At 40.1% G+C, this 141,252-nt stretch overlaps 2 protein-coding genes across 3 annotated transcripts; both read left to right on the forward strand.

Moving 5' to 3' along the window:
• The first annotated feature begins 15,359 nt into the window (after positions 1–15,359).
• On the forward strand, positions 15,360–104,641 carry ATP13A3 (ATPase 13A3). The gene is made up of 34 exons (XM_019448797.2): positions 15,360–15,864; positions 16,629–16,672; positions 41,458–41,556; positions 42,975–43,148; positions 44,459–44,641; positions 44,932–45,002; positions 46,617–46,697; positions 47,873–47,942; positions 50,280–50,414; positions 50,872–50,944; positions 53,676–53,807; positions 55,089–55,268; positions 55,407–55,564; positions 56,511–56,699; positions 58,415–58,476; positions 61,983–62,133; positions 64,814–64,930; positions 65,561–65,578; positions 65,671–65,824; positions 65,919–66,039; positions 75,127–75,251; positions 76,805–76,980; positions 77,979–78,101; positions 78,185–78,264; positions 79,081–79,123; positions 79,211–79,320; positions 79,618–79,714; positions 80,635–80,707; positions 82,527–82,704; positions 84,322–84,509; positions 89,424–89,512; positions 92,892–92,972; positions 94,473–94,562; positions 101,162–104,641. The coding sequence occupies exons 3-34, from the start codon at positions 41,506–41,508 to the stop codon at positions 101,357–101,359; spliced, it is 3,771 nt and encodes a 1,256-aa protein (XP_019304342.1). The 5' UTR covers positions 15,360–15,864; positions 16,629–16,672; positions 41,458–41,505; the 3' UTR covers positions 101,360–104,641.
• A 4,175-nt stretch (positions 104,642–108,816) lies between these two features.
• On the forward strand, positions 108,817–113,145 carry GP5 (glycoprotein V platelet). 2 transcript variants are annotated; one of them, XM_019448806.2, is made up of 2 exons: positions 108,817–108,921; positions 109,260–113,145. In XM_019448806.2, exon 2 carries the CDS (start codon positions 109,285–109,287, stop codon positions 110,971–110,973), a length of 1,689 nt encoding a protein of 562 aa, XP_019304351.2. In that variant the 5' UTR covers positions 108,817–108,921; positions 109,260–109,284; the 3' UTR covers positions 110,974–113,145. The 2 variants fall into 2 exon arrangements, with proteins under 2 accessions (XP_019304351.2, XP_019304350.2); XM_019448805.2 differs by having other exon boundaries at positions 108,823–108,938.
• Positions 113,146–141,252: the final 28,107 nt, after the last annotated feature.

Genomic DNA, 141,252 nt, shown 5'->3' on the forward strand with positions numbered 1-141,252 from the left:
TGCATGTGCTGTTTTCTGATTTGCTTGGCTCTGAAGGCTAAGCTTTCGGGCTTTAAATTTAATCCCAACAGACCTGAATTGAAGCCTCTTAATTATGCCTATGATGTAGTAAATCAACACCCTATTAGGAAGTCATTCAAGTATTAAATATTTAGGAACTTATTACAAGAGAATTGCAACATGTAAGCCCTCCGGCGGAAGAGACGCTGCTAATCTCTTTTGCGTACAGAGCTGTGCTGGCTGACATTGTGCAAGACAGTGCTGGGCTACTGTTCATATGCCCCAAAGCCTACATCCCATCTTTTAAATAATGAAAACATTCAGTATAATGCCTCTCCTCCATCTTTCCTACCTTTTTTCTTCTTGCCTTTTTGTGGCCCCTTTTAAGTTGAAATTAAATCCTGAGTTGCAGCGAAAGAACATTCATTCATTCAACCAACATTTCCAGTATTGAATAGCTTCTGTGTACCAGGCACTGCTGTAAGCACTTGGGATTTATCAGTAGAAAAAACAAAGATCTCTGCTCTTGTGGAGCTTATTTTCTAACGGGGAAAACTGACCATAAACAAAAAAGCATAATAAATAAGAAAATTGAATAGGTGTTAGGACACAGGTGCTATGGAAAAAAGATAAGCAGTAGGGCCAAGTGATGTTGGGGGTGGTGGGGTGGGGGCTGGACTATTAAACAGGTGATTTGCCACATGGAGAGACCTGAGCATACGTGGAGAATGTGAGGCAGTTAGGCAATTAAACATTTGGAGGAAGAGCTGCAAGAAAGAGCAACCAGAGTAAAGGTCCTGAGGCCACAAGTGCTGCCTGTGTCAGCAGAACCCCAAGGAGACCATGTGGCAGGTAAGGAGTGAGCCAGGGTAGGATAGTAGGAGGGGATATCAGATAAGGAGGTGGGGGGAAGCGGTCAGGAAGGCCTACGTAAGTATGTTTGATGGCTTTTCTAGTCTACGCAGAAACTGGAAGAGGTCAGGTGATTGAACAAAGTCTGGTTCTTTGAATAAGCAGAGTGGAAACCTGGGAATCAGACCTGGACTTTGCTTTTCTTTCTACCACGAAGTTAATTCCTGACCTTGGGCAAGGCCTATTTCAGAGCTTCGATCATTTCTAAGGCTCTTTTCGGTTCTAAGGTCCTGTGACTTTAGGCAGCCATTTACAACACGTGATTTAAGTAGCCAGAAAATGTCTCAAAGTCCAAGAATCTCACGTATCTTCAGCCACCGGACCCCAAATCCCCAGACAAGCCTCAAGGCCTCAGCCTTTCTGGAGTGGTGGGGCCCATTTGAAAAAAATCAGATGGGAGCTACAGAACTTCTCCCCAGAGAAAGGTAGAGCCACATCTGTACAAAGAATGTTGTTGACAGCTATAGGGGGAGTCACGGGGTCCTCGAAGCATAACCATGTACACCCCCCACAAAGTGATGTGTGGGCTACTCTAAAATCAGTGCGTTAAAAAAATTAAAAATTAAAAATTAATAAAATCAGTGCGTTAATGAGACTTGTTAATTTCCCTTCAACTTCCTTTTTAAAAAAAATTTTTTTTAAATGGTTTTGTTTATTTTTGAGTGAGAGAGAGAGAACATATGCAAGCGGGGGGGGGGGGGGGGCGGGTGCAGAGAGAGAGGCAGATACAGAATCTGAAGCAGGCTCCAGGCTCTGAGCTGTCAGCACAGAGCCCGACATGGGACTCGAACCCACGAGTGGTGAGATCATGACCTGAGCTGAAGTCGGATGCTCAACCGACTGAGCCACCCAGGCGCCCCACAACTTCCTTTTTTTAAACTTTCTACTATGAAAATATTTCATATGTTCAGAGAAATGGAAAGAATAGTACAACAAATTCCTTCCCCTCTTCCATGTAAATGTTTTAAATGTTAATATTTTACCATATCTACTTTATCTATCATCTATCTTGTTTTGCTATTGTCAACCCATTCGAAAATTGCAGATATCATGGTACTTTATCCCAAAATACTTTCCACAAGTATCTCTTAAGAATAAGAACAGGGGCACCTGGGTGGCTCAGTCGGTTAAGCATCAGACTTTGGCTCAGGTCATGATCTCTCAGTTTGTGGGTTTGAGCCCCGTGTCAGGCTCTGTGCTGACAGCTCAGAGCCTGGACCTGTTTCGGATTCTGTGTCTCCCTCTCTCTCTGCCCCTTCCTCGCTCACACTCTGTCTCTCCCTCACTCAAAAACTAAATAAACATTTAAAAAATTAAAAAAAAAAGAATAAGAACAAAATCAGGCCACTCTTTCTGCCTACCAGTCCTGTCCCATGTTTTAATAAAACCACCCTTAAAAAAAAAAAAAAACAGATTAAGAACAATACCGTTATCACATCTAAGAACACTAAGATTGATTCCACAATCTTATATCCAGTCCAAACTCAAAATTCCCTTCATTCTAAGAATTCCTTTTATATATTACCAGGATTCCAATCAAGGTTCACACATTGCATTTGATTGTTATGTTTTGTTAGTCTGTTTTATTCTAAAACATTCCCTGCATGGTTTTGTTTTTTGATTGTTTATTTTCAAGAACTGACTTTGAAAGAGTTCAGACAAGTTGTCCTATAGAATGTTCCCACTTCTGGATTTGGTTATTTTCTACCAGTGTCTAACTCATGTCTTCCCATGAGGGTGGGATAGTGGAGATACATGGACAGAGGGGAGTAGGACTGAATTTAGAGTTTAGCTCTGAAGTTGATCATTTTCACTCTTCAATTTCCTCATCTAAAAATTGGAGTAATAATAATTTCCTTTTTAATGGATTGTTGGGCTCACATGAAATAATAGATAAGGAAATTCTTTCCTTGGGGGCGCCTGAGTGGCTCAGTGGGTTAAGCAGTGTCTGATTCTTGGTTTCAGGCCAGGTCATGATCTCACGATTTGTGAGTTTGAGCCCTGCATCAAGGTCCATGCTGACAGTGCAGATCCTGCTTGGGATTTTGTCTTTCTCTCTCTCTGACCCTCCTGCACACTCTCTCACTCTCTCTCAAAATAAATGAATAAACTTAAAATAATTCTTTCCTTGTAAAATGAGAAGATCTATATGGAAACAGATCTGCTTTAGGGAGTGACACCAAGTGGAGAGGTGTCCTGGATTCATCTCAACTAAGTGAGCAAAGTATGAATCTATGTATCTATCTGTCTGTCTGTCTGTCCATCTATCATCTACCATCTACAGTGATGAATTTCTGGTACTTCTTAGAGTTATTGGGAAGAGTTGGGTGGGGGGGTGGGGCATGGTCAGTTTTTTCCCATGATGATTTAATGGCAGTGGTTTTCAGTTGAGAGCAATTTTGCCCTCCAAGAGGACATTTGGCAATGTCTCAATACATTTTGATTGTCCAACTGGAGAGCTGCTGCTATTTAGTGGGTGAGGGCCAAAGATGCTGCTAAATATCCTACAATGCACAGAGCAACCCCCCACCAGACCCCCACTTCCAAATGATCTAGCTCAAAGTGCCAATATAGAAAAACCTGATTTAATGTGAGGCACAATTAAGTACTGAACCTTAGTCCACAATCCTGGACCAATTCTTCAAATAAATACTGGGATTTGAGGTGACTTGCACCAAAATTCCATGCACTAAGGTGGCAGGTTATGAATAGGAGAAGAAAAACAGAAAGAAAAAAAAAACGGAGACAAAAATTTTAATTACTTCGATCAACATAATTGCTGTGGTTCAACTGAGCTTCCTCCCAGGCTATAAAAGAAATTAAAATCAGTTGTATAGTTTTGATTATCAGAAAGGATAATTCCTAAGGGACATTGCATTTCCTAAAATAAAGCTTAACATGAAATTTTCATGAAGTATTCTGTAATACAAAGAACGATAGTGATATAGTAATGGGATGGGCAATGTTCTTATTATTTGTGCAAAAAAGTGCAGAAGTAAGCTCCACGCAGCTATTTATTATGACAATTTGGATTTTAAAAAACTATAGGGAGGGGTGCCTGGGTGGCTCAGTTGGTTGAGCGTCTGACTTCAGCTCAGATCATGATCTCACAGTTCGTGAGTTCAAGCCCCACATTGGGGTCTGTGCTGACAGCTCAGAGCCTGGAGTCTGCTTCAGATTCTGTGTCTCCCTCTCTCTCTGCCCCTCCCCTGCTCATGCTCTGTCTCTTTCTCTCTCTCTCTCAAAAATAAATAAACATTAAAAAAAAGTTAAAAAAACTATAGGGAAAATGTTCAGGTGATGCTGTTAGGGTGATTGTGAGGCACTAAATACGATTCCATTTGGAGCCTTCTGATGGTCTAATTCAATGACAGAATTGAATTATGGTACTTGGAGGAATATAAGGTTTAAATAAAGCACTACTGAGCCATGGCCCTCATTATGTTATTTAAAACCCTTTGTAAATATACTTTTTTTTTAGACATAACATCTTTATTGGGATATTACTCGCATACCATAAAAATTACCCTTTAAAGTGCACAAGTCAGTGTTTTATAGCATATTCACAGAGTTATAAAACCATCACCAGTATCTGACTTCAGAATATTTTCATAACCTCAAAAGGAAACCCCATACAGGTTAGCACTCATTCTTTATTCCCTCCTTACCCCAGTCCTAGCAAACATTAGTCTACTTTTTATCTCTATGGACTGGCCTGTTCTGGAAAATTCATAGAAAAGGAATCATGTAATATGTTGCCTTTCGTGACGGACTTCTTTTGTTTTGCATGTTTTCAAGGTTCGCCCATGTTGCAATGTGTATCCACATTTCATTTTTTATTGCCAAATAATATGCCATTGTGTGGATATACTGTGTTTTGTTGTTTCATGTATCAGTTGATGAACATTTGGATTATTTTCATTTTCTAGTTAATATAAATAATGCTGCTATGAACTTTGGCATGAATGTTTTTATCATGATAGGATATTGCATTTTGTCAAATATTTTCTCTGCATCTATTGTGATGATCATATGATTTTTGTCCTTTATCCTCTTAACATGGTATATTACATTTACTGATTTTTCTGTGTCTTTTTTGTGTGTCAAGTTGTCTAAGCAATTTCTCCAGTTATTCAATTAAAGACTAATCTAGAGGTTGCTATGGAGGTATTTTGTAGATGTTATTGACCATATCCTAAAGAATATGGGTGAGGGGCGTCTGAGTGTTTCAGTCAGTTAAGCTTCTGCTTCAGCTCAGGTCATGATCTCAGCTTCGTGGGTTCCAGCCCTGCGTTGGGCTCTGTGCAGACAGTTCAGATCCTGCTTCTGATTCTGTATCTCCCTCTCTCTCTCTCTCTCTCAAAAATAAATAAACATTAAAAAAAAAAAAGAATATGGTTGAGCCGAATTCAGTCATTTGAAAGGCTTTACAAGTAGAGCTGAAGCTTGCCTAAGGAAGAAATTCCATCTAAGAGTGCCGGTCAGCCCTTCCTGAGGACCAGCCCTGCAAATTTCAGCCTTGCCTAGCCAGCCCCCATAATCATATCAACCAAATACTTGCAATAAATCTTTTAGTATATATCAATGTATATCTTCTACTGATTCCACTTCTCTGATTGATTCCTGACTTTTACAAGAAGCACCAAAGTTATTGAAAAATGTGTAAGAATTCTAAACCTCCTTCCCCTGCATTTAAGGATATAGGCTAATTTATTCAATACTTTTTGAGTAGTACCACCTGTTGGTTGTTGTTCTAGTCGCTGGGCCTATAGGAATGAGCAAAACAGAGAAAGTTCCTATCTTCATGGAGGTTATATGTCAACAATAACAATTACTGACCATCTACTACTGTGGCCACATGTTGTGGGCAATAAAAAGGTGTATACATGACCCTACCTTGTCTCTTGGAGCTTGCAAATTAGTCTGTGAATATCTGGATTGCTATGGAGGAGGATGGACTGGGCATGATTTTTATTTTTAGGAGCACATCATTTCTTTTCTTTTCTTTCTTCTTTTAATTTTTATTTTAAGTAGGCTCCACGCCCAACTTGAGGCCTGAATTCATGACCCTGAGATCAAGAGTCACATGCTCTACTGACCGAGCCAGCCAGGCACCCCTCAGGAACACATAATTTCTTATGGAGAGATAAAATCAAGTATTTTAGGAACCTAAAGGAGCTTTAGGTACTTCTTAAATAGTTGAGATCATTAGGTCCCTGTGACTTCTTTAAAAGTATGTGTATTTTAAAAATGAAATTAAGTTCATGGGGCGCCTGGGTGGCTTGGTCGGTTAAGCATCCGACTTCGGCTCAGGTCATGATCTCACAGTCCGTGAGTTCGAACCCCCCGTCAGGCTCTGTGCTGACAGCTCAGAGCCGGGAGCCTGTTTCAGATTCTGTGACTCCCTCTCTCTCTCTGCCCCTCCCCTGTTCATGCTCTGTCTCTCTCTGTCTCAAAAATAAATAAACGTTTAAAAAAAATAAAAAATAAAAATGAAATTAAGTTCATAAATTTACTTGAAGATACCTTAGAGTAATCACGTAAACTTAAAAAAATTGTAAAGGGGCTTTTTAGGAAAGCCCCAAGAGGTTTCACTTGGGTTGTCTTTGCTGGTAATAAGGGCTACTTAAATGCATTCAAGGAGTGTAGTGACAAAGAACAGTGTGGAAATGTGGACACATTTCTGGTGTTCTTCACCTTAAAGTCTTGCGCTCTTGCATTTTGCGCAGCTGTGTGGAATTTGCAGCACCTCGAGCTGTTTGGACTGTGATTCCTAGGCTGGATTAGATTACAGGTAACCTCACAGGGGAGGTGTGTTTTGGATCAACTCACTTTTGAAATGTTTATGAAAGACATTCTTTGGCAGTGGGACTTGCACACAGGAGCTCAGCCGGTGTCGCCTTACCTTACCGATTCTGGGGAGGCATCTCCACCTTGAGGAAAAACACTCAACAAGGAGAGCACACGGGTTCTTTTTCTCCATGACTCTAAGGAAGCAACTGTCTTCAGCAAATGGAAGATAACAAACCGCCTTCTAGTGATCCTGAGGTATTGACCCATGGTTTAGAGTGCAATGAAAATCTGCTGACCTGAGCGGGGCAACCAGGTGCCCATCTGACCTACAATCCTTTCACTGGGCCAGTCTTTTTTGGTGTCAGGAGTGCAAAAGAAACAGTTGACCATGTGTAGCTCAGTCTTGGTCTTCATTTCCTCTGGTAGCCAGAAGTTTCAGCTCAAAATAGGTCACAAGTGACTAGTCCCTGAGAGACTCACAGGAAGTAGCTGCAAAGGTCGGGGGAAGTTTTTAATGACTACACAGAAGACCAGTGTGATAGGCTTTGAGGAGCTGCTCTGCTTGGCATTTGAAACAGCCGTGTGGTGGAACTCCTCGGAGACAGAATGACAGGTGTGGAGATGTGAGCCTGGGGCCCGAGTCCCATAAAAGAGACTCTGCTGTGCAAAAAACCCATGTCTGTGTAGAGGAATCAGCTTGCGGGACTCCAGGGATGATCATGAGGGATTTCCAGCATTAAGTTCAGAAACCTGAAACTGCATTCCCCAAGTGAAGAGTTGGGGTTGGGATGAATCTGTAAAATAATTCCAACCTGGAGATGTTGGGATCCCATGAAGGGAGATACATGTTTCTATTAACATACATTTTCATGGACCATTTGTTTCTGAAGCCTACATTTTAATGCTACTTCACTGATACAATTGTTATAGTACAAATGATGGGGTACAGTTACAATCTTTTTAAAAAAATTTTTTTTAACATTTATTTACTATTGAGAAACAGAGAGAGACAGAGCATGAGCATGGGAAGGGCAGAGAGAAGGGGAGACACAGAATCCAAAACAGGATCCAGGCTCTGAGCTGTCAGCATAGAGCCCGATGTGGGGCTTGAACCCACGAACTGTGAGATCATGACCTGAGCTGAAGTCGGATGCTTAACTGACTGAGCCCCCCAGGCACCCCCATACAGTTACAATCTTGACATTATTTCTGTATGATCTTATTGGCTCAGAATACAATTTCAGAACCAGCTCAAGATTGGGGACTATAGTCTCACCTCATACAAAGAGGCAGGATATCATACAGCAGGGACAGACAACTTTTTTTTTTTTTTTATAAAGGGCCAGAAAGTAAATACTTTGGGCTTTGTAGGTCATATAGGGTCTGTCACGACTATTCAACTCTCCTGTTGAATCACAAAAGCAGCCACAGATAATATGTAAGCGACTGAGCATGGCTGTGTTCCAATAAAACTCTGTTTATAAAAACAACTTGGGGTTCTAGAGGCTAAAAGCATGGACTCTGGAGCCAGATTCAAATCCTGCCTCTACTATTTGCTAGCTGTGTGACCTTAGAGAACTTAGTTAACTTCTCTGTGCTTTGGTCCTTTTATCTCTAATTTGATCATAGCCTACATTGTTATTTTAAAGATTAAATTAGTGTATTTGTAAAGTACTAAACAGTGTCCGGCCGATAGTAAATGCCATATAAGTGTTTGTTAGATAATTAACTATCCTGTGGAGTGGGTAATATTATTTACATTAAAATTGAAATTCAAAGAAATAAATATGTTACTTCTAAGAAGGCTAAGTCTTGAACCCAGTTTTCCTCTCTTCAATACAATTGCTCTTTACTCAGCAGAGGTGAAATCATTATATCTAAATACAGGGAAATTCTCTGTAACAGCCTATGAGGTAGGTCTTGTCCCTAAAACCATCGTTTAAAGGGCTGTTTGCATTTTTCCTCTCTCCTCATCCACATGAGGAGTTACTGTAAGCAGCGGTGTGTTGGAGCTGGTTTGTGTTGGCTCATTAGAGCAGATTGCTAAATTTTCAGGAATTTTGTGAGCAGCTGAAACTGTTGGTAGCCTGAAATTGGCCATAGTGGGAGTATTTACACCAGGAAATTGGCAGGTGCTAGAAATCTGGACTGTTTTCCTCTTGGAGGACTGGTTTATTAACACGTGACTGGCTCTATGCCGTCAGTGAGCACTCCTCCAGCAGGGGCCCTATGTCTTAAACAGTGAGTTGGTGAATAATATTCAGTGTCATGTGACCCACTAGATTCCAGGGCACCATGGCCTGAGAAGAATTTGGGGCCCCTGGCTTTTCTTTCATGTCAGAGGCAAAAAAGATTACATACTTTGCTCAGCAACAGAAACAGGTCAGTGGTAGTTCCTGGACTCTGATTTCTAGACATCTGACTCACAGCTCTGCTCCCTGTTCCTGTTCTAACACACACACACACACACACACACACACACACACACACACACATACCCCTGCATGGTTCAAGCTAAATGGGGACAGAATAGCTTAGAAGGAGCTAAAGGAAGGAAAGCTTGTTAGGCAAACGTCATAATCAAAGAACTTTTAATGGCTGCTCTTTCTGTGGAAGGCAGTGAGTGCTGTGGTGTTTTCCCCCCAGTCTTTCTTAAGGTAAAGTCTTTCTAATCTAAACACATGTCCTCCAACCTTTTAAGGAAGCAGCAGAGGAAATACAAAAGGGAGTGAGAGTCAGTCAAAAGGACAATTAAACAAGTCGCTTCCTCTTGTGAAGTTGTGAAACTCATTTTTCATTTCTACAAAATGGGAATCATGGGACTCTTGGGTGGCTCAGTCTGTTAAGCATCTGACTTCAGCTCAGGTCAGGATCTCATGGAGAGTCTGAGCTCTCCATTTAACTCAGTGCTGTTAAATGCTTCAGATACTCCACCTCCCTCTCTCTGCCCCTCCCCCTCTCTCTGCCCCTCCCCTGTTCCCTGTTCTCTGTCTCAAAAATAAAAAAAATAAAATAAAAAGGAAATCATAGCCATTCCATTGCTAGTCCGACACAGTGGTTGTGAAAATCAATGATAATGATTTATCCTCAGAGCTAAGCGCTGAGGCCCCAGAGATGGGTTAGTTAGGTCCTTGCTCATGAGGAAGTCAGAATCTGGTGCTTAAATAGATATTCCAAAGAATTTGGATCCTAGAGGACAAATGACTATTGCTTCATTTGGTCATCTTGGGGAACAGTTGGCTCTGGAGCCAAGTTCCTGGGTTGAATCCTGGCTGTGCTGTTGTTTACTAGCTCTGGGAACCTGAATGAGTTATTTCACATCTTTTCCTATTCTGTAAGATGAGATTTTAAGCTTTCCTCAATATCATTTGTAACCATAGAGATGATAATAATACCTAATTCCTAGGATTATTCTCAAGATTAAATGAGATAATACATGTAAATTTTCCCCAGGTCCTTCGCCTATAAAAAATAGAGAAAACAGTAACTGGTACTTTCAGTATTGGCAATGTTGTGATGATCAAATAACACATGAAAATATTTAGAAGTATAGAAACAAAAATATGAGTACAACATAAACAAATAGAAGATAGAGACACTAAACAGATACTTCGTTAACGTTGTAAGTGTAATGAATGAGATGCACAGAAGAGAGATTCTTAGCCCGGGATTCAGGAAAGGCGTTTGAAAGAGATGATTTTTGAGATTGTAAATTCATCCACTCATTCATTCGTTCATTCATTCATCCAACTACAAAATTTGAGTGTCTACCATATGCCAGGCTTCATCTAGTGCTGGGTATGTAGTAATAAACCAAATTGACTCAGTCTGTGCCAGTAGCAGCACTAAGAGATGGCGTGAGGGGATATTTTATGTGTCTCTTCCCATAACTCCAAAAGTCCTTCCCCCATTTACAAAAATTGACAACTGACTTTTTCACTCTTAATAAAGTGCCATGCAAACACAGCCTCAGGACAAACCTTCATTTCCTCTTCCAAAAAGATTGCCACTTTTTTTTTTAATGCAGTTTGTTTGTTTGTTTGTTTGTTTGTTTATAGACAGAGAGAGGTAGAGAGAGAGGGGGAGAGAGAGAATCCCAAGCAGGCTCTGTGCTGTCAGTGCAAAGACCGACACGGGGTCCAATTCCACAAACTGTGAGATCATGCTATGAGGTGATATATCAAGGGTCAGATGCTTAACTGACTGAGCCACCCAGGCACCCCAAAGATTGCCACTTTTAATCTCCTTCTAGAAAAATTCTGGAGCTGCAGCTGGTCCTCATCTGGTCTGGTGGGAGAGACAGGTGTTACATACATACATAAACTTGCAGGTAATTGTGATAATGGTTATAAAGAAAACAAATGGAGGTCATCAGAAAATAAAGGAAAGAATGAGTGGCCAGGAAAGGCCTTTCTCAGGAGCTGATGCATACGCATTTAAACCAAGAGCTGAATTTGTAAGAGTTAGCCAGGCAAGGAAAAAAGGGAAGAGGCAGAAAGAACAGGTTTTGCAAAGGCTCAGAGGCAGGAAAGAGTTTGGTGTGTTTGCAGAACTGAAAGAAGCTGCAACTATGGTTGGAATGAGGTGAGGTAGGGAAGGAGAGCTGGGGTAAAAGGAGAGTGATGGTGGAGGAGTGACAGCGAGGCAGGCCACTTCCAACACTGGACCTTGTAGGTCAAAGATACTCACATTTTATTCTCCGTGAACTGGAAGCCTCCATCAAGAGCTGTGCTCTGAGTCCCACACAGTAATACACCCTGGCTGCTATGGGAGAATGGATTGGAAAGGAGTTAAGGGTGAAAGTAGGGGAATTAGTTGGGGGCTAAGGCAGCATCCCAGGTGAGCGATGGAGGTGGCTTGGGTTTTTCTAATAGCAGTTGAAATGGAGAGATGTGGAAGGATGTGAAATGGGTTTGTTATTGGATTGGAAAAAAACGACTGTCAGGTTTCTGGAGTGAGCAGTGGGTGCCTTTTGCTAAAGTCAAGAAACCTGGGAAAAGAGCTGGTTTGGGGAAGAAGGGCAAGCGTTGAGTTTTGGATAAGTGAGTTTACGAGGTAGGAGTGAGACATCATGCAAAGATGATCGGGACATATGGCCCAGGGACTCTGAAGAGAGACAGGGGTTACAGGTATGCAGATGTTAGCTACAGCCATGGTGGAGAGGTCACCCCGGGGGACTGCATGTGGGTCAGTGCTCTTATCCTTTCTGGGTGTCCCAAACACCTTTGAGAAGCTGATGAAAACTACACTTCTTCCTTTTATAATAAAAGTTTTTGCTTTGAAGTTTAAGGAATTTGTAGACCCGTGAAGCCCACCCACAATTCTTGTGAAGTTGACAGATGACAAATTAAACAAACAAAAATTTGTGTAGAGAGACACGTGCACTCTTGAGCCTGAACGTGAGCCTGGGCCCCAGCACCACTGAAAGGTAGGATAGAGGAGACACCACCATAAGTTGAGAGGGAGTAAACAAAAGGTAGTTCCAGAAGCAAGCTATGGAAACTGGGAGAAACTTGTCTCCAGAGCAGGAGAAAAATGCTGAAGAACCAGCTTGAAAGATAAGGTCTGAGAAGTATCAGCTGGAGTAGGCAACAGTGTGACCTTTGGGAGGCTCAGGACGGGACCTTCAAAGGGTGGGCTCTCTCAGGAGCAGGCCCTGCCCCTCTCCAAAAGCTGGAATGAGGGAGAGACACCGGGTGCAGTGAATGTGTGGATGTTCCCTCTTGGTGATCTTGGTGGGGAGGTGATGGTGAATGCCAGAGGCAAGCAGGAAAGGGGTTTTGAGGGTGGAGGAGAAGCCAGACAGTCCTTATGGAAGGTAAAGTTAGAGCTTACTGGGAGGACTGTTGTCTATTTGGTGCTGTGATCATGGGTTGGGGCTTAAAGAAGGAGCAGGATCGAGGAGGGAGGGGCTGGGCCCTTCATGAGCAGTTGCTGGGCCCAGAATCATCATGGGTGGAAAATCAGCAAGCCTCCCGGAACTTCTCAGGACTTGCTCCACTCTTTTTCGACTCTTCTTGGGCTTCTCTTCCTTTTCTGGCTCCGTCTTTCCCCTCAGTGTATAAACACACTCAAGCTTTTCCTAGTGACTCAGCATCTCCTCCAGTCAGTATCCAAATTCTCTCCTTGTATACCCAGAAGGTCTGTAGCAGGGAATTTCTTGATATATTCAATTACTTTTTTTTCTTCCTACAGTTTTCCCTTGCCCTGCCGTGTGTGGCCTTGCTCTGGGGATTTTGGCTGCTTCTTGAAGTCTGGGGGGGCTCTTTGGGGGTCTTTCAAAAGCCTTAATGCGTTGACAGGTTCGTGCTGGATGCCTTGGAGGTACACTCGCAGCCAGAAGCCTGGGGAACCTCTGCAGCATTTTCAGTGAAAGCGCATTTCAGATAGTTCACTCTGGAGGCTGAGTGGAGGACAAGTTTGTCTGAAGGAGGCTGCTACAAAGGATGGCTGGAGCCTGTAGGAGGTAGGGGTTCAGGCTTATTAAGGAGGTGAAATAGATAAGGTTACTGGATAACTGGGTTACTGGATAAGGCAAAGGGCTGAATCAAGAATGACTCATGCCCAACTTTCTAATTCTAATGGCAGTAGGTGGTGGTGTGGACAGCTGAGGGAGGGGCTGAGATGGAGCTAGTGGGATGGGCTCACTCCCTGCTGTGCTGACTTTGGGGTGCCTGTGTGATGGGCTGCCAGGCAGGCAGCTGGATATTTGGGTCTAGTTTTTGTGAAAGAGGTCTGGGCTGGAGATGGCTGATTGGGTAGTTGAAATGGTGAGGATGGAGGTAGTCCCCAGAAGAGTGGAGTGACAGGAGCTTATGGGGAGGCTCTCATTTAAGGTGCAGAGTCACAATTGGTGTCACTGAAGGATGTCATCAGAGGAGGCAGGGGCCTCATTTACTGAGGATGTGAGAATTAGGGGAGGGCACGCCCTTGGAACCCGAAGGAGCATTGAGATTCCAGAAGGTGAGAGTCATCTTGAGGTGTCAAACGTAGCAGAAAGATCCAGAGAGTTAGGCCTGAGGAGTTTCCGCTTTGGGAAAAGGAAGATCAGAGGTTACTCTTGCCTGGGCAGGGTTAGGGAAGGGAGTGTGTGTGGGGAGAAAAAGTAGACTGCCACGCGTTGAGAAATGAGGAAGTGGAGAGGGGCAGGGGGAGGGACCGCGACGACACTGATTAAGAGGCCAGCAGGAGAGGCAGAGAAGCACTTAGAAGCTACCTGCTGGAGAGGGCACTTTGGAGCGGAGTGCTGGCACCACGGTTTTGTTTTTAGACTTGAGAGACCTGAACTTTTTAAAGGCGGAGGGGAAACAGCCTGGAGCCAAGGAGCCGTGAGAGGTGAGGGAGGAGGCTTTAAGGGCTCAATCCCACCTAGCGAGCTTCTTACAGTTTGCCAACTTCCACACCTCTTATCTCCTGTAATCATTTGAATAGTGTGAGGTTTGAAACACACACACACACACACACCGGCGAGACTGCGCCCAGGGGTTGTGAAGAGAGATGTGGACTCACTAGGTCCAGGGCGCTCTACACCACGTGAGGAAATTCGTGGAACCTGTCCAGCACCACACAATTTAGGGGGCCAGGAGTAGCGTGTTCCTGGCTCCCAGGGAGGTGACATCTGCGCCGTAAACTCGGGGGCAGTGTGCTGTCTCAGATGATGTGTCACCATATGTCGCGGAGGGAGCCGGGTAGTAAGTATCCCCTGAGAAGTGTCACCATGTGCTTCGAACCAGAGGCTGAATGCTTCCTGCGACGTATCCCGAAAGTGCGGTGGACCAGGGGTAGGGCGCGTGCCATCCCTTCCCTTTCTCGCGTTTAGGCACCTAAGAGTTCTGTTAGCCGCAGGGCGTAGTAACAATAGTGATGGCCCAGCTTCCCCGGCGCGGGCGCGATAGGCTAGGGGCCGAGAGACTGCTGGAGCCCCAGGCAGCAGGTGGCGGGGCGCGCTCCCGGCGCGCGTCGCCGAAGGGACGCCGCGAAAACCAAACGCGCGATTTGTATATCCGGCCGGGGCCCGGCGCCGAGATAAAGCTTCTGCGGAGGGAAGTATTTAATTCGCTTCCAGCACCATCGGAAGAAACTCCTTCACGCCGGAGGCTGTGGGGTGGGCGCGTGGGAGCTTTCTCTTGGGTACGCTCCCCAGTCCTCCGCCCGAAGCCGGGTGCGCCGAGCCGGTTGTCAAAGGCGAATTACAGTATTTTGTTTGTTTTTCGATGGGGAGGTGTTGCTGTTAAGGAATGAAAGAGGCCTGGATTAGAGCTAGGATCTGGCTTCCTCTGCATTCTAGCACAAGTTTCCTGCTCGACCTTGACTCTGGCCAAGTCTATTCCAGGCCCCTCACTGGTCCTCAGTTTCCCTGTTCATTAAATGGGAATTTGGACTATGATCTTGTTTTTGCACAGCCAGGGTGGCAAATTCCATCTCCTCCAGGCCAAAAAAACGCCGTCCTCTATGTGTAGCCTCCTCTCCCCTACACCCAGCTGTTTGGAAGGGTCCTCTTCTCCCCTTCTTTTCTTCGCCCGCCAAGGGGGCTGAAGGGGAGGTGGGCGGGGACTGCCCCATCGGCCCGCCCGCCTCCGCTGGCCCCGCCCCCTTACGTCCCCTCTGCGCCCCTCCGCCCTCGGCGCGGGGATGAGGCAATCACGTGACCTCACATCCGGCGCGGGAGTCCCGAGCTCGCAGCGCGCGCTCCCCCGCCCGCCTGCCCGCCTGCCCGCCGGCTCTCCCCGCAGCGTGATCCGGGCGCCACGGCGGAGGGGAGGGGGGGTTCGCGACGTCGCTGGCGGCGGGAGGCCGTTTCGGAGTGCAGACCGCCCCCCTCCCCTGCCAGCCTCCCCCGCCGCCCTCCCTTGTTCTCGCTCTGCCCCGGCAGCACGCCGCCGCCGCGGGCGCCGAGGAGGAGAGCGCGGACGCCCCTGTGCCCGGCGCGGCCCGGGCCTGCCCGCGGCGCCTCCCTCTCCTCACCCCGAGCCGCAGCGCGCGGCGGCGGCGGCGCCTCGAGCCCGAGCGACCCGCGGCCGCCGGCGCCGGCTGAGGGCGATGGGGCTGGGCTGAGGCGAGGCGGCGGCGGCGACAGCGGCGGGCCCGGGCCCCGGCTCCCCGCGGTCCCTCGGCTGCTTCGGCCGGGAGGCCGGCGAGGAGACGGCGCAGCGGCGGCGGGTGAGTGGTCGGGCTTTCCCGGGACGCAGGCTAGGGGTGTGGGTGGTGGTGATGGCGAGGGGTTGAGGGAGGTGAAGGGTGTTGTCGGGGGTGGCGGGTACAAGGAGGGCTTCTGGTCGGCTCCTCGGGCCGGAATCCGGCATCCCTTCCCCGGGGAGGTGAGTGGGGTGGGGAGCGGAGCGCTAAGACCGCGGAATGTGTGTCTGGGACAGGTGAGGCGAGGAGGAGACACCCACGTTGTGGGTGTGAAGGCCTGGGTTGGACACGCTGCCTGCGGGCCGGGCGAGTGTGTGCTGGGACTTGGGAGAGGGATGGTGGTCCAGCCCTTTTCGAAAGTCCCGGAGATGGTGTGGTCGAAGGGCCGGGCGCTTCATGTGTTTCTGCGGGTGCTGCCCGAAGGGCTCTTGAGTTCGTCCTTAGCCTCCGAGTAGTGGGAGCTGCTTGCCAGTCACCGCATTTTACGGGTAACTCAGTGAGGCCCAGAGAGGAAAAGTGACTTCTGAATTGCTCAAGGCTTCTCACTTTGACTCCGTAAGCGAGCCGCAGAAAAAGCCAGAGTCCTCTCGTCCAGTATTTGCGCGGCCGCGCTCTCTACGGCCTTAACATCTCCCCCATTACCTTCGCATAGTTAGGCTTGGTAGATGTTATGACTCTTTTGAGGGGGTTGTGGCGGAGGGAATGGATTGAAGATTGACAGCTCCGTGCGGGGCTTCCCAGTTGGGAAAGCTTTTGTGACAGGTGTTTATCATTTCCTCTTCCCATAGATCTGACAGGAACATCCTTGGATCTTGGTGTCTGGACATAGGAGGTATGAATCACTCACGTAATTAACTCCTTTTAATCGTCAGTGTCTTAGAGCTATATTTAGTGGTTATATTAGTGCAAAATGAATGGGTATGGAGTTGTAAACCTAGAAACAGAATCCTGTGTTGCCTACGTATGATTCTGAACTGAATAAGTAGAACATTTGTGTACATGATGACTATTTTAGATCTATGAGTCAGGAAGTTAGACTTTTGTAAAAATCCAAGAAATGCAGGAAAGTTAAAGATTATTGCAAAATGAATACTGTCTTTTAAAGGCTTTGTTGCTAAAGTGAACGTGTTCTGATTCATTGTCTTTTAAAGAGTGATTTCATAGTTAAAAGTGTTTTACCATTGGTTACAACTCAGCCTCAGCCAAGGCACATATGTTAATTTTGTTTCACTGGAATATATGGGGCAGTCTTAGGAGGATTGTTACTTTGCGGAATAGGCTACAGTTGCCAAAATAAATGCATGTGGGCATCCCATTCTGGTTTAGCAATCCTTTTTTTTTTTTTTTTTTTTTTAAGCAGATCAGTTACTGGAAGTTTCAGGTAGTAAGCCTATTATTAATAATTGTTGTTATGGAAGTTTACTTTTGCTACTCTCCTTTGCATCATCCACTGTTAGATCAGGTGAGAGTGAGACAGTTGAGATTTTTGAATGTCGTTAGAACAGCAAAGCTTGTGTTTGCACAAGGCATTGGGTAGGAAAAGTGATGGCACTGGTTGTTTCAATTTATAAGCAGTAGAGTTATAAATGAAAATATTGAGTAGCAGTTTATTTTGAAAATACAGTTGACAGGCTTTGATTTGATGCAGTGTTCAAATTATGTAGTAGGAGGGCTGATTTCTTTGTCTAGGTCAACCAGGATGCTTTATTTGGGGTATGCCAGTTAATTAAAATTTTAATTTGTAGCTGATTTGAGATAAATAGGATAAACTACATAGATAGGAAAAATAGTTTTATAGTAATTAGAACAAAGCTCTGTAAGCCTGAATGTCTAAACATTATCTTCTGATGAGTTTCTACCTGGTTTTGCTTATTACATGTTAGAGCTAAAATACTTGTGTTGGTTTAGTTAACCTTTAATAGTTCTCTCATTTAGGTAGTATCAGTTTCCTGCCTATGTTATAGTTCGAATATGGATTCTTAGGTGGATAATAACTGTGTTGGCAGCTACAACATATTGTAGAGAAAGCATGGACATGGGAAATCATACTGGAGTTTGATTTTTGACTTTTCATAACTAGTTGTTTGACCAGTGCTGATAGTTACTGAGTAAGCTTATTGTATGGTAAACTTTGAATTTAACACTTGACATGAATTAATGCATTTAAACCCTGTTTTACAGATGAGGAAACTTGAGATTCAGAGATGTTAAGTTGCTTAGAGTCACGTACAGCTAGTATGGTGAACCTGGAAATAGAAACTGCTTGTTACATATAGTAACAGAGTTAGGGTTCTGGCTGTCTTCAAAGTCCTTTGTATTCTAAGTTGCTTAACTTCCTGATCTTCTTCTTCTTCTTCTTCTTCTTCTTCTTCTTCTTCTTCTTCTTCTTCTTCTTCTTCTTCTTCATCATCATCATCATCATCATCATCATCATCTTCTACTTCTTTTTTTTTTTTTTTTAATTAAAAATGAATACTCATACTTACCTTAACAGGTTTTGAGGATTAACTGAGCACTTGTATTCTCCATTTCCCTCTTGGCATTTCATATACTAAATCAGGTTATGCTTCTGTAACATGGTTTTGTAACCACTTGTGAATATAACGTTTTAAAATGTGAGCATACCTTATTCCCAAGATTAATAGTTGTCCTAGGAGATGGGCTATGATCAGTGATCTGGGGGCATCCTGTGAAACTGTCTTTGTTCTGTATTTTTTCCCAATGGTCTGGGTGATGGTGGAAGTAACTTTATACTTGTGAATGACAGCAAAATGGTTGTAGTTGCTAAAAAACAGAATTTTAAAAGGCTCTTGATTACGTGCTTTATCTCATGCTGGATTCTGTTCACTGGTAAACTTGATAACCTAAACTATAAATAGTAAGTGGAAGACTTTGTGAATGGAACCTAAATTGAATAGCAGTTAGCAGCTTATCACTTGTTAAAGACCCGTACTCTTAAACCAATTCACGGTGTTATGTTAGAAGAAGATAATCCAGTGCCTGACATGTACCTGATACATCACCAGAAAGTTTGTTCCAGTGATGGGATGCATTCTGAATGTACTGTAGAGCTCATCTAATTAAATCTGCATCCAAGAGATAGCTGATGGGATTTGATCTTTGGTTTTGGAACATAGTTTGTGTGAAATGAAGCTAACTGGCTTATGGAGAGAATAAATCTGTAGTCACCAAAACCATGTTCTAATTAACCCATCTCACTAGTCCAGGAAACATTCAAGAAACAAGGAAATAATTGTTAGAGTCTTACTTAAATTTTGTTGACTTCATATTTTAAGAGTAGAGAAATAAGAGAAGATCAGAATTAGAACACATCTTTTAAGATTTATTTAAAAAAGTAACAGGTTCTGGGCTTATTGAATGTGGAGAAAAGTAGGTGGTATCTGTAGGGTAGAATGTCCTGAACTTAATGGTAGCTAATGATTATATAAGTTATGAGTTAAAAACATTTGTGTTAGTAAGATTAAAAATAGAGAGGTGATGTGAAATGTCATGAATAAATGGTAATAAAAAACGAGCAGTTTGTAATCACGAGTTAAAAGATGTTATGGAATTAGTAAGGAGGGAGAAGAATGCAATGAAGGAAAGGGAGAGCTGTTCAAGGAAACTTGAGGGTGCGGATTGCTGAGTTTCCATAGAACAGGTCTCCAGAGAGAAATGTCCCAATACCGGATCTGGTAACATCTTAGACCCAAAAGGCTCATAATGGGGCCTTTGTTAGGTCTGAGTGGTAAAATATTAACTCAGGTAGCAAACTTTAAGACTGCCAAATTAAAGGAGTTATGTACCACGAGGCATCTCTCCCAGGAAAGAGGCCATATAGACTTGAAAACAGAGCTCCACAGAAGCAGGTTTCTTTGAAGGTACATCTTTTACCTCTTCCTGTCACCAAAGGCCACTAATGCTGGTATGAACTGAGAATGCAGGAAGAAGTACCCTGTGTTTAAAGTTGATTTGTGTGTGTGGGATGCGATGAATTAAGTGAGTTGTAATCAATCTCTTTTTTAAAACATTGTTTTAATGTTTATTTATTTTGAGAGAGAGACAGTGTGAGCAGGGGAGGGGCAGAGAGAGAGGGAGACACAGAATCCAAAGCAGCCTCCAGGCTGAGCTGTGAGCACAGATCCTGATGCGGGGCTCAAACTCATGAGCTGTGAGATCATGACCTGAGCTGAAGTCGGACACTTAACTGACTGAGCCACCCAGGCGCCCCTGAGTTGTAATCAGTCTCTGAATGGAAATTTCTCTCTCTTTTGTTGACTCTTTCACTTACTCCCTATGATCTGTTGACACCCAGATTCTAGTTAGGTAAGAAATTGAATTTCTGGGAAGAGTGAGTTTACGCAAAGTAGAATTTCCTGGTTATATGATGTGGAATTTGCTGATGTATGTAGTCTTTTTCTCAGCTTTATTTATTTATTTTTTATTAAAAAAAATTTTTTTAAGTCTATTATTGAGAGACAGAGCATGAGCATGGGAGGGACAGAGAGAGGGGGAGACACAGAATCTGAAGCAGGCTCCATGTTCTAAGCTGTCAACACAGAGCCCGACGCGGGGCTGAAACTCTCAAACCATGAGATCATGACCTGAGCCAAAGTGGGATGCCTAACTGACTGAGCTATCCAGGCGCCCCATTCTCGGGAATTTTAAATAAAAATATTTGGGTGCACCAGTTGGTGGAGCATGTGACTCTTGATCTTGGGGTTGTAAGTTCAAGCCTTGCCTTGGGTATACAGATTACTTAACAAAATCTTAAAAAAAAAAAAAAAAAAAAAAAAGAATTGTACCTCTTGTTGGGTGGTGGTATAAAAGACAGTTCTATCTCTGATAGCAAGCTAGATTAATTGACTATTTTATTTAGTTTTTTCTGTTTTCTTCATAAGGCATTTGTGAGTTGGACAATGAAATAATGAAGTGTGAGATTGGAAAACATTAATGCTGAATGGTCACAGATAGGTCAAAGACTAGTCCCTTCTTTTTATAGAAAAGGAAACGTGTCTGGAGAGTAAGTGATAGCATCATAGTAAAGGATCTGGGCTTAGACGGTTTCTTTAGGTAGGGTATTCTTTCCACTCTTTCCTTTGTTCTAGTTACCGGCCCATCTCAAAACTCGATGTGCATTTTTTCTTTTTTCTATTGAGAACCAACGTTAAGGATTGCTTTTGATTACTTGACAGGCTTTTATTTTATTTTTATTTTATTTTAAAATAAGTCATGGAGTAGTTACTACATGTCTAGTGTGCCTTCTTTTTTTTTTTTTTTTTTTTTTAATTTTTTTTCAACGTTTTTTTTTATTTATTTTTGGGACAGAGAGAGACAGAGCATGAACGGGGGAGGGGCAGAGAGAGAGGGAGACACAGAATCGGAAACAGGCTCCAGGCTCCGAGCCATCAGCCCAGAGCCTGACGCGGGGCTCGAACTCACGGGCCGCGAGATCGTGACCTGGCTGAAGTCGGACGCTTAACCGACTGCGCCACCCAGGCGCCCCAAGTGTGCCTTCTTCTAACAGCATCCTTGTTGCTCTGCTTTTTCCCATTTGTGAAAAAGGATGAATAATGCATTAGTTATTAACTTACTTTGATACACAAGACCAATGTTTTGGTTCCCAATTCTTTCTGATCTAAAGAGCTGAGTAAAATGAAATCACCTTTTATGTGGGGGCTTTGGGCCTAAATTCTCATTTAAAAGGTAAAAATCCAATATAGTCAAAATTACCCTTGAAAAAGTCCTTTAGGAAGGCATCAGTTTGAAAACTGATTGTTGACTGACATACCGTTTTTCACTTCCAACAGCCAGTTATTTCTCCAGCTTTTAGGTTATTTTTTTTGTGTGAGCTGGGTCATAATTGGTTATGTGAGATACCTTTGACAGGTGAATGGGACTTTAGATTGGCTGAGAAACAGCAAATTTATAGTCTCCATTGCATGCTCACTCTGGGACAAGGATGTAAAGGCAGGCATCCTGCCACCATTATTTAAAGTTATTTTTTCTCTTGTTTTTCTTTTTTTCCTATAGCACAGATAGTTGAATGAGTGTAATTAAAGGCATATATGATGTGAGTCCACAAGGTAAATAATGGAGAAAGAAATTAGATATTTATGAAAATCTGTTCTCTCTCCACGGTTATATTGGGTGTTTTATAGCACACAAAGAACCTAGCATAATTAAAAGGCTCAATAATAATGTTGGAAATATTAGGGGACCATTTGTACTTTGTATAACTCTGGGTTGATATTCAGCTATATTCAGTGTTAGATAATGTCTTCCTTAACTACTAGTAAAATCTGCATTATTTTAAAAGAACTGTAGATGCACCTGGCTGGCTCAGTTGGTAGAGCGTGGAACTCTTGATCTTGGGATTATGAGTTTGAGCCCCATGTTGGATGCAGAGTTAACTTAAAAATAAACAAACAAACAATGTAAGTTGTTAATGTTTTCCTTGAAATTTAAAGTATCTGAACCTAAACATTACTCTTGGGATAGCACAGTAAGAAAATACAGGTCTGATGGCTAAAGATGCCTTGGGAGAGGGTGTTATACATATAGGGGTTAAAATGTGGGCACCAGAGCCACGTACAAGTGACTTTAAATTCCAGCCTCATCACTGATTAGCTCTGTGGTTGGGTTCAAGTCACTTAACCTTTTTTAGTTTCTTCATTTGACAAGTGGAGGTAATAAAAGCTACTGGAGAGAATTGTGAGGATAAGAGCCTCAGTAAATGGTAACACACTATTATTTGTTTAATGTAGTTATGGTTTAATAACATTTAGCATATTCGAAACAAATGTGTGTGTGTGAGAGAGAGAGAGAGAGAGAGGGAGGGAGGGAGAAAAGTGAAGAGAAGGGAACGTAGAGGGGGGATTGAGGATTGCTGCCTTTAGTATTTTAACTGGAGCAGCAGGCAATAATGACATAGTTTTGTATTCAGGCTTTTCATAGTAAAATACCATGATTTTGCATCTTTGGGAACAACATCCTAAAAAGCTCAAGCTGTTAATCTCATGTATCGCTAATGTACATTTTATGTATATTTTTATCTTTCCCTTTCTCTCTTTGGGTGTGTTTGTAGTCATTTCCCCCTATCCTCTGTGTTACTGTTACCCATTGTCTGTCCCTGGCCATGTTATAAAATTTAAAAATATGTTTAATTAGGCTTATTTAGTGGAATTTTATGTGATTTATTTTCATTTAGAAATACTGATTAGTGAAATGTGTCTACATCTTTAAAAGGAAGGTTTGAAATTTTATTTTCTTTCTGTGGCCTTTGGATTGATTTCTTTAAATGTGGGTCACTGGTTCTTCAAAGACCAAAGATTTTTCATTCATCTCTAGATTATGCCTTAACTTTTTTTTTTCTTTTTAATGTTTACGTATTTTGAGAGAGGGCAGAAGCAGGGGAGGGGCAGAGAAAGAGGGAGACTGGATCTGAAGCAGGCTCTGTGCTGACTGCAGAGAGCCTGATGAGGGTCTCGAACTCATGAACCAAACTGCGAGATCATATGTAACCTGAGCCAAAGAGGTGCCATCAAGTTGAGGTGAGCCATCAAGGTGCCCTAATTATGCTGTAACTTCTTAAGCCATCAGTTTTCTAAGCTCATTTATAATTTATTTTGTCCATGATTTCCTAAAGTTTCTCTTAAAAAAAATTTTTTTTTGCCTTACTGTTTTTCCATGCATAAAAGATAGAATCCTTATTTACATGCCAATTATAATAATGTGTTTCAGTTTACTAAATAAAATGTAAAGTCCTACAGGCAAGTAGCCTAATTTTGTCTGGAGCACTTAATTATTTGAACGACTAGACTAACCTAACACGTTCTCAGTTAAAGTCGATTTTTACTTCAGGGATCCTTTTGATAGGAAAATATGCTTTTTATAGTGATTACTACTGCCTTAGAGTTCATTGATGGATAATTTTGAGCTAACCCATGCTTGTTTTCTGTTCAGTTTTTGGTGAGAAGAACAGGATAAACTGCTTAGTTAGGTTCAAAAGCATCTTAATGTGTTTTTCTCTTGAATCCTTTCTTATCTCTGATGCAGCCCATAGTGAATGACCCTTCCTCATGTTGCCTTAAAAGTATTGTGGCAATTACCAATTATTGTAGCACCTACGTGTTGTGATTTTTATAGGCAGGAAGGAAGGAAGGAAGCTTGGTTAGGGCCTTTTGGTTATGCTCTTAGGATTGTGTTGGCACATCTGATTATTCAGTGTGTTTTAGTCCTGTGTGTGCCAAGCACAGGGCTAGGTGCTGGATATATGTTGATGAATGAGTTCTGCCATCTTAGAGGTGAACAGTCTAGCAAGTGAACACAGTGCTGCTGTGCGGTACAAGCCCAGAAGACACCATTCACATTGTATTGGGAATGGGGCCCTGTGTCATGGCCTTTGGTCTCTTTCAGTAGAAAAAAGTTCAGAATCTCCATCACCTGCAAGTTAATCCATATCTGTATCATATCAGACAAGGCCCTTCATCATAGAGACCACCCTGTGCCCCAGTCAGTTTAGGTAACTTGTATTCCTGACATTTTCTAGGATTTCTCACCTTAGTACTTCTTTTTTTTTTTTTAAGTTTTTATTTTAATTCCAGTTACGTAACATACAGTGTTATGTCAGTTTTGGGTGTACAGTGTAGTGACTCAGCACTTCCATACGCCTCCTAGTGCTCCTCATGGCAAGCGATCACCTGTTGAACCCATCCCCAGCTGCCTCCTCTCACCTCAGTACTTCTGCATGTGGTGATTTCTCTGCTTGGATTCCATCCCTCTGTTATTTTCCCTCTTTTTACTGCCTGTTTGCTTGAGGAACTTCACACCGTTTAGGTCTTATATCAAGGGATAGTTCTTCTCTGAAGTCTTTTCTGTCCTTTGCCCTCCTCTCCCTGTTCCTCGTGCTCCCACGATACCTACTTTATAGCAGCACATAACCATTTTGTTTGATACATGTTTGCTTATCGTCTAGTTTACTAGACTTGGCTCCTTGAGGTTAGGAGTTTAATCTTTGTAATCTCCAGCATTTAGCACAGTACTTGGCACATGTGGGCAGTGACATCCTAAAACATGACTTTTTATGAAATCAGAAGTGGTGATAAGCCATAATGATTTGTGCTGGAATGTTACTTTAATATTTAGAGATTTATCCTGAAATGTTAGGATACTTGGGCAACATTGATTTTTTTCAATTAATGTGCCTTTTCCTAAATCAAGCAATGGTCTAGGGTAGATTTCAAGATACTACTGGCTAGGATAAAGACACTGTTTTAAGTTCATTGGAGAACATGTTGGTGAGCCTTTCTGTCTAGAATAATGAAAAATTGACCATAAGTGGTCTCTAAGACAAGCAAAGCTTTTCTTTTTTTAAAATTTATTACTATTTTTAAGTTAAATCCAAGTTAGTTAACATAGAGTGTAATAATGATTTTAGAAGTAGAATTTAATGATTCATCACTTACGTATAGCACCCATTGCTCATCCCAACAAGTGCCCTCCTTAAGGTCCCTTGCCCATTTAGCCCATCCCGCCCCCCAGCACCCCTACAGCAGCCCTCAGTTTGTTCTCTGTATTTAAGAGTCTCATGGTTTCTGTCTCTCTGTTTTTATATTATTTTTGTTTCTCTTCCCTTACGTTCATCTGTTTTATATCTTAAATTCCACATGTGAGTGAAATTATATTTCTCTTTCTCTGGCTGACTTATTTCGCTAAGCATAATATACTCTAGTTCCATCCATGCTGTTGCAGCTGGCAAGATTTCATTCTTTTTGATTGCTGAGTAATATTCCACAAACAAAGCTTTTCGATCGAAGAATGGGTGACCCATAGGATTGCAGTGGCACTCTGTTTCTGCCGGTAGCACCCATGGCTGCTACCGTGGGAGTGGATGTGGTGACGAAATGAGAACACTTGTGGGAAGCCCAGTCAGGAATACTCTTAGACTTTTGCGTGGGCCAGCTTCTGAATGCTAGAACTACAATGCCCATTCCCTCTCTCTTCTACTTTTTTTTTTTTTAAGTTTTGTTAGAGATTTATCTTAGATTTTCAGCTTTGAGAAGCTATAACTAATTTACATATTAACTTCTGAACAGAATGACTGTTGATGAAGAGGAAGTTGTTGATACTGAAGAACACGGTGCTGTGGGTGGAAGGTGTATAGGGTTACATGAAGTCGGTAAGGGGCCTGGGAGAGGTTATTGGGAGAGTTGGAAAAGGACATTGGGATGAGTATAGGAGCATGCCAAAGACAAAATTTACTTGGTTGTGAAATTTTACCCTTTCTTCACACCCCTTGTCTTGCCCTGTCCCATTCATTCACCTATATTGCTTAGTGCTGGCCTCATTCTCAACCTTTAAGTTTTTAGTCTGTATGTCCAATGTTGTGGGACAAATGTTCTGACACATACAGAGGGACAAAGATGGGAGATGTCCTCTGCTGGAAGGTAAAGGGACACTCAAAGTATGGTGGAGAACATACTTGACCAGGGTCTGGAAAAACTTGTAGGAGTTCTTTAGCCAAACTGTTAGGAAAGGGCATGCTTGGCAGAAGGAACAATGTATGTAAAGGAATGGAGGCAGGAAACGGGCCCTTTGAGGGATTAAAATGTGTTCTATATAGATGGAAAGTAAGGTTTGTAAGAGGTGAATGATAACCTTTGGTGAAAGAAAGGCAGGTGGTGTTGATGGCTAGGCAGGGCCAGATTCTGAAGGATATTAACATGTTTTCCATTTAGTTGTGACTTTGTCCTTGGAGCCCAATTGGCTCTCTCCTCTACTTTACTTCCCCATGGTAGGGAAACACATAGTATTGTGCATTGTAAGACTTTTCAATTTTTTGCTAGTGAGAGGACTACTCAACTTTCTTAATCCAGTATATTTCTTCAAATGATACAAGCAGAGGAAGCTTTTTTTTTTTTTTTTTTTAAAGTAGGCTCCATGCTCAGGGCAGAGCCCAGTGTGGGGCTTGAACTCATGACCCTGAGATGATATCAAGAGTCAAACGCAAAACCAGCTAAACCACCCAGATACCACAGGGATACCTCTTTTTTTTTTTTTTTTTATTTCTTCTATAATTTATTTTTTATAATTTACATTCAAGTTAGCACATGGTGCAATAGTGATTTCAGGAGTAGATTCCTTAAGCCCCTTACCCATTTATCCCATCCCCCCTCCCACAACCCCTCCAGCAACCCTTTATTCATTCTTTATATTTAAGAGTCTCTTATGTTTTGTCCCCCTCCCTGTTTTTATATTATATTTGCTTCCCTTTTCTTCTGTTCATCTGTTCTGTATCTTAAAGTCCTCATATGAGTAAAGTCATATGATATTTGTCTTTCTCTAATTTCATTTAGCATAATACCTTCTAGTTCCATCCACATAGTTGCAAATGGCAACATTTCATCCTTTTTGATTGCCGAGTAATACTCCAGTGTGTGTGTGTGTGTGTGTGTGTGTGTGTGTGTGTTGTGTACACACACACACGCCACATCTTGTTTATCCATTCATCCATCAATGGACATTTGGGCTCTTTCCATACTTTGGCTATTGTTGATAGTGCTGCTATAAACCTTGGGGTGCATGTGTCCCTTCAAAACAGCATACTTGTATCCCTTGGATAAATAAATACCTAGTAGTGCAATTGCTGGGTCGTAGGGTAGTTCTATTTTTATTGTTTTGAGGAACCTTCATACTGTTTTCCAGAGTGGCTGCACCAGTTTGCATTCCCAGGGGATGCCTCTTCAAATATTTTATTTTGGAGGGACTCTAACCAGTTTGGGAAATGCTTCTGCAGACCATGGGAAGCTATTGAAATTTTAAGCAGAAAGAAATAATCATGTCTGGTTTGTATATTGTTAAGAATGAGGAAGACCAGAGAGGGCATCAGGACCTGAGTTGAGGCAATGTTGATGGAGATAGGGCATGGTGAGGTGGATGTGAGAAAGGTAGAAATGGTAAGACTTAGTGCCTAGTTGGATACAGGTATGGAATAGGAAGGAGTCTAGGATGACTTCCGAAATCCTGGCATGGAGCTTTATGCAAATCATATTCATTTTTTTCTTTTTATTAAAAATTTTTTTTTAACGTTTATTTATTTTTGAGACAGAGAGAGACAGAGCATGAACGGGGGGAGGGGCAGAGAGAGAGGGAGACACAGAATCGGAAGCAGGCTCCAGGCTCTGAGCCATCAGCCCAGAGCCTGACGCGGGGCTCAAACTCACGGACCGCGAGATCATGACCTGAGCCGAAGTCGGACGCTTAACCGACTGAGCCACCCAGGCGCCCTGCAAATCATATTCATTTAAGGAGTAGAAAGATACAATAAAGTTATTGAATTTTAGCTGTATGTAAACATGTATGGTTGATGTTTAAATCTGTGGATCTGGAGCTTGAGAGAGATTAGTGCTGAAAATACTGATTGGCAGCTCTTGGTAGTTTTCACCATAGATGGATCAGTGTTGCCACCCTTGGTCCTTGGGTTATTATAAAGAGAGAAGGCCGGAGAATATTAATTAAGAAGTGGGTAGAGGAAGTGGGGCCTCGGGGAATATTAATAATTAAGAAGTGAGCAGAGGAAGTAGAAACTTGGTAACCCGGCTACCTGCCCCATGACCCAGGCTAGTGTAATATGAAGTATAATTTAGAATTGTGGGAAGTAAAAGGTGTGGGCCATCTTGGGAACCTGGTCAGTATTTTCCTTATGAAAGAGTGTATTTCAGGTACATTTGGCTTTGAAATGAATTTTTGGAAACCAGACCCTTGAAAGATGATACTGTCTGCATGTTAATTCCTTAATTTGTTGGTAAGGTTCTTTGACAGAAGTCACCCCATGCTTGACTTTGTGGGAAAATAAAAAATGCTGATTTTGGTTAAGTGAAGTTTATTTTTTTCCTGTTTTTAAAAGACGATATTGACTGAAAACTGGTCAGTAAAGTAGATAAGGCCTGTAAAAGTGTTTTGTAAACTAAAAATCCCTGTACAGATGTCAGTTACTACTGTTATGGTTGGCATAGTGCCCAAATGCATTGGTCTTTTTTTTTTTTTTTTTTTAATCCTGAATAGTGGATTACAAAATGACCATAGGAAATGAGAAATTTCAGATTTCTATGATGGTTGTACCATGAGTAAGACCATTATTCTCTTCAACAGCAATTTAAAGTGTTTTTGGAATACTTGTTGAGTGCAGATGTTAAGGGCTTTGCACTTCCTTTCAATGCTGAGTCAACATGGGCAGGTTTCAAGTTGGGGAAAAGGAGTGAAGTGGAAGAAGACAAATTCACATTATTTTAAAAAGATGATCCAAGTACTTACCAATTATAATTGCAAATTAGCAGGATTGTACTTTTTGTACAGAATAGTTTCCTAGTGACTTTATGCTTCTTTTGTGGTCAGGTCTTCATAACGTCTGGAAAAATGAAATGTGAACTGTAGTGTTGCACAGATGATGAGTGAAACTAATTTTGCTTTCTTGCCAACATAATACAATAATCTTGAAGTGAACAACGCTGAGTTAATAAAGAAAAATTATTTTGGAGTTTGCTGTTAATAAGAAAAATGAACATCTCTGGGGTCTGTGTAACTCCTTAACATACTCCTTACAGACTTAGAATGTAATTTCCTGGAACTTTTTCTTCCCTCTGTTTTTCACTTTTTGACTATTCCCTACCCACCCTTGCCTCTTTTCCTCCCAGTTCTTCCTCTCCACTCTGCTCTGTTTAGGTACCTGTCTGTGCACACTATTACTTTTTGTTTCATTGTGCAGGTACAATGTAATCGTTTTGAATAGGTTCAGTCAACAGTTTAAACTCAGTGCTGTACTACCATCAATGTACTTTTGCTCAGCTGAAAGGACATAGTACTATGGAAAGTTGAGACCCACTTCAAGTAGTACATGCAGTGACCACTGCGTAATGATGGTTACCTGCCAATAGCAACTATAAGGTTTTATCTAAGCTACATGTTGGCTTTTGTGCAAAAATGTAGATAATATGAGTCTTAGAGTTAAGGAATGTTTAAATTTTATTTTATTATTACTATTTTTTAAGGTAAGCTCTACACCCAGTGTGGGACTTGAACTTATGACCCCAAGATCGAGAACCACATGCTCTACTGACTGAGTCAGCCAGGTGCCCCTCAGTGTTTAGATTTTAAAGAATGAATGTTTAAATTTTAAGTTCACATTGCTGATTGAAATGTCATGCAAGTTTTTAGGGATTTGGATCAATAGCATTACATTTTAGAAGAAATAATCACTAATTTACATTAAAATGGAAGAAACATTCATATATTACTTAACTAAAGACCTTATCTTACCTCTGAATTTAAAAATGTAACTTTTAGTTTGGGCAGTTAGGCTCACTTAGTGTGTACAAACTGTAATTGGAACTCTAGATTTGTCAATTTGTATTGTATTAAATACCAAACAAGTTCTTTAGTGCTTGTTTTAGAATACTTGTTTCAGTTAGGTTTTTCTGCTTGTAAGTACCCCTAAAGCACAAAACTCATATACTCTATTTCCTGAGTTTGAAGAAACTGTTAATGGTAACATGTAGGTATATGTACTTGTACATGTGACATGGATTTCTAATTGAGATTGGTGGATCCAAGTGTGGGAATATTAAATTCTGATGTACTCTTGGTTTTCCAAAACAGTAGTACAGATTCACTCTTAACAGCAGTCCATAGGGTGCTCCTTGTTTTTATTTATTTAGCCAGTTTAACGGGCAAGTAGTGTTTTACCGCATAATTATATGCTTTACCTCACCTTGTTCTCTAATAGGTTTGTGTACTTTTTAAAAAAAATTTTTTTTAACAGTTATTTATTTTTGAGACAGAGAGAGACAGAGCATGAACGGGGGAGGGTCAGAGAGAGAGGGAGACAGAATCTGAAACAGACTCCAGGCTCTGAGCAGTCAGCACAGAGCCCGACGCGGGGCTCGAACTCACATACCGCCAGATGGTGACCCTGAGCCGAAGTCGGACGCTTAACCGACTGAGCCACCCAGGCGCCCCCGTGTACTTTTTAATTGTTACTGTAGTCCCTTCCCTTACTCCATAACATTGTAAGATCCCTAAATTCTGGTTTCAGACAATTGTGAATTCGGGAGTCATCTTTGTAAAGGCAGTAATAATACACCTGCCTTCTTTTCCCTTCACCACCATTATCATTTGTTTTATGTCTTATTTTTTCATGGAGACACATGAGACAGAAGTTATATATCTATAGAAAACTCTGCTTTCCCAGGTCAGTATTTCCAGTGGCACTAAAAAAAAAAATCTTACAACTTTTCATAATCACTTTTGATCAGCAGCTTCTCTATTAAGGCTAGTGAAAACTGTCAGCCTCTTTCCTTATCAATGTCGGAACATCACCTAGTGGTGAAAGAGTGCAACAGCAAGATGCGTATGGAGGCAATACTCGTGTAGGTCAAAGCTTTCATGGTTGGAATGTATTGTTCGGATTATTACAACTGCTTCATTTCAGTGGGGAAGTTGAAACCAAGACAGGTGAAGGAACTTGCAAAATAGTTCACGTTGAATTAATTGTCTTTTTTGGGGGGAGGGGGTAAAGTTGTATATCTCCTACAATTCCTAGTATAATAATGAACATGGCATATATGGTTACTTAATGCTTGTAGATGGACTAATTTGATTAAATAATTTAGGATTTGCTGCTGTTTATGTTGTGTCACTGGCTACTACTTTGCCTCAGTGGAGCCAAATTGTGGAGGGGACATCAAAATAAATACAAGCAACCCTAGCTTCCTAGAAATGTACTTGTTAAGGGGGCCTTCAAAATGACTACTTTTCTTTCCTGGGGTAAAAAACCTGATGAAGAGAGATCCAGAAAATCTGGAGAATGGTTTGGTAGAGCACCGTGAAGTGCTTTGCAGGTTTCTACAAGTTTCACACCCAAGGGTGGCCATGCATTGGAGAATTAGAACTTTGTACATATGCTCAGCCTTCCTTCTTTCCTTTCTTTAACTATTTAGATGGTAAAAGCATTAAAAAAGCACCGAAGTCTCTCCCACTCGCTCACCCTGCAATACAGTATCACCACTGGTGGCCACTGTGTCCAATTTATCGATCTATTTGGTTAGGGGTAGATGCCAGTTTTCTTTCTAGGCCTACTGATTCTGCCTATTTTAAATATTCACTCTGTAGGACTGGTCTTATTGCAGTGATCTTGTCTATTATTTACTATTGCCTGCTGCAGCATTTTTCCTAATAGATGGTAAGATTTTGAAATCAGTCTAGCAATTATAACACTTTTGTAAATCTCAGTCCTCAAATGTGAAGCTTTGAAAAGTCACATACGTGAAGATTTAAAGGGAGGTTTGAAAGTTTTAAGATCAAAGCAGCTTGAATAAATTAAAAAAAAAACCTCTCATATAAGTAGACATTTAAAAAATGTAAGCTCTTTATTATGTTGTATGTAAAAGAATTTTTACACATTTCCATTTTTTACAAAGCAAAAGTTAAAGCATAAATATCAATTGTCAGTCCAAAGCTACTTTTCCCCATTTTTACTAAATAAGTGTTTTGCAGTTGACCAATACTCAAAGCCACTATTTTATCTAATGATGACTCTTACCACATGGAATTTCTACGAATAAAAGGGTTGATTTAATGTATTTAATGAAAGTGATAAAAACATACATAGGTATGCTGTAGTGTGGGCTAAGCTGTAACTCTTCATGTTCCTAATATTAACCCGAAGGCAGATAATTCCCTTATTTTTCGTAATTATAACTTATTTTGTTTTAGCTATCACATTGTTTTGTAGCGTACAAAAAATATAATTATACAAAGACTGCACTTGACAAATGTAAATACAGTCTTGGTTTGGTGTGTTCTGGACACAATGGTCTTTCTTGAGCCTAAACACAGAAACAAAAGCATGTATTATAAGAGAAAGTTCAAGATGGGAAGTGATAAAACGGGTGTTCAGCAGAGCTTTGTTAAAATGTAGCTGGTATCCTTGTAAAATTTCCACGTATTCATTAAATTATATTATGTCATTCTTATTGTTGAGAGCTGACTTGAAGTGTTAGGTTTTGCCCTCATAGAGAGTTGTGGCAATTTGGTTCCTGTAGTTCGGAGATTGAGTTTAAAAAAATCTTTTTACACAAACATTTGTGTAGCTATTAAAATGGAGTAAAGTAAGGGCTTATATGTATTAAGGCTCTTTTTATTTCAAATGTAAAGGGAGAGCTGCTTTTGAGTTTCAGAAGGTTATCTTAGTTGCCGTGGATGCTATGGATTTGACAGTGAAATAATATTCAGAGTGCTGACTGAACTGTTTTTACTTCAGGATCTTTAAAACACCTTTTGCTGAGTGGGCCTTCAAGATGGGTTTATCAAATTTTTATTTAACATGGGTAGGTATGTTTAAGTCTCAGAAAAAAAAAAAATACCTATAAGTACAAAGCCAATAGGATGATTCATTCTTTCAACAATGCAAGGTGACCCTTTTGAGTCTTAGTCTTAGTGCAGTTTTTAATTTTTAAAACTGCAGAGTGTATGTTACAAACTTATAAAAAATGTTATGTAAGCATTTCTTTTAGAGTAATTCAGTTTTGTGAATTTTGAGTAATAATACATTTTTAACTTTAGTTTTTTTACTTCCATCTCTCTGAACTTGGCAAATACTGAAGTAGAAATTTAAAAATGTGTTCTTCAAAATTGCTTCACTTGAAGTTTTACTCGTTACAGGTCACTTTCTAAGTCACTTTGTGAAATTATATACTTAATAATTCTGGGGACATCTATGGAATATCCTTCAAACCCTCCACACATACTATTATAAAACTTTTGTTCCAACTAATAAATTCAGGTTTGAAGCAAAGATGGCTTAGAGGTTCGGGGATTTCTATGCCAGTTAAGGCCAACCCCTCTTGTTTTAGGAAATGAGATATGACTCTTATCCTAGAGTATTATACTTCAGATGGTTCTTAGTAATTATATAATGTGAAAAAAATCAGTAAACTTACAAGAACTAGCATTTGATTTAGTGAGATTTATTCCTGATAGCTTCACTTTTTCCTGTGCTGCTCTTTTTACTCACAAAAAATCAAGTTCATTGTAAATGCAAGGAAGGGTTTGGTTAAGCACAATAGCCTATAAGCTCCTTGCTATTTAGATAACATCAAGGCTGAGGCATGCACTGTGGAATTGGGAATTCAATGTGCTAGCTAGATATGACTTAATTCAAGAGGAGCTTTACCAGTGGCAGTTAGATGGCAGAAGGGTGTATCTTCCGAAAGTCCATTTAAAGTCCCTGAATATAAAAACCCTAAATTTTAATATCTTAGTCATCTTGAAAACAGTACAGAAAGAATCAAAACAATATTTGGCAGAAAATTCTCACCTGAATGGATTTTTATGCTTAATTTTATTTTCATTATTAATAGCCAGATTTTGAAAGTGCTGCTGATACAGCAATTGGGAAGAATAATGATATAGTGCTTTTGGTAAGAAAAATTTCTTTAATTTGTTTTCTGTAATCTAAAAATTGACCTGATTAAAAACCATGTATGCACTCTTGCAAACTACCAAAGTTATATTCTGTAAGTTAAATGGATTTTAGAAGTTTGGTATTAATGCTTCAAATGTTCTAATTAGATATATGGTAGAATAGTATTTAATATATATTGTCATCCTTGTAAGCAATATAATTTAAAGTATATTTATAGATTTTTATTTTCATGGAGTCAAAGAAATGTTAGAGGCTTTGTATTATGTACCTGTTTTTAAAATGGAAATATACATTTATAATATGTATATGTTTTAAATGTAAGCTGCTGCAATTTTCTCACTGGATTTTATTAAAAGTTTATATGAAAGTCTTGGTGAAGTCTTGATAATTTCCTATGTGGGTATAGTATGTTTAAAGAGAATAATAATTGATGGTTAACTTTTTATTTAAATTAAATTATTTTTAATATCAACTTCAGTAAAATTGGTAAGACTTAAGAATTTTGCCTTAAGAAGTAAGCTAAATTTTAGAACAATAACAGTTATAAAAAAGAATAATGAGATACAATGGTTAAGAATTGTATTTTTAGATGATTATGAAAACTAGATTGTTATAGGCAACGTATGAAGATGAGATGATGTAGCTGAGTTAGACTGAGGTGAAGTCTGTCAAGATCCATTTGGGGAAAAGATTTTGAGTAGTTGTTAGTACGTGAAGTTAATGAAAACATTGAATATTAATGATAATTTTTCTAAAATTATAAAAGCATGCTTATGCATCTGCTAATACATTCTACATTGAAAAATTAGGATTTCAAAAAGTGGGGAAGTACATCTGTATTTCTAGGCAATGGATAAAAGACAAAAATGAAGAAGAGTGAGAGTCAAAACTTAGCAGTAAGAGACTATGGATAATGCCTGGTACTTGATTGGTCGGGTCAGTGGATTTGAGATTTATAGAAATAGAGTTCTCAAGGTTTATGGCCTTTGGTTCCAGGAATGAATATCTTCTGAAATTTTTTTTCTTTCTAAAAGCTTCAGATGAGTGCCTTTTATATTATTTATTTAAAAACACTTTCTATTACATTTTCTACACACTAAAAAAGTAGGAAGATTAGGATAATGAACTCTCATGTACCTGTTATGCAGCTTTTAACTCAGCTGTAGCAATTACTAACTCATGCGATCCCCTGATGAATAAGTATATGTTTTTTAATTTTTACTTTTTTTAAATTTGGAAGTGAGTTCAAACCTGCAGAAAAGTTGATATATTGGTGTAAAGTTGTTCATTAAGTTCCTTGATTATCTTTCTGATATTTGCAGAATCTATAGTGATGGCTCCTTATTCCTAAAATTGGTAATTTGTGTCTTCCTCCTTACCCCTTTGAGTCCAACTAGAAAAATGATCAATTTCATTGATTTCTACTATCAGTTTTATTAATTTCCCTTCAGTGCTTACTGTGGGTGTAATTTGCTGTTCTTTTTCTACTTTCTTCTTCTTCTTCTTCTTTTTTAATGTTTATTTATATTCGAGAGACAGAGAGAGGGAGAGAGAGAGAAAGAGAGCTCTCAGCACAGAGCTTGACACGGGGCTCAAACTCATAAACTGTGAGATCATGACCTGAGTCAGATGCTTAACCAACCAATTGAGCCACCCAGGCACCCTGTTCTTTGTCTGCTTTCTAAAGGTAGACATGAGGTCATGATTTTAGGGCTTTCTTTTCAGAATTTGAAATTTAGTGCTATAAATAATTTCTAAATACTCTTTTAGCTGCATCCCACAAATTTTGATATATCTTCATTTTTGTTCAGGATATTTCATATTTTCCCTATTGATTTCTGCCTCATGGATTTTTTTCTCTACTTATCTTTCTCTTTTGGTTTCTAATTTAATATAATTTTTTTAAAGAATTTATTTTGTATGACTTGAATTTATGTCTTGGAATATGGTCTTTCTTGGTAAATGTTCTGTGCACATGTTCAAAGAATGTATACTTTGCAGCGGAGTAGAGTGTTCTGTAAATATCAGTTGGGACCAATTTGATTGATAGTGTTATTCGGATCTTCTAAGTCCGTTGTGTATTTTGAGGATCTGTTAAATGTATACATGTTTAGGATTACTGTTTTATGTTAATCAGTTGACCCCTTTGTCATTACAAAATGACTTTATCCTTGGTAATATTCCTTGCTTTGAGATCTACTTTGATATTAATACACTTATTCCAGCTTTAATTTGAATAGTGCTTGCAGGGTATAGTTTAACTTTTAGTCTACTATGCCTTTATATTTAGGTTGCATTTCTTTTAGGCAACATATACTTGCTTATGGCCTTGCTTTTAAAACATAAAACCGTAATCTCCATCTTTTAATTGTTGTTTAGACCATTTATATTTAATGTGACTATTGATATTGTTAGGTTTATCATTTTTTTAATGTTTATTTTGAGTGAGAGAGAGAGGGAGAGAATGAATGGGGGAGAGGCAGAAAGAGAGGAACAGAGAATCTTAAGCAGGCTCCGTGCTGTTAGTGCAGAGCCCGACTTGGGGCTCAGTCTCATCAACTGTGAGATCATAACCTGAGCCGAAATCAAGAGTTGGACACTTAACCAACTAAGTCATCCAGGTACCCTGCCATTGTTCAAATTTTTTAATTTTTTTATTTTAGAGAGAGAACATGTGTGAGTTGGGAGAGGGACAGAGGGAGGGAGAGAGAATCTTAGGCAGGCTCCATGCTCATCGTGGAGCCTGATGGGAGGCTCAATCCCGTAACCCTGGGATCATGACCTGAGCCAAAATCAGGAGTCAGGTGCTCAACCAACTGAGCCACCCAGGCACCCCAATTTTTAAAATTTATTTATTAAAATTTTTTTTAACCTTTATTTTTGAGAGAGAGAGAGAGAGAGAGAGAGAGAAAGATGAACAGAGAGAGAAGGAGAAACAGAATCCCAAGCAGGCTCCAGGCTCTGAGCTGTCAGCACAGAGCTCAGTGTGGGGTTCAAACGCGTGACCTAAGCTGAAGTCGGATGCTTACCTGACTCAGCCACCCAGGCACGCCCCCCCCTCCTTTTTTTTAACTTTTAGAGAGAGAGTACGTACACACAAGCAGGGGAGGGGCAGAGGGAGAGAGAGAATCTCAAGTAGGCTCTACACCCAGCATAGAGCCCCATGTAGGGCTCCATCTCACAACTGTGTGAGATCATGACTTAAGCCAAAATCAAGAGTTGGATACTTAACTGACTGAGCCACCCAGCCGCCCCAATATAGTTAGGTTTAAATCAACCATCTTGCTGTTTGTTTTTTATTTGTCTCTCCTCTTGTTTCCATTTTCCTCCTTTTCTTTTTCTGTTACATCAGTTGAGTATTTTTTATGGTTCCACTTAATAACCTCTTGATTTTTTTTACTTGTGACTCATTTATTAAAATTTTTTTTTTTTTTACGTTTATTCTTGAGGGAGAGAGAGACAGAGTGTGAGTGGGGGAGGGGCAGAGAGCGAGGGAGGCACAGAATCCGAAGCAGGCTCCAAGCTCTGAGTTGTCAGTGCAGAGCCTGATATGAGGCTTGAACTCATGAGCCATGAAATCATGACCTGAGCCCAAGTCGGATGCTTAACTGACTGAGCCACCCAGGCGCCCCATATTTATTAAAAACATTTTTTTAACGTTTATTTATTTTTGAGAGACAGACACAGATCATGAGCAGGGGAAGGGCAGAGAGAGAGGGGACACAGATTCCAAAGCAGGCTCCAGGCTCTGAGCTGTCAGCACAGAGCCCATTTCAGGGCTGAAACCCATGAACTGTGAGATCATGATCTGAGCCGAAGTTAGTCACTCAACTGACTGAGCCACCTAGGCACCCTAAGACTCTTTTATTTTAATGGTTACTTTAGAGTTTAGAGTATACATCTCTAACTTATTACAGTTTACTTTCAAGTGATTAAACTCATGTCTGATGCTTTTCATTCCTTCGTGGAGATCCACGTTTCCATTTCCACTTTTCTACCTGAGGACTTCCTTTAACTTTTTTTTTTCAGGTTTTGTGTCTAAAAGTCTTATTTCACCTTTGATTTTGGAAGATATTTTTGCTGGGTATAGAATTCTCTAAATGGTTTCTTTTTCTCAGTACTTCAAGATGTTACTTAGTTGTTCTCACCTGTATTATTTTTAGTAAGAAATCTGTGTCATTCTTATCTATTTTTCTTTGTATGTAACAGATCTTCTTCCTCTGGCTCCTTTTAATATATTTTTTTAAATCACTGCTTTTGAGCAGTTTGATAGTGACATGCCTTGTTGTAATTATTCAGTGTTTATTTGCTTAGTATTAGTTGGACTTTTGGATCTGTAGGCTTATAATTTTTCATCTAATTTGGAAAAATTTTTGCCCTTATATCATTACATATTTTTGGTCTCTCCTACCTTACATGTGTATTAGGGCTTGAAGTTGTCTCATAACTTACTGATGTTGTTTTGTGCTTTTTTCTCTCTATTTTGTGTTCATTTTTCATTTTGGATATTTCTATTACTTTGTCTTCAGGTTCATTGATTTTTCTTTTGCAGCATTTAATCTGTTAATCCCATCTAGTAAATTTTTCATCTCCGATACTTTACTTTCTATCTTCTAGTCAGCTTGGTTCTTTTTTATATCTTTCATGTCTCTACTTAATGTGTTCAATCTTTCCTTTTGCTTTTTGAACATAATGGACTAGAGTTACAGTAGCCATCTTATTGTTCTTGTCTTCCAGTTCTATTATTTGTGTCAGTTCTTGGTCTTTTTCTACTGATTGATTTTTCTTATTATGGGTTATATTTTTTTCTTTGCATACCTGTTAAGTTTTAACTGGATGTCGAATATTGTAACTTATTGGGACTAGATATTTTGTATTCTTATAAATCCCTTGAACTTTGTGAAGCTGTTAAATTATTTGGAAACACTTTATTCCTTTAGGTCTTAAGAGTTTTGTTAGGTAAGATCAGAATAGCTTTTAGTTTAGGGCTAATTTGATCCCACTGCTGAAGCAACACCCCTCTGAATACTCTTCCTGATTCCTTGTGAGTAATGAGGTTTTCCACTGTGGTTGGGAGGAACAGGCACTCTTCTCAGCCCTGTGTGAACCCTGATGATTTTTTACTCTTAATTGTTTTGGATGGTGCTTTCCCTGGCCTCCAGTAGTTTCCTCACACCTGATCGGTACTCAGCTTAAGACTTGAGGAGGACTGTCTTACAGATTTACATTGTTCTTTCTCTGTACAGATCTCTTCACTGATAATCTGCCCTGCAAACCTGCCTCATCCTCAGGGGATGCCTTTGATGCCTCCCCAACTCAGGGAGACTGTGGGCTCCCCCTGGGTTCCCTGCAGTATTGGACTATGCCTTATGCATTCAGTAACAATAGTTGATCTTTTCTGCAGGGAAAGAGGTTGGGCTTGCTCATTCTCCCAGTAGTCTATTAGCAGTAGGTTATGGCCCTTAAGAATAACTGCCACCTCAAGTCATATTGATGAATCAGTCTTACCATCGTGGAATGACTCCAGTAGTATGCTTCAAAGCTGTAACACTACCCTAGACTGAGAAGAAATTGTTACTAAATTGCCCACAGGGCTTTGTATGATAATGTGGCTTGTTTTGGAGATGTTGGGCCAGATACCTCTAAGACTTCATTTCCAAGATGGCAGAGTCTTTTTTGTGTATATTACATATTATCACCTATATATGTTACATATAGCATTAATATATGTAACATAATTTATACATAATATATAGTATATTATGTATATATTATATATATTATATATAGTGTATATAATGGTATATTATAACCAAAAGTTCTGTGTTATATTTCTGTAGAAATCCCACTCTAGTTAGCCCTGACCCCATCTCCAGGGCTAGCAGAAAGTACAGAAACTCTGAGTGCTCGTGCAGGAGGCATCAGTATTTTTTATTGGTCATTTTGTTGATGACATAAATCAAGAGATTTCATTACTCTTATTTTTACATATGGGATTTGTTTTAAATTTTCCTGTTTAATCCATATCATGTAAACATCAAATAGCTGTTGCTATCTTAGCACAAAATCTTCCTTACATCATATTCAGGTATTTTTTGAGTGCTTGTCATGTGTGAGGCCTGTGTTTACACATTGAATAGATGAGTAGAGAAATGACATCTGGAATAGAGGTAATATTCCCACCGTGCTGTCCAGGGTTCAGCCTAGTCTAAAGCAGTGGCTATTTGGTCTCAAATATTTTTACAGTTTTGAAAATTAATAACTCTGAAGAGCTTCTGTTTATGTGAGTTATGTCTGCTGATACCATGTTAATTAAAACTGATATCTTTAATAATAACTTAATGAAACATGACAGTAATAAGCTTATTTCATATTAAGTAACATTTTTCTGAAAAATATTTATTTTCCAGAAACAAAGATCACAAGAAAACTGGCATTGTTTTACATTTTGCACATCTCTTTAATGTGTGGCTGACTGATATTTGAAATTAATATCCTTTCTCCATGCAGGGAAAAAATTTGTCAGTGAGCTCAATGAATTTTCTCCTAGACAGGCATCATAAGTAGTCATATCATCAGAATGTTGCCTAGTGGACTTGGACTCAGAATGAGGGAGTGATCTCCAATAGGGGTAGAGCTGCCTGAGGAATTGACTCTTGGCCAGGGATTACCATTCATTTAATAGGTGCTTAATAAATATTTGTTGGATTAATAATCTTGGGGAGGTGTTGGGGTTGGTTTCACTGCTGATGCTTTATGTCTTCACTATACTTGAAGCAATAAATTGAGTTGGTGTGAAGTACTTTTAGCTGAAGATGGTTAAACTAGATTAGTGCTGTGAGTCTGGGGAATGGAAAGTTTCTGTAGTGATTTCTTCTAGAACTTAATTGTTTTGTGCCATGGCTGTTGCTAGTATAAGTTAATTGATGAAATATGCCATGTTTAGTGATAATATGTATCACGAGGACCAGCACCCTTTTGAAAATGTCATTAAAACCAGCTAGTACTTTAGTGAGTACTTAAATATCAGCTAAACTTTGATACACGTGTCATGACAAAAAATCTTACAGTATGAAGTTATATAGTCTGCTTAAGATACAGCAGAATCCCCAACATTTGGTTTTCCTTTCCTTCAGTTATCTTCAATTGTTCTGAAGCACAAGACCTCTCAAACCACCGTAGATATGGACAAAGAAGAAAGGAAGACTATCAACCAAGGTCAAGAAGATGAAATGGTAACCAATTTTTATAATTTACTTGTAAAGTGTGAAGAGTTTATCTGTAATTTATTATTCCAGGGAAGTAGAAAAGTACGTTAGAAGAAAAAAAAAAACAATGCTAAATCAACCTGCTTTCCTCATCCTGAATGTGCTTTTGACTTGGGATTATGTAACATCTCTATTTGTTGGTTTTAGTATAATGTCTGTTTCACTTGTGGATTGTTAATACTAGAGAAGTATGCTTTTTTTATTTAGTAATTTAAGAAGCTACATTAGCTAATACTTGTATATAATCCCAAATATAAGATTTCTAATTTTGATTTATAAAAAAGGCACTCTTAGGGTGCCTGGCTGGCTTAGTTAGTATAGCATATGACTCTTGATCTTAGGGTCCTGAGTTCAAGCCCCACATTGGGCATGGAGCCTACTTAAAAAAAAAAAAAAAAAAAAAAAAAAAAAAGGTTTAAAATCAGCTTAATAATAAAAAGCACTTTTCAACTCTTTGTGTGTGTGGGGGGGGGGGATGGGATTAGGTTATCAGGTAAAATAAGACACTGTTAAATGTGAATTTCAGATAAATTAAGGAATAAATTTTTCATATGAGCGTGTCCCAAATATTGCATAGGGCAAACAAAAAAATTCATCAATTTTTTATTGAAATTTAAATTTAACTAGGCCCTCTGCATTTTCTTTTGCTAAATTTGGCAGCCCTTGTTAATTATGGTGGTGAGGGGAGTAAACTAGAACAATTTAAATAATTTGGGTCAGGAGGTCAGATTGATCAGTCACAGCAGTATTGAGACAATTAGCTAATTATTTGGGAGAAACATAAAGTTAAAACCTACTGTATCTAAATGCAGTGTGGTATTATGGCTTATATCCTGGAACAGAAATAAGACAGTGGAAAAACTAGTGAAATTCTAATTAGAGACTAGTTTTAGTTAATTGTAACGGGTCAGTGTCAATCTCTTGATTTTGACAAATGTATCAAGTTAATGGGAAACTAGATGGAGGGTATACAGGAACTTTTAATGTTTTTGTAACTCTTCTGCAAATCTAAAATTATTACAAAATTAGAAGTTTATTTAAACAAACCCTACCTTTTAGGGTGCCTGGATGGCTCAGTCAGTTGAGTGTCCAACTTTGGCTCAGGTCATGATCTCATGGTTCATGAGTTCGAGCCCCGCTTCAGGCTTGCTGCTGTCAGCGCAGAGCCTGCTTTGGATTCTCTGCGCCACCCCCCACTCCCCCCCCCCCCGCCTGTCCCTCCATCAAGCTTTCTCTCTCAAAAATAGATAAGGCATTAAAAAAAAAAAAAAAACCCTACCTTTTATGTGACAAAATAGCGAACATACATTTGGAAGACAAAGAACTTTGGCATTTTTCTCATACACCATGTGATATTTAATTGTGTGATCACTGTATCCTTGCAGGAGATATATGGCTATAATTTGTGTCGCTGGAAGCTTGCCATAGTTTCCCTAGGAGTGGTTTGCACTGGTGGCTTTCTCCTCCTCCTCCTCTACTGGATGCCCGAATGGCGGGTGAAGGCGACCTGTATTAGAGCTGCCATTAAAGACTGTGAAGTGGTGCTGCTGAGGACTACTGTAAGTCAACGTATTCACTTGTAGCTGATCATTTCAGGAGTGAAATAAACGCTTTTGTGTGTACTTCCTTCAAAACAATGTATGAGGAGAACATCACTGCTAGGATATAATCAGGAATACTAATCCTAAAAGCATTTGTGTTAGAAATGAGTTTTACCACAGTGATTAGAATGTGAAGGAATCTTAAAGATGATTATGCCAACCCCTTCCTTTTGTACTCCTTTCTTTTGTAGTTCTTGATGCACTGAGAGATTAAGATTAGATGCTTATCTGTCAGGGTCATCGGCCAGTTTAAGGGCTATGTCAGATCTGTTATTCACTAGGCCAGCTGCCTTTCTACTATGTGATGTTGCTGCATCTAGGGTTTTGTTTGTTTGTTTTTGTTTTTGTTTTGTTTGATTGGAAACATTTCATCAGAGGCTTTAATTTCTAGTCTCAGTATGTTGATGAGTACATTAAAAAATCACTCAAGATCTTTCAGGGGATATTGTATTAGTGAAGTATGTGGTAAAATGGTGAGCAATGGAAAGCACTTCACGTTGGAGTTTATACATCTTCATGAGCTGGTTTAACATTTAGTAGGAAGTGATGCTTTCTTTTTTTTTTATTTTTTTTTATTTTTTTTTATTTTTTAATATATGAAATTTACTGTCAAATTGGTTTCCATACAACACCCAGTGCTCATCCCAAAAGGTGCCCTCCTCAATACCCATCACCCACCCTGCCCTCCCTCCCACCCCCCATCAACCCTCAGTTTGTTCTCAGTTTTTAACAGTCTCTAATGCTTTGGCTCTCTCCCACTCTAACCTCTTTTTTTTTTTTTTTTTTCCTTCCCCTCCCCCATGGGTTTCTGTTATGTTTCTCAGGATCCACATAAGAGTGAAACCATATGGTATCTGTCTTTCTCTGTATGGCTTATTTCACTTAGCATAGGAAGTGATGCTTTCTTAATTAGAGATGAGTAAATAATATGTAAAGAATGGGAATTTAAAAATATATTAAAAACTATGGGGCGCCTGGGTGGCTTGGTCGGTTAAGCATCCGACTTCGGCTCAGGTCATGATCTCACGGTCTGTGAGTTTGAGCCCCGCGTCGGGCTTTGTGCTGACAGCTCAGAGCCTGGAGCCTGTTTCCAATTCTGTGTCTCTCTCTCTGCCCCTCTGCTGTTCATGCTCTGTCTCTCTCTGTCTCAAAAATAAATAAATGTTAAAAAAAAAATTAAAAAAAAAAACTATATAGGCATTATAGGTATAGGTGTTATGTAATACATGGAATCGACTTTTTATCTTTATCCCTTTCTGTCTTATAAGGATGAATTCAGAATGTGGTTTTGTGCAAAAATCCGCTTTCTTTCTCTGGAAACTCACCCATTTTTGAGTCCAAAATCTATGACTAATAAAGTTGCAAATGGCCATGCTGTTCATTTTACTGAAAATTTGGCTACAGAGAATAGGCATGAGATGAGCAAATATTCACAAACTCAACCACAGCAGGTATGGTGATCTTAGTGTTATAGTTTCTTTAAAAACCAGAATTACTACATTTTATTCTATCGCAGCCTGTAATTTTGTGCTTGCAGTTATTTTTGTTTGGGATGAATATATATGCATGTAAAATACTTATTTTACTATATATAACACAGTTTAGGTAATACTAGAAGAAGCAGATTGCATTTGCATGTGATCACTTTAATTTTAATACATAATAGATTTGTGTTAGTAAACTTAATGGTTAACAAGTGATGATAGTGCTTTTTGGTGTAACATTTATGTGTGTTCTACAGATTCGTTATTTTACCCACCACAGTGTAAAATACTTCTGGAATGATACCCTTCACAATTTTGATTTTTTAAAGTAAGTATTTTTCTTTTGTTTGGATTCTTTTACGAGTATCTTGAAAATGTTCTAGATGGAAAAGAATTCATTGTAGGGTTACAAAAAACTGAAGAGGTATTTATTGCGTAACTTTTATTCACTTATTAACTCCCTGGTGTTATTTGAATACTTGTTAACCATTTTAGGATAAATCCTACTTGCAACTTGTACCTTGGCAAAATTTACATAAAAGTTTGAAACAATGTGATTCTCCAAATCCACTCTGAGTCTGAGTTCTTTTCTTTTCGTGGGTTCATCTCAAAGTGAATTTTAGAGTACACTTTATAGTCCGTCAGAATATCTGAATTGTCATCTCCCAAACAGAAATTTAACTTTACTGTGTGGGTAAAGATTGAGACATTGTCCAATGTGTTAAGCCTTGAATAGGACAAATTGGAGGAATCCCTTAAAATTTATTTTTTGTGGAGGCTTGAAGTTATGTTAAGTACTGAATTAATTAGGATTCTATTTTTATTGCTATTGTTAAAGTGATTATTATAAACACTCATTAAGTATCATTACTTGAGAGTGCTAAAGGAATTCTTAATATTAGCAATACAAAGAGAATCGCCTTATGAACATTTAAAATATTCATGCCTGGATTTTTTTCCTCAGACACTAAAGAATTGGAATAATCTGGAATAGACTTGGGCATTTCCGCATGCCTAGTTCAGAAGACCATTTCTAGTTAAGAACTATTGCCTTACAGAACACTGCCAGTGAGCTGCCATTTTGTTTTGTTTTGTTTTTAAAAAGACTTGGAGCTGATCCCTGCTGCTTTTGGAGAAGTCATCAACTTCAGTGGAAAAAAGTGTCAAACCTATTTGCCTGGTGGCATTTGCCAGCTGTAGAAGCTTCTAGAATTTAAGCATCCCAATGATAGCAGTTAATTAGGGAGCTTGATTTTTTTCTATCTGAAAAAAATGGAAAAGGATTGGAGATAAATGATGTGTAGGGTTCTCTTTGGAGTTCTTTGACTAGTATCTCAGTCAACATAAGCATAATTAAGACATTTGGGGGGAAAATTAGGTCTGTTGGTTGAATCCAGTTAGAATTGTTACAGATTTTGGACATTGACTGTGACTCATAAATTCTGTACTTCTCTCCCAGGTTTGTATTAGAACAGGGACAGATTTGGATTGATGCTTTTGTAGAAAAAAAATCAGTGAATAGAAAAAATCAGTGAAAATTAATTATAATTTAATTATTAAAAAGTAAAAAAAAATTAGTTTGGGATTCTCAAGTTAGTCATACTTTACCTATAATTTTATTAGTTTAATTAATAGCTCTTACAGCTTTGGTACAGCCTTAAAAGATAATAATATTGTCATACAAACTTGAGTATTTAGAGCCATCTTATCATGTGATAGATACATTGGCTAATTTAGAATTTGGCACTTTTGAGACTTAGAACTTTCATTATTGGTTATCTTATGAATTTGAGATTTAAAAATTCTCATTCATTATTTCAGTTTTTGTTAGGTTTCTGTTTGTAAGGAAGTCACTTTAAAATCAGGAATATAGAAGAATAGGGCATTAAGACATTTGGATATTTTAAACTTTGTTTAAAGTAAAAACTTTGGATTTATTTAGGGGACTGGATGAAGGTGTTTCTTGTACGTCAATTTATGAAAAGCATAGTGCAGGACTGACAAAGGGGATGCATGCCTACAGGTAATTTTTATCCAACTAAAGTTAGATCTGTTATCAAAATTCCTAAATAAAGTAGTATGTATAGTCCACCCTCTTACCATATAGTTGTACATATTAATAGGTATTTAAACATTATAGACCTAGTAGTTGACAACTTACTGGTATTTAATTGAGTAAGACTGTCTCTCAGTTTAAGAATTATGAAAATGTTGAAACTGGAATTTTGAAGTTGGTATCCCTGAAAATATACCATATTTTACCCATTCTAAGATACATATTTTCGACATTTTAACATTTCTAAAGTGGGGGATGTGTCATGCAGTGGGTGGAGTGTCATCCTTTACTTGACAAAAGTTGTCAACATTTTTATCTTGATAGCACATAAAATGATGGGTATGTCTTATAATTGATAGCAGCTTAGATTTTCTGAAATGTATTGGGAATTGTAAGCATGAGCTCAAAATTTACCACAATGAATATTTGTAAATTGGGATGCATAACCTTTTTTATCATGTTATTCTTTGTTGAAGTATAAGATTATACCAGTGTATTGCAAATTTAAAGATAAATGCTATTTTCAAATTAAATTAGCAGTTTTCTTATACTTCTGTAGCATGTTTTTTTCAGTAGAATATTGAAAACTTGATTCATTTAGACCCATACTTCATTAAAGGCAAGAATTACTCTATCACATAGAAAGGACTAATAGGAGTTTAAGTGGAAGGATTTAAGCAAGTTTTTAAAAGCATTTTTTAAAAAGTCAGATGTACAGTGTTTTGAAATAAACACTGTTAGTACAGTATTCTCATTAGAAAAATAGTATAGGACCCCTCAAATTTGTTTATTTAGTTTCTTGCAAAAATGAATTGCAATTCAAAATTGTTGAGGTGTATTGTGTTCAAGGATGAAAAAACATTTGCCGACATGGTTATTATAAACTAGTGGGAAAGATACTTGTCACACAAGAAGATCTGAGACAGAATGAAACAACAGTGTAGTTATCCAGTAGTGACTACTTCGATTTAAATACTGTAGGTAGAGAATTGAATTGTGGAAGACAAGTATGTGGAAACATGAATGTTGAAGTTCCAGATTTAAGAGCAATCTGTGGTTTGAGCTTTATCTAATGAAATGCTATCCCTAAATTATACTATTATTGTATAATGTGACACGATTATTATGTTTTCCTGTTGTAGAAAATTGCTTTATGGAGTAAATGAAATTACTGTGAAAGTGCCTTCTGTTTTTAAGCTTCTAATTAAGGAGGTAAGATAACATTTGTGATCAGTAGAGTTGTCAATTTGAAAAGAGCCATGATTTAAGTAATAAGATATTCTTGGTTTTCTGTTTCTTAATTTCTCTCTCACTAGCTCTCTTTCTTTTAACTTGGGAGGTAAAGGTAGTAACTTTGCTAGAGAAATAATTTGGGGGCATGAATTACCGTTTTATTACTTGTTTTGCTTTTTTTGTCTGTACATTTTTTTCAGTCTCAGTGAGTTGCACATCTAAATCTTGACCTGTTTTATAGTTATATACACCTGTCTTTTCTCTTTTCTCCAATTTTTAGATGATTTATCATGTTTATTCTTCACATGATTATTTTGTGGTGCATTTTTGGGAACTAGACATTGTACACTAACTTTGGAATACAAAACGTGACCTGTTGATTGACCATGAGGAGCTTGTACTTTATCCCAGGAGGGAAGTGTGTCAGTAGTTGTTGTAGTGACTGCCCAGTTGTAAGTGCCATTGAAGAGAGGTGAATAAAGGTTATACATGTAAAGGAAGGGAGCATGGGATTTTGCCTGGCAGAGTTAGGCTCTTTAGTCTTCCTTTTGATTTTTGGCTAAAGATCAGGGTTGGGTGAATACTTTTAATAGATATACAGATTGTTTTCCCTCAGTTCCTGAGAGCAGTTGTATTTTGCTTTAGAACATAGCAGAGTGGGGCCCCTGGGTGGCTCAGTTGGTTGAGCGTCCGACTTCGGCTCGGATCATGATCTCGCAGTCTGTGGGTTTAAGCCCCACATCAGGCTCTGTGCTGATAGCCCGGAGCCCGGAGCCTGCTTTGGATTCTGTGTCTCCCTCTCTCTCTCTGCCCCTCCCCGACTCATGCTATGTCTCTCTGTCTCAAAAATAAATAAACGTTAAAAAATTAAAAAAACAAAAACATAGCAGAGTGTAGTGATTGGAGGAGTTAGAAAGCCTGGTTTATAATATGGTTTTGTCAGTAATTAGCTTTGCTCATTAGAAAATCTTTCTTCTCCTTTATCTATAAAATTGGAGTAAGTCCTTTCAAATTATCTTATGTAATTTTGAAGTAAAATGGGATTATATATGTGAAAGTGCTTTGAAAAGTTCACAAGCATCAATTTTAAGACATTTGGGGGAAGTTATTAATGAAATTGATAAAATACTATGATATTTGACTAAATGAAGGCTATTGCCAGGACTGCTTTATCTCTTTTTTTCATTCAGGTTTTATTTATTTATTTACTTATTTAAGGTTTATTTATCTACTTTGAGAGAGACAGAGACAGTGTGAGCAGGAAAAGGGCAGAGAGAGGGAGGGAGGGAGGGAGGGGGGGGGGGGGGGGGGAGAGAGAGAGAGAGAGAGAGAGAGAGAGAGAGAGAGAGAGAGAGAGAGAAAGAAAGAAAGAAAGAAAGAAAGAAAGAAAGAAAGAAAGAAAGAAAGAAAGATAGATAGATAGATAGATAGATAGATAGATCCCAAGCAGGCTCTGCACCGTCAGCGCAGAGCCCGATGCAGGTCTTGAATTCATGAAAACAGTGAGATTATGACCTGAGCTGAATCCGAGTCAGACGCTCAACTGACTGAGCCACCCAGGCACCCCTTTTCATTCAGGTTTTAATCCTTAATTATTTCCTTAGAGAATACAAAATAGTATAAGTTACTGTTTCCTATTTGTCTTCCCTTTAGTCTCCAGTGAACCTTTGACTTACAAGAAAATTGGTATTTGGAGTTCATAATAAGAAACACTTGTTCCTTTTAATTAAAAATTTTATATCCTTTAGTTGCCTAGTAATTATTGGAAGTAAATGTACTTTATTGTTGAAGCAGAATGAAGAATAGCTAAAGACACATTTTTGTCTGTTTCTGGCTGAATCTATATTTGGGTTTGGTATGGGTCCAGATGGATGCAAATAACTTAAATTAAGCTTCTTGAGGCAAACTCCAGTAGTTTAATGGTAAAAAAGTACTATGCTAACTCTCTGGGTTGTATATGTTGCCCTGGGGTATTACAGAGTTTATCCTCTAAGTATCTTGTTGGTTCTTTCTTTTTTTAAAAATGTTTCTTTATTTTTGAGACAGAGTGCTAGTGGGGGAGGGGCAGAGAGAGAGAAAGGGAGACTAAGGATCCAAAGTGGGCTTTGTGCTGAGAGCAGTGAGCCTGATGTGGGGCTCAAACTCCTGAGCTGTGAGGCCATGGAACTGTGAGGTCATGACCTGAGCTGAAGTCGGACACTTAATCAACTGAGCCATCCAGGCATCCCTTGTTGGTTATTTCTTAAATGCAAAGGTGGAACATCTGTATGGTTATAAATACCTCATCCAATTTGACTTAAAAATCTTATTTTTTAGGTTCTCAACCCATTTTACATTTTCCAGCTGTTCAGTGTTATACTGTGGAGCACTGATGAATACTATTATTATGCTCTAGCCATTGTGATTATGTCTATAGTGTCAATTGTAAGCTCTCTATATTCCATTAGAAAGGTAAGTCCAGTTTATTATGGCTTTTACAACTGTGTATTTTGTAGTAACATGTAACGTGTAGAGTAGTACTTGGTACAAAGTAATACTCAATATAGTTATTCTTTTAGTTATATGAATATGTACTCCTTTCCCTCTCTTTTTGTGGTAGAGGAAGGCAGATGCTTTTTAGAGTTAGACTACCACCTGACTGTTTAGAGGCCATAGGGATCTATATGTGCTTATCACAGACTGAAATACTAGAGGGTTGATTCTACCATTCTCAGGACTGTCTCATTAAAATACTTCTTATTTTGTCTACAGCTAATTGAATAATCTTTGAACCTTTTAGTCTTGACATTTTTAATGGCAGAGTAACATACATTTACCATATTAACTTATTTTATAACACCTTTGCTTTTAAATACCTTGAAGAGTGGGTTTATATTAGCTAATTTTCACGTCTTACCCTCTATTTTAGCAATATGTTATGTTGCATGACATGGTGGCAGCTCACAGTACTGTGAGAGTTTCAGTTTGCAGAGCGAATGGAGGTAAGTACTTTAGGTAACACTTAGACACATAAATCAATAAAAGATACCCATTAAGCACTAATGACTGAGCAAGACAATGTATTATAAATAAAAAGAAGGGTTTGGATTTGTACTCATCTCTGAGTTTGTATCAAATTCATTCACGTAAAATTGTATTTTTCTTTTTCTATTAATGTAACAGGTACTGTGATAGGCCCCAGAGATGCAGGGGTTACCAAGATGGATATAGTCCTTGCCATCATTTAACTTCAGTCTAGTTGGAAAGGCAGATGATAAATAGTAACAATAAAGTGTGATAAATGCTATGATAAGGAGAGGTCAGGGAATTTAGATATTAGAGCTCATTTACTGTAGGTGTCAGGGACGGCTTCTTGGGAAAAGTGTTTTTAAGTGGTTGAATTAGATAAGAGGTAGGTGAGAAGGTGGTATGATGGGAGTGAGAGAGGGAGAGAAGAGGGTTCTAAGTGCCCAACGTTCTAGAAATGAGAGGGAGCTTGGTCATTGTAATAACTGAAGGAAATTCAGTGTGACCAGTGCAGCAACTACATGATGGCAACTAGATGATGGATCTAAGGCATGTTAAGGAATTTGGCCTCATTCCAAAAGGCAATGGAAAGCCATCGAAGGGCTTAAAAGCAGGGGGGTGATCTGATGTTTGCATTTTTGAAAAAATCATTTTGGTTGCTGTGTTCAGACGGGTTCAGAAGGGAGTGATATCGAAGACACGAAATGGATCAAGGTGAGGGTTGTGGAGATGGATAGAAATGAGATAGGACTGAAAGATACTTAAATGTGGGCATTGAAAGAGATCTGATGATTCATTGGATACAAGGCGATAGAGTGGTGTCAAGCTTGAGGGGGTGGACATCGGTGCCACTTAAATAAGGAACACTGGAGGAGAAGCAGCATTGTAAGGAAGGATAATGGTTTGGACATGTTAGTTTGTCTGATGTGAAGAGGTGTAAAGGAGATAAAGGAGAGGTGGCAGTCTAGCAGCACAGGCCTTGGAGGCAATAGCCATTCTGATTGATTGAGAGTATCAAATCAGTTTCCATTCTCTTGGCTCAGTATACTAACTACATCCAAGCATAAACACAGTTTGGCCTGGCAGGTGCTTTCTTCCCTGTGCTTCCTGGTCACTTGTTGCTTTAGTCGGGAGTATCTGTCTTCTCTATTGGTGTTCATCCTCTTCCTGCTCTGCTGCTGCTGAAGACACTGGGATGTTAGGACATTGCATTCAACTTGGATCTTCCTTATCCCCTTTGTAAACTCTAAGAGATCATTGCTAGTTTGTTTTCTGGTATACCTGAGAGTAGAATTTCAAGTGGCATTAAAGCTTTGGAAGAGTCAGGTTTATTATGCCTAGTATGTGCTTAGTATTATTACAAAGTTGTTTCCTCATGGCTTAGTAAAGTACTCTCCATTTTTCTTTAGAAAGGAAAAGAGTTTTCTTCCTACAGACCAACATCACAAACAGTAGTTTCTCTTCACCCGTCTTTGTTTACAAACTAGCATAACTCTCTCCTGAGCCTAGTGTTAAACCAGAGGGAGGGAAAGAATGAAAGGGAGTCTAAATGTAAGGCAGTCTTCTAGAAAAACCTCCTTTTACTTGGGAAGATCTTGTAAAAAAGCGTTTAGCTAACTTGAATAGTGTACAGATTTCTAAGGAAATAATGAACTCGATAATGTATTACAATGTTTATTTTGTAAATTTGTTTAAAATCTATCTAAAATGTTAGGACTACTTCAGGGATATTGAGAAGGCATTGAAATGTTGAGTAATAAGTAGTGGCAGTGAGAAGAAGAATAGTGTAAAAAATGCTGTTAAAATGGAAAATATACTTGGGTTGTCTGGGTGGCTCAGTCGGTTAAACATTGACTTCAGCTCGGGTCATGATCTTGAGGTTTGTGAGTTCGAGCCCCACATTGGGCTCTGTGCTGACAGCTCAGAGCCTGGAGCCTGCTTCAGATTCTGTCTCCCTCTCCCTCTCTGCCCCTCCTTTGCTTATGCTTTGTCTGTCTCTCAAAAATAAATATTAAAAAAATAATAAAAATAAAAGAAAATACATTTAAAAATTTCAATGCTTTCTACTATTTCCAAAGCATAATTAATAGAAATTTGAGCTTATTTACCTGTCGCGGGGGATATCATGTGTTGACTCACTATCTGTTCTTTAAGAGGGCTGTTGTTATGAGTGTTGAAGTCTAGCCACCTGTTTAGTAAGAGGGGACTTGGCATCACATGTGTGCAGCTGGCATCCTATCAGGGGTCAAACTACCTGACACACTTAAACACCATGCTTTGTTAGCCTAAGGAATAATAATCTTATTTGTCTTATTTTCTTTTATTGAGATTGGCCTATTTAACTCCATTATATTTTTAACTTATTGAGGTCAGGTTACCTTCAGACAGATCTTTTATTTACTGTATTTGAATTTCAAGTTCAATGATATTCCTTTTTGTTTTTTGCATTTTTTTAAATGTTTATTTTTGAGGAGAGAGAGCTCACGCGCACATGAGCAGTGGAAGGGCAGAGAGAGAGGGGCACAGAGGATCCAAGCAGGCTCCACACTGTCAGTACAGAGCTCCTTGTGTGAGGCTTGATCTCACAAACTGAGATCATGACCTGAGCTGAAGTCAGATGCTTTACTGACTGAGCCACCCAGGTACCCCTCAAGTTAAACAATATTCTATTCAGACTTTTCTTTCTTCTTCTTTCTTTAAATCCAGAGATAGAAGAGATCTTTTCTACAGACCTTGTGCCAGGAGATGTTATGGTCATTCCATTGAATGGGACAGTGATGCCTTGTGATGCAGTTCTAATTAATGGTACTTGCATTGTAAATGAAAGCATGTTAACAGGTAAAAGAAATGAGTAAAAATCAGATCAGTTTATAATGATTTTAGGATTAAGTAGTTACCGATTAAGCTATTTAACTGTTTTATTGTATCTGTAACTGTAAAATATTGTTTGTTTTCTTTACTCATGTCATGAATGTGATGGATAATGAAGATTTTTTTTTTTTTTTATTTGGAGGAGACTGAATTCTTCATTATACTCAGTTGTGAGACTAAATTATTATGCTGGTATTCGCTACATCTTTTGGCATACTTTTGACATGGGGAAATATTTTACAGTAAGGGAAGAGGAAATAAGTCCTTTGCCTACAGAGAATGGCAGCATATTTACTTCCCTATTTGATGTATAATAAGTGGGAATGAAGATTTTATATTTTCCTTAAGCTGATTGGGGCGGGGTCAGGGAGGGGAAGTAGACCTTGAAATGACTTCACTTTGGAAATTCATAATCTGAAGGTAGAACTATATCTTTTTATCACTTTACCTTTTTTTTTTCCTGGAAAGAAGTGATTCCTATATGTTTTCAAACTGTTAAGAGTTTTATCTTAAAACATAGTTGCATAAATATCCCTACATACTTGACACCTTTGAAACAAGAAATGTGAGTGGCACAGAGAATTAAGTTTTAATGTGAAAAAGAATTGGCAGTTTGTTGTTGTTTGAGAGAACTACCATACTACTTACTTCTTTTCTCCCTTCCCCAGAGGTCTTTTTTCTTCCCCGCGCGCGCGTGCGTGCGTGCGTGCGTGTGTGTGTGGTGGAGGTTAGGAGTAGGTCTTCACATCTTTGTGCTTTAGGTTGCAGAGTGCTTTCCAATTCATTTTTTAAGGATAAGAGAGCAGATGCTGGGCTATGGCAGCTACCTGGTCTTCTTATCTGAAACATTACAAAATCGTTTCCAAATTATTATGACTCATAACTGACTTTGAGGAATTATTGTGGGAGACAGGACTTGATATTTTTCAAAAAGGAAATTGGTAGATAGAAAGCTAATTGAATAAGCTTTGTTATCCACATAAGGTAACTCTTTTTTAATTTTGTTTTTTTAAGTAGTTCTTATACCCCTACATGGGGCTTGAACTCACAACCATGAGATCAAGAGTTACATGTTCTACTGCCTGAGCCAGCCCGGCATGCCACGCATATGAGAACTCTTAATAACTATTGAAACAGTAGTATGATAACATTTAACTTATTTAACAATTCAAGATTTGTGTGTTTGATGGTAATTTCTATGCTTTATTTATTTATTTATTTATTTATTTATTTATTTATTTTTTAAAGGAGAGAGTGTTCCAGTAACAAAGACTAATTTGCCAAATCCTTCAGTGGACATAAAAGGAATGGGAGATGAATTCTATAGTCCAGAAATACATAAACGACATACTTTGTTTTGTGGGACTACTGTAATTCAAACTCGTTTCTACACTGGAGAACTTGTCAAAGCTGTAGTAGTTAGAACAGGTAGAAAACATTTCATCTCTTCTTGCATGGTTTAGCATGTTTGATGCCTACTGAATGTTTAAAAAGAGATTTTGGGAAATAATTCTCATTTTCTTATAAAAAATACAGTCATTTTCTTCTTTAAATTTTTTTTTAAAGGATTTAGTACTTCCAAAGGACAGCTTGTTCGTTCTATATTATATCCCAAACCAACTGATTTTAAACTCTACAGAGATGCCTACTTGTTTCTACTGTGTCTTGTGGCAGTGGCTGGCATTGGGTTTATCTACACTATTATCAATAGCATTTTAAACAAGGTATGTAAATGGGACTCTTAATAGGGTTTGATTCTTAATGATCACAATTCTTAATGGCTGCTAAGGATTTGAAATGAGATGAAGAACTTAACTTTTAATTTAATTTAATTATATGACCCTAGTAGCTGTTACTTTAGAGAGTACAGATATAGAACATTTTCATCATAGAAAGTTCTTTGGGATAGCTCTGGTTTAGGCGATCTTTTTCTTGCTCTCTTGTGACTTAAAAAAGGGAGGGTGACCACAAACTTACCAAAACCTTTATTTTCTTTTTTTGTAACTTTTGGGATATATAGCATTCAAGTTATTTGTGAGCCCTTGTCAGACTTCTCTTTTCCATCCCTTTTGGAGATGGGCACAGTACAGTGCTTGTAGCAAGTCAGTATTTGATAGATATTGGTTGAATTTTGAAGTGTTGAAGTGTGTGGTGTGTGAAACGTGTAGAGCTCTTAAAATGAAGATTTCCTTTAAAAGTAGCTTACGTTCGGGGCGCCTGGGTGGCTCAGTCGGTTAGGCATCTGACTTCAGCTCAGGTCATGATCTCGTGGTTTGTGCGTTCGAGCCCCACGTCGGGCTCTGTGCTGACACCTCAGAGCCCGGATCCTGCTTTGGATTTTCTGTCTCCTTCTCTCTGCCCCTCCCCCATTTGTGCTCTGTCTCTCAAAAATAAATAAATGTAAAAAATTAAAAATAAATTAAAATTTAAATTAAAAATTAAAAAAAGTAGCTTACATTCCATAGTCCATTGACAATTCATTGAGCTTTCTATTTTGCAGACTCAAAAGGGAAAAAAATTGTAAATACTTTTTGGATGTAAATACATACATACACACTTATATATAAAATTGAAAATGGTTTATAGATTCTTCACTAAAGAAATACACACATTAGATTAGTAAATATTTGATATTGGGGAGTCTGACATTTATTTTTGTGTTTATTGTAGGTAGAAATTGGGGTCATAATTATCGAGTCTCTGGATATCATTACCATTACTGTGCCACCTGCACTTCCGGCTGCAATGACAGCTGGTATTGTGTATGCCCAAAGAAGACTGAAAAAAATTGGTATTTTCTGTATCAGTCCTCAAAGGATAAATATCTGTGGACAGCTGAATCTTGTTTGCTTTGACAAGGTTGGTTCAGTTTTATAATCATTCTCAAAGGTTACTTTGGTAGCTTTTAAATATTTAGATTAAGGTTTTCTATATTCTCTATTAACAAATTTGTACACATTGTATAATGTTCTTCGAATATTCCTCTTTTTCAGCTTATTTGACACATGAATCATTTTTGTACATTCTCATTGCTTTTTCAATTTTTAATACTTTGGGATTGCCCAAATCTGCAATTGTCTTATCATTCATATCCAGAATTATACCTTATAATAGTAATAAAGATGATCTGATCTTTCTTGTTTTTAACAGAGTAAGCCCATACAGATGTATTTACTGGAATTTTATTGCTATTAAGTATATATGTTTAGTTGAGGTTTGCTCTATGATTTTATTGAATATTTTTCAAAATTATTAAGGTCACTGATTTCACAATTTTATGTGAAAATGACCAGTTTTGTACACATATGAAATATTCCTTGCTTTGTCCTATAGAGAGTTTTCCTTTCCTCTGCTGAAATTAGTTTTCCTAAGAGTTTTAGGAATTAAATCTTGACCAAAAAACCTTCCATCAAGCTCTTGTTGGTAACTGATAGGATAGGAATAAGATTTTTGTGCATGATCACTATTAAAGGAAAAAATGTGAGACGTACTTTTGTTTTTAAAAAAAAGTCATATCCTGGGGCAACTGGCTGGCTCATTGGGCAGAGTGTGCGACTCTTGATCTTGGGGTCGTGAATTGAGCCCCACATTAGGCATGGAGTTACTTAAAAAAAAAAAAAAAAAAAAAAGGTCCTATCCCATGACTACATTTTATATTTATCTGTTTGGAAAATTTCACTTATGCTTGTCTTTTTTGGAAACCTTACAATTAAAATTTTTAAGCAGATAACAAAAGTAGAGGAAAGATACAAGTATAAAAAGTCCTCATTTACCCATCACTCAGCTTTGTCAGTTAATCAGCATTTTGTCATTCTTCACTTCATCTGTCCCCTCACTTTGAAGATGGCAGCATCAGACATTCTTTCACCCAATATACCTCAGTTTTATCTCTAGAAGGTGTTAAAAAAAAAATTAACTGCAGTACCATTATCTTATTCCACTTAACAAATTAACAGTTCTTTAGTATTATCTAATATCCAGTTCATATTCAGCTTTCCCTGCCTTTCTCAAAAGTATCTCAAAAATTTACAGTTTTCCTTTTTCTGTCAGAATCCAAATAATGATTGCATTGGTTACAATTAATCTGTAACAATTGTTTTTCTTGCCCCTTACCCTGAATCATCTTGTTGAAGAAACCAGGTCATGTACATCTTGGATTTGGCTGATTGCTTCCTCCTGGTGTCATTTAACGTGTTCCTCTTCCTTTTTTGGTTCCCTGTGTCCTAATGTCTCCTTCCTTTGTAGGGATCCTTGATTAATTGTTGCATTGTTCTGTTTTTTTCATAATACAAGTCCATAAACATATACTTCTACGTATATGCCCTCCGCCCCCCCACAGAGGAACCATATCACAAGGAATGTTCTGTACCCTTTCCCCACTTTAACTGTTTTTCTTGGAAGTTATTTTTTATCAACATACAGAGATCTTACTAGTTTTCTTTATTTATAACTATATACTACTTTTATTATGTATATGTAGCATAGCTTTTCATGTTTTTCTTTTTTTTTTTGGAGGCATTATACTTTGTATATATGTACTTTAATTAATTAATTAATTAATTAATTTTTTTAAGACTGGAACTCTTACTGAAGATGGTTTAGATCTGTGGGGGATTCAACGAGTGGAAAATACACGGTAAATATTAGCTAGAGTTGATAATTTATTAGTTACTTCCTAATATTTTAACGTATGAGATATGCAAACATATACTGAGTAATATTACAGCTGTGTACCCACCACCACGATTAAACGGTTGATATCTTGTCATACTTGCTTCAAATCTCTTTTAAAAGATTTAAAATATTACAGATATTGCTAACATCTTAAATCTATCCCTTTCCATAGCCCTACCATCATTCTGAAGTTGTGTTCTGTTAACTGTCTTTGCATGTTTATATATTTAGTCTACAGACATCTCTCTCTCTAAACAGGACCTATTTGTAAACAAATGTATATGACTGATACAATGTACATGTGTTTTGCTGCTTGCTTTTTTTTTTTTTTTTTTTGGTGCCTCTTAACATTGTTTTCAAGATTTATCCAGGTTGGTATGTATGGGGTCTAATTTACTAATCTTAACTATTGTTTGGTATTCCATGATATGCTCAAATCATAATATCTGTTCTAAGAGGCAGTTTCATCTTTTTTCTCCCTTTCCCCTTCCACTTTCACAAATGGTGCTGCAATTATAATTCTTACACACAACTCCTTGTGACCATGTAGTTGAAATTCAGTAAATAGCTTCTTGAAAATGTTGGTGCTGGGTTAGATAGTACATGCACGGCTACAGGTGTAGCAGGTACTGATCTCTAAGTGATGGTGCTCCCACTGCCTCCCTCAGTGGGTATGAGATCCTGTTGCTCCAGTTCTTGCCAGACTTGGTATTGTCAGGCTTCTCATTTTTGCCATGGACAGATATGAAATGGTCTTTCATTGTGGCTTTTTGCAGTTTCTTCATTACTTATAAAGCTGAGCTTATTTTCACATTTTTGGAGGGATGGTCACTTAGCATTCTTCTTGTATTGTCACTTTATATATTGACAATGTTTCTGTTGTGTTCTTAGTCTTACTCATTTATTTGAAGTCCTTTGTATTTATTGGGAGGTAATCTTTTTCAGTACTATGCATTGCAAAAATATTCCAGCAGTCTGTCTTGTCATTTTACTTCCTTGTTGCCTTTTGATGGCTTAGTAGTTGTATTTATGTCATTTTTCCCCCTCAGAAGTCTGTGGGATTGAAGCTTATAGAGTTTGAGAGAGTATTGTTTGGTTCATATAATTTCACAGTTGTTACATCTTCTTGGTAGTTTGTCACATTGTGACCTTATTTAATGCATCCTGCCTTAAATTCCCTTCATCTTGTATTTTTGTAGTTACACCCCACCTCTGTTACCCGAGGGTATCTTTTTCATCACTTTACTTTTTAATCTTTCTGTGCCATTGTGTTCACATTTATAATTCCAAGTAAATTGGAAATTATTTCTACCATTTCTCGCCCTAGTTCACACATTTTCTCAAATTTCTCTCTCATATTTTTGTACATTTTCTCAGAATTTATACATTTTCATCTTTTACTGCTTGTCCTTAAATTATTAAGTCATAGAGTTTCCAGTTCATGGGTGTCTTTACTGGGTTTCTAGCCACCCCCCCCCCCCAAGAAAGCCATGGACTGTAGGATATTTTTTTGATTATTCTCCTCCCCTCTTATTTATATGTATTTGTTGCACAGTGTTTTATGATTAGGATCTGAGTTTTATGCCATCTGCATGCTAAGATTTACCTCGGTTTATGAACATCTTTGCTAACCATTGCTTCTTATATATCCCATTCTTCTGGAATAAATCACCATCTTCTGCAGCTACATTTGTTAGTGATTCTTTTGTTTCACTATGACTTTTTTTTTGTTTTTTTTTACTTATGTTTATTTACTTATTTTTAATATGAAATTTATTGTCAAATTGGTTTCCATACAACACCCAGTTCACTATGACTTTTGAAGAATGGCGTAGCTGTCTAGATTTCCAGGCTGTCACTTGTGTTCTCTTAGTGCTTTGAAGGTGTTACTCCATTCCTCCTGACTCCTTTTTCTTTCTGTTTTTTAGGAATCCTTCTTTATCCTTGATTTCTGCAGTTTCACCATGATCTTTTTATTTGTGTAGGACTTACTTGCTTCTTGATTCCAAAGATTTATGCTTTTCATAAATTCTGGAAATTTTTCAGCTTTTTTTTTTTTTTTTTTAAATTATGACCTTTCCCCCATTCTTTGTTTTCTGTCCATCTGGGAATCCCAGACATAGGTTACATAGGAAATTGCACTTGTTTTTTTTCCAAGTCAGCCTGTCCTCCTCTCCCCCCATAGTGTCTTGTCCTTTTTGTAAGTCTTTAATTTAAAAGTGCCCTTTTTGCATTCTTTCAGATCGCCATTCTATTATCTCAAATTTATGGGATTCTAATTCTGTCTTTGTTATGTCTGTTGAGTCATGGGAATGTTTCCCAGTGCATTTTTAAATTACGGACTTATGCTTAGCAGGAATTTTCTGTGAGATTTCTTTGTGGCTGTGTTGTGGGAGCTCCTCTCTGGAGACTTTAGACTGTGCTTGGGCCAGAGTGGTATCAGTCGTGTCAGATGAGCTTTAATATTACTTTCATAACTTGAGGATCTCTGGACCAGCAGTAGCATGGATTCAAACCCAGATCCTATCCTGACTGGTGTTGTGATTTAGAGTTTATACCCTAAAACCAGACCTCCTTCGTTTGAATCTTTGCTCTGCCACTTGTGTGCTGTGTAACCTTGGCAGGTTACCTAACCCTCTGTTTCAGTATCTCTTCTATGAAATGAGGATAATAAAACCTCTTCCTGTGGTGAGGAGGACATGAGTCAGATATGTTTAAAGTTATTAGAACAGTGCCTAGTGCACGGTAAATATTTTACAGATATTAATGATTTTCTTGAGCTTTGGGTGAGAGAAAAAGAGATCAGCTTATTCTTAGTTTGGATATGTAGGTAAATTATTTTCAGTTTATTGTTTTTCCAAAGATGCTCTTCAAGAGCACTGGCTATCTTGGGTGAAAGGGATCCTCTCAGTTTGAACTCCCCACTTTGTATCTGTCCAGGACTTTGTCTTCCATTCCTATATGGGAATTAAAGCCTGGGTCCTTAGCATACTGGGATGACTCCCCTCCCTTCTTCCTTCTCTCACAGGCAGTCAGCATCACTCAGGTTCATATTCCTTTGGTTTTCCTTTCCTTCCATTTCTGACACTTGAAAATTTCCTTTTCATTCTTATGAGCTTGGTTTTGCATTTAAAGATGATGTGTTACACATTCATTTTGTGTTTTTACAAAAGAGATGTATTCTTACATGCCTATAGGCAGGAATTTTAATTATTATTTAGCATCTAGTATTTTCTATATTGTTATGTCTGGCATAGGTATTCAGAATCTTAGATAAGATGGTATTTTAGTTAATGTGTAATTTACATGGAAGAAAATGTTTTTGAATGCTAAAAACTGTAGTGAAAATTAATGTGCACAGAAATGCAAACGTTTTTATTTCATTTTTTAAAATTATAAAACCTGAGTATGATTAGAATATTTATAGTCTTAGATTTATGAATCTAATTCAGTGTATTTTCTATTTAGTTTTCTTTTGCCAGAAGAAAATGTTTGCAATGAGGTATTGGTAAAGTCTCAGTTTGTTGCTTGTATGGCTACCTGTCACTCACTCACAAAGATTGAAGGAGTGCTTTCTGGTGATCCACTTGATTTGAAAATGTTTGAAGCCATTGGATGGGTAAGTTCAATATTTTAAAGCACAAGTAACTTGAAGGAAAATAATCTTGCAGCAGAAAGATGGTTTCTGCTAGTTGTTTTGATGACCAGTTCATCTTGTACCATAAAGGAACTATGTAACATTGGAGAAACATTTATAGTTGTGTAAAAAAGTGTCCGTTTTATTTAAATTAACTCACTCAAACACCCTTAATAGAAGATGATCTTCTCAGGTGCCTGCTTTATGTTTATAAGAGAAAGCAGCTGTTAGCAATTGGGGTAATAGGCCCGAGTCAGAAAGATGATCTTCAACAACAATAATCTGTTGACCATAGGTGAAAAGTATAGCCCTGTGTCTTCATTGTTCCCCATGTTCTACTTTCTGTGTCCACACACACACACACACACACACACACACACAGTTTTGTTTGTTTACAGTTTGTTTGTTTTGGCATTGATCATTTTGAGTGCATGCAGTGTTTCCTGGTTACCATTTCACAGTATTGTGTCCTTTTACAGATGCAATAATAAGGTTGTTTTTAAAGTTCCTTCTGGCTTCTGAATTATTTTCTCTGGGTCAGTTTTCTTTCTCCCTCCCAACACTTAATCTTTTTCCTTCATGCCTTTTGTTTTCATGATATATCTTGATGGTACATTCATATTTAAGAATTAAGGTTTGCTTCGATAATTCTGGGTAGCTGCAGTCAGGTTTTTATCCTTGCCCGTATGTGTGTAAGTCTGTTTACTTGAGCTGTGTCTCTTCTGAATGGCAAGGCCGACCCAGGGGGAGCTCGCTGTGTGCTGAGGGTGAGTCCTCATCAGGGGGCATCCTCAGCCCAGAGCTGCAGAGCTGGCCTTGTAGGTTGCCCTCCTCACCCGCTCTGCTGACCCTCATGGTAGCAGCCTTCCCTCCTCTCAGGTAGGTCGTTCATGTCTCTAGACAGTCACCCCTGGTCTTGTGTTTTGTTTTTATTTCTGCTTAGCTCAGCTATTCGGGCTGGTGAAGAATGTCCCTCCCTTGTATGTCCTCTTGTGATTATTCTGGGCTACTGTTTCTTGCACTGCTGCATTCGTCAATACAGTAATCAGTTTGCCTTTTATCTTCATGTTTGAAATCCTTCTTTTTTAATTTCCTATTTACTTTGACAGGATTCTTTCTTTTTTTGTATTTTGATTTTTTTTTGGATGTTTGTTTATTTATTTTTGAGAGAGAGAGACTATCCCAGGCAGGCTCCACGCTCTCAGTGGGACATGGAGCTCAATCCCACGAGCTGTGAGATCGTGACCTGAGCCAAAATCAAGAGCTGTACACTCAGCTGATTGTGCCACCCAGGTGCTCCTGTTTTGTTAATGTTTTGAAAGAGGCAGATGGATGTGTGCATTAGTGTTTGTCCATCTTCTGATAGCCCACAATAAATATTTGTCAAATCTAATTCCCAAAAGGCCTTTAGAGGATAATTTATGAGAGTAAAGCAAAATAGGACTGGTTCATCTTTGATGTTCTCTAAAACTTCTCTCTAGATGAACAGATTTTCAGTAGACTTAGTGTTCTGTTTGTGCATCTTTTAAAAATGGGTTAAATAAGTAAGTTTGTATAATAGCATGTTCCGTTGACACTGAGATGTCTTGATGCTTGATCTTATCACAAACTATCAATGGAATATTTCCACATAACCAGTCACTGCTGTTATTTGATGTGATCGATGCCATATAAGAACATCCCAATTTCAGAGATGTTAAAACGTACCTTAGAATTGTAGAAAATTGGCTTATTGGGCACAGTGCCCTTCCCCATCATTTTCCCATCGATTCCTTCACTTTGAGTCTAATTAATTTATTTTTTCTTGGGTATGTGTACTTCATACAAGTTTTTGTTGGAATTATTTCACCAAAAATAAGTGTTTTTAAATTAAATTTCAAGCACTTAGGGTTAGTAGTATCTTAACCAGAAATGTTCACTCTGAAACACTAAACTCAAGTCTTTGTACCTCAATGTGTGCTTCATCTGGTGGTTCTCCTAATTGTATCTGAGCTCCATATACTTTACAATTTTTTTTTTTTTTTTTTACATTTATCTATTTTTGAGAAACGGGGTGAGACAAAGCGTGAGCAGGGGAGGGGCAGAGAGAGAAGGAGACACAGAATCTGAAGCAGGCTCCACGCTCTGAGCAAGTGGTCAGCACAGAGCCTGATGCGGGGCTCGAACACACAAACTGTGAGATCATGACCTGAGCCAAAGTCGGATGCTCAACCAGCTGAGCCACCCAGGCACCCCTGAGCTCCATATACTTTTGAATCCTCTCCTGTTAGCAGAAAAGAACCCTTGGATGATAGACTGAACATTTTTGGAACTGCAAGAATCTTCTATTTTTTTGCAGGAATAGTCTCTAAATCCTACGACACGTCTTAGTTTTAGGAGCAAAATGAGAAAGATTTTCTCGTTTCTTTATTCCACTTCTCATCTCTGCTTCCCATCTCCCATGGATTGCCAGGACTTGAACTTTGTTTAAAATACATACAAGTTTACTTATACTAACATAAATATAAGTATGCTAATATATTAGTGGTCTAGTAGTGCTCGTTTATTCTTTGGGTACTGACTTTGTTGTCGTTATTACTGAAGATAGCTGTAATGTTTCTTTTAAAAGTAGAACCAGTGAATTGAATTTTATGAAGTAATGTGTTGAATATTTTCCTTTCAGATTCTGGAAGAAGCAACTGAAGAGGAAACGGCACTTCATAATCGAATTATGCCCACTGTGGTTCGTCCTCCAAAACAACTGCTTCCTGAATCTACACATGCGGGAAACCAAGAAATGGTGCGAAATCACGTTAAGTTGGATAATACTTAACTTAATACTTAAGTTAATACTTAACTGTTAACGTTCATGTTCAGTCCTCATTTTGAACTCTTGCTAGAAGATGAAGTCACATGTCCTTTATTTAATTCTTAGGCAGATATGAATATTTTAGCTGCATTTATCCAAAACTACACATCTGGTGTGTGTCGCAGGCACTCTGTGTAAGACATTGAGATGTAATTCTAATTACCATTACTTTTCCTTACTATTTATTGAACAACTTAGGCCTTGTGATTTAAACAGTGATTAATCCTTTAAATTCCTATGATTTAGCAGAAAGAATATGTGAATGGCTTTATTTTTAGGTGAATTTTAAAATATGTTTCCCCTTAGTTTATTTTTAGTACTTAATATGTTAATATTTTAGGATAACAAAGTATTTGAAAATATTTAAGCACACATTAAAAAAAGAGATAGTAGAGAAGCAATCTTGAAACCTGACTTTGAAATACTCAAAGCTCTTTGCTATTTTTTAGATAATGTTTTGTGCATGTATAAAGTTTGTTTTTTTTTTTTTTTTTTTAATAACTTGAGTATGTTGATGAATCTAATATGTGCTATTTCTTTTTCTCTTTGTTTTATTTTTAGGAGCTGTTCGAACTTCCAGTAAGTGAAGAATGTTTACTTGTTACTTAAGGATATGTGTTTTAATTCCAAAAAAATAACAAATGCTTTGTGCATCTTTTGAAATCATACAGGCTATTTATGAGATAGGAATTGTTCGTCAGTTTCCGTTTTCTTCTGCTTTGCAACGTATGAGTGTGGTTGCAAGGGTGCTAGGGGATAAGAAGATGGATGCCTACATGAAGGGAGCACCTGAGATCATTGCTAGTCTTTGTAAACCTGAAACAGGTAAGAAATCAACTAGGCTTTGAATGAAATTGTTATTTGTGTAAGCTTGTAGTTGCAATTTTAACAATGGCGTTTATTTTTTCCTTTTTAAAAGTTCCTACTGATTTTGAAAAAGTTCTAGAAGATTACACTAAACAGGGCTTCCGCGTAATTGCTCTTGCACACAGAAAATTGGAATCAAAACTGACTTGGCATAAAGTACAGAATATTAGCAGGTAAGGTGGATGAACAGTCATTCTACAGCTTTTCCGGTAATGTATAGTTTATATGTCATGTACAATAATTTATATGTTGTGAGTAGGTATTAAATATTTATTTTTTATTTAAATCCAAGTTAGTTAATATAGAGTGTAATAGTGTTTTCATAAATTGAATTTAGTGATTCATCACTTAACATATAACACGCAGTGCTCATCCCAACAAGTGCCTTTCTTAATGCCCATCGCGCATTTAGTCCACCCCCCTCCCACCCACAACTCCTCCAGCAACCTCTATTTGTTCTTTATATTTAAGAGTCTTGTATGATTTGTCTCCCTGTTTTTATATTATTTTTGCTTCCCTTCCCTTATGTTCATCTGTTTTGTATCTTTAATTCCACACATGCAGAAGTCACATGATATTTGTCCTCTGACTTATTTCGCTTAGCATAATATACTCTAGTTCTATCCACATTGTTGCAAATGGCATGATTTCATTCTTTTTAATCACCGAGTAATACTCCATTGTATATATATGCTACATCTTCTTTATCCATTCATCTGTTGATGGACATTTGGGCTCTTTCCATACTTGGCTATTGTCGATAATGCTGCTATAAACATTGGAGTGCATGTGCCCCTTTGAAACAGCACACCTGTGTTCTTCGGATAAACACCTAGTAGTGCAAGTGCTGGATCATAGGGTAGTTCTATTTGTAATTTTTTGAGGAATCTCCATACTGTTTTTCAGAGTGGCTGCACCAGTTTGCATTCCCACCAGCAAAGGGTTCCTTTTTCTCCGCATCCTCGCCAACATCTGTTGTTGCCTGAGTTGTTGATTTTAGACATTCTGACAGGTGTGAGTTGGTATCTCACTGTGGTTTGGATTTGTATTTCCCTGATGATGAGTGATGTTGAGCATTTTTTTCATGTGTCGGTTGGCCATCTGGATGTCTTTGGAGAAATGTCTATTTGTGTCTTTTGCCTGTTTCTTCACTGGATTATTTGTTTTTTGGGTGTTGAGTTTGATAAGTTCTTTATAGATTTTAGATACTGACACTTTATCTGATATGTCATTTGCAAATATCTTCTCCCATTCAGTTGGTGGCCTTTTAGTTTTGCTGATTGTTTCCTTTACTGTGCAGAGGCTTTTCATCTTAATGAGGTCCCAGTAGTTCATTTTTGCTTTTGTTTCCCTTGTCTCTGGAGATGTGTTGAGTAAGAAGTTGCTGTGGCTGAAGTCAAAGAGGTTTTTGCCTGCTTTCTCCTCGAGGATTTTGATGACTTCCTGTCTTACGTTTAAGTCTGTCATCCTTTTTGAGTTTATTTTTGTGTATGGTGTAAGAAAGTGGTCCGGGTTCATTCTTCTGCATGTCGCTGTCCAGTTTTCCCAGCACCACTTGCTGAAGAGACTGTCTTTATTCCATTGGATATTCTTTCCTGCTTTGTCAAAGATTAGTTGGCCATACGTTTGTGGGTCCATTTCTGGGTTCTCTGTTGTGTTTCATTGATCTGTGTGTCTGTTTTTGTGCCAGTGTTATACTGTCATGATGACTACAGTTTTGTAATACATTTGAAGTCTGGGATTGTGATGCCTCCAGCTTTGGTTTTCTTTTTCAGGATTGCTTTGGCTATTTGGGGTCTTTTCTGATTCCATACAAATTTTAGGATTGTTCTAGCTCTGTGAAGAATGAGGGTGTTATTTTGATAGGGATTATATTGAATATGCAGATTGCTTTGGGTAGTATTGATATTTTAACAATATTTTTTTGTTCTTCCAGTCTGTGAGCATGGAATGTTTTTTCCATTTTTTGTGTCTTTGTTTTCTTTCATAAGATTTCTATAGTTTTCAGTGAATAGCTTTTTCACCTCTTTGGCTAGGTTTATTCCTAGGTATTTTATCGTTTTTGGTACAATTGTAAACAGTATCAATTCCTTGATTTCTCTTTCTGCTACTTCATTATTGGTGTATGGGAATGCAACTGATTTCTGTGCATTATTAATATATCCTGCAACTTTGCTGAATTCATGGATCAGTTCAAGCAGTTTTTTTGGTGGAGTCTTTTGGGTTTTCCAATAGAGTGTCATTTCATCTGTGATGAGAAAGTTTAACTTCCTCCTTGCCAGTGTGTGCCTTTTCTTTTTGTTGTCTGATTGCTGAGGCTAGGACTTCCAGTACTGTGTTGAACAGCAGTGGTAAGATTGGACATCCCTGTCATGTTCCTGACCTTAGGGGGAAGCTTTCACTTTTCCCCCATTGAGGATGATATTAGCTGTGGTCTTTCATATATGGCCTTTATGATGTTGAGGTATGATCCTTCTAACCCTACGTTCTTGAGATTTTTTTTATCAAGAAAGGATGCTATATTTTGTCAAAATGCTTTCTCTGCATCTACTGAGAGAATCATGTGGTTCTTATCCTTTCTTTTATTAATGTGATGTATTACATTGATTGATTTGCAGATATTGAACCACCCCTACAGCCCAGAAATAAATCCCACTTGATCATGGTGAAGAATTTTTTAATATATTGTTGGATTTGATTTGCTGGTATCTTCTTGAGAATTTTTGCATCCATGTTCATAGGGAAATTGGTCTGTAATTCTCCTTTTTAGTGGAGTCTTTGTCTGGTTTTGGATCAAGGTAATGCTGGTTTCGTAGAATGAGTTTGGAAGTTTTCCTTCCATTTCTATTTTTTGGAACAGCTTCAGGAGAATAGGTATTAACTCTCCTTTAAATGTTTGGTAGAATTCCCCTGGGAGGCCATCTGGCCCCGGACTCTTGTTTGTGGGAGATTTTTGATTATTGATTCAGTTTCTTTACTGGTTATGGGTCTGTTGCAATTTTCTATTTCTTCCTATTTCAGTTTTGGTAGTTTATATGTTTCTAGGAATTTATCCATTTCTTCCAGATTGCCCAGTTTGTTGGCATATAATTTCTCATAATATTCTCTTGTTATTTGTATTTCTGAGGTGTTGGTTGTGATCTCTATTCTTTCATTCATGATTTTATTTATTTCGGTCCTTTCCTTTTCCTTTTTAATCAATCTGGCTACGGGTTTATCAATTTTGTTCATTCTTTTAGAGAACCAGCTCCTGGTTTCATTGTTCTGTTCTACTATAATTCTTCTTTTTTTCTTTCAATATCATTGATTTCTGCTTTAATCTTTATTATTTCCCTTCTTGCGCTCACTTTGGCTTTGTCTGCTGTTCTTTTTCCAGCTCCTTTAGGTGTAAGTGTAGATTGTGTATTTGAGACCTTTTCTTCCTTCTTTAGGAAGGCCTGGATTGCTATATACATCCCTCTTATCTCCTTTGCTGCATCCCAGAGATTTTGGGCTGTCATGTTTTCATTTTCATTGGCTTCCATGTACTTTTTATTTTTAATTAAAAATTTTTTTTAACCTTTATTTATTTTTGAGAGAGATGGGGGGCGGAGAGAGAGAGAGAGAGAGAGAGAGAGAGAGAGAGAGCAAGCAGGGGAGGGGCAGAGAGACTGAGACACAGAATCGAAGCAAGCTCCAGGCTCTGAGCTGTCAGCACAGAACCCAATGCAGGGCTTGAACTCATGGATCTTGTGATCATGACCTGAGCCAAAGTTGGATGCTTAACCAACTGAGCCACCCAGGCACCCTGGCTTCTATGTACTTTTTAATTTCCTCTTTAATTTCTTGTTTAACCCATTCATTCTGTAGTAGGATGTTCTTTAGTCTCCAAGTATTCATAGTCTTTCCAAATTTTTTCTTGTGGTTGATTTCGAGTTTCATAGCATTGTGGTCTGAAAATATGCAAGGTGTGATCTCTGTCTTTTTGTACTTGTTGAGGGCTGATTTGTGTCCCAGTATGTGATCCATTCTGGAGAATGTTCCACGTGCACTCAAAAAGAAAGTATTCTGCTTTAGGATGAAATGTTCTGAATATATCTGTTAAGTCCATTCAGTCTAGTGTGTCATTCAGAGCCATTGTTCCTTGTTGACTTTCTGCTCAGATGATCTGTCCATTGCTGTAAGAAGGGTGTTGGAAGTCCCCTACTATTATGGTATCGTTATCAATGAGTTTCTTTAGGTTTGGGATTAATTGACTTATATATTTGGGTGCTTCCACGTTGGGGACATAAATATTTACAATTGTTAGATCTTCTTGGTGGATAGACCCCTTAATTATGACATAATGCCCTTCTTCATCTCTTGTTACAGTCTTTATTTTAAAATCTAGTTTGTCTGATAGAAGTATGGCTACTCTGGCTTTCTTTTGATGACCATTAGCATGATAGCTGGTTCTTCATCTCCTTATTTTCAAACTTCATGTGACTTTGGGTCTAAAATAGGTCTCTTGTAAGCAGTATATAGATCTCACCGACCTGCTATCAAGCACCTCTCCTTTGTCTCAGGCCTCCATCCACTCCCTGCCTCTACCCTGTCTGTGTCCAAGCCATTTGCCTGTCAGGCAGCACCTCCTTCCAGAGTTTTATCTCAGATGGGGTTGTGTTTCAAAACCCCACGCTTCATACACCACCACCACTACCACCACCAATACCCCCACCCCTGCCCTTCCCTGGCCTGGAGCCATGCTGACTCTTTGGGGGAGGGTCTCACTGAGCAATGGCTGTGTGCCTGCTTGCCCCAGAAAACATTTGTGGGATAGTGCAGTGGCAGAGGTTTGGAGATTGTGGCTGATCAGAACACACAGCCAGAGCCAGGGTTTGCTGTACTCTGGTGTCTCTGTCTCAGTACCAGCAAATGTGACTGCTCTCTGGGGTCCTCTGGGACCTTTGCCTTTGTGAAGGTTGTATGGCCTCTACTAAATGCTCTCCAGGCAAGGGAACCACTTCTCCCCGTGTGGCACACCGACCCCTCAGACCCTGCTGCCTACTCCTGGTGATTTGCCCTGCTTCCTCACCAGAGCACCACCAGGCACTGAGCTCCACTGTTCAATCCTGGTGGTATTGAAACCCTCTCCTTTCTTCCTGTCAGTGGTTTTGGCGGACAGATTTCTTGTTCAGTTTCCTGTGAGTGTTTTCACGCTTTCTCTTTCTCTCCAGCTACTTTCAGGGGAGTGTTTTTCCTACACTCTCCTGATGTGCCGCACACTCCCCCTTTCTTTTTCCTTTCTCTGCAAAAATAGCTCCCTACCCTCTGTGGCTTTTCTCTTTCTCAGTTCGCCTGTCCACACTGTGTACCTGCCGAGTTCTGTGGCTCAAGTTATGCAGATTGTTGTGTTAATCCTCAGATCAATTTCCTGGGTGTGCAAAATGGTTTGGTGCTGATCTAGCTGTGTTTCAGGGACGAGACAAGCTGAGGATCTCCATGCTGCTTAGCCATCTTTCCAAAAACCCTATTAAATATTTATTGAATGTATGGAACTGTACCTTATGCAGTGTTTGTTTTAGGAGATTGAGTACAAATCTTTGAAACCCTTCTCAGTTTGTTAAATATTTATTTAGTGCCTGCTATGTGTCAGGTATGTTTTAGGAACATAATTATGTTTGAAAACATAAACATAATTCTATAGTAGTTTGTTTTTCCCAAATAAAATACTTGGTTTTGCCCAGTTGTTTGAACCAAGTATTATTTTGGCCAGAGTAGCATGAGTCCTAATAACTAATTACCACCATTCCCCACCTCCCTGCTTCCAAAGGTCGAATGACATAACCAACATCATGTTTACTTTTCTCCAGTCTTTTCCACTCTTTAATTTGTGTTTCATAGTGCCTCCAGAGAGCTTTTTAACACACCGGTCTCTAGTTGGAATTCTTTTTTTTTTTTTTTTTAATGTATATTATTTTATTTTTGAAAGAGACAGAGCACAAGCATGGGAGAGGCAGAGAGAGAGGAAGACACAGATTCCAAAGTGAGCTGCAGGCTCTGAACTGTCAGCACAGAGCCCAACATGGGACTCAAACCCACGAACCGAGAGATCCTGAGCCGAAGTCAGACACTTAATTGACTGAGCTGTCCAGGTGCTCCTCTAGTTGGAATTCTTATAAATGGCTTCCCATCATCTACTGGAAGAGTTTACTGTTAGGAAAACGTATCAGGAAAGAAAGAAAACAAAACACGCAACACTTAATTTGAAAAAAAAAAAAAAAAGGATGAATTACACAAGCAGATAAGAATCAGAAAAGGGCATACAAATGGCCGATGAACACGTGAAAAGGGTAGTACACTTTATTTAGTTCTTTGAGGATCTATAAAATAAAACCACAGTGAGACATCACTTCTCTCCTAAGGTTGGAAAAGTTGAAAATTTTGACAATACCAAATGTTAGTGATGTCTTGGGAAAATTTTAACAACATACTGCTACTACACTATTGTAGATTCATAATAAACATGTGTAGTACCTATCAAAATTTGAATTTGCTTACACAGTTTGACCCAGCAAGTGCGGTTCTAAGAATCCAGATTAAAGAGCTATTTCTGTGTGTGCATAAGGGTCCTGTTTAAATAGTGCAAATAACATAATACCCATAGGGCAATGGCTAAACTATGGGCTGTTAACATTGCTGTTAATAACAACTCCTCCTGCTGTCAAAGTAGAGCATTCCTATAAAATCGTTCCTAAGCTGAAATGGCTTAAAGTGAAGAAACAGTTACAATTAATGTATGTGGAAAAATTTTTGCTTCCAGACGCCAAAAATAATCTCTTTGAAGCTTTTCTTATAGCGTAGGACACATCTTGCTAATTCAGGCACAGAATAAATCAAGGTAGAGTAAGAAGCTCACAGACACAGTTCACAACTATGCGGCTTGATGCTGAGATGCAGATTATAATCCCCAGGGAAGGAACTGGGGGCACCTCTCTCTCTGCGTGGAAGTGCGCTGCTTCTAAAATGGCTTGCTGCAAAACACATGTTGGACGCTATATTTGCCTCTTTTTTTTCTCGAAAGCAAAACATCTTCAGGTTTCTTTTGGTTAGTGAAAATGAGTAACGTAGGCCTTTCGTAAAAGTGAAATGGCCTAATGTGAACTTTGAAAAAGTGGGAGATCCCTGTATCTCAGGCACACTAAGTGAAAAGAGTAGGATGGTGTTTATATTTGTTGTGCAATCCTGTTTTACCGAATGAGAACTAAGGAGTGGAGTGGCTAGCCCAATAACTAAAAGGAAAAACTGCGTTAGGAATTCTGCCTATTGAAACAATATTTGGGGGTGAAGCATGTTTAAGCATGAACGTTTCAAAAAAAAAAAAAAGAAAAGCATTAGCCAGATCTGATGGATATGCATGGTTGGGAGCTACACATGTACAATGTTACGTTCTAATTCTGGTGAAAGGCACGTTAGGCTCTTTCTCTACAGCTTCACCTTTTGCTGGGACCTTTAAAACTACTGATTTGTCTGTAGTTCTTAAGCCTGTCATATTCAGACATCATTGCGTGCCCTTGAGTAGGCTGTTCCTTCTGCCCAGGATATCCTGTCCCTGTTTTTCTCTTTCTCTACTCTCCTTTCACTTGCTTCAACCAAGACCCTCTCTGTATTTCCATCTTATCTTACAAGAGCAGGTTTTGACATTTCTCTCATAGCTTGAACCTTTCTATCTTGAGTTGAATATTGGATTATTCATTCATTAGAGAACAATATTGCCATGACCTGTATCATTCGTTGGAGAGTAAGGAAACCAGTAGCAGCCAGAACCTAGCAGATCATGGGAACACAGCTTGTAGTGCTTTGACCCCAGAGTTTTCACGTCAGTACAACTGTGCTCTTTGAAATGCATTTTCAGGCTTCAAGGCTTATTTTTCCTATCACCACCAGCAGTGTCATTTGTATTGCTTCTTAACTGTTCTTTGATACCTTTACCACCCATAGATAAATATAAATTCTATTTCAGAGTGTTTTATGTTTTAGAGCTATGTGCTTAAAGCACCTTTATTGAATTTTGTGTAGAAAAACCAGTTGGTTATTGGCAGTCTGAAATTTTGGTTCCTAATCTCAGCCTTCTTTCTCCATTGAAAAAAAACAAAAACAAAACAAAACAAAACCTATTTCTGTGATACGGTTCTGGTAGTTTGAAATTTCTTAAGAATGCATCCATTTCCATGATAATGCACATGTTATTTTTGCATGCATCTCTTTGCTTGCATGTCTGTTTTCTCTCTCTCTCTCTCTCTCATACACACACACACACACACACACACACACACACAAACACACACACACCACAACAAAAAAAACGCCTTGAAGAGTACAGATCATACCTTTTCATCTTTGACCTTCCAATGACTGGTAGTACTACTTGGTACAGAGTGGATACTCAACTTTTGAAGGAATTGTGTCCTGATAACTATTGAATATTTGTAAATATTCTCAGAGACCCATTTCCGGGGCCCAAATAGATCTCATTGTCAGACTGCTAATAGGTTTAATATCACACTTCTAGAATCAAGAATTTGATCAAAGGGCACATGGGTGGCTCAATCAGTTAAGCATCTGACTCTTGATTTTGGCTCAGGTCATGATCTCACAGTTCATGAAATCGAGCCCTGAGTTGGGCTCTGCTCACAGTGTGGAGCCTGCTTTGGATTCTCTTTCTCTCTCTCTCCCTCTCTCTGTCTCTCTGTCTCTCTCTCTGTCTCTCTGTCTCTCTCTCTCTCTGCTTGCATGTGCTATCTCGTTCTCTCTCAAAATAAATAAACTTGAAAGAATTTGATCAAGACTTTTCTAAAATTCTTCAAAGACTTGATCATAATACAATATAACCATTGAATGTGCTTATAGTCAAATTTTTTCCTTTTCTCTGGACATTTAAGTTAGGGTATGTCGCATGGAGGTGGGGACAGTAAAGCATAGATTTATTTATGCTTATTCATTTTGCAGGTGGAATATAAGATGAACATTCCTTAGTACTACAAGTGTTTAGTATCTTACAAAGATAACATTTCCAAATTATCCTTATTCTCACATTTCCAAAGATGAAATTTAATTTCATTTATATCTCTTGGGAATTGTTTTTCCAGATATAAGTTTGAGATATTGAACTCAAACATATTTATGCTTTATTCAACATACAAAATGGTTTGATGTACAATTTATGGGTATTTTATATTGCTTTATCAGTATAAAGAGAACAGATACTGTTTCATTACGTGTTAAAATTTCTTTTTCTGCAGAGATGTCATTGAAAACAACATGGATTTTATGGGATTAATTATAATGCAGAACAAATTAAAGCAAGAAACCCCTGGAGTACTTGAAGATTTGCATAAAGCCAACATTCGCACGGTCATGGTCACAGGTTAGATTTTATAAAAGGACACAGGAAAAATTGAGTGTGACTCTTAGAGTTCAAGTTATATAATGTGGTGGAATGACCAGATAGTTATAAAAGCACATAGTGGCTTCATCCTCCCATGCCCCATTTCAGCTCAGAATATTCTTCAAAGTTATAACTTTGCAATACTCTTTTAAGGGCTAGCAAATTCTATTTATAGAAACAGTAAAATGGTGAAGGGCATACTGTAAAAATTTAGATACTGCTCCTTTTTTGTTACCTCTCTTTAATAATACATTATAGCAGTTATTATATCTTGTGCTATTTGCAGGTTTGTTTTCCCTATTAGAATATACGATTCTAGAGGGTGAAGACAATGTTTTGTTCATTTTGGGGTCTTCTGCAATTTTTAAAACTGCGCCAGATGCATGAAAAATGATTAACAGATATTTGTTAGAATTACATTTTGATGTATAAGAGTATGTTCGTTATCATTGCTTGAATGCATACTAGTGAAGATAGCCATTGTTTGATTTGTTTGTGATTTTTGACTATTCTAAGTGATTCTCCTGGTATTATCCTGTTGATAAATATTATGTAATTCCCATTCCTTAGCTTTGTGAAACTCTGGCAGCTCCTAAGTGTTTTTTCTTAGTAAATAATCATAATTAAGGTAGTCACTTTATGGCTTTATATATTCACTAAGCCTTATATGGAAAGGGCATGTGTACATTTTTGTTTTGTTTTGTTTTAGACTCTGAGATCCATCCAATAGTATACTTATTACTATGTAGCTCAAGTAGATACATTTATTAGCATCCCAGCAATTCCTTGCTTCTAATGATTCCTCCTTGAAAGCACTTTCCTCTTTCTCTGCTGTGACAAACTGTGGCTTTGGTTCCCAAGGGGAGTCACTCTTGTCATAGGAGGATGTCCTTGGAAATAATGTGTGGGAATTGGGGGAAGAAGTAATATTGCCCTTCCGTTCTGGCAGTAATGAACTTCTCATACCTTTGCTGGCTTTTCACATATGTTTATATTTTCTTCTCTTGAGCCTGTCCTTACAGGGCTTCTTTTCAGTTCTTGCCTTTTCACAATGGAGAGGTTCTCTTTATATCTTGTAAAGATTGCATTCTTGTTACCTTCTTTATCTTTTTGCTTTTGTAATCCATTCTTTTTTTTTTTCCCTGTGATCTTAGGCATTCTTGTACAGACTACCGATCACTCTTGAGTTATTTCAACAAATAGTTTTTGAGCACCTGCTGTGTGTGTGACACGGTGCCAGGCATTGGTGGGTGCTACCAGTGCATGACAAAAAGATTCAGAATGTATCTGACTTTAAAAAGTGTGGGTAAGAGTGGTCTGTTTAGCATATGTGTGCTGGAGTTATTTGAGGCTTCCTTTGAAAAGTATGTTTTGATTTTTGGTATTTTGAAGCTCCAAGGATAAGACTGTACAGGATCCTCATTTTGCCAAGCGTAGTCAGGGGGTAATAGAGATTCTGGATAAGTATTGTTGTCAAGTACATTTATGTTTCCATTTTAATTTTAACATATTGTCAATATTTTGAACATTAGGTGACAACATGTTGACTGCTGTCTCTGTGGCCAGAGACTGTGGAATGATACTACCTCAGGATAAAGTTATTATTGCTGAAGCATTACCTCCGAAGGATGGGAAAGTTGCCAAGATAAACTGGCATTATGCAGACACCCTAACACAGTGCAGTAATTCATCAGCCATTGACTCGGAGGTAATGTCAAGATGATTTTTTCCTTTTGAAGCTTGCTTGTTTGAATTTAGTCTGAAGAAATAAAAAGTGGTGCATTAAAATACAACACAACAAAACATAAATGAAAACAGACGCCTGGGCTGTCTCCTCAGAGATTGATTCATTAGGACTAGGTAAGACCCAGGTACCTCAAATTGTGGATAGTTAGCCAAAGCTGAGAAGCACCATTTTAAAGTATGAGAATCCCAGGTATTTATCCTATTTTAAAAGTAGCGATAAATGATACAAGTGGTCCATAATGTTTCATTCATGCATTATTTCAAACTGAAGCTGATATTTAGCCTTTGTTTATTTGTTTGAAATAAACATCACTGGATGATTACCTTAACATTGAGTTTCTTTTCACTTTCAAAAAATGTTAAACTTTGGTTGTTTTATGTAAAATATCAAATGAAAGAATTTAGTTTTAGATCTTATTTATTTGTTTATTTATTTATTTATTTATATGTTTATTTTTGAGAGAGACAGAAAGAGCGAGCCTGAGTTGGGGAGGGGCAGAGAGAGAGGGAGACACAGAATCAGAAGCAGGCTCCAGGCTCCAGCAGAGAGCCTGAAATAGGGCTTGAACTCACGAACTGTGAGATCATGACCTGAGCTGAAATCGGACACTTAACTGACTGAGCCATCCAAGCACCCCACAGATCAGATATATTTAAAATAGGATTGGGGCGCCTGGGTGGCTCAGTCGGTTGAGCATCTGACTTCGGCTCAGGTCATGATCTCACAGTTTGTGAGTTCAAGCCCCGTGTCGGGTTCTGTGCTGACAGCTCGGAGCCTGGAACCTGCTTCGGATTCTGTGTTTCCTTCTCCCTCTGCCCATCCCCCTCTTGTGCTCTGTCTCTCTCTGTCTCTCAAAAATAAATAAATAAATGTAAAAAAAATTTTTTTTTAAATTAAAAAATAGGATTGTATTACTTGGTTTGGCTGCCTAAATATTGTTTTGAATGTCTTGTACATAGGCTATTCCAATTAAATTGGTCCATAATAGCTTAGAGAATCTTCAAGTGACTCGTTACCATTTTGCAATGAATGGAAAATCATTTTCAGTGATATTGGAACATTTTCAAGACCTTGCTCCTAAGGTTAGTGACTTGGGTTTATGTATGTTTGTGTTCACAGGAATACATTGTGAATAGTATTTTAAAGAAATTCATATTTTTTTCAGTTGATGTTGCATGGCACTGTTTTTGCTCGTATGGCACCTGATCAGAAGACACAATTAATAGAAGCATTGCAAAATGTAGAGTAAGTATTGGTGGTGTTTTATTTTTATGAATTGTAATTTCATTTTCAAACCCAGAAAAGTAACTGATATTTCATGTGTATAGAATTGTCACCTGCAAGATAGGTGATAACTCTAAGTGCCTCTTTACAAGAGGCTCATGTACTCATTTATTTAGCGAAAATAAATATCCACAATTCCTTTTCCAGGTAATATCTTTTAGATAGAGTTCATTTACTCAGCTTCTAGAAGTTACTTTATAGTTTCTGTAAATAATTATGTTTCCAGTTTTAAAGGGAGAAATCTTTGCTGATAACTTTAAAAGTAGGTTACTAAAGACTGTACAGGCCCAAGACCTTTGTTCAAATAATAAACTATTTGCCCAGCTTGTGACAGAAATGGGACAATAACCCAGGTCATTTGACTTGCAAGCTGGTGCTGTTTACAAAAGCAAAATGCCTGTGGTCAGTGTGGTAAAAAGATTCGTCAGTTTCAGTGGGGAGGTCTTGGTCTGTTAGCTGTTCATAATGTATTAGAAAATCCTTTTTTAAAAAAATTTTTTAGTGAAAAAATTTTTAATGTTTGTTTATTTTTGAGAGAAAGAGAGTGTGAGCATAGAAGAGGTAGAGAGAGAGGGAGACACAGAATCTGAAGCAGGCTCCAGGCTCTGAGCTGTCAGCACAGAGCCCGATGCAGGGCTCAAACTCATGAAGTGCGGATCATGACCTGAGCTGAAGTCAGACACTTAACTGACTGAGCCACCCCGGTGCCCCTGAAGAAATATTAAGTTAAATGTTGTTTATTTTAAAAAATTAATCGACATAATTTTTGTTTCTCAGTTACTTTGTTGGAATGTGCGGTGATGGGGCAAATGATTGTGGTGTAAGTATGGTTTTTGTGATTTATAATTCTTTCTCTACCCAAGTCCCATTCACAAAACTTAACTCCTTTTCTTCTTCAAACCATTAGGCTTTGAAGAGGGCACATGGAGGCATTTCGTTATCAGAGCTTGAGGCTTCAGTGGCATCTCCCTTTACCTCCAAAACTCCTAGTATTTCCTGTGTGCCAAACCTTATCAGGTAGCACAAATTGAAAATTTTCCCATTATCTCTTTGTGGCTTGCTCTAATAATATAGAAAAAAATTATAGAAATGAGCATGAATTTGTTGTAATGGTGTATTAGTATATTCTATACCTTAGTTACCAACTGGTTGCTACTTTTCATCTCTTTCAGTTCTGCTTTGGTTTAGTTCTTTTGGTAGAAAAGTGCTTTGTTGTAGCTGTTGAATGTTGCTATTCATCTGTCAAGATATAATTGTGATTTGGAAGAGGAATTCAAAATGCTTTTATTCACATGCCAACATTTGTTTTCATAGGGAAGGCCGTGCTGCTTTAATGACTTCTTTCTGTGTGTTTAAATTTATGGCTTTGTACAGCATTATACAGTACTTCAGTGTTACTCTGCTATATTCTGTGAGTACCAACATTGCTTATAGAGATGCTGCTTAGTGTTAAGGCATTTAAGCTAAAAAATTGAGTATGTATGCGTCTACTAATTATGAAACTTACATAACTAGCATCTGTAAGTTTTCCTTTGGTTTGTTATATTTTGAGTAGCAGATTGAAAATCTCATTGATCTAGAATAGCATTTTCTTTAAGGCTGACAACTGTGGCTAAAGCCTCGTGAATAAAAGATGATTGTCTTCTTTTTTTTGCCTTTAGCTCAGATTGGGCGTCTTTCTTAGAACTCTTCAAAATGTCAAGCTGTGACATATTTCAGAATTGTAGTTAACCTTGCGATACATTTTCAGAAAAGGTCAGAATGACAAAAGATGTTTCAGCAGTAGTTTGTAGGACTTTATGCACTTGGAGAAAAAGTGTAAACAGTGATGTCCATAGGTAATCCACTGGATTTTATAATTGAAGTGAGATCACTTTAGAATTTTCTCAAAATTAACATTAGTGACATACCAGGGAGTCTTTGTGAAAATATCCCTTCTACCTTGTAGAAAGTATCAGGAGGGATGGTGTTAGATATTAAGGAAGCTTTGAGATACTAATTTTCAAGAATGTTGAATATTGTGAGCAAAAGCTTGTGTTTCCTTTTTGCCAAAAGGTTTAAGATTTATATTGAATGAGTTTTTAGGAGATGCCTTTTATATTAATAAATTGAATGTTTGCAAACGTATGTTCTATGTCACTAATATCAAAGGCAAATGTGTTTTAATTTTTAAGCAAGTCCAAGTGTCATTTTAAAGTTGTCTTTATCGGGGTTGAGGGGGAGTGCATGGAGGGGGGCAACTGAAACCAAGGGAGGAAAATCTAAAGCCAGAGAAAATGGTATAAAAATAATTTCTGAAAACTAATTATGTTTTAAAAATCACTTCTGTAGATCTTAAGTAACCTAGGAGACTTCCAGTTTCTCTTCATTGATCTGGCAATCATTTTGGTAGTGGTATTTACAAGTGAGTATTTTGCTTTACTATCGATTTAAAAGCATATGAAATTCTGATGTAACTCATTAAACTTTGGTAAATTTATATCAATAATTATAACAGTGCATACTTCTTCAGATTCCCTGTAAATATGTTCTTTTACTACTCATTGTTTTCATTTGCCCTATTTTATTGTTCTCTGTCCATGTTTTTCTGAAATATTTGAGAATAAGTTTGTGTTATCATGCCCCTTTGTCTCTGAATATTGTGTATATTGCCGTAAAACAAAGCCATTCTCTGACATATTTAAACATAGTTATGGTGCACCTGGGTGGTTCAGTCAGTTAAGCGTCCGATTTCGACTCAGGTCATGATCTCACAGTTTGTGGGTTCGAGCCCCGCATCAGGTTCCGTGCTGACAGCTCGGAACCTAGAGCCTGCTTTGGATTCTGTGTCTCCCGTTCTGTCTGTTCCTCGCCTGCTCGTGCTCTGTCTCTCAAAAACTAAACATTAAAAAACAAAACAAAACAAACCATAGTTATAAAGATCAGGAAATTTAACACTCATACAATATTATCTAACCCACAGCCCATAATCAAGTGTTGTCATATATCCAAATAATATCTTTTCTACTTATTTTGTTCCCCTAGTTCTCTAGACCAGGATCTAACCCAGGCTCACAAATTTCATTATCTTTTCTCTTTAGTCTTTTTTTAATCCAGAATATTACATCAGCCCTTTTGTGGGCATCTTGATGTTGACATTTATGAAAGAAGAGAAACCAAATATATGGATGTCTGATGTAGTCTCTTTAGACTTGGGCTATGAATTCTTGGCAGGAACATGGCAGAAGTGATGTTGTATCCTCAGTACAGCATATGAGGAGACACAAGATGTTGGTTTATTCTGGTCTTTGTGATTATATAAAAATAAGTAATGATGTAATGGGATATGACCCATTTAGTCAAATGAATATTCACAAGTTCATATTGGAAATAAATAGGGAGAGAAGGGAAAGCTCTTCCTGAGAGTAAAATGCAAACTAATAAATATAGAAGGAATGATGGGCTTAGACCATGAAAAGACCCTGATCTGATTGATCTGTTAAAACAGCTAATTCTATCCTGTGCATTAGACCAGCATCTCTGGCCTCTACCCCTACGTGCCAGTAACACAGCCACGGTTGTGACAACCAAGAATATCTCCAGACATCGCCAGATGTTCTCAGGGGTCAAAAGCATGTTGGTTGAGAACCACTGGATTAGATCGTCTTTAGTGGATACTAAAACTGGCGAGTGAAAGTTTAATGAGGAACAGGATTTTTACATAGTTTCAATATCTTTTTACAAATTACTTATCAATTATAAAGAGGAATGTTGTGGAGAAACTTGGGGGGCATCACCTTAATAAGTGATCAAAGCCTTTTTTGGTTACGGTTATGTTTATATAGCTTCCAACCTTTGTTAATGTCTTTTTAAGAGGAGAAAATATGTATTATTACTGTAGATTTGCAATTAAAGATTGAGAAATAAATAAATTTTTAGTTGAACATACAAGGATGGTGATTGAGGTTATAGTTTATGTTTAGTATTCTTTTTACCTATACTAGTGTTTCTCTGAATTTCAGTGGGGTAATGTAAAAGTACTCATGAAAAAAATAGTACACTTTTGAAAAAGCCTAAATTGTTTACTTTTACAGATTACTTAAATCTGTATGACATCTGGATTGGGTTTTGGACAATTTTTATAGTAAAGATTTGTTAGAAATAAATTTAAGTTCCTAAATGAATCTGAGTTTTATTGCAACTAATTTAGATAAAAACTCCTCCTGTTTTTCTTCTCAATATAGTGAGTTTAAATCCTGCCTGGAAGGAACTTGTGGCACAAAGACCACCCTCAGGTCTTATATCTGGGGCCCTTCTCTTCTCCGTTTTGTCTCAGATCATCATCTGCATTGGATTTCAATCTTTGGGGTTTTTTTGGGTCAAGCAGCAATCTTGGTATGAAGTATGGCATCCACAGTCAGAGTAAGTTGGTCAGTCCATTTAAAAAATGTGTGTAAGATATGTGTAACATGTATGCATGTAAAAATAAGTTTTAAAATTTATATAACAGTTCACAGGCAGCTTGATTAAATAGTTAAATTATTTGGCTTATATTTGATTATAAATATTATGGTAACTCCTTTTATCTGTAGAAAGATGGTCAGGCAAGGTCCTCATGGTCACTACCAAGATGAGGATATTGTACCAGTTTCTTAATTTGCTAGTGAACTTTGCTTTCCTTACCTGTAAAGTGAGAAAGTTGAAATTAATCACTAGAGTCTTTCCTAAACCCAGAATGTTTGTGTGTCGAACTTTTCTACCCTAAGTTTAGGAGATAGCATTTTAAAACAAACAATAGAAAAAAACTCGTAAAAAAAGTGCCAAGTGCTTCTCTTACTTATAGGTAGAGTGTTCTGTCAGTGACAAATTACGATAACATTATTTTAATTAATCAAACATGTAAGCCATTCACTAAGGTAATTTTGTAGAATTAAATTTTTAGATGCAAACATTTATTTATAGTTTGCTTATAATGAAAGGAGATTGTCTTTAAAAGTTTCAGGAAACTTGGGGGGCCTGGGTGGCTCAGTCGGTATAGCGTCCAACTTCGGCTCAGGTCATGATCTCGTGGTTTGTGAGTTCAAGTCCCACGTCGGGCTCTGTGCTGACAGCTCGGAGCCTGGAGCCTACTTCAGATTCTCTGTCTCCCCCACTCTCTGCTCCTCCCATGCTCATGCTCTGTCTGTCTCTGTCTCTCAATAATAAATAAATGTTAAAAAAAAATTTTTTTTTTTAAAGTTTCAGGAAACTTTAAGAAATTTAACATTACTGTTTGCTTATATGTACATATGGACACTGCACATAAAAAGAAATAGATGGAATTGTTCCGGAGTATCTTTCCAGAATTCATTTGTGGCAGATTAACATTTTGTTACTACTTGCCTGTGCTTATGTAGTTAGTGTTTTAGTAATGGGTATTACCTGTGTTTGACTGTCCTGCCCACCTGGGAGTAGAGCTCAAAGAGCACCATACATCGGTGAGAATATTGAGGGTCGTCTAGGTGCCAGGTGCTTTCCTAGGCGTTGACAGAGTCATCCTTCATTCCTTAACAGTAACCCTGTGATGGCACAGGTGGTATCCACACTTATAGGTCAGGAAATGGGCTCAGAAATAAAGTAATATTTCCTCGATTAAGCCAAAAAATTGGTAGAGCTAAGGTCAGACCTAAGGTCTGTTAACCTTTACTGTGTTAAAGTTACTCTCAAAATTTGATTTTTTAAAAAATTTTACCCCAGTATAATCCACATACAGTGTTATATTCGTATCATCCTTAAATTTAAACAATGAGTGGGGCTTATTTATTATGACGTTTCTTCTAGTTTTTTAAACTGATTGGAATGTGACTAAAGAGAAGAGACACTTAACGCTGGTGTTGCCTGTTCCATATATTTTACCTTGGTGTTGTTGGATCTCTTCCTCTAAGCACCACCTTATTTCTATTTATGTTATGATAGTGATTGAGGACAGTGAAGGTAAAATGGGTTACTTTTGGGAAGTGAGTATTGTGTTTAGTAATGTAAACATTTTTTGTGTTCTAGTGCTTGTAATACGACGAGAAGCCTGTATTGGAATTCTTCATACTTGGACAATGAAACCAAACCTGATACACATAATATACAAAATTATGAAAATACCACAGTGTTTTTTATCTCCAGTTTTCAGTACCTCATAGTGGCAATTGCCTTTTCAAAAGGAAAACCCTTCAGGCAACCTTGCTACAAGAATTGTAAGTTTGGCATTTGTTGTGATTTCTTTTATCCTGCTTCATTTCTTTAAAAATAATGTAAGAAGAGTAGAGTTGAAACTGTTCTTTCAATGTGAAATAGGTCTTCATGAATAGAATGAACCTAGTGATTTAGATGTTTACTGTCTTGTTTTGTTCTCATGGGAGCTGCCAGTCTAAAGTTTAAAATTGAAGCCACCCTGTTCTAAACATTCCTGGTTTTCACATCCTATTGCTTCTGGCTCCAGCTTTTATTTTTACAGCGCGTTGCAGACAGAGTTAGAATTAGAAGCAGGAACAGAGGATCTTCAGTTGGAACAGTGGGTATTGCTCTCTGCTGCTGGGCGGTCTGCACAGTGCCAACTGTTCTTCCTGTCATTTTTGACACTGGTGCAGACAGTGTTCACCTGCAGTTCTTTCTTTCTGTCACCTCTGCATCCACTGCCGAAAGGGCCAGTAGAAGGGAGTCTTGTGCCAATGTCAAACTTGTCTACCTATGGCAGTAGGAGATAGCATTTTGATTAATCAAAATCGGAGCTTATAGGGAAAAACATCAATTGCCAATTTTTTTAAAAATTGAGAATATACTAATATCTGGGACAACTTAATTTTTTTCATATAAAACTTCAGATATTTGCAATATTATAGAATGAATAGTACTTATTCTTTGTTGTAGATGTAAAGAAATGCTGTGTTCTACTTGGCAAACTGGTCACAGATTTCGGTAAATTATAATACTGTCACGTTAGTTTACAGCGCATTTTCACATTATTTTATTCTTCTACCCTATGTGGTTTGTAGGTCAAGTTTTATTGCTTCATACATTTGGACAGGTTAAGATGATTCAAGTATCAATATTGTCATCTGTTTTTACTTTTTTTTTTTTTTCACAAAAACTGATATTATCTAATAAGTAGAAAGTATATTACTGAGACCATATTGGAAGCATGCTTTGGGACAAAAAGCCTTCCATAGAAGGTCAATCACTTCTTCTAAGAGGACTTTGTAACTAAAGTTAGCTTTAGTTGAGGTGAACTTAGTGAAAGTTGATGTATGTGTTTTAGTTTTAGTTCCATATTTTTAAATTTCAAGGAAATATTTAGCATGCCCAAGGTTAGCTGAAACATCTGTCAGAGAATAATGCCTCCCCCCCCTTTTTTTAATTAAGAAAACTGGTGTTCAGACTGTTTGGTAAGCAAGACAGCTGTGTCAGGAAAGTTAATTTTAGAGGTCTGAGAAAATCCACCATATCCATGCTTCTCCAATTAAAAAAAAGATTGTTTTCCTATTTTAAACGCATCTTTTGTGTTATTTGGAAAACTTCAAAAAACTTAAAGGCTTTGTATTCCCATTTAATTTTGTATTAAGATATTTTATATTCCAATTTAATTTCAAATTCACGTGAATAAAAAATAATCCCAATTGTTGATCACTGGCCTATTTTTGTTAGAACATGTATTAAAAATTGTGGTTTGGCAGAAATATAGCCACAAAACTTTTGTCCTTAATATAAGCAGTTTGTGCATGTCTGTCAGTGGATAAACAGAAGTGCATGCTATCTTAAAACATGCCTGCTAGAAAATAAAATAGGAACACTAAAGTCAACATATACATATTTTGCTAATTTTCACATCTTGTCTCCCTGTCATTGGAGTCTCCTAATCTTGGAGTTACTGATGAATAAAGAAAGAAAAGTAGAAAATAGAAGTGACAGAAATAAAGTCTAACTTTATAAAGGAATATATAACGTAAAGTATAAATATAGTTGAAATGAATGGAGAAAAGGTTAAGGCTTTACTAGAGTTGACATTAGCTTTTCATTTTTTACTGTAGAATAGACAGTTAACAGTTCTTTGCCAGGACTTGCTAGTTGCTGTTCTCTGTATCTAAATAATAAAATGTATGAAACCTATCTTGAGATTACTGTTTTTAAAAATTAATATCTGTCTTAGGCATTTAAGGCAGTCTCTTCAGAGTTGGGTTTTTTTTGGGGTTTTTTTTGGTTTTTTTTTGTTTTGTTTTGTTCTCTTCTACTGGTTGGATTCTAAATAAAACCAAATTTCAGTCTGTGGTGACCCATTTTCAACTTTAGCTTAGCCCACTTATATTTTCTCCTTTGACCATGCTATCATTTCGAGGGCCATGATGATACAGACTTAATTCTTACACTCTCATTTAACTAGATGTGATTTCTTGGGATTTGGCTTCAGTTTTTGCTCCGGTTTCTTGACCCTTATAACTCCTGCTTGTGACATCCAAGTCCTTTCTCAGTCTGTGAAGACATCACTACTGAACTGCCAGGATCTCTCTTCCTCAGGGTATATGCATTTTTTCCTGTTCATCTGCCAGGCCTGAATTGGTTGGAGCAGATACTTAGAGGCCCTGCAGGATAAGCTGGCCTTTCAAAGATAAGAAACTGAATAAGAAAGGGCGAGGGGGTGGGGGGAGAGGAGGGAGAATTAGGAATAAAAAGACTTGAAATTTGTGGTTGTGGGTCAGAAGATCCCAGTTCATATTTTTTGAGGAAGGAACAGCTAGAGAAGTATATATCAGAGTCGTAAACAAGTTTGTAGGCTTATTTATCCTATGTAAGGGTTTATTTTTGAGTCACCATACCAAGGGGAATATAAAAGAAATCCTTCTGGTGCTTGATTTTGTTGCCACATTCCATCAAAATGGTCTGGTATCATCAACAACAAATCTGTGATGCCCTAAGCTGGGACATATTTAATAACTTTAATTTACTTATTGCTTTGCCTTTTAAGGACTAAGTCTGTTCTTTCCTATGGTATCCTCATCATGTTAGTTAAAATACCTTGACTCCAAAGGACTTTTTCCCTGTTCACACAGCTTTGTGGTAGAATCTAAATCTTTAACTTACGGAACATTGTTCCCTGATCTCCAGTTACCACCAACACAGAATTTGTTTTGATTGCTGTCTTCTGGTGAAGAGCATTACTTGTACTTCAGTAGCAATGCCGGCGGAGTCCAGGAGCAGAGAGCACAGTTTACTAGAAACTCTGTACCTCTCAAAAACGAATACCTGATTTTCTCGTTCTTGGTTTCCCTATTGATCTTTCCATTGCGGTGGTTATATACATCTGCCAACCATCCACCTCCCCGTCACATTTCTTTGAATAGTGCCTCTTTTTCTCCCCTGGCTAAACAGAGGAGAGGTTCAACTGCTCATTTTCTGCTTCACATGGAAAATCTTGGCAGATTTTTAGAGGTGTGATCAAAGGTGTGTCTTTCTAGGAGAAAGACAGGAACGTTTGAGAAACACTGTTGAGGTAGATGTAAGACATTTGTGAGCCTGAGTAAAGGAAAACAAAAAAAAATTTTTTTTTTCTGGCAACATGTCAGGAAGTAGATTGCAAATCTGTTTTGCTTATGGCTGTAAAAATGCATTCGAATTTGGAAAACATTCAATATGAGCTATTACTATTTTGAACCAGCTTTCTTTTCTGTCTCCATATCTCTCCGGCATTTGTATTCTGACCATTTCTTGTCCTTTTTCTGAATTTGTCTTTTGTGTGCTTCTGTACTTGAAATTAGTACTGTCCAAACACTTTAACTGACCACAATAACTGTTTGAGTGACTGTGCAACTTATATATTACTTTAGTTGCTATGTTTATTGAATAGAATGTTATAGTTCCTGTTTATAGCTTAGTAGTATGTTTTAAAAATAAAGATCTAGAAAAAAAATTTTTTTTTAATCTAGCATGGACCCAAATTTTTCAGCCTGTTGGTCAGTGACTTATAATAAAAAAAGTGTCCCCACTTTGACATGAATGTTAATAAAACTTCCAGCCCAAGTTGTTAGAACAGTAAATCTAGATATTAATACATGCAAACAATAAATACATATATATAGAACATAATGTTATTTCTACAAAACAATAAATATTGGCTTATAGTTTTGAACTGACATATTAACAGTGTTTGTAAATGGCTCCCACATTTAAAAATAGTATGAGATTCCTCATTTAAAGTCCATAAAATAGGATATTAACTTCTTTACCCAATCTGAAGGCTTCGTGATAAAATTTTGGTTTTACATGGTGTTAGTAAAATTTGAGTTTCAAGATGACCTCAAATAAGAACTTGTAAGTAAATATCCAAACCAAAGAAACAAGGGGAAAAATTTGGGGGGGGGGTAGCAATATAATGGGGAAAGTTCTGAGCCTTAAGGCTCATTATATGAGAGTATGTTTGTATATTTGCAGGTGTATGCATGTATGTACACGGTTAACAAAATGACCACAAGCAGGGAGTTTTATTTTGGAGTTAGGAAAGTAATGCAAAGTACTCTGAGACTGAATTTACCGCTCCTAGCTACTGCAGCAAGTGGATTAACCCACATTTAAAATAGTAGATACTCAGTTTCTGGGTTTTAGCGTACATTTTCTGTAGAAATATTTCATGGAGGAAGTCATTAAGAAAGTGGGATACACTTAACAGAAATATACTTACAGTCAAATTAGAATGTCTCCATTTAGGATTATAACATACTTAATACTGGGAATAAATGTTATTCAGTATTTTTATATTCAACAATAATTATTACATACATGTTTTAAATGATAATTTCATTTTGCTCTACATAATCTAGTCTCCTATCTGTGAATTATATATTGACTTGATTATCTTATAAATTAGCTGTCTATCTAGGAGAACTACAAAATGTCTCCTATTTTTATAAATGCTGATTATTTCTATGTCACATAATGAATCCTTTGGGCCTGAATGTTGTGCCGTACTCTAGGAAATAACATAAAACACACATTTTATGTACTTCATCAACCTAAATAGATGTATCCAAAACCAAATTTAGGATTGCCAGTATACCAGTTGTTATTATATGCTTTTTTATTTAAAGGAACTTCTAATTTAATTGTTTTACTTTCTTTTTCAGATTTTTTTGTTGTGTCTGTGATTATTTTGTATGTTTTCATATTACTCATCATGTTGCATCCAGTTGCCTCTATTGACCAGGTTCTTCAGGTAAGGGTTCAGCACATCAATTACTACTGGTTGTCTGAGGGTGATAATATCTAGGATAGCAGTAGTAAGACAGTAATAGAAGATGACACACTAATAGTTCATGAAAGTTACACAACCAAATAGGACTTCTGGATGTTTGCTAGGGCTTATGATCTACCCCCTCCTTTGTTCTCGGGTTACTGGGGACAGAGACTCAACTCTGAAGGTCTTCCCCCCCGCCCCAGGATCTCTTCTTTCTGAATTTTCTAAAATGCAGTTAAAGTGACCCAAAAATACCCTAGAAAGAATAAAGAACATAATTGGAACATCAGCTTTTATTGCTCTACGTGTTATTTTATGTTTCTTTCCTGTTCCTTCAGTCTTTGCTTCTGGTTCCATTTCCCTGTCTACAAACAAATGTTGCTTGGTCTTTAAAAATAAAAAAACTTTGACCCTGTTATTTGATGTGTCCCTTATCGATCCACTTCTTGAGTAGTCTATACCTACTGCCTCTTCTTCACTGTCCACTGAGTTCTTTTTTTCATTAAAAACTTTATGAATGCTGAAATACCTGTTTTATATAGAAGAAAATGCACACCTATTTAAGTTGTTAAGCGTAATAGTAATAAAATAATACCCATGAGTTCATCATCCAACCTAAAAAGGTAACACTACCAGCATCAGTAAGGCACTATCATGTATCTTTTTCCAAACATTCTGAGGGAACCACTATTCTAATTTTTTGTCTCATTGGCTTGCTTTTCATTATACAATTACCATACTGTATGAAGCCATAGAAGTTTTGCTTGCTTTTGACCTATATGACAATGTTATCTTACTATTTGTATTTTTCTGTGACTTGCTTTTTCCCATTAGCATTATTTTTAAGAGGCATCCATGTTGATACATGCATTTCATTTTCACTACTATATAGAATTCCATTGTAGGAATATATTTTCATGCATTTCTCCATTCTCCATTGGTAAATAATTAGGTTGTTTGTAGTCTTTTCCTGTGTTAACAGTGCCAGTATGAACGTGCAGTACAGGTCCCGTAGTGTATGGGAGTGAGTGTTGACATACCACAGAGTGGGAATGGAGTGGTTTATCCCAGGTACAAGCAGCTGTGTTATTCAACTTGGAAAAGATTGACGATTTATAGTCCTTACCAGCAGTGTATGAGTGTCTGTTTCCCCACATGCTTCATGGAGGGATTTAGATAAGCACTTTAAGCAAAAGAAGAAAACAAAAACCACTTATGTTTCTCCCGCCACATGTGTCTTTCTGCTGCTTCACATCTGTCTTCTTAAGTTCAGTGGACTTGTCCTTTTAATTATTTTGTTCCCAACCTTACTTGACTCTTCAGCAGTATTTGAAAAGTTAGCCATGTGATTATTCTTGAGACTCCCTCTACAGTTTTGTGATGCTGTGCCCCCTTCTGATTTTTTCCTACCCTTATGACTAGTTCTCATTCTCTGTGATGGATTCAGACTCTTCCTGTTCCTTAAACGTTAGTGTTCCACACGTTCTTGTTCTTCTCGCTCGTGTTACTCTGTACATTTGGGTGAGCTGCTCTATAGTGCCAGCTTCACCCATGGTGCCATCTGTGTTGGTCTAGCTCTCACAACTGAGCCTTAGGATTGAATATGCACTGACATACTGAATATTATATGCGTGGTTCACCCATCAATTCTCTGATTCAGCATTTTTATAACTAAGCTTATCATCATATCTTCCTCAACCCTGCTTTGTCTTGGTTTTTTTAGTACCACCATTTATCCAAGTCAGAAGTGTGTATATGTGTCCTTGTCTTCTCCTTTTCTTTTTAAAGCCAGTCTTTTCCTAGATTCCATTTTCTTACTCGGAATCTTTTAGCTTTAATCCATCCCATTTGCCACCTAAAAAGAAACCGTTGTTTCCTCTATTCACAAAACTTCTGACACCAGTTGTGTGGGGGTTTTTCCCACACTCGTCTCCAACTCTGGACTCCAACTAGTATCTTACAGTTCAGTTCTGGCACTACCTGGAATTAGCCAGACCCTACAGGTTAAGGGCTGTGTCCCACAAGAGTGCTCCCCAATGAATTGCAAGTCCCAAGTCATCACCTGTACTTCTGACTAATTAGCTATGAACCAGAGTTCCCAGAACCCACTTCTCAGGTTTGAGAATTTGCTGTAAAACTCAGGGAAACACTTATGTTTATTGGTTTATAATAAAGATTATAATAAAGGTACAAATGTACAACCTGGTTAAAAGGCAGATAGGCCGAGGTCTAGAAAGGTCTCGAGCATAAGAGCTCGTGGGCTCGTTGGGGCTGCACCACCCTCCCAGCACATGCATGTGTTGACCGAACCAGAAGCTCTCCAAACCCTGAAGTTGAGGGACATTTTTTTTAAATGGAGGCTTCATTATGTAGTCATTGTCTATTATTAACTCAATCTCTAGTCCCTCTCCCTTCTGTGGAGGATGGGAGAGCGGGGCTGAAAGTTCTGAGCTTCTAATCATGGCTTAGTCTTTCTGATGACCAACCCCCACCCTCAAGCTATCCAGAGCCCACCAAGAGTAGCCTCATTAGAATAAAAAACATGATACCAGGATATTCCAGGAGATTTAGAAGCTCTGGGTAAGATATTTCTATTGCCAACATCACTTGGGAAATTAAAAGAGTTTTAAAAGCTCTGTGTTACACAGAAACCACATATATATTTCTTATTTTGTGGCCCCATCACTAGTTTCAGCTTCCATCATCTCTTGCCTTGATCACTATAGCAGTCTCCACCCCTGAAATCTTTCTTGCTGGAGTCATAGGGGGTTTTTCTAAAACCTCTTAGATCGTATCAACTCCACAGCACCTAGCATAGTATCTTAGGTGCTCAGTAAATATTTGCTAGTTGACTAAAAGGTGAATGCATGAATGGAATTTTTTTTCTTTTTCTTTTTTAGACCTTAGAAATTAAACATAGATTTTAAAGTGAAAACGTAGACTGTTAAATTGATTTGGATAGTCCTTTTATGAATTTGTCTTTATATCAATATGTAGAGTTTTGAATGATACTTCATTATTAGATTGGTATCTGCCTCATTGTTTAAAGACAAGACTTTACTTTAAAAATAGGGACTTGTAAGAAGTTCATGAACCAGTAGAAAGTATGGGCTTTTGAGTCTTAGTGATTAGGATTTGACTCTAAGCTCAGCCGCTTTACTGTATTCTTTTAACCTTGAGTTACACTTTTGTCATCGGAAAAGTGGATATACCTTGTGGCATTGTTAAGGATAGAGTAGATAATGTATGTGAAGGTACTTGGTATATAATAGGAATTCGGTAAATGTAGAAATTATTATATAATGCAGTAATGTTAATTGCGTACTACAATTTTAACTTAAAAATTTTTGTCTTACAGATAGTGTGTGTACCATATCAGTGGCGTATAACTATGCTTATGATTGTTCTTGTCAATGCCCTTGTATCTATCATGGTGGAGGTAAGCACTTCAGATGATCAAATGACTATGTTGCTGTTTTGGGATTCTTGGTGATTTAATACTCCTGGAGGAAGAGGACAGGTGGCAGCATGGAAATCTACCAAGAATCTCAGTTTCATTTTAGTTAAAATCATTTAGCTTTTTCTTCTTGACCTTTTCCATGAACTGAATGTAGTCCTGTTAAGGGATATAACTTAGCTGCACTCATACAGATAGGAGAAAGTAACCAGTGAGATAGCAAAAAGCAGTGATCTTTAGAAGGGAGAGAAGATTGGTGCTCATAGTAAACCAGTGATCATGAAATCACAGTGGGCATGTACCACCAGTGACCTGCGATATACAGTAAAATCTCCCATTGAAGGAAAGAAAGGAGGGAGGGGCTTTCTCCATGAATTGTAGTGAATTTTAATAACAGTTTATCAAAAGTATAAAATAACGACCACTGTGAACTTACCAGCACTGATTGCTGGAACTTCGTACTTGGTAGTTACTTCTAAGTTTCCTCTAGAGGTCTTAAGTCCTCTTTGATCCATTGTATATTTTATAGTTACTCTCCTAGTAGGATTGCCTTTAATTTGGCTTCTATAAAGGGAGCGAGTAAGTTCTCATTTGCTCTTTTTAATAAGATTTTGTCTGTTCTCAGAACTACTATTCTAATTCACTCCTCTAGTAGCAATAGGTGAAATGGAAGAAGGAGATGCAGTTGTGATTTTTAAGTTAAGGGCTTGTTTATGAGGCAGGCTTTTGAACTAAAATTAGGTAATTTGTGGGGAACTGTGTGTGCCTTGGTGATAATTGTTCTCAACTTGGAAATTATGTTTAATTTGTTATCTTTCTAAAAGATGACTTGGTATTTAAATTTGGGCCATAGTGGGCAGCATGGATATTATGGTACTGATCTTTTTAAATTGCCCAGTGAAAATGATTTTCTCTGTTTTATGGACACCAGAAAGTATATCCAAGATACTATATTTTAAAAGCTTTCCTTTTTCTATAGAAGTTCATCTGTTCATATAAATGTTATTTAAAATAAAATTTAAAAAAAAATTTTTAAGGGAATCCTCTCATAATTTCTCTTAATTTATTATTCTTGCTCACCGTCAAGAATTATTTATGTTGGACTCTGATGAAGTCATACACATTTATACATATTATGTTTAACTCAGTGAAAATAATTCATTGTTAACTCAGATTATAACCATTATTTTAATATGGGAAAGGCCTGAGGATTCAAATAAAAGCCATATTTTGTGGGAAGTTTAGAGGTCCCATTTTATCAAGAATTTTATGATGATTTATATTTGTTACAAAAGTTCTGTTGTGTAAAACAAAAAAGTTCTATTATACTTTATCCTTTTTCAATATTAACTGAAATTGTATGAAAACCAAGTCATGTTTTTCACTAATGATGCAGCATTGTGTGAGCCTTTTAAAAATGTGCGCATTAATAAAGAATGACTTAGTCATTTTTAATTCTTAACTCACTGGAATATCTCTCAGAACTTCTTCCTTGACATGGTCCTTTGGAAAGTTGTGTTCAATCGAGACAAACAAGGAGAATACCGCTTCACCACCACACAGCCGCCACAGGTTGGAAATCAGCACTTGCTCTCCATTCTTCACGTGTATCTAGGCTCCTTTAGTTGTGTGCTCTGCCTTCTGTAGGGTGGTATTCTGTTGTGTGTCACCTCCACCTTTCCCCTGCGCCTGGCATTCCATTTCCTGTAAGGAGTCCTAGAAAATTCTTGGCAAACGTTTGTTACAGGCTTTTCAGGACTTCAGGAATTTCATAAGTCTCTTTTCCATTCCAATCCTTATCTTCTCTGTGTCTGAAGATCTTTTTCTCAGTAGTGAGAGTTCATTTTTCCATTTCTCTCTGGCTTACATGTTTACAGTTTTCATGAGTCCCATTAGAAGCTAAATGAGATTCATGTAAACAAAGTTATGAAATGGGAATTGTTCATGAATCAGAGTCCAGAGAACAAAATTTTGAGGAATTATTTCTGATTGCTTGTCAGCAGTTACTGTGCCTTAATTTTGGGCAGCTCTTTGGCTTTTCCAGACGTATGTCTCTCTTCATTCAGAAAAAATCTCAGAGAGACTGTGCAGATCTTTATATAAACCATTGCTTAGGACTTTTGAGTTTTTAGATCCATTAAGCAGCTTACTATTTGAAAGATACACAAGCTCCATGGTAAAAAGAGAAGAGAAAGAGATGAATAAAACCCATTTCCTAGTGTTTGGATGCTGTAGTCATATACTGTAACCTCTAGTCATGTAGTATATGACTAATACACATGTATGTACTTCTACAACACATAAGGAAACATATAAGGTCCGTCTTAGTTTTTTTAAACTGGTAACCATCGAATCAGCTCTGATCCACTTGTTTAGCTGTAGAGAACTTGACAATACAGTGTCTCCTTGCCTCATGATCTGACCCATTGCTGTTTGTAGGTGCGTGATGGGCTTTTTACATATGCCAAGTCCTAAATCTTCTGCTCATCCTCAGCCAAGAGGAAAGCTGTCAGAGTTCAAGAGGATTCCCTGGCATTTCTGAGTTGGGTCACTCACTTATTTTTAGCCTTCTTTTACCTAAGTAGCAACTTCCTGAACTTTATTTTGGTAGTTTAGTAGGCTCGATGCCCAGAGTAATATCACACATTGCTTTCTTTTTAAGAGGTCCTGTGGAGTGCCATTTCCTTTTTTAATGCTTTATGACGAAGAGTGAAAGTTTGGTACTAATGGCATGCGTCTGGCTTCACCTTTAGTTCCTTTTTCTCAAAACAGTATAGTGATATGGCTAGAACTGTATCAGGGCTCACATCCATTAGCGAAATCTCCTCTGTGTCTGAGTTTTTTTTTCCTTTGGGTTACCTCACTACATTACTTCAAGGGGTGGATTTCGGCTCCTATCATCAGTCCTCATATGACATGTTTGCATTGGCAAGGCCCAGGCCAAGGAAAACATTTACATTGAGTTTTCAGCTCTCACTGTTGATCCAGAAAATGCAGGGGTGCCTGGCTGGCTCAGTTGGTGGAGCGTGCGACTCTTGATCTCAGGGTCATGAGTTCAAGCCCCACATTGGGTGTAGAGGTTACTTTAAAAAAATAAATAAAATTTTTAAATAAGAAATGCAGATTCTGAGGAGGCATTATATATCCCTATTTAGTCAAAAGTGGGGGGTCATAAGCCTCCTTTAAAATATTTGAATTGGACATTTCTCCTCACTTTTCAAACAAAATTAAATGAGAGACAATTCTATTATTTGCTAAGTCTCTGTTTCCTAGAAATTTGTTAGTATCTGTCCTCCTTATTTTATTTTATTTTATTTTATTTTTTAATGAATTTTTAAAATGTTTATTTATTTTGAGAGAGACAGAGTGTGAGCAGGAGAGGGGCAGAGAGAGAGAGAGAGGGAGACACAGAATCCGAAGCAGGCTCCAGGCTCTGAGCTGTCAGCACAGAGCCCGATGTGGGGCTTGAACTCACCGTGAGATCATGACCTGAGCCGAAGTCGGATACTTAACTGACTGAGCCACCCAGGGGCCCCTCCTCCTTATTTTAAAAGTCTGTGTCTCTCATGTGGCTTCCTATCTCTGAAGTGTTCAGAGGAGAGAGTGAAGGCAGAAAGTGGTCTAGAATAGACAAGTCCAGCATCCCCTGTGTGTTTGCCACCTTGTTCTGAGAATCACTGAGCAGACAACAATTTTAGTCTTCAGTTTCTGTGATTGTGATTAAGAAAGCATTTTTAAAATTGCTGGCTTTAGAAAAGAGTTCTTATAATGTGTTAGCACAGAATGATACACTTTCATCTTCTGACACTTTCAGAATGTGTAATGTGGCTTCACTGTTCATATTTGTGACCCTTCAAGAACCAGTCAGCTAGTTATATTACCATAAGGTCTCAATCAGAGACCACTCTGTTGCTCGCCACCCCCCGTCCCCAGACATTTGATGGTGTCTGGAGACATTTTTGGTTATCACAATTGGAGGGGAAGAGGGGTTGCTACTGGCATGTAGTGGGCAGAGGCCAAGGATGCTGCTAAATGAACATCCTATGGTAGTACGCAGGACAAACCCCTCCCAACAGAGAATTTTTAGTCCAAGATGTCACTGGTGTCAAGGTTGAAGGTGAAAAGAGACTAGAGGTGAGAGTGGCCTGCTGCATCAGGGACTTCTGTGGCTGCCGTAATTCTCCTGTGCCACAAACTGTTGTTCGTGTCTGCCTGCTCTGTGCTCTTTTCTACCAAGAATCACAGGAGATCTTCTCAGACTGCAAGTCCCAACTGTCTATATTATTTCTGGGGGATGAAAAGCCCTATTTCTTCTTTGTCTTCCTAACCATATAGACCCATATAGGTTGAAAGTTTCAAAACCAGAGGCCCTGGACTAGGCTCCGGGTCTTAGACAGTTGGATTGGGAAGTCAAGAGCCTCATCTGGAAATCTCTGATAACCTTTTCTAAAATACCTGATAATCTGTAAGGTACTGTGCAACACCTCCAGGATCCTCCCAAAATCTTAAGGTATTTCTCACTTCACTATATACGTAAAGAAGCAACATTCAGTCAACTTGCCATGGTTAAGCCATCTACTGAGTGACAGAGTTGGGCGTTGAAACCAGGGTTTCTGATTTTAAGAAGGGTTTTCTATAGAGCTTTACCCTGTTTGGGAAGATCTGTGCAGCGCATTCTCTTGCTAAGAAGCATTGGTGCATATCCCACGTCTGGTAAACTGAGGCCACTTAGTGGTAGATGTGGAACTAGGATTACATCATCATGTAGTTTGATCCCGCCTGAGGATTTGTGCCTGATTGTTTTCCTTTTGCGGGGGAAAGCAAGTATTAGTTGTAGTCCTTATGCCACTGAAACATTGTTTGAGCTTACTTAGATAGAATGCTAATTCTGGTTGTCTTTATTTTTATATTCGGGATTGGTATGGAAGAAGACTATTATGAAAACCACAGTATCATTACAGCATTTTTCCCACAAGCATGGCTTTATTCCTTTACATGCTACTCATGAAAACATTTTGTAAAAGACACTGCTGAAAGTAAACTGGCATTGGGGTTCTAGAACCAACAGCTTGGAATGGTCTAAGAAGCAGGAGAATTTTAGCTGTAGATCTTTTTGCAAGTTCCTTGTGGTTTCTCTGTTGGACTGTGGCAGCTTCTTTCCCATCCTTGAGGGATACACTTGGTTGTTTAACCACTCCTTCCAGTTGCTATGGCTACTGTGTTCTCCTGCTTCAGGGACTTATGCCTAGGTGTTTGGGGAGACCCGAGTGCTCATTCTGAGCCCTGTGCTGCTCCACATCTGCCTTCTTGGTGCACAGAGCTGCTTTCTCTTCTTGCTGCCATCATCTCTCCCTTGGTTCATTTCTCATTCTAGCATGCCTGTAGCACCTGTTATTTTCTCTACCAGTGAATTCTGTTGTATTTGAGGATGCATGTGGTATGTTTGTTTCAACTAACAAACCTGTGCTTGCCTATAGTGTACTTCATGCGTATGATATTTGGGGGAGGGGAGGGTACAGGAACAAAATGTTTCCAATTTAAGCAGAAGGGGGATCCCCTAGTTTTTCTTGTGACTTAATTTATTTTTTCTAAATTATAACAAGCGTACTTGTTTTTAATAAGGAAATAGGATTTTTTTAAAAAATATTCACCTTAATGTGGAAGGAGTTCTATTTAATTGTGATTCTATTTGCAATGAAATTTGTTTTAATTTTATTGCTTGCCACACTTTCTACAGGTAGGAAACAGTGGATATAGGTATATATGTGTCTATTTGTGTGTAGTGTATGTGTGTGTGTCTCTTAAATTTGGAGACCCTGGGCTATGATTTTCCTTAACTCAGCGTGCTATGCTTGCCACATTGCCCTTTAACCTGGACGGCTCATCTGGACAGACAAGGCCTATCTTTTCTTGCTTTTTTTTTTTTTAGTCTTTTCTTGTGGTCCTTTAACAGTGCTGTAGGCTGTAAAATAAAAAGTGACAGCTTTTGGATTGATTTAGGAACAATGATCTTTCCTACAATTACATTGAAGAATTAAACACCTTTGGGAAAAGATAGATCCAAGTAGTGAGCCTCACCTCAGGTTAAATGTCAAGGGTTATTGTATATGTGCTTGCATGACATGTGTATGTGGAAAGGAATTACAGTTGACCCTTTAACAACACACGTGTGAGAGGTGCTAACCACCCCCCTCACTGCGCGGTCCAGAATCTGTGTATAACTTTTGACTTCTCAAAAACTTAACTACTGATAGATAGCCTACTGTTGGCCTTACTGATAAAATAAAGTTAACACATATTTTGCGTGTTGTATGTATCATATTTAGATAAAACTTGTGACTACAGAAATCATAAGGAAGTACTGTATTTATCAAAATGTGCATAATCGGACCTACACAGTTCAAACCCATGTCGTTCAAGGGTCATCCGTATTTGTTATTTGGATCACCTTGAGAATCCTGTATCTAGTCTCTTCTGTATCTTAATGCCAAATATTTTCTTGTAGACTTGTTTTAAGATGATGATGATGATAAACTCTTTTTAGCTATGACAGTAAAGACGCTACTAGATAAATGATCTCCAGCATCTACCTGCCCCCCAATCCCCTGCACCTTACTTGTGACCACAGTTTGTGCCTGTGAATTCCTGGTACCAGTGCAGCAACAAACCATGTTTGTTGACAAAATAAACTAGAAGACCTTTAAAAATTTTTTTAAAGTTTTATTAAAAAAAATTTTTTTTTACTGTTTATTTTTTATTTTTGAGACAGAGACAGAGCATGAACAGGGGAGGGGCAGAGAGGGAGAGGAGACACAGAATCTGAAACGGGCTCCAGGCTCTGAGCTGTCAGAACAGAGCCCGACGTGGGGCTCGAACCCACGAACTGTGAGATCATGACCTGAGTCGAAGTCGGACGCTTAACCGACTGAGCCACCCAGGCACCCCATTAAAGTTTTTATTTTAAAGTCTTTTTGCTGCTCTCCACTGGCCAATTTAGAAACATATGTTTCAAAACCTGTGTTATAGCAAATTTGCCTCTCTCAATGATGAAGCCATTTGGGTGTTAAAATTAGAATGTTGTCTACCTCCGTTATGTTACACTTGCATTTTGTGAGATTACCTCCGTTGAGATTAAACCTACTCGTAGTTTGATGGCAAAACAAAACAACCTGGGATTTAGATTTTGCTTTGGAGAAGCAACAGCCAAAATAATTAGAAATTGACTGTTGATCTTCAGAGGTGAATATGACCACAGGTCTCTGAATAGTCATTTTAGTTACCTGATTTCAGGTTTAGTTATTTATCTCAAATTTCAATTAAGACCAGTTCTGAGGGCCTATATTGAATTTACATTTTTGTACAATTACTAGGGACTGCTTTCTTGTTCTTCAGAGACTGTTTATCTAAGATCACATTCATTAAAAACATCAGGATTGATCCAGAAGGATTTCAGTGCCAGCAGAGCTTTTTATTACGAAATAATTCTAAGAAGTAGTACTCAGTTTACCTTTTCAGAAGTAATTTTCTGCGTACTTCTTTCCCATAGTGGAACACCAGGGGACACTATATTATAAAATGAAAATTTTTTTTATGTTAATGAAAGTGTGTTAAGTGATTGACAATAAACATGATATAAATTCTAATTTTGACCTAACAATATTTTCATCGTGCTTCATTTTTTGAAAGGTGACATTCACTAACAGTAACAATAATATTTAACAATGCTTTCTTCCAAAAAATGATCAGGGGCTAAGTTGCCAGGAGGAATGGTATTAAGAGATAATTTGGGATAGAATATGAGGGTCTCTATATTAAATATGAAAAATGTTTTCTTTCTGAATAGTTTAAAGTTATTCTTCACTTGATGTTTTATGTGTTATAGAATTATAAAACCCAGATTTGCAATTTTTTAAAAAAATTTATCTGCACACAAGAGGATAGGTACATAAAACTAAATCAAATGAAATTGCATTGATAATTTAAAAAATCTTAAAAAATATGTTCCTAAATAATTGAAAGCTGACCTTTTTTACTTGAGTTTTTTTCATTTGTCATATGCAGAAGTCATTTCCTCTTACTTTTCTGTGTTGATGTACTGTGCTTTAAAAAACTTGTTAAAAACAAGCAGCCCTTAATCTACTAGTGTGTTTTTCCCCCCCTTATTTTCTTAGGCGTCAGTGGATCGGTGGGGAAAATGCTGCTTGTCCTGGGCCCTGGGCTGTAGAAAGAAGATACCAAAGGCAAAGTACATGTATCTGGCTCAGGAGCTCTTGGTTGATCCAGAATGGCCACCCAAACCTCAAACAACAACAGAGGCTAAAGCTTTAGTTAAGGAGAATGGATCATGTCAAATCATCACCATAACGTAGTGCTGCGTCACTCTCAGTGGTATGCTGGTAGCAGGAGAATGTAATTTCCGGACTTTCCGATCCTGTGCGTCAGAATGGCACCATTTCAATTTATGTCTCTTCTAGTATAGCTGATTTGAGAGGGTTTTTTTTTTTTTTTTTTTTTTTTTAAATAAGACAGTTGGCCTTCCAGGTAAATTCTTAATCAGTCTGTAAAGTCTTATGTCTGTATTCAGGAACTACATATTACATATATTTCCAGAATTTTCTTGTTACCCTCAGTGATGCTGTTTAAATAGGGTACAGAAGAAAGTTGATATTTGATAGGTTTTTAGACATCAGCTTCTGAGACTTGGTTAATGCGTTTAAATATATTTTCACAAACCCTTGTCAGAAAAAGCCCTCATTTATTTACCACCCCTAAATTTGTGATTGATAAATAAAATGGGTGTTAATTAGCCTCCAGTGAAAATAGGTAGAAAGCCTGTTTTCATTTGATTCCAATATTTCTTCCAAAGAATTCCATATATACACAGACCAGTTCCCTTTGATAGCCTAGGGGTGAGTTTTATGATGTTGCTTATAGAACAACTCAGGTAATTTCCATTTACAGTTTTATAATTTCTGTACAAACTGCCTGGGTTTTATTTTTCTAATCAGCAAGGTGCTTCACTGCCTTCTTCAGATGTCCCTCAAAGCTATTGAATGGATCTTGTGATCTGTCTGCTGTCAATAGTACGATTTACTTCAGTTAAATGTTGTAGAACCATAGAACCATTTTCACTAGGAAAAAAAGATTATTTCCTTTGGCAATAGATATAGATCTGTCTTTCTAATCTCTCTTCATAGCTGTTTTTTCTCTCAGGTTTTATCATTTTAAAGATTTTTCTTTTCTTCTAGGTTTTTAATTACTTAAAGACAAGATAATAGTGAGTTGTTTGGTTTTTTTTTTTTTTGAGTTTTTTGAGTTAGACTTTTACCTCCTAAAAATTTTAAGGGTTGATATAAGTCTCCTATCAATAATGAGGCTTAAAAATGAGTGGTTTTGAATGACTGCTACTTTTTCAAAGCAGGATGAACTTGGTGAATTTGTTTTATGCCATTAGATGGCGCCAGAGGTCAGAGCTTATTTTGGATTGGATGTTTACAAAGGAGCATTTTTTGGTTGTAAAAATTTCTGGGGGGAAAAATTGAAATAAAGTTAAGACTAGACATTAATTGAGCCAAAAGAAATGTGAAAAAGATTTTTCGCCTGTTTTATCTGGTTAATGTTTAAATTTTAAACAAAATTAAAGTAACTTTAAAAATGCCTTTCTAGGTAAGATCCAGCAGCTTGGCAAAAGCCCACAGTTACAATAAACAAGGAAACTGATATTGCTATAAAATGGACACTAAACTGCTAAAACTGTGGGACGTTATCCTATGTTCTTCCTTAACTGGTAGCATGCTTGTGCTTTCCACTTCTAGCTAATCATTATTTTCCTGATAGATACGTACCAATTTATCCAATGTTAGCTGGAACTATAGAACCACACGGTTCTCATTTCTTATGCTGCAGAGACCTGAATGATGTTTGGTAACTATAGGAAAATGTAAGTTACACTCAGGATCACTGTTATTGCTTATTGCCACTGATGAATGATTCTTATAAAAATACAATCGAAGTTTTCCATCAAAAAGTATGATATTAATACACCTTAGGTAAGAACAGTTGTTCCATGAATGATTCTATGAAGCTATGCATCTTAGACCTCTTGAGCTGTGATTTAGCACTGTTTTCTATAGTTACTTATCTCGATCATTTTTTAATTTCCACATTCATTTCTGATATGTATAAGTGTTATTCTTAAGTGATTTCCCAGAATTGTAAATTTTATTATTTGATTTAAATACTGAAGCATATAATTAAAGTAATTGCTAAGTAGCAGCTTAAAAATCCAGTTATCGGATTGTATTTAACATCTTTAAGAGCATGATCATAAAAAGCTATATTTTTTACACCCTTTTTTTTTAACATTTAGATTTTATAAGGGTTTTATATCTCATTTGTCCATATTGTTTTCAAAGGAATGAGGTTTTTAGGTAGGTGGAAAAGCATTTGTAGGAAGTTACATTTCAACATAGACAAGGTGGGTTGCTCAAGTTGTAATTGATGGTTTCCAGAATGTTATTTGAAGAATGTCTGTGAATCCAGGTGTGGGTCCTACTCAGTGCCATCGATAGACTGAGTTCTCTCTCTGTAGATCACCATGACATAGTAATTTTGATTCTGAATTTCACATTAAATTATTTGAGTGTATACAGACCTAAATTTAAAAATCTGTACATATATTATTTTGATGTATTAAAGATTAATAAATATTGCCGATTTAAATTTTATTTATGCACATACTTAAAGGACAGAAATGTCCAGGAAAGTAATTGTTAAATAATGATATGTAACTTTTTAACTTTTTAAATAAATAACAAGATTTTTAATGTGTGTCTCCCTCAGGGTTGTTTAAAGTTTTTTGTTCTTTTTTTCCTCCCTCAAATATAAATAGTGGTAACTATATGTTTTGTATCTTCTAGCACCAACTGCTGTAAAGCAATGCTGCAAATAATGCTTGAAGAAAAGTGGCTAAGCCAACAACAAAAGAAATACTTTTTATATTAGTTTTATAATTCTTACATTTGAGAGCTTTCCAAATTGCACTTGGATTTAAACAGAACTGTTGCAGTCTTGACTCTTATTTATTTTGTCTCGACCCGTGTTTGTGAAGATACTGCACAGTTTCAGAGGCATGGTAAATAACATATCATGGTCTGTGTATTCTGTTCCCCAGCTGGCTATAGATCCACTATCCAGAGAAGAGCAAAATTCAAGCTTTAGAAAACATTCTATAAGATCTCACGCATGCAGTTTTGACATATCTGAAAATAGGTTTTTGTATATTTATGGTGGGAGGTGGTTGGGAACTTTTGACAAAATGTGGGGTGTTAATTTTTGTACAGTCTGTGGGCATTTACACATATTTTTAATGTAATAAAATTTGGTAATTATGTGCACATTAAATTAATAAGATAGTTACTTCCTGTTATGATTTGTGAATCCCTAAGACTTTGGATTTTTTTAAGTAACTTTATATCAGAAATGATACTGCATCTTTATATTTTTTAAATTGTATTGCTGCTCAAGAATGGTACCCTGATGTCAAAAAGGCATACATTCATAATTGTACATTCAGCACTGTAAATAACCTTATGAAATCTTTTTTGGATTGAAAGCTATTGAAAATAAAAATTTAAATGATTGAAATGACATTTTTTTTCCTGCGTCCTTCTACATTTGTGTGCCATTTAGCTATACAAGTACTGCCCTCTCTGGATCTACTTTCCTACTTAATACTTCTCCATCCCCCCCCCTTTTTTTTTAACTTTGGATTTTTGAAGGGAATAAATACCACATCCCACATATTTACCACATCGTGTGTGTGACCATCCTGTGGAAACCCATCTGTCAGATACAATGTAGAATCAAATGTTAACAGCGTAAGAAGGTCTGAGGGAAATAGTGAAATACAAGACTGGAGGCTTATAATCTATTAACAGTTGGGAAGATCAAACCCAGAGCTAATGCCACGTAAAACATGGTAAGTTTGAAGCGAAATGGCAGCTGTGGGTGCAAAAAGAGCATTCCAGGGAGAGAGAAACTGTGGAATTAATTACTTGGTGCTAGAAACCCCAGAGAAGGCAGGGTTTGTGCTGGGCCAGGAGGTCTCTCCAGACGTCATGGGTCCTACAGGAGGTGTGCGTCCTCTGCTGTGGCCCGTGTGGCTGGCTGCGGTGTGATGGATTGAATGGATGGTGTGAAGGTTTAGTTTGAGTCCACATTCTTTCCATTCACTATGGTTTGTGTAGCAAATGACATGTCCCCACAGCCTGTGTGTGGGCACCACCGTCCTGCATGTCTCTATCTTCCCTGTGCGTTGCTTCCAGTTGCCATATTTCGAGTATGTATTGCAGGGAAGGAGGGAGTTGTAGGAGTCTGGATGAGACTGTCGGCGTTCAGAGTGCCCTGGTCTCTGAGTCACCATCCACCGAGGAGAAAAGCCTATCTCATCCAGGTAGACAGAAAGGCCAAATCTTACAGGCCAGGGTGACTTTTATACAGGAGTTGCCTCTTAGGATAGCAGATTTCTAACCTGTTCCTGAATCCAAAATACGAAGGACGCAAAACACTCGAGCCATCAACTTCATTCGTTGTTCAAAATAACTTCTCGGGGCATCTGGGTGGCTCAGTCGAGGGAGCGTCTGACTTCAGCTCAGGTCATGATCTCATGGCTTGGGGGATCTCTGTTGTCAGCCTGTCGTCGCAGAGCCTGCTTCAGATCCTCTGTCCCCTCCCCCGCCTGCACTCTCCCCAAATACATATTTAAAAAATACTTCTCAATATCCCATCCAGATTTTCAACGAATGGACTCACAATTTTCCTCTACCGTCTGCAACTTCCATACCCTTCTTGGGCATTCGAATGTCCTGCTCTCTTCAAAGAATTAACACTTGGAGGTCATTCTGATTGGAGTGCTTCCTGGGGAAGTAGGCCACAGAAGCCTACCAGAGTTTGACACGAAGTCTTATGCTGTTTAAAATCTATACAAATCATGTATATATACTATGTTGCCCTTGTTATACATCATTCTGTTAGACATCAGCACTTGCAGCTCTGATTTTTTCAAAGTCCACATGGCATTCCATTGCATGGGTATTTTCATAATTTAGATGACTACTTCCCTGTTGATGGTCATTTAATTTTCTTTTTCTGTTACAAACAACCTTGCAGTGTTTTTGTGCACAGTTTTTTTTTAAGTAGGCTCCACACCCAATGTGGGGCTTGAACTCATGACCCTGAGATCAAGAGTTGCATACTCTACTGACTAAGCCCATAGGTGCCCCATTTTGTGCACAAATCTTAATGAGCATAGACACAGGGTATATTTTTAGCAGTAGAACTGCTGGACAGAGGATGTATATGTATATTTGTAATTGGTTAATACCGCTAAATTTTCCCCCAAAAGTTTGCTCCAATTTATAGTTCTACCACTGTAGTATGAGAATGTGTGTTTCTTCACACTTCATAAAGTGCTAGGTATTTGCAGTTTTTTAAAAAGGTTATTTCAGTATGGTATTGGTACAGGGGTTATTAAATAGCCCAGAAACAGACCCACACATTCATGAGATGGTTGGTTCATGACTGTGGTAACATTGTTGTTCTAATGGCAGAAAGAATTGATTTAATTATATATAAATGGGGCTAGGCCAGCAGATTATCTTAGTGGGGGGAAAAAAATGGACTCAACTCACACATCATATACAAAAATTAATTCTAGATGGATTAAGGATCTAAAAAGACAAAACTATAAAACTCAGGCATTATAGGAGATTTGGTGGGGGGGGGGGAGGAGTGGAGGATTTATTTCAATACAAAAAAAAAAAATCATAAAAGATTGATAACTTTGGCTATATTAAGACTTAATATCTGGGGCACCTGGGTGGTTCAGTTGGTTAAGCATCTGACTTTGGCTCAGGTCATGATCTCATGGTCTGTGAGTTCAAGCCCCACATCAGGCTCTGTGCTGACAGCTCGGAGCCTGGAGCCTGCTTTGGATTCTGTGACTCCCTCTCTCTCGGCACCCCCCCCCCCCAACTCATGTGCTTGCGCGCACTCGCTCTCTCTCAAAAACATCAAATTAAAAAAAAAAAAAGACAACATCCATAAAAAGACATCATGAAGAAGATGAAAAAGCAAACTACCAACTAATTGAAGATAATTGACATCTATAACTGACAAAGGATTAGTATCCAGATAACATAAAGAATGCCTACAGTTCAGTTTTCTGAAAGACATAAACATACATATTTGCATATAGGAAAATGGGCAAAAGAAAAGCACCCAAATTTTTTAGAAGATGAAGCACAAGTGAGCATTAAAAATATGAAAAGATGGGGCACCTGGGTGGCTCAGTGGGTTACATGCATGACTCTTGGTCTCCGCTCAGGTCATGATCCCATGGTTTGTGGGATCCAGCCCAGTGTCAGGCTCTGCGCTGACAGTGGGAAGCCTGCTTGGGATTCCCTCTCTCTCCCTCTGTGTCCCTCCCCCCGTTCTGTCTCTGTCTCTCTCTGTGTCTCAAAAGTAAATAAACTTTAAAAAAATATGAAAAGATGCCCAAGTTCATCATTAAATGGGGGAAATGAAAAAAACCACCCGGAGACGATTACTTCCTATGAATGGTAAAAATTAAATTAAAAAAATCAATTCCAGGTATGGGCAGAGGTAGGTATGAAGCACAGGAACTGCCACACACTAGGCATCATATATTGGTACAACTACTTTGAAATGCAGTTGGACATTGCTAAATTAAATTGAACATGTGAACACCCTTCAACTCAGTAATGCCACTTTTTAACATATTCTAGAATGTTTTTAGCCTTATTATTTCTAAGAAGAAGAAAAAAATGAGTGGAGCATTGGAGAATGTTCTTAGCTTTATTATTCCTAAATGGGGAAGAGAAGAACTGGAATAAAGAATTGGGACAACATGGCAAGAAAAGGAAGACTCGAAGTGTGGTCCATTTGGGGCATGGCTGCCACAATGAGCCCACCATGTCACTAAATTTTCCTAGCATCACAGAGTCATAATGTGCTATTTTATGGAGAAACTTCTCTCCTGCTCTTATTCCTTTGACAGTAAGACTCAGGTTACAAATGGTCTCTTCCGTTTGAAGATATCTGTCATTAAAAACCAGAATATGCCCTCTGAGATAAAGTCCTTTCCATGACTTTTATTCTGGTAAAGTCTTTATCCTCAGGATGCAAGGATACTTCCCTCTTCCTTTGGAAAGTGTTGAATCACAGGCAAAGCCCTAAGCCTTTCAGTTGCTTTGGGGTGCAGCACCATTTCAGGTAAGGCCAAATACTTTAAAAATTAGGGATGGGCAACTGGAGGGCTTGGTTAGTCTCTATACGCACAAGATATATAAAATTTAGTACAAGAAATGATTTGTGTACAATTCCACTTGCGAAACATTGTTTTGGCAGATTAGTACTACTGTGCATATTTCACATGTACTTCAACGCCACGAGTTGGTATTAATTTTTTGTTAAGCATCTTAGGAATGATAGCTCCCTGTCAACAATTCTAGCTCTATGACCCTGGGTCAGTTACGTACCCTTTCTGTGTCTTAGCTTCATCATCCTTTAGCTGGGGTTAAGAATAATAGCTACCTCATAGGGTTAACGTAAGGAGTGAATGAATCAATGTAAATCAAGTGCTGAGAACCATGTATGGCATAACGCGATAGATATTACCTGTTTTTCTCATTGTGGCTAAATAGAGGTGTTCGCTATTCGAGGGTGTTATTGTTTTAGTAGAATAAGTACCATGCATACAGCATGAGTGTGGTAAAAGGAATCAGGTGGTGGTTGCTGTTGTTTTTTACAGACTTTGCCGTTCCCTTCATGACTGCTGGTTATAGCCACCCCTGGGTAAAGGCGAGAAGATCAAGGCTCTCTTCGCCTTGGGCACTGCTCAGTGATGCATGTGAGACATTCTTGAATGTGAGAAGAATTATTTTCATCAGTTCTATGTAAGGATTTTAAAGTATTGGCTTTGAAAACGCTTTAATTTTAAGGCTTTAAACTGAGAGTAGAAAATCGGTAGAACAAAAGGATGAGACCTCGCAGTGTAGAATGAAAGTCTTTTCACCACCCCCTTCCCCCCCCCCCCCCCCCCGCCCCAGGAAAATCTGCATTTCTAAGAAAAGAGGGATACTTAGTTGTATCTGGGTAACACTTAAAGCCAGTGATAATCCTGGTGGAAGGCTCATGCCTCCGCAGGGTTGCAAGATCCAATGTGAGCGTTTTGTGTGTCGCCTCCAGACCTCCCGCTGCGGCCCTTGCAGACATGCTGAGAAGCGCCCTGCTGTGCGCGGCGCTGGGGCTCCTGCGCGCCCAGCCTCTCCCCTGTCCCCCCGCCTGCAAGTGTGTGTTCCGGGACGCCGCGCAGTGCACCGGGAGCAGCGTAGCGCGCATCGCCGAGCTCGGCCTGCCCGTCAACCTCACGCACATCCTGCTCTTCCAAATGGGCCGCGGCACCTTACAGAACCACAGCTTCAGTGGCATGACCATCCTGCAGCGCCTGATGCTGTCGGACAGCCACATTTCCGCCATTGCCCCCGGCACCTTCGACGACCTGATAAAACTTAAAACCCTGAGGCTGTCGCGCAACAAGATCACTCATCTTCCAGGTGCGCTGTTGGATAAGACGGTGCTCCTGGAACAGTTGTTTCTGGACCGCAACGAACTAAAGGACATTGACCAAAACATGTTTCAGAAACTGGTTAACCTGCAGGAGCTCTTTTTGAACCAAAATCAACTCGCTTTTCTTCCCGCTCGCCTCTTCACAAACCTGGGGAACTTGAAAGTGTTGGATTTATCGAGAAATAATTTGACCCACCTGCCCCGGGGATTGTTTGGCGCACAGGCTAAGCTGGAGAAACTCGTGCTGCACTCGAACCAGCTCGTCTCTCTGGATTCGGGGCTGTTGAGTAGCCTGCGTGCCCTGGTGGAGCTGCAGCTGGACAGAAACCGCATCCGCTCCATCGCACCGGGGGCCTTCGACCGGCTCCGGAGCCTGAGCTCCTTGACGCTTTCCAGAAACCACCTGGAGTTCCTGCCCCCGGCCCTCTTCCTTTATTCGCACAATTTGACTTTCCTGACCCTGTTCGAGAACCCGCTGGAGGAGCTCCCGGAGGTGCTCTTCGGGGAGCTGGCCGGCCTGCAGGAGCTGTGGCTGAACTGCACGCGGCTGCGCACCCTGCCGGCCGCCGCCTTCCGCAACCTGAGCCGCCTGCGGGCGTTCGGGGCGACCCTGAGCCCGCGTCTGAGCGCGCTCCCCGAGGACTCCTTCAGGGGCCTGGGCGAGCTCCAGGTACTCGCCCTGCACTCCAACAGCCTGGCCGCGCTCCCCGGCGGCTTGCTGCGCGGCCTCGGCCGGCTGCGCCGCGTGTCGCTGAGCCACAACCGGCTGCGGGCCCTGCCCCGCGGGCTCTTCCGCAACCTCGGCAGCCTGGAGGGAGTCCGGCTCGAGCACAACCTGCTGGAGACCCTGCCCGGAGACGTGTTCGCGGATCTGCCCCGGCTGGCGGAGGTCCTGCTGGGGCACAATCCCTGGCGCTGCGACTGCGACCTGGGGCCGTTCCTGGCGTGGCTGCGGCGGCACCCGGGCCTCGTGGGCCGAGCCGAGCCCCCGCGGTGCCGCGGCCCCGGACCCCGCGCCGGCCTGCCGCTCTGGGCCCTGCCCGACGACGACCCCGAGTGCCGGAGCGCCCGCGGCCCGCCTCCCCGCTCCGCCGCAGCCCCCGCGGCCCCGGGCCACACGGCCTCGGTGCCCGACAGCTGGAAACCCCGGGCCCCGGCGCAGCTCGTGGCCGACGGCAGTCGCCAAGACCACAGCCTGTTCTGGGGTCTTTACTTCCTGCTTTTGGCTGCTCAGGCCGTAGTAACGGGGGTCATTGTGTTTGCTATGATTAAACTCGGCGGGCTCTTTCGAAAATTAATCAGAGAGCGAGCGAGCGAGCGAGCTTTTGTTTGAGTCAATGGGACAACCTCGCCGCTAATTAAAACGTGGCCAGAGTACTGTCAGAGGTGGCTCGGGGGAGAATCCGGACGGGCTGCAGCCGTCTTCCTCTCCCCTCTCCCTCCCCTCCTTCCCTCCTCCCTTCCTTCTTCCCCCCTCTCTCCTCAATCCCACCTCCCCGTCTCCCTCCTCCGTCCCTCCCTTCAGCAGGCATCCTTGTCTGCCTTACAGGGTGGATTGTTCTCTTAAGCTACTTTTGAAAAACAGAACTCTTGCAGTTCTTTCCTTTGTCCTGTCTTTTTCTCACGTTGTGTGTCTCAGACCCGTGCACTATTTGGGGGAGCGCTGGGTTTCCTTCCTTCAGCGTTTATTTTCGGAGGAGGCCTCCTCTGTGACAGGCGGGAGACAAAGAACACAAAGCCTTCCCACCAGGAGCTCGGCCCCCAGGGACAGAAGCCACGAGGGTCAGTGGTGCGGGCTTAAGTGAGGGGCAGCAGGAGAAACCGGCAGGAGGAGGGGACTGGAGCTGAGGGTTGCAGGAGGAGGAGCAGCTCCCCAGAGGTCTAAGTGCCCAGGGAGTAGGGGCCCTGGATCCTCGGAGTCCCTGTCCGTGCCCGGCGACCACTGCTCTGCCCGCCTGTTTGCCTTCTCTGTTTCTCCTTGCTTCCTGCATGGGTGAAGCGTGTCATTGTGACACTGGGTTGGTTTCCATTTCCTGGCACTAAATGCTACCTCATTTCACAAGCATTTATGGAACACCTAACATGTGACAGGTGTTCATGAATTTTAATGATAAGCTTGGTTTCTAGTTTATTATGGTGGCATCACGTTCTCAATTAGTCTTCCAACTGAGGGCCATAAAGCTCTTATTGCTTTAATTGGATGTCTGTGCTCTTGAGAAGCAGTGGTTTAAACATGGGCCGGACAGTGGACAATCGTGGTGTCAAATCCCACCCCCACCAACTGCACAGGGCTTTGGGCAAGACACCTAAACTCCCTAAGCCTCCGGTGTCCTCCTGCCTGGCAAGGGATAAATAGTGCCTGCCTCACAGAGTTGTGTGAGTTAAGGGCAATAAAGCGTGTGCTGACTTCGCCCAGTGCCCTGCATACAGTCAATGCTCAATAAATGTTAGCTCTTATTATTAAAGAGCAAGCAATTATTACTGCTGTCATGATCGCTAAAGAAAAGCTATGAGCTGGTTTCTTCTCTGTGCATTTAAAGGTGAGAGCAAACTTTCTCAGATGGGAGATTACATTCAATCACTTTGTCTTCCCCTTGGTTGGTCTTGGCCCTGGGTAGTCGGGCTCTGTGCTCACAGTCCTGAGCAGTAGGTCCTCTGAACACCAACTGTTGTGGAGCCGGAAGGGCTGGGTTCCTGGCGTTGGTAGGCAGACTTCTCCTTCAAGACCAAGTTCAACTGGTAAAGCCTTCCATGACTGCCCAGGCAGACTCAAGTGTTCCCTGTTGTGTCGTGTACTCTCCTCCCGGACTACCATGCACTAAGCACCCTCAGCACCCCTGTCCGGCCTGGTTCACCCTTCCCTCTAGGGCATGTGTGTGTTAATGTGACCCCTGCACTGTAGGCTTCTTGGCCCAACCTTGTCTTATTTATTTCGACTGCTCCAAAAACTGAAACTTATCCAAATCATGAAACCCAGACTTTTTGATGGAATGTGAACTCTAGTCCTAACCACTGTGTTCTTGGGCAAGCTACCTAGCTCTCAAAGCCTCTGTTTCTTCACCTGGGGAGTGAGGATAATAATGGCCCATACCATTGTGGCAAGGATGAAATGACCTAACCAAATAGTAAAGCCGGTGACTGGTGCGTATGGAGCTCAACAGAAGTTGGCTATCCTTATGATTAGCTCTTTCAGAACACACAGTGTTCTAACATGCCTCAGGGCCTTTGCATATGTTCATTCATTCAGCAGCTATTTGTGGAGTACCTCCTCTGCACCAGGCACTCTTCTAAGTGCAGGGAGAGAGCAGAGCGTAGAGCAAAGTACACGCTTTACATTTCGGTGTCCCCTCCAACGAAAACATCTCCCTGGAACTCCTGGCCATTACCTTCAAACATTCAGAAGAGTATGGAGAGCAACTTTGGATACCTCAACCAGCTTTATAAAAAGCTGCTATATTTGCTTCAGATATTTTTTTTAACACAATAAAATATGACAAAGTTGCAAGTGCCTGCCTGTATCTCTTCTCTGTGCTTGTTCCTCTGACCCTCCTTAGAGGTAAGCTACTTAATACATTTGGTGTTTTACATTCTCAGTGGTGTTTTTATACTCTTTACACCTGTCTACAACCTTGAACAGCGGAAAGTAACGCTTTGCCTTTTTAAAAAGTTTTCTATAAATGATGCGACTCGGCATGTTGCATTCTTCAAACTTTTTTCTCTGGGCTCACAGTTTTTTAAACAAGTTTGTTTATTTAATCTCTACACCCAACCTGGGGCTCAAGCTCATGACCCTGAGATCAACAGTCGCATGCTCTTCTGACTGAGCCAACCAGGCGCCCCTCACGTATTTCTGAGATTTATCCATAAGAAACATTTGGCTTTCGTTCATTCATCTTAATAAATGCATAATATTCTGTTGAATGAATTTTCCACAACTTACTTGTTCTATCTTTGATGGACATGTATTCCCGTTGTGTTTTCTTTTTTCTTTTATTCCCCTTATTCCACATCCTCCTCAACGCATGATAATACCATAATTTTGAATTTTTGTAAATCTGATAGGTGTGGAATGGTATCTCATTGTTGATTTATCTTACATTTCCCTGATAACTGGTGAAGTTAACTTACTTTTTTTAATGTTTATTTATTTATTTTTGAGAGAGAGAGAGCACAAACAGGGGAGGGGCAGAGAGAGGGGGAGACACAGAATCTGAAGCAGGCTCCAGGCTCTGAGCTCTCAGCACAGGGCCTGACACAGGGCTTGAACCCAAGAACTGTGAGATCATGACCTGAGCCGAAGCCAGATGCGTAACTGACTGAGCCACCCTGGTGCCCAAGAAGTTGAACTTATTTTTAAATGTTTAAACTTAAATATTTAGATTCCTTCTTCTGAAAATTATCTGTGCATATACATTGACCAATTTATAGTGGGGCATTTTGTCTCTTTTTTTTAATTGATTTGTAGGATTCTTTACATATTCTGGGCACTAATCCTCTGTAAATTGTATGCTTTGGAACTCTCCTTTTGCGGTTTTTGGCTTTTTTCACAGTAGTTATGTTGTCTTTTGTGGAACAGAAGCTTTAATTCTAATCTAGTCAAACTTAGCAGTATAACTTTATGGTTTGTGCTTTTAAAAGAAATTGTTTAAGAAATTCTTCCTACTCTCAAGTCATAAAAGTAGCGTCCTATATTTTCTTCTAAAAGTTGTAAAGGTTTGCTTTTCACATTCAGGTCTTTAGTCCACGTGGATTTTTTTTTTAATGTTTACTTATTTATTTTGAGAGACAGAAAGAGAGAGAGAGAGAGAGAGAGAGCACGGGAGAGGGACAGAGAGACAGGGAGAGAGAGAATCCCAAGCAGGTTCTCAGTTCCTTGCTCAGCGAGGATCCCCATGCGGGGCGTGCCATGAGGCTCAGTCTCACAACCGTAAGTAAGATCATGACCTGAGCCTGTATCAAGAGTCTGATGCTTAACCAACTAAGCCAGCCAGGCACCCGGGAATTTGTGTTTTTTTATATGGTGTGACATAGGGAACGAACTGTATTTTTTCCAAACGTGCACGCCATTGCCCCAGCCCATTTGTCACATAATCCATCCTTTCTGCGCCGGTTTGCAAAGCTACCTCTGTCATTTGTCAAGTTTCCCGATGTGCATGTGTTGGTCCCTGGCTTTTGCATGGATCAACCACTGGCCTATGGATCTCATCTTATACTCACTGTATTTATCATCATAGCTTTCATAATTCTTGGTACGGGGTCACCACTCCACCCTGTTCTTCCTTAGAAAAAGTCTCATCCATTCTGGACCCTTTGCAATTCTAAACACATTTTAAGATTAGCATGCGAAGCTCCACTGAGACACCTGCTGGAATTCTGATAGGGATAGCAGTGAATTAATTTGTAAACCAGTCTGGGGGAGGATTTGCATTCTGTACATGGTCTAGTGCAATTGTCTGTAAACATGGTTTGTCTTTCTATTTATTTGGGTCTTTTCTAATCTTTCAATGAGGTTTCAGAATGTTTTGCATAAGAATCCTGCACAGGGCACCCACGTGGGTCAGTCTGTTAAGCATCTGACTCTTGATTTCAGCTCAGGTCATGATCTCATGGTTGTGAGATTGAGCCCCACATCAGGCATGGAGTCTGCTTAGGATTCTCTCTCTCCCTCTATCCTGCCACCCTGCTCTCTCTCTCTCAAAAAAACAAAAAAAAAAAAACTTGCACAGATTTTGTTAGATTTATTCCTAATTCTTCTCCCCTTGTTTTGTTTAAAAATTTTTTTTAACGTTTATTTATTTTTGAGACAGAGAGAGACAGAGCATGAATGGGGGAGGGGCAGAGAGAGAGGGAGACACAGAATCTGAAGCAGGCTCCAGGCTCTGAGCTGTCAGCACAGAGCCCAACGCGGGGCTTGAACTCACGAGCTGTGAGATCATGACCTGAGTTGAAATCGGATGCTTAATGGACTGAGCCACCCAGGCGCCTGCAATTGGAATACTTTGAATGTTTCATCAATAAATGTGACTTTTATAGCTTTAGTTTACTAAGTTTTTTTTTAATTGTGAGTAGGTGTTGAATTTTAATTTTTTCATCGATTAAGATCTCATATAGTTTTTCTCCACCAATGTGTTAAAGTGGTGAATAAAATTTATAGATTTTGAAAAATAAATTCACCCTTACAATCCTATAAAGTAAACCCAAGCCAAGTCATGCATTTAAAAAATACATGTTGGATTCAGTTTGCTAATGACTTTTATTATCTGTTCATTAATGAGATTCCCTTGTAAAATTTTAAAAAATAACTCTGGGCTGATGGCTCAGAGCCTGGAGCCTGCTTCCGATTCTGTGTCTCCCTCTCTCTCTGCCCCTCCCCCATTCATGCTCTGTCTCTCTCTGTCTCAAAAATAAATAAACATTAAAAAAAAAATTAAAAAAAAATAATATCTTGGACTGATTTTGACTGTATAATCCAAATTATACAGCCTCATAAAGTGGGTGGGGACAATCTCCCTGGGAACAGTTTGTAGAAAATAAGATTACATTTCAGGGCACCTAGGTGGCTCAGTGGGTTAAGTGCACAACTTAGGCTAAAGTCATGACCTCGCCGTTTGTGAGTTCCAGCCCTGCCACGGGCTCTGTGCTGACAGCTCAGAGCCTGCAGCCTGCTTCGGATTCTGTGTCTCCCTCTCTCTCCCTCTCTGCCCCTCCCCATTTGTGCGCTCACTCTCTCAAAAATATACTTAAAAAAAAACAAACTGTTGTATCTGCGATTGTCCTCTTTTTTTTTTAATTTTTTTTTTTTAACGTTTATTTATTTTTGAGACAGAGAGAGACAGAGCATGAACGGGGGAGGGTCAGAGAGAGCGGGAGACACAGAATCGGAAGCAGGCTCCAGGCTCTGAGCAGTCAGCACAGAGCCCGACGCGGGGCTCGAACTCACGGACCGTGAGATCATGACCTGAGCCGAAGTCGGCCGCTTAACCCATTGAGCCACCCAGGCGCCCCTGTTCTCTATCTCTTTTTTTTTTTTTTTTTTTTCATGCCTACTATTGTTTATATCCACCTTCCTCTTTCTTGATCCAAACTGCAATATTTTTTCTATTTTATTAGCTTTTCCTAAGAACAAACTGGGCTTCGGGACAGCCCTCTATGGTCTGATTGTTTCCTATCACATTCGTTGGCGGCGTTCATCTTTATTATGTCCTTCTTCTGTTTTCTTTGGGTCTGTTTAGTTTTTTCTTCATGACTCCGTAGGTCGGATTCTCAGCCCATTCGTTTTCATCCTTTCTTCCTCGGCTCTCCACCCCTTCCCCTCCCCCCCCCCCCCCCCCCCCAAGTACCGCTTTAGCAGCAGCTCCTGTTTTAGGCTGGGGTATTATTAACACTTGGCCTCCATTTTCGTCCACTTCTGCATTTTCTCATTTCCATTATGAGTTGCTCTTCGAACGGAGTTATTTGGAAGTGTGCTTTTTATTCCAATATTTAAATAACTTTCCTGTATTGATTTCTAACTCACTTGTGGTCTGTATGATGCCAATTCTTTGTGTCGAGTTGTTGTTTTTTTAAGATATTTTTTCTTATTTATTTATTTGAGAGAGAGAGTGCGTGCACATGCATGCATGAGCAGGGAAGGGGCAGAGAGAGAGGGAGGGAATCTTAAGCAGGCTCTATGCTCAGCATGGAGGCTGAGGAGGGCTTGATGTGGGGCTCTATCTTACTACCCTCAGATCATCACCTGAGCCTAAATCAAGAGTCAATTGCTTAACCGACTGAGCCACCCAGGCGTCCTTGGAGGTTTTATTGTTAAGTAATCTCTATGTCTAATGTGGGACTCAAACTCATGACCTGAGATCAAGGGTCACACGCTCCCTCTACTGAGCCAGCCAAGCGCCCCTATGATCTCAGTTCTTTGAACGTTTTTGAGACTCATTTTCTGGCCTAGTACATAGGCAGTTTTTGTAAATGTTTCTATGTGCTTGAGAAAAAAAAAAATTCTCTTTTAAATCAGGTTCATGGAGTGCCTGGCTGGCTTAGTCGGTGGAGTATGTGACTGTTGATCTTGGGGTCCTGGGTTCAAGCCCCATGTTGGTTGTAGAGATTACTTAAAAAATAAATAAATAAATAAATAAATAGGGTTCAGGTTATTAAACATCCCTTAAATAAAGCTTATTAATTGTGTTGTTTGACACTTCTATAACCTTACTAAGTTTTAGTTTGCTTACCTACAGAAAAAAGTTTGTGAATTTCTTAAGTTCCTATTACAATTCTATCATGTATCTGTCTATCATCTATCTATCATCTAACAGTATATAGCCACATGGAAATTTTAAATTCCTGGTTAACTTAATATTTTGTAAGGTTATTTATGTTGTTTTGTCTTTTTAAGGTTCTAAGGTTATTAGGTTTTAAAAAATGTTTTATTATGTAGTGTTAGTTTTTGTCCCTATAGCATTTTCCTTTTAAAGACTATTTTATGTGGGATTTGTTTGGTTTTTTAGCCATAGCAGTTTATTTTGGTTACCATCTCTATGACACATGTTTTTTCATTCTTTATTTTTACCTTTTCTCTTTGGTTTTACTTTAGGTGTACATTTTGTAGGCAGCATATAGTTGGATTTTTCTAAATTTTATTTAGATAATATCTTTCTGTCCATAACTGAAGCTAATCTGTTTACATTTATTTTAGCTCCTCACTGATGTATTGTTACTAAGGAGTTATTCTGTGTTTTCTATTTCCCATTTTCTCTCTTTGCTTTATTGTCCCCCTCTCTTCACACCCTCTGGTGGATTGATAAATTTATATTACTCCCTCTCTCTCTCTCATATACATTGGGTTTTTTTGTTTGTTTGTTTGCTGTCTTTCTTTTAGTGGTTATTTTAATATGCGTAATCAATTATAAAATTAAATTATATAAATTATAACATTTTCCAACAAATTTTAAAGTATTCAGTCTTCCTTTTCTCTTTCTAAACATGGCGTGGATTTTACTGTCTTCACTCCCCAGTGAACACACAATTTAACTTTGGGTTTGACCTTTACAAACTTGATTAAAGCTTTAAAAAAATTTTTTTTTAATGTTTATTTATTTTTGAAAGAGCGAGAGAGAGGCAGAGTGCAAGCGGGGGAGGGACAGAGAGAGAGGAAGACACAGAATCCGAAGCAGGCTCCAGGTTCCGAGCTGTCAGCACAGAGCCTGATGTGGGGCTCGAACCCACAAACCGCAAGATCATGAGCTGAAGTCAGATGCTTAACCAACTAAGCCACCCAGGCACCCTGAAGGCTTTTTTTTGGTGTGTGTAATTGAACTTAACCTTCTGATGTATTATGCTTTTTTTTTTTTGTAATTGAACTTAATCTTCTGATGCATTATGCATTTATGCTCATATACATTAGTGTGAAACAAATGAAATTTCTGATATTCAACCATTTTAGCCTTAAAAAAACCCACACACACAGCTTTGTGTGATTCAGCTGTATAGTTCCAGCACCATGTAGTTGTTCCAAAGGTTACTTTTGTACTTACATTGCAACTTTCCCGTCTTGGTCCATCAGCTACAGTCTCTCTTGACACCTCTTTCCATAAGTCGCCATCAGTGCTCCAACTTGTCCCACGCCAACTTTTCCTTTCCGCCTGCCAATTGCTGTTAAGAGTGGTGACTTTTAGGGGTGCCTGGGTGGCCAGTTGGTTAAGTGTCCAACTCTTGATTTTGGCTCAGGTCATGATCTCACGGTTTATGAATTCAAGTTCTGCATGGGGCTCTGAGCTGACCCCAAGGAGCCTTCTTGGGATTCTCTGTCTCCCTCTCTCTCTGTCCCTCCACCCCCAATTCAAAATAAATAAATAAACATTTTTTTAAAAAGTGATGACTTTTATATTCTCTTATTGTAATTAAATTTTTGCTGACTGTTAAAAAACTTGAACATGAATAAAAAAGAATTGATGTTATTGCTTCTTTGTAAAGATTGTTTACTACGGTGTCGGGTAGTACATCGTAATTACACTTCCTTTCTAGCAATTCCTTCGTTTTTCTCGAATTTTGAGAAATCGCTTTAGGCCTGCTACCCAGCTGTTTCCTGGAGCTCCTCTTCATGGCTTTCCTCAGTTGCTTCCACTGTTTCCTAAATTCCACATCTTCCTCTTTCAAGTTTACTCCCTTATTTTGTAACTTCTTAAGAAAGGGGATACAGAAAGTATCCTCTTTTCTGAGTCCTTGTGTAAAACTTTATTCTCCATTCACACTTGATTGCTAGTTTAGCTGGAAATAGAATTCTGAATTCAAATTATCTTCTTCCCCCAAGGTTGCTGGTGAGCATTTGTTATTATTTATAGTTGACTCATTGTTTCTTTTTAGAAGACTTTAGTATCTTCTCTATGTCCTTTATGTTCTGGTTTCAGTATCATGTGCCATGTGTTGCTCTTTATTTCATTCACACTGCTGGAAACATCCAGGTTCTCGGGAGACTGGTGTCCTTAAGTTTTGTGAAATTCTTTTCTAATATTTCTATCTACTAATTATATTATCTATAATTTTTTGTCCTCTCTTTTAATTTTTCTTCTCTTATTTCTTCTCTTTTTAATCTCTCTTGTACTTTCTGGAAACTTCTCAACTCTATCTTCTAACACTTTAATTAAAATTTTAAGTTCTGCAATTGTATTCTTAATTTCCATGATTCTTATTCTTTAATTGTTCCTTTTCATAGACTCATATTCTTGTTTTATGAATGCAGTCTCTTTTGGGTTTTTCTTAGGATACTAGAGTTTACATTTTATAGTTTTTAAAGTTCCCTTTTATTTTCTGAACTGTATGTTTTCTCTGGGATTTGTTGTTGCACTTCTTTGTTGTTTGCTTCCCTTAAATCCTTGTTTGTTGGTTCATATTTTAAAAGTGAGGCAATAGGGGTAGCCAACTTTGAGACTTTTGTACACACAGGCAAGTGTTGTTGACTGGCAAGCTTCACTTTAGGGCCCTGGGGTAGCAAGCTGAGTACTATGCTGGGAATCTCTACAAGCAGGGATGTTTGTGGAGGGTTGTTTTCTCCAGGACCTTATTCTTTAAATAACTTTTTTGTTTGTTTTCATAGGGATGGGAGTAGAGGCAACTGTTCCACATACTAGCTTTCAAATAACTTCCTGGTTTTTACTTCCACAGTTCATCTCACCTGTCCTGCACTGTACCTGGTGTGGTCAGTCTTTAGGCCTCCATGGGGCTCTGTTAAGGAAAATGGCTCACGCTGGCCATGGCTTCCTCCTCCTCACCTACAACTGTTCAGTTCAATAAACTTGCTGAGTTCTCCAGTCCACTGATACTCCTCTCCCATTCTCTCTGATGTTGTGGGTTTATACCATTTCAACTCCTTTACTCCCATCTAAGTAGGATCCAAGGAGGGAGAGGAGACAACTGGGTATGATAAATTCACACATTTAACTGAAAGCCCATCCATTTCTAGTTTGTAAGTTTCTAGCCCTGGAGCTTCTTTGACTGCCCCTGGGCAAAACTGGGTCTTCCTTGTCCTGGGTCCTGGGCTCCTCCTATACTTTGGGGTCCCATAATCCCTCCTGTCCCCCTCCCCCCCCCTTCTCTTCCTGGAACCATTGCAGGTTGGGCTCTGAATCTCTACTGACATTGGGACTGACCAAGTCTGTTTGGGGAGAAGTCACTCTGGGCTTCCCAGCCTTTAAAAATCACCATTACTGCTAGGGCGTGCCGAAGGTAGGGAGATTCCAGGACTCACTGCCCAGTAGCTGCACACACCCTCATTAGGCATCTGGAATGTTACAAGATGATTTCATCAACATCATAAAGAGACAAGCATTAATTGCATTCAGTGGCTGGATCCAGAGTACCGGGAGCCTGAGATGCCTTGGGGGAAGAGCAATGAACAGCCTCTGCTTCGTGACACCCTTCCCTCCATCACTTTCTACCCCTCTGTTGGTCCTTCCTGGCTCTTATTACCCCAACACAGATATTGATATTTCCAAGTCCCTCAGGAGACTTCTGTACTCCAGCTACTGACACATTCTACCAACCTTTATTAAATATCGAATACATTCCCGGCACCATGAAATCAATTTTTCAAGCCCTCACACTGCCTTGGGAGGTAGGTATTATTATCCTACTTTACTGATGAGGAAACTGAGGTCCAGGGTGGGGCAGTAACATATCTGAGGTTATGACTGGCAGATCTGTCATGTGAACCCCTCTCCTAGCTTCAGGCCTAGAGCTTTCCAAGATCCTGACCCTACTGCTGCTTCTGGTAGGGATGGGCTCAGCTACTCAACAGGAACCTGTTGACTTGGGGACGCAGGCACTGGGAGCACACTCAAGTTCGTGGTTGTAGGCATCCTGATTCAGGGGTTCTAGTCCCTCCAACTTAGCAGGGGCCCCTGAGAACTGAACATCATTTGTGGCACTCTTGGCTGGTGAGAAGGAGAAAAAAAGAGAAAATGAAGAGAGGAATACAGATACAGAAGAAAAAGGCATGGGGAGAGAGGTGGAGGAGAGGGGAGGAATGAGAGAAAGGAACTGGAAATCTTTTTCTTTTCCTTTTTAAGTTTATTTATTCATTTTGAGAGAGACAGAGAGCTCATGTGCTTGGGGAAGGGGCAGAGAGAGGAAGAGAGAGGATCCCAAGCAGGCTCCGCGCTGTCAGTGCAGAGCCTGATACGGGGCTTGTTCCCACAAACCATGACATCATGACCTGAGCCAAAATCTGACACTCAAGTGACTGAGCCACCCAGGCGCCCCAGGAGCGGTAAACCTTAAGTGTAGGCCATCGTTGACAATTGCTGCAGGCCTGGCCCTGACCCAGCAGGAGCGATCCAGAGTCCACAGGAGGCATCCACATGTGGTGGGAACAGAGGAGAGTTGGTCTCAGATGTGGGTCCCAGCCATGCCACCGACTCAGTTTCCCTCACTGGGGTGTTACAACAGTCAAGGACGATAATGGATATATAAATGCACTGTAAACTAAAGCTCTGCTCAGCACTGAGGGCAAGGTGGCTGCCGCTCCATTGCCTCACACCCCAGAGCATCACCAGGAACAGTACTGCCTGACATAGAGGAGACCCAGGGACAAAGGACATCAACAGAGGATGTAGAGAGATACCAAGGATATAGGATGTGTCTTGTCAGCCAGCCTCTTTGTGGCACTGTCCTCCCTCCACAGGCCCCACAGCCCAGAGTTCCTGCCCACCCCTATCCGCTCAATGGCCACAGCAAAGACTACCTGGACGGAGGCTGCCAGAACTCAAGGTCACCTCAGGCAGAAGGCAGAAAGCTGGGCTTCCTTCCTGGCTGCAAACCTCTAGCAATTTTTTTTGCAGGGACACCGAAAGAGAAGCGGAATATGTCAGCACTTCTGCGTTATTGTCTTTTCACGCTCAAGTTCCAATTCAGCCTCAGCTCAAATTCTTCTCAGTTGACTTGTAGCACAGGAGTAGAGGAGGTGGCCTCAGTGGAATTCTGGAGACCATCCATCTTTGGGACTGATATTGTTCTAATAAGCTATTGGCCTCATGACCTGTTCTGAGGCATTTAGGTGGAACAAGGATGAACCTCAGAGAATCTTCTGGATGTATCCAACCCCTGTGTACCATGACCCTCCCACTGCCCAGTACCCATTTCTGGTCCAACTAAGGTAATTCTTGGGCACTGAGAGATCTATTAATGTTTCCAGTGATGACAAAGACAGGAGGGTTCAATTTAAGCACGGTTCTTCTCTGGAGCTGTCAACGGGAAGACAGGAGCTGCCTTGAAGGGTAATGAGTGAGTCTCTAAAGCTTAGTGGCAATCAGGCAGAGGCTGGGTCTTTCAGAAAATAAATCAAATAAAGGAAAAAACTCTCTGTGCTTTCTTGTCTCCAGGCCTTGTAGGAGCACATTCTTTGTGTAAGTCCCTTTTCCCTTTTGTGCCAGGGTTGTCCTTGAAGAGCCTTAAAGGATCCATTCAAGTGTAACACGTCTTCCCCCAGGTGGAGTTAGTTGTTTCTGGGGCTGCAAAGATGTCCTGGTCCTAGTCCCCAGAAGCCACGAATACATTTTACCTAACAGGGCAAAGGGACTTTGCAGAAGTGGTCGGGTTAAGACCCTTGGGATGGGAAGGTTATCATGAATTACCCAGGGGAGCCCAATGTAATCACATGGGCCCTCCTAAGTGAAAGGAAGGGGCAGGAGGTTAGAGAGAGAGAGAGATTCGAAGAAGCAGCAACACTGCTGGCTTTGAACGTGGAGAAAGTGCCATGAGCCAAGAAAGGCAGGCAGCCTCCATAAGCTGGCAAAGAAGATCCGCGCATCTCCGGAAAGAACCCAGTCCCACTGACACCTTGATTTGAGGTCAGTGAGACCCATTTTGGGTTTGTGGTCATTTGTTATAGCAGTAATAGGATTGACCTCTCGCGGTTCTCATGCCTCCACGATAGCTTCTAGCACACTTTATTGTACTTCTACATGTGCTGATCTCCCCAGTTGGGCTCCTTGGGATAAAAGTTATATACTAAATAGTCTTTCTACCCTGGAGCTCTGGGTGCAGGCATCAGCTGGCCTCCAGAATGGGACCTGACAGATTAGCCTCAGCACACACTGTGCTATTGGGGGATTTCACCCCGGACCTCGCGGCCTTTTGCAGAGTTAAATACTTTTCCCTACTGGTGTTTTGGAAAATCAGGGTTTGCCACACGTGTGCAAGTATGAGCCACGGGGTGCCCGTAACTCTGCTTTCTCTGAGCAAGTATGGCCTCCCCATCTGGGTCTCGGAAGCTTGGATCAGGGTTTAAACACCAGATAACAGAAAGCAGAAGGGGCACGTGTGTAACGCTTTGAGATGCTGGCCTTAAACTTCAACGTCATGTTCAATCCTGGGGATCCACAATCCGTCGAGTGGAGAGAGTGGAGTCGGAAATAAGTAGGATGGAGAGGGGCTGGAAGAAGGGCTGAATGCAGTCCTGTGGGAACAGGTTTAGAGAGCCAAGGGGATTCAGCCTGGAAAGGGGAGGATTTGGGGGTCCTGGTCACTGTGTTTAACCAATTAGAGGGTTGGTATAGGGAAGAGGAAGGGATGTGTTCCATATGGTTTCAAGGGATAGGATGAGGATCGATTAGGAAATACAGAGTGAGCAGGGGAGGAGATTTGGGGTGAGTCCAAGAACTTGGCTGGCTGCCATCAAGGGTTGGAGTGGCCCGCCACCTGGGGCTGTGAGCTGTCTTTGGAGGAGTTCAGACGGTGTCTGAGCAACCCCAAGATGGAAAGAATCCCAGTGTTTGATAGAGATAGGTGTGAGGCTGGTAAATGCTCATTAAGGTCCCTTTTCCCTCACACGGTCTGTGATTAATTGACCCAGCCCTGGGTTGAACTGGGTGGATATGGGTGTAACCCTCTGCCCGGGCACTGGCCACTGGAGACGTTGGTCACGGCCTTGTTGAGCTGACCTGTGCTGAGTGGAAGACCAATTTGTAGGCATTGTGTTGGCGTGGGTGCTTAGTACCCTGGGATCCATCCATGTTCTCAAACAAACACGCGTAAAACCAGCTGCCCCAACAGCAGGCTTTTTGCAGCTGGCTGCTCTGGGAAAGGGGCTTCTCACTGGCCCACAGAGGCTTCCTTGGGTTTTGTATTCCCAGATTGCTTTGAAAAATCTCAATCTTGGGTTCCCACATGATCCTGTGCAGGGCTGGCCCCTAGCCAAAGCATGTGTCTGGCTTTCTCACATCTCCTTTTGCCCTCCCTCAAGATACCCAGGATTGCCTTCCCAGGGATCAAATCTTCGCTCTGCTCTTGACCAGCTTGCGTAGCTTTGAGTCCATTTTTCCCCCTCCTTGGGCCTTAGACCCCCATCCATAAAATGGAGGTCTGGACCAGAAAGTCCTTCCCACTCTGATGCTACAGGAACCCCAAATCTACGTCTTGAATCGAATCACTTTCCCTCCCTTGTCCATCCATCTACCTCTGTCCTTTCAAAGACATATCCCTGTCACCTGACCCTCCCTCCCACCCTCAGGCCGTACTTGAATGGCTGACCTTGCTCATCACCTAACACTTAAGCAGCTACCGAAAGGGCCTTTCCTGGGACATGGGAAATCAGGGTAAGTGCCCACTCCTGTGTCCCTGTCCCCATACGCATTCCCACTGCCCTCACCATGCTTTGCAGGAATGCACTTTGGCTGGTTCTCATGACTCCTTGTTGTGGGGAACCCTGGCGAGGTTCTGTCGGAGTCACTCACTCAGTCTGTGCTGGGGCTGGGCCCAAGGCTCCCTGCTGCCTGGGAGAGAAGACGCATCCTCTGCCATTGAGCATGGAGTGTCACTTTTCCTACTGCGACAGCAGGAAACGTCCCAGTTGCTGGAACCCTGCTCTTAACCCCCACAGATGGCCGGGAATAGGCGTTCTTGGAACAATCATGGTGAGACCCGGGTGAGAAAGTGCTCTGTGACCAACAAAACTCTGTGTGAGCAATTACTGAATCCAAAAGGTCCACTGGGCACCCCTGGTCCTCCGCCGGGGGCAGGTCCTTCCCTGGACTTGGTCTCTCCTTAGTAACATCTGCACAGGTGCGTCATGTCAGCAGGTGTATTGTACCTGGGGTCAGAAGTGTTGAGTTCAGGTGCTTCCTGGAGAGACACAGAGAGAGAGAGAGACAGAGAGAGAGACAGAGACAGAGAGACAGAGAGAAAGCCTGTGGACTCCTGACTTGGCTGTGCCCCTCACTGTATGACCCTGGGCAAGTTCTCCTCCCCTCTGGACTCAGTTTCTTCAGTTTCCTGTAAGTTGAGAAATTTCCTTTCGATGCCATAGACACCCACACATCCTTAGTGTGGGTGAGATTCTGTGAACTCAAGGATCTTCTCTGCCTACCTGGGACTCCTGGTCCACACTGCCCTGGAGTTGTGGCTGAGGCTGAGGCAGCAGGGAGACTAGGGTGGTCTGAGCAGGCTCTCCTCCTGACAGCCTAGTGAGTGGATGAGCGGCCAGAAGGGCCATGGACACCCCTGCTTGAGCTGCCCCCAAGCCTCCCTTCCCGAGGTGCCTGTGAGGAAAGTGGGGCTGCTCCACATGCCCGTGAAATGTCACATCTTCCCGAGAATGTCATCCTCCTGACAGGCCTGCAGTGCTGGACTCTTTTTATTTTTTTAATTTTTAAAATGTTTTTATTTATTTTTGAAAGAGAGAGACAGAACACAAGCAGGGGAGGGGCAGAGAGAGAAGAAGACACAGAATCCGAAGCAGAACCCAGGCTCTGAGCTGTCAGCACAGAGCCCGATGCGGGGCTCAAACTCATGAACCGCGAGATCATGACCTGAGTTGAAGTCGCTTAACTGACTGAACCACCCAGGTGCCCCGGCAGTGTCAGCCTCTTAAACAGCCCAGTCCTCTGGACTTGGTTTATAGGTTGAGTTTTGGGATATCACTGAAATGCCCAGTTGAAAACCAATTCTTGCATCTTCCTTTCTTCTGGAGGAATTCTTGTTTTCGCTCAGGTTAACCAGGTGGTTTCTTTGTTGGGCACTTCTTTTTAGGCAACTTGATTTTATAAAAGGTCAACTCCAGTAAGGGTGGGTCTGTATTTTCTGGAGAGAAGCCCAGCACCTCGACAGTGGCCATCCGATGAGGGGAACGATACTTAGGGAGAGTTGGTGGAAAGAGACATGTGCTGTGTCTCACCACTCCTCCTGACAGCCTAAACTCTGTCCCCCAAACACACCAGAGTTGCAGAGGGCTGGGGTCTGGACCGCACATACTGGGCCCTCCGAAGAATTTGCTTCCTATTTTATGGCAATTCCCATTGGCTCATGGAGGAATGTGCTGAGAAACAATGGGCTGAATCTGAAGCGGGCTCCAGGCTCTGAGCTGTCAGCACAGACCCTGACGCGATGCTTGAGTCCACAAGCAGTGAGATCATGACCTGAACCAAAGTCAGATGCTTAACCGACTGAGCCACCCAGGTGCCCCTTTTTTGCTATGTTTTATTTGAGTTACCTCAAATCTTTTTTGGAGCCAGGCAGGATAAGATAAGAAAGAATACCCAAATAGATGGATGGGTGGGTGGGTGGACATACAGTTCTCTGGCATGACCAGGCAATGGATCTACCCAGAGTCACCAGTCTGAGAACCATGATTCTGCCCTAAATGTGAGGAAATGCCCCCCCAGGAAAGAGGGGGTGGGTGGATCAGAGCAGGGGGAGAGCCCAGGGCACATCCTTATTCAGCCCAGATGCCAGCTCTCTCCTTCTTGTCACTTGTCATCTGGGCCTCCCCTCCATCCTGTTAACCATTATCTGCCTCATTGTAGGTTTCCAGTTATAATAAGCACCATCATGGCACTCCTGTCTTCAAACTCCTCTCCTGTCAGAAACGAAGCCTAATCACTTCCCTTAATTTGCCAGCATGGAAATGGCCAATGCCAGAGAAGACAGTCTGTCATTCCAAGGATCTAGGTGGTGGCTCTCACATGGGACCTAGACTCATTACGATCACGTGGCAGTGTTTTCCCCTTTGGAGCAATAACATAGCTTCATTTATTAGGAGCAACAGCTGTTTTATCTGTCTTATTTCTTATGCTAAGGTTGACCAGAAGGCAGTCTTAAAAAGTAACATGTTGTTCTTCTGAAGAACAGAGAGTAATAGTAAGAAAGTGTGGGGTAAGACAGGGAATACTGGATTCTAATCCCAACCACTGTCTGAGACTTTTCTGGAATCAGTTGCCTTTTCTAGAAAAGTACATAGTTAAACTAGATGAAATCTAGGGTCCTTTCAATCCCCATCCTCTTTCTCCCCTCTCAAAAAAAACCTGTGGTTTTGGGTCAGTAATGGTGTGAGAATCCTGACCACTCTAAGGTGGCAAAAATGTTTCTGGATGACACAGTTTTAAGCAATTGTTCGAACCAAGGAAGAACTCTATTCCTTCTGATACCAATTTTATTTGGAAAACTCTACTGGATTTATTCTTTTTCTTGACAAGCCCTTCAGAAAAGGGGATGTTGAGGGGTGGGGAGAGGCAAAGGCCTGAGACAAAAATGTCTATGAGGGAGTCTGACTTTCTGAACTGTAGCTACTGTGACCTTTCAAAGTATGGGATCGGATAAATGGCCTGGAATCCAACCCAGGCTGGACTTAGAGATTTTCAAAGCAAGAGAGGAGACAGAATTATATAGATGCCTCAGCTTGCGCAAGCCATCCAAAGGGGGTCCAGTTTGAAAGGCTGTCTTCAGGACTTACTATGGAACTGAGTTCCAGAAGGCTGTGAGGCTCGGAACAAGAGCCAGCGATTGGCCATAGCCTTACCTGGATCCAAGCAAACCACCTCCTACTCTGCAAGAACTTCTGGCTCCCACCCAGCTTGAGGAGACCAGGGCCAACCCCAGGACTCTGTGCAAACATTCTCCAGGCCCCTGGAGACAGTTTCCATCCCCAGGACTCAGACTTCACTGGAAATTCTTGTCCGCAGTCCCCTAAACCTCCTAAGGGAAACCTCTCCCTTGTTCAAGACCTGCTTTTACCTTCTTCAACTCCAGATCCACCATCTTGGTTCACTCTCTGTACTGGCGCCATGGGAGAAGGATGGAAAGAGGGTCTCAATTAGCATTTATTAAACAGCTGTTTGGTCTGGGCACCGCGTGTGGTAGGCAGTGCAAGGAGTTAGGAAAGCTTGCAGTTAGTCAAGGTGGATGCAAATAGGAACTCTGAACAATTTCTGCCTCCCTCCCTCCCTCCCTTCCCTTCTCCTTTATCAGATGAGATGAGCCGAAAAGATAGGATTTTTTTTTTCCATAGAATAACAGGCTGCCATAAGTGGTTATCTAGTGTAACGCCCGGTCCCACTTTATGGATGTGAAAACTGGCACCCAAAGGGGGAAAGGACTTGCTGAGGTCCGTGTTCTGAGCTCCTAGCCTTCCATGTCTTTCTTGAACCTTGAATCTGGCTAAGTGACCTTCTCCTGTTCCTTTTTGGATTGTGCACTGAGAAGAATTTGTAGGGAGATGAGCAAGGCAGGTTTCTCAAAGTGGGGGAGCAGGGGGAGGCTAGGGCTCCCTGGATTGAGCCCACGTGCCCCTGTGTTTCTGTGCAAACTTCAGTCATGTATGTCCTTCAAAACAGACCTGTTCGTTCATGTAATAATTAAGGAAAACACAACAGCTCCTCCAGCACCCGTCTCTGACCTTTAATTAGGTGTGGTGACGCTCCAGCCGTGAGGACTATGAAGTTGCTAGTTTAATCATTTCAAAGGCTGCTCTGTTTTACTGTGGCATAAAATTTGGAAGTCTCATATTAAAATATGCCAGTAAATGTAACTGGAATTGCTTTAGGCCAAAGAGAACTTTTCCCTTCCTCCTGCAGCCAGCCCCGACTCTTTCCTACCCCCATCTGTCAGCTGTCTGGCCTCAAACTCTCGGAATCCCTTTGAAGGAAAGGGATGGACGGGCTCTTTTTGAAAAACAGTGTTTAAGAAGACACTTGGCAAACTTAACCTGAGTCCGTCTGTACGTTCCGGGACACCCCGTGGCTGGGCTCAGGCTGTTCTGGAGGCTGATGGGATGAGAAGACAGACCCTGGGGCTTCTTGGACCGGGCAGGCTGGGTCTTGATAAAATAAATGAAACAATAATGACCACCACCCTTCCCGGTTCGCTGTCACCTATGGAGAAAAGTTCAAGTTTCTCAGCCCAGCTTAGAAGGGCTTCATAATCCAGCTCTCTGTCAAAACTCACTCCCTACAAACACAGCATCTATTCTTTGGGCCCTCGCCTAAAATGCCCACCTACCCCCTTCAAACCCTTTCATTCACCCTCAAAGGCCTGTGTCCACCCCGCCATGCCTTCCTTGCCCTATCCTGGCTGAGCAAACCTTTCCGTCCTCTGTCCTTCGTGACTGACCTGGGAGAAGAGAGCATTGCACGCCGGGGGCTAATGCTGGGCAGCGGAGGTCCCTTCTGAGAAACACTGTGCCCTTGCTCACAAGGGCTGGCATGGAGGGCGGGGTCTTTAAAATATGGAGCATTTAAGGAATGTTCACTTCATTATAAAAACTGTCAAGTCATATACGGAAAATGTGGAAAAAAATATAAAAGACAAAATTATAGGGGAGGGAATGATGGCTCACATGCACATCATCCAAAGGCAGGCCAGCCTTCCTCAAAGGCCGGGGACACAGCCGCTGGGCCAGGAGAGCTGAGTTCAGGCCGGAGCAGAGGGGTGCGTTCGGCGACCTGTCCACATGCAGGTCAACCAGGAACCAGCTTAGATTGGCTTTGCGTGTTCTCTATTTTTGATAACGTTTGCACGAAGGCCTAATTTTTCATTTCCCAGAAAAACGTCTCACAAGTTCAACAATGGTCTTCGACTCTGTCCAGCATAATTCAATCTGAGGATCGTTTCGTGTGTGTGCGCGCGCGCGTGTGTGATAAAATCTACGGAACATAAAATTTACCACTGTGACCATTTTTTTGCGTGGTTTGGTGGCATTAAGCGTAGTCACGTTGGAGTGCCACCACCCGCTTTTCAGTCTTTTGGGTGCACCCTTAGAAGAATCGCCGGATCTTAGGGTAGTTCTGTGTTTCAGTTCTTGAGGAACAGCCATCCCATTTCCCATAGCAGCGACATCATTTTACATTCCCAGCAGTGATGTACCAGGGCTCCAGTTTCTCCACATCCTTTCCAACCCTTTATTATTTTCCATTTTTTGGATAGCAGCCATCCTTGTGGGTGTGAGGTGGTACCTCACTGTGGTTTTGGGTTTGCGTTTTTCTGATGACTAGTGATGCTGAGCATCTCCTCATGTGCTTGTTGGCCATCGGTGTATCTTCCTTGTTGAAATGTCTGCTCAGGTCCTTTGCCGGTGTTTTAATTGAGTTGTTTGTTTGAAGGTTGCTCTTTCACATGTGAAATCCTCTCTCCTCCACCCACTGCTTCCAGGCCTGACAGCCTCCGACCAAATAGCCTCCTTGGAACACTCATGACTCTGAACACATCATCATCATCATCATCGGGAACAGAATGCGGGGGACCGAGGACAATCTCATGACACTCGTCTTTGCAGAAACATCACTAATAACCAGCTATGGATGGAGATGAGTCTGGCAGCTGTCACTGGGGATTTTAAGAAGGTGACTGTCTGCTTGTTGGCCCCGTTGGTATTATTCTATATATTGTCAGTGTTTCTGGCTTCATTCTTCCACAAGACGTTGGCGTGCAGTACTTGAAATAGACCGAATTCTGCCCCTTTGGGACAAGTAGGAAGATTATAAGGTCCTTTCCTCAAAGACTGCCCTTTTGATGTGAGCTAAAAAGCAACAATCCTATCAGAAGGGAAGGACTGGGAAGGTAGAAAGGCCCTCCCACTTACTGGGCATCTGTTGTGACCAGGACCTGAGTTGGACATTTCCACACATGATTTTTCTTCTAGTCCTTTCATTATTCACATCAGGCAGGTGGTTATCTGAGTTCACACACGGGGACAAAGAGGCTCAGAGAGGTGGATTAACTCGCCAAGGTCCCGATCACTGCCAGGCAGAGGTGGAAAGCACCCTACAAGTCTGAGCCCTTTCTGTGACAGCGAGCACTTCTGTTTCTGCTGCTGGGACCACACCCGAGTGGTAAAGTTGGTGCTAGGAGCCTGTTTCCAGAAGAAGATATCGTTTGCTCTATCTCTGCTCTTCTCATTACCTCCTTCTCTGCTGGACATTTCCATTCAACCTCTGCCATGTTTAATCTGCTGCCATCCTAAAAGCCAGGCCTGGCCTTCCCTCCAATCTTTCCCTCTGGGATGTGTCTCCTCCACCTGCTCCTTCCGCTCCCTCGAAACCACTGACTGTCTTTGTCACAGGCTTCCCGACATCCATGGGCCTCACTGATTTACCACCCATTCTTCTTAAACCCTGCTCCCTGCTGCCCATCCAAACCCTCTGTCTTGCTGCTCCTAAGACCACCTTCATTGCTCTTTCCTGGTCCCTTTGGTTCGCTCTTCTTCCTCTACCTGCCTCAGTAATAAGACGGGGGAGATACCCAGGCTGCCATTCTGAACCCTCTTCTTCTGCATCCAGATCCTTGAGAATCTGATGAAAGTCATGAGCTGCCTTCCTGGAAAAGCATACAGCACATTTCCACATAACTTACAGACAATTTCAGGAAATTCATAGGCTGCAACTTCCTGTCAGTACTTTAGGTGTAGGGAGGCTGCTTTAATGGCTGGGGCTTATGGACTCCAGATTAAGTACCATTGCTAGACTATCTCCCCTTTATGGTTCTGTGGTTTCTTAGAGTTCTGTTCCCACCCAGACCCTTGCCCTGAGCTCAGACCCTGATTTCAGGCTCCGTGGGACAGTCCACATTGTGGTCCCACAGGGCTCAAAGGCAGCCTGTTCAAAATGAGTCTGCCCCCTTGCTTCTTACCACTTCCATGTTCACGAGTCCTCTTAATGTTACCCACCATCTACTGGGTCCCTCATGCCAAAAACCTGGCTGTTCCTTTCATGGCTTTTTCTGTTATCACCCATAGCATGGACTGCTAATAGCCTACCAATGGCTGCTTCCCTCCTCTTCTACTGTTATAAAAGTTTTAATTAATTAAGTTTTATTTTATTTTGAGAGAGAGAGAGAGAGAGAGCAGGGGAGGGTCAGAGAGAGAGGCTAAGAGAGACTCTTAAGCAGCCCACGCTCAGCGTGGAGCCTGATGTGGGACTCCATCCCACAACCCTGGGATCATGACCTGTGCTGAAATCAAGAGTCAGATGCTCAATCGACTGAGCCACCAGGCGCCCCTAAAAGTGTTCATTTATATATGGTGCTCAACTCAAGACTACATTTCCCTTGCAGATAGGGGCAGCCGCATGACTAAGTTCTGGCCAATGGAATATGAGCGGAAGTGATGTGTGTAGCTTTTAGGTCATGCCTTTAAAGAGAAGGACTGAGATGCTTCCTCTCTCCTGCCTTTCCCTTGGCTAGAATATGAACATGAAAGCAGGAGCTAGAGCAACCATCGTGGGCATGGATTGAAGATGGCTGAGCAATTGGATGGATGGGGTCTTGGTCCCTGATATAGTCAAGCCACCATTCCAGGCTTGATGGGAAATAAACATCCGTCTTGCTTAAGCTCTTGCTATGTTTGACTCACTTTGTTATGGTGGCCTAACCTGTATTGTAACAGCCCCACTGTATCACCTCACTTCCCACCATAACCAATCCATCACCGTGTTGTACCAGTTCACTCCTTATTATCACCTCCTGATTCAGTCTCTTTTCTCCATTCTCACTGCCCTGTCTTCGTTCAGGTTTTCATTGCCTCGCATCCGAGCTGTTGCTATAATTTTTTCTCAGGTCTTCTTACCCTCTCCAACCCACACCCCCCCAGTGATCCATCCTTTATGCTGCTGCTAAAACTATCCACCTCCCATATCTGTGCTTCTCAACCTCAGCACCATTGACACCTCAGTCCAAATAATGCTTGGCTGCAGGAGGCTGTCCTGTCCCCTGGAGGATGTCTAGCCTCATCTCTTGGCTGTACTCACTAGACGCCACTTGCATTCTCAAGTTGTGACAACCCCAAATGTCTCCAGATACTGCCAACTGTTCCGCGGGATGGGGAAGAATCACCCTTGTTGCAACCACTGCCCTACACCCATCTGACTACATCTGTCCCTGGCCAAACCCTTCTGTGGCCCTCCGTGGCCACCTACAGACTGAGTCCCATTTGGTAAGGCCCCTTATACGTTGGGTCTTGCTTTCTTCCCAGGATGGTGTTTCTCCTAAGGCCTCACGTGCACCCTGCTCTCCACTTATCCTGGACTGTTTGCCACATGCTGGATGTGCCATGGTCTTTAGCGCCTTTGAGACTTTGCAAATGCTATTTGTTCTCAGAGGCCCAAATGCCCACTCATCCTACTGGGTTTAGTCCAAGGGCCTCCTCCTTGGGGAAGCCTTCCTCCCATGGTCCAGGAAGGCTCAGCGGCTCCCTTGTTGGCCCCAACCTATGTATACCTTCCACCTGAATATGACTGTTCCTGTATTTGAGTGCCTCCCAGAACAAATTCACCCCTGTATACTGGCACTCAGCCAGGGCCTGCCACTTACTGAATGCTCCGTTTGCTGAGTGAATGCAAAGCCCCGTGGCGAGCAACCAGGACAGTTGAGGGAAGGGACTACATGTGGTGTGTCCAAAGGGGCAGATGGCACGGAGGCTTTGGAAGGGGGTGAGCCTGTTCATGGGTCTCAAACATCTGAGGCGATGGCCCCCAGGCCAGAGCAGGCACTATGGGGCCTGAAGAGGGGAAGGGAATCCACTGGTGGAGGTTCCAGGAGGTGGGTTTCGGTGTAATAAAAAGAAATGTTTAAAAGTGTAGAACTTTAGGGGTGCCTGGGTGGCACAGTCAGTTCAGCGTCAACTCTTGATTTCGGCTCAGGCATGACCTCACAGTTTGTGAGTTCAAGCCCTGCGTCGGGCTCTGTGCTGACAGAGTGGGATTCTCTCTCTCCCTCTCTTTCTCTGTTCCTCCCCTGCTTGTGCTGTCTCTTTCTTTCTCTCTCTCTTTCAAAATAAATAACTAAACTTCAGAAAAACAAAAGAATAAGATTTTTAACTATCTTTTAAAATAGTTGTTCTAATTGTCCATGAGATGCAATTCAGGAATGTGTTTCTATTTAAATGTAACGTAAGACAACTCACAGTTATAAAAAATCCTTATCCATCACTCCCTCTGCTACTGCAGCAGTTCTGTGTGTCCTTCCACGTTCTTGTCCTTTCCTAAGCATTTATACATAGCTATAGACAGATGTCACATATGTGCACACGTGTGCACACACACGTCTATGTGCACACAAACACACGCGTGCACACGTGCACACACGTGTGCATACACAGACGTGCGTGTTTACATGCACTGAACACACGCACGCACACGCATACATGTGCGTACATACGCGTGTGTCTGTATGTGTGCATGCATGTGTGTGAATACACACACACACACATACACATAGATATAAAACTGGATGAAACTTTATCTCACCTGCACTGTTCTTTCTGGTTCCTCCTCATCTGTGTTATGAAAGCTGTTTTATAAAACTGAGAAAACCGACAGAGACTTGGCTGGCAATGTAGTTTTTCAGTCCTGTTGTGAGAAGCTGTCCACATGAGCGAGAGAGATGGTCTTTGAGAGTCACTGCTCTGAGAAGCGACCTAAAATTCTTCCTTCAAAGAACAGTCAGGGCTTTGGGAATGAGCTGGAAACCAGGTGGGGCCCCATGGTCTTCTCTGATTCCAGCATGGCTGGGCGCCACCCCCTACCCCTGGGGACCAGCAGGTGGGAGCAGAGCAGAGTGACCTGGGGAAGAAGAGGGGTGGGGGACAGGCAAAGACAAGAGCCTTGGGTGCTCATTTGAGGCTGATTCCATGAGCCATTCAGTAGGAAAACTGATGTTCTGTACCATCTTCTGGCATCTTGCGTGATCATGATGGGCAAATAGTGACATTGTTTTCCTCATTATGTTTCCCATATATTGAAATATAACTGAGGAGTTATACATATATGTGTTTCCCCCTAAAACCAGGAAGTGCAATATATAAAAAAATATATATAATATTAATTATAATATAAGTAATATAATGTACATTAATTATAATAATTTTAATAATGTATATATATTAATCTCTTTTTTTAATGTTTTAATGTTATTTTTGAGACAGGGAGAGACAGAGCATGAACAGGGGAGGGTCAGAGAGAGGGAGACACAGAATCTGAAACAGGCTCCAGGCTCTGAGCTGTCAGCACAGAGCCCGACGCGGGGCTCGAACTCACGGACCGAGAGATCATGACCTGAGCCGAAGTCGGACGCTTAACCGACTGAGCCACCCAGGCGCCCCTATATATTAATCTCTTAATACATGAAGTATATTTTTCTTCTCTGGCAAATGAAGATGTATCCAATCTTTTTAAATTGGGTACTTGGCATGGGTTTTTATGATACACGGAATCATTGTCTCATGGAAGGACATTCACACCATTAACACAACTTATTGTTGCAAACAATTCTGCGCTGCGTGTTCTTGGGCATGTAGCTTTGTGCACACATACGATCGTGTGTGGTGTTGCACTGACCGTGGTGGATGGGTTTACACATTTTGAATTTTGATAGCTGCTGCTCTACCAATTTATATTCCCATCAACAGTACCCACATCCTTAGGAGCCCTGAGCATTCTCCACCTTTTTTATCTTGCCAATTCCCCCCCACCCCCAGGGACTTCATTGTGCAGTCCTGACTTTCCCCTCCCGGAGGTGGACCAAGCAGAGCTATAACTCTGTCTCTTGAGGTTGCTGTGAAGGGCTTTCATGACCCCAGTTCCCTGGGTTCTATGCATATTAACTAGACTTGGGAAACATGCATGGGTGGGAGGGATAGACTTCTTTGAAGCCCTAAGGCAACCCCGGCCCTTCTGGTTCTAGGGGAGGGGAGGGGGGCCTGGAAAGTGAGCCCAGAGGTTTATAGGGCCTGTGGGTGGTGAATCAGGCTCTTACTTTCACCAGGAGATCTCACTTCTGGGGGCTAACTGGGGCCATTTTGCTTTCTCAGTAGCAAAGAACGTGCTGCTCCATGAAAGAGGTGTTCTTGGTGAGCTAAAGCTCATAGGTCCTGTAGCTGGATCCCCAGTCTGGAGAACTGGTCCTTCCTGCATGGGCTACTTACTGTCTTGAAATCCATGTCCTGTCATGAAGACCAGAGATGATGGTAGGAGTGCTTTGGAAACTGGATGCCCTGTGGACAGCCAAGGGTCCTCCACTAAATCTGAAACTCCTGCCATACTATGCTTCCTGCAGTGTGGCTCTGTGCCTCTACTCTCCTCCCAAACCCTCGGTGTCTCCCTACTGCCTGTAAAGGACCTCATGTTCCTCAGGGAGGCGTCCCAGCCCTCTCCAGGAAGACCTGGCACAAAGCCTAGGCTCAGAGTTTTTGGAGAGCCCCCTCTCCTTGCTCTGATTTAATGGTTTTCCTTAACTCGCTGCTCTCATATTTCCAGATCCTGCTCATCTTTGAAGGCCACCTTCTTCACGAAACTCAAATGCATCCACATTTATCCAACTTATGCTGAGGACCTCACGTCCCTCGACTTCTTGAAATCCTTACTCTAATTTAAACACGGCCACACTCCTATCTGCAAGAGTTAAGTGTGTGTAAGCACACAGTGGGAGGGAAAGCATACAATGCACATCCAGGGTTTGAATTTTGGCTCTGTCACTTAGAGTGTGATCTCAGGGAAGTTAGTTAACTGCCCTGAGCCTTAGTTTTCTTATTTGTAAAACAGGGACAGTTACTCCTACTCACAGGATTATTGGTAGATCAGTGGCTCTCAGCTCTGTGCGTGTGTGGGCGGGTGGGTGTGCATGCTCTGGCAACATGCATTTTTGGTTGTCTCAACTTGGGAGGGACGCTAATGGTATCTAGTGGGCTGAGCCCAAGGATACTTTAAGCATCCTACGATACAGGCACATCTCACATTTTTGCACTTTTTTTTTTTTTTTACAAATTCAAGATTTGTGGCAACCCTGCATCAAACAAGTCTATGGGTGCCATTTTTCCAATAACATTTGCTCACTTCATGTCTCTGTGTTGTGTTTTGGTAATTTTTGCAATATTATAACTTTTTCATCATTATTATATTTGTTGTGGCGATCTCTGATCCGTCGTCTTTAATCTACTATAGTAATTATTTTGGGGATCCACAAACCACACCCACATAGCATGGTGGACTTAATCTATAAATGTATGTGTTCTGACTGCTTCACTGACTAGCTGCTCCCCCCATCTGTCTTCCTCTTTTTGGGCCTCCTAATTCCCTGACCCATAGCAATATTGAAATTAGGACAATTAATTGCCCTCACATTGGCCTCTAAGTGTTCAAGTGAAAGGAAGAACCACACGTCTCTTGCTTTAAATCAAAAGCTAGAAATGATTAAGCTTCATAAGGAAGGCATGCCGAAAGCTGAGACAGGCTGAAAGCTTGGTCTCTAGTGCCAAAGAGTTAGCCAAGTTGTGAATGCAAAGGAAAGTTCTTGAAGGAAAATTAAAAGTGCTACTCCAGTGAGCACATGAATGATAAAAAAAAAAAAAAAAAAAAAAAGCAAAACAGCCTTATTGCTGATATGGCAAATGTCTGAGTGGTCTGGATAGAAGATCAAACCAGCCACAATATTCCCTTAAGCCAAAGCCTAATCCAGAGCATGGCCCTAACTCTCTTCAATCCTATGAAGCTGAGAGAAGAGAGGAAGCTGCACAATTAAAGATTGAAGCTAGCAGAGGTTGGCTCATGAGGTTTAAAGAAAGAAGCCGTCTCCATGATATAAACGTGCAAGGTGAAGCAGGAAGTTTTCCAGAAGATCTAGCTTGGATAATTAATGAAAGTGGCTGCACTAAGCAACAGATGCTCAATGTAGACAAAATAACCTTCTCTTGAAAGAAGATGCCATCTAGGACTTTCATAGCTAGAGAGGAGAAGTCAATGCCTGGCCTCAGAACTTGAAAGCACAAGCTGACTCTTTTGTTTGGTGACTTGAAGTTGAAGCCAGTGCTCAGTTACCATGCTGAAAATCCTAAGGCCTTTAAGAATTATGCTAAATCTGCTCTCCCTGAGCTCTGTAAATGTAATAACAGCACCTGGATGACAGCACATCTGTTTACAACGTGTTTACTGAATAATTTAAGCCCACTGTTGAGACCTACTGTTCAGGAAAAAAAAGATTCTTTTAAAAATATGACTGCTCATGGACAAAGCACCTGGTCACCCAAGAGCTCTGTTGGAGAGGGGAAATGAGGTTTTCATGTTTGCTAGACCGACATCCATTCTGCAGCTCACAGGTCAAGGAGTCATTTCTACTTTCAAGTCTTAGTCCTAAAGAAATACATCTCAGAAAGCTCTAGCCATCATAGATAGTGATTCCTCTGATGGATCTGGGCCAAGTACACTGAAAACCTTCTGGCAAGTCTTCACCATTCTAGATGCCATGAAGAACATTCATGATTCATAGAAGGAAGTCAAAATATCAACATAAACGGGAGTTTGGAAGAAGTTGATTCCAACCCTCATGGATGACTTTGAGGGCTCAAGACTCCCGTGCAGGAAGGAACGGCCAATGTGGTAGAAATAGCCAGAGAACCAGAATCAGAAGTGGAGCCTGAATATGGGACTGATTGTTGCAACCTCTTGATAAGATTTGAATGGATGAGAAGTGGCTTCTTAGGGATGAGCAAAGAGGGTGGTTCCTTGAGATGGAAGAGACTTCTGGTGAAGATGCTGTGAAGATGGTTGAAATGATAACAGAGGATTGAGAATATTACATAAACTTAGTTGATAAAGCAGTGGCAGGGTTTGAGAGGTCTGACTCCGATTTTAAAGGAAGTTCTGTGGGTAAACTGCTATCAAACAGCACCACGTGTTCCAGAGAAATTTTTCGTGAAAGGAAGTGGCAAACTCCGTTGTTGCTTTGTCTTAAGAAGTCACCAGAGGCCACAGTTTTCAGCAGCCACCACCCTGACAAATCAGCAGCCGCCCACACTGAGGCATAGGTTCCTATCAGCAAAAACATTATGACTTGCTGAGAGCTCGGATGATGGTTAGCATTTTGAAAAAAAATCTTTTCTACATTTATTTATTTTTGAGAGACAGAGCACAGTGGGGGAGGGGCAGGGAGAGAATGAGACACAGAATCCGAAGCAGGCTCCAGGCTCGGAGCTGTCAGCGCAGAGCCCGATGCGGGGCTTGAACTCACAGATCGCGAGATCATGACCTGAGCCGAAGTTAACCGACTGAGCCACCCAGACGCCCCTATGGTTAGCATTTTTTAGCAATGAAGTATTTTGAAATTAAGGTATGTACATTGTTTTAGACATGATGCTATTCTTCACTTAATAGACTACAGTAGAGTGTAAATGCAACTTTATACGTTCTAGGAAACTAAAAAATTCATTTGACTCGCTTTACTGTGATACTGGCTTTATTGTGGTGGCCTGAAACTGAACCCACAATATCTTTGAGGAATGCGTGTACCTGGGACAGCTCCCCACAGTAAAGAATCCTCTGGCCCCAAATCTCAGTAGTGGCAACATTTAGAAACCTGGTATAGATAAAATACTGTAGAGATGTAATAAGGTGCCTGTGGGCTCTATGGTTCACAGTAGGTGCTTCATAAATGTCTGTCCTTCTCTCAGCTCTTCACGGGCAAGAAAAGTATCTGATTCATCCCTGTGCGGACCTCGGCAGCCAGTGCAGAGTGGCTGAATGTTAGAATCAGGAAGGAAGGAAAGAAGGTAAAGAGGGGATATTTTTTTTCTTCCAGGTTCTACAAAAAGGCGGTCGACGGCTCCAGTTTGGGGAGGTGAAGGTGCCTGGGTAGTAAGAGGGAGGGTGTTCTCCGCACAGAATGTTATTTGGAAGGGAGGTTGGTCGTTGAAGAACCAGGGCTGGGAGCTGTGGGGAGATCCCTCCAAGCAGTGCCTGCCCCTCTTGGGCTCATGTCACTTAATGGACAGGGTGCTTTTTGTTTCTGGCTCTGAATCATGGTGCCACCAGTGAGGAGGAATGTGACATGATTCAGGCTGTAGGGCTTGACCATCGCAAGCCACCCAAGTGACTATTTC

This window comes from Panthera pardus, unplaced genomic scaffold (genome assembly GCF_024362965.1).
Source record: "Panthera pardus isolate Hobbes unplaced genomic scaffold, ASM2436296v1 HiC_scaffold_16, whole genome shotgun sequence".
In the NCBI taxonomy this organism is placed as follows: Eukaryota; Metazoa; Chordata; class Mammalia; order Carnivora; family Felidae; genus Panthera; species Panthera pardus.

Coding starts and splice junctions, on each gene's coding strand:
- ATP13A3 (XM_019448797.2), top strand. CDS start 41,506: ATGGACAAAGAAGAAAGGAAGACTATCAACCAAGGTCAAGAAGATGAA. Junction 41,557..42,974: donor AAGGTCAAGAAGATGAAATG/GTAACCAATTTT, acceptor GTATCCTTGCAG/GAGATATATGGCTATAATTT. Junction 45,003..46,616: donor CACAATTTTGATTTTTTAAA/GTAAGTATTTTT, acceptor GGATTTATTTAG/GGGACTGGATGAAGGTGTTT.
- GP5 (XM_019448806.2), top strand. CDS start 109,285: ATGCTGAGAAGCGCCCTGCTGTGCGCGGCGCTGGGGCTCCTGCGCGCC.